This window comes from Barbus barbus, assembly GCF_936440315.1.
Source record: "Barbus barbus genome assembly, chromosome: 1".
Lineage (NCBI taxonomy): Eukaryota > Metazoa > Chordata > Actinopteri > Cypriniformes > Cyprinidae > Barbus > Barbus barbus.
This window is the reverse complement of record NC_136729.1, coordinates 35,532,676-35,658,992: the sequence shown is the minus strand read 5'-3', so window position 1 is coordinate 35,658,992 and position 126,317 is coordinate 35,532,676. Positions and strand designations below refer to the sequence as shown.

Sequence of the window (126,317 nt, the reverse complement as noted above, 5' to 3'; positions counted from 1 at the left end):
TTAGCGCTCAAAGTCAGTCAACAGAATTATCCTTAAAAAAGATAACTCGATTTTTTGTTGTAATTTTTATTTTAAATAAAATTGAGTGTAGATAAAATAAACAATGAAGCAAGCTCTAATATAATCTTTACATTATTAGTTTGACATTTGACAGTTGTCAAGAGTTTTAAGAATGAGTAGTCTTGTGCAACATGGAGGGATGAATCTTGAGATGGAGAAGACAATGGGTGTACTGTTGGAAAATCCATATAGATGTCAAGGATTGAAAGAATAGTGGAATAGGGAACGGTTTTCTGTTGAGTTTGTTAAGCTAATGTTAATACTGTTAAACCAACTGAACTGTGCATTTTTTCCAACTATTTGGGGGGGGGGGGGTACTTTTCCAGCTTTTATAGATTCTAAGATTAAAAGTGTCTTAGAGGAGCAGAATACCCTGTTTAAAAATGTGTGAATAATTTTTGTATACTTATAATATTTATTTTATATATTTATAATTTATATTCATGTCCTGAAACTTTTTTTTTTTGTTATGTTTAATAACTTTAAGATTTTTAAAGACTTTACTAACAAATTTATTAGTAAATATCACAATTATTTAGTTATTTTTAGTTCACTCTGGATGGCTACTAAACTTTTCAGTTCATAAATCAAGTGTAAACCTGATTGTGAAACCCAAAGTGACTTAATTCATTTACAGATGCTTTCAAACTGTGTTAGCATTGATAAAGATAGCGGCGGACAATTCTGCTCATCTTGGATCTAGATTCTATGTAAAACCCACAGCAATCTCTGGACAGCTGAAGATACACACAGCTGTGAAAGCTGATGAGCCTCTAGAAGGTTTCATATATTGAAGTAATCAGGGTATTCTAGAAGCAAGTGTCTTTGTGGCATCAAAGGCATCAGCTAGCACGTAATAACTGGCTTGCATTAATAGCATTAGCACAGCTTTGGCTGTTTAAAGCTTTGATGACATTAACCAATTATAAGGAATCTCTTGCATCGGAAGGCTGAGAGATGTAAGAGTCATCCAATGGATGCGCTGGAGTTACAGTTCTTATTCAAGTCACACAATAATCTTATGTTTGAGCACTGTAAAGCATGCTCACATCCCACTCCTTCAGAATTATGTTTAATACACATACATACAAACAAATGAAGCTCTAGTCATGCTTTTGACATTTGCAGATTTACGCATCAAGCTGACTCTTTGCTGTGAGTAGTGGGGTTTAACGCTGAATGCCAGCTTTGTTCCATGTTTGGAACTCTCTTTGTAACCTATCCAGACCTTTTTCCCTCGGCAGCGCATTCCCAACGTCCACCTCCTCACAGAATGTTCCCGCCTGCAGCTGCTTCCCTCCACGTGAATTGTGGGATTGTGTGAGAACGTCCCGCGAGTCAGGGCACAGCGCGTCTGGCATTCAGGGGCCGCGGTGGCATTTCAGAAGCACTACGGTCAGAAGAATACCTAGAGTGTTGTTTATCCTCCTCGCATTTTGCGTTGTGTCTTTCCATTCATTTCCGAAAGCTTTCCCACATTTCCACAAAGGGTCCCAAAGAGATTATTCTCTTTTCTTACACTTCAGGGTCATAACTTATTACAACAAAAATCCTAAAACAAATTCTGTTCTAGCTCATCCAATGGAAGCATTAGACGAATCATTCAAATAATTAGCAGAATAATAATAAACCAAAGCACAAGGTGACCGATCAGTAAAAAGGATGCTAACTGAAAGCAAACAGACTAAAGAAAGCAGAGAACAAATTCACTGCTTTATCAAATCTTTCTGAAAATGCATTCTTTTAACATTTCACTTGAATTTCTTCACCTGTGCCATATTGATTTTGACTCTGCAGCTCGATACATTTTCTAGCCTTGATTGGATTAGGATTACATTTTTAGTTTTAATTGGATTTCTACTTTCTTTCAGTCTAGTATTTGTAAGATTTATATGAAAAATCAATAGGCAAATCAATAATTTGAAAGGCTGAGAAGTGAAAATTGTTGAATTGGTCTAAGTAATGTGAACAGCTGCTACAGACTGACTGTGTACATAAATCTGTTTGTGCTATCTACTCTATGTATCTAATAATACTAATGTATTAAAAATATTATTTCATTTTTATGATCAATTCAGGATGAAAAAAGATATGCTGAATATTTCATAATGCTTCTAAAAATGTCATGTATAACTTACAGTAGTCACATTTCAAGTAGAGCAACAAGGGTCATTTAAGGTTTATTCATAGTCGAGGCTGAGCCATTGTCTGTTACTAATTAATGATAGCCAATGTCCAGAGATGCTCTATAATCCCAGTCTAGCACTGTCCAAGAAACATTAGGATTATAAAATCTTCAATAATGCATATGTGTAAAAGAGATATCATCCCAAATATCTCTCCTCTAGATACCCTTCATTAGGTTCTATTCCCATAATTCTTTCTTTTGTTTAACCAGATGTCCACTCCTAGAACAATAACAGGTGGCCATTTGTTTAATTAGGCCAGTTTACTAAGCAGGCCAGACAATTGGACAAGCGTCAAATTTTACTTCAATATATATATATATACAATAAGCATTCAATTACAATAATCGAGAGATATATATTTTAAAGCAATGAACAGTGATTGTTATTGGTGAGGGTGTAAAATGATTTTTCAGGATGAAACAGGCCTTTAATAAACAGTAATTAATACAAGAAGCGAAAAAGATTGCCAGTAATGGAGTAATTAAAAAAAAAAAATAATTACAAAACCTATTACCATGATCTATTGGAGAGTCTAATTTGTTCACAAATGACCACCTGTTGCTCCACAGAAGAAATGATGCCTGCTTCAGGACAATGGAAAGAAATCACAGTTCATTTACTGACGTTATAACACATAAAACCAAATTAAGTGTCATTTCTGAAATAATACATACATTTAAAGTATCTTGTCACCCATTTTTGCTGAGTTTTAGTTTGATTTCATTAAAATATTTCCCTGAGATCAAATACTACATGAAACATTTTTTTGGAAATACTATTTCTGGTCAATTTCATCAAACGTGTGAAGTATTCAAATCAATTGTACTATTTTCTTTATGTTTTGATCCCCCCCCCCCCCCCCAAAAAAAAAACCCATCCATTAGAAAGAATTAACAAAAAAGTTGTTAACAACAGATTTCAATGTAAAGTAGCAATAAAGAAGAACTAAAATAATAATAACACTAAAACAAAAGGAGAAAAAGAGAATAAGATAAGCTTTAGTAGTTGAGCATGGCATTAGCAACAGCAAGAAGAAGGGTTTGATTCTTCATCTTATGAAATTGTCTATCAAATGCATAAACGTAATAAAAGGAGAAAGCAAACAGATTCCTACTAAATAAACCATAATAGAAAGCTATTTAGTTTCAGTGAAGATGGCCATAAACGTGATATGTTCTAGATTAATTTTGGCTGAGAAGAACGACGCAGGCGAACACTTGCTCAGAGGTCATGACTCAGTCTCTCAGTGAGAGAGCGACATTAAAGAGTCCCAGCCAAGACTTTTTTTTCCCTCTGGGATGAGGTGGTCCTGCCATCACACAGGCAATCTTTTAGGGTAATTCAAGGGAGGTACTATCTGCTGTCACTCAAGTGAAGAATGCTGAACGCCAGGGAGCCAGTCAGTGCTGACAGGGGCCGTCATTCACACCACCACACAGTGCAGGACACACGCCGAGCCAATCAACAGAGGCCCCTACTGGGAATGGACAGCATCAGGGCGGGAGGCATTCAACCGTGGCAGGGAGAGAGAGAGGGTGGGAGCAAGTGGGCGTGGGACCTTCTGGGGCAATGCCAGAGTTCGACAAGAGTTAATGGAAGCCACTAAACAACCACTAGGATTAAAGGTTAGGATATGGATTAGTTAAAGGCCTTGACGTTGAATCATGGAGCACAATGAATGAACACGTAATTCTCCCATTTAATGAAGAGCCCTGGAAAAAATCATTCAATTCTTACTAAATACAATACAAATGGTTGCATTCAGCTAATTATGTACCTGAATAAACCAGAAACTGAATAAATTGCACAGAAAAACCCCCCAAATAAACGTCCACCCCAGGCAGAAGTTCAAACAAGGTGGGCAGAGGAAGGGGGTAGAGCTGGTTCTTACTGGCCCAGACGCCACCTTTCAGCAGGGCACAACACACACACACACACACACTGCACCGATTCATTGAATTGCTCTTTATCCGACTACACCATCCAAAGCACTCTCTCTAAAAGATGTCTCCTTGCAACCGTCCCCTGTGCCGCAGTATTAGACTTGCCAGCCTAGAGGAAGTGCATAAGGACCTCTTTGTTAGGTTACACTGGAGGGACATTGTGTAAAATACAGTGCCTGCCCAAGATAAAAGGCTTGCCTTTCCTCTCATCTGAGCTAAGTTTATCCTCCCTGAAGTCTCTCCTTTCTACCCAGCAGACAAAGGGATGACTTTAGTTTTAGGACCGGCTACCTATCAATACATTCATCATTCTAGGAGAGGGAAATCATGGGGAATGTGCCAGTAATTGCTGAACAGGGGAGTACCGTAAGCATGTATACTGAGCTAAACAAAGTACCTAAGACAAACTTACCTAATGGAAAAGTGGTATGCTCTTTGTTTAGGGCACACAACCCTTTTCAAAATGTCCCATTAGATGTTACAGGTAAATTCTTTACAGGATTAGACTATGCCAATTCAGTCTTGGGTATCAGGTGTAGAGCAGTTGGAAGCAGAAGTCAGCCCGTTAATGACTCAGGTAACAGAGGTTTTGGTATAACACTGAGCCGTGAATGATATGGACAACGGCCAAACAGGAAACTCACTGTAAGTTAAATGCTGAAGATCCCTACAATATGTTTGAATTTAAGTGAGAGAAATATACATTTGTTTTCTACAACAATTAGTTTTAGTCCTCCAATCTGTTTGGCCGAGTGGTGTTCCAGATGTGTTGATATTTAGTCCACAGCACTGGGATCTCTCAAAAATTAGAAGAAACTATACTGCCTATTTCCAACGTATGCAAAATACAGTTTGAGTTTCTTCATCTTCAGAAAAAAATAATCAAACTTGCTATTTGTACTTGCAATATTACAAAATAAAAAATATTTGACAAAATTACAAAAATAAGGATGCAATATAAGTGGCGATCATCACGGTCCAAGCAAAAAGGTCTATGATAGCCCAACTATTCTTAAAATAAATATACATTCTCTTCATTTTAAATGGACAGAAATATATTTATTCATATCTGGCACTTTGAAATATTTCTTGGTAAACTAATTATTGAAAACCTTTTCAGTGTGCATAGTTCTAAATGAACTGGTTTTATGAAACTGACAGAAAAAGATTACACTTACAAAACTTATTCTGAGGCTAATGGACAAAAGTTGCATTACAGCCTCCATGTTTTAGTTGAAATGGCTGATGAGAATTTGCTTTTAGTCCCCCTTGCATCAAAAATGTATGAAACAAAGCATGACTGACCTGTTGTACCGTTTTAAGAAGTTATAATAGAAATAAGTGATAATGGGCCACAAACAAAAACTGACTTAATGGATCAAAAATCTTTTAAAAAGTTTTGGCCATCATGGCCCTGACATGTAAAGTTTGGTGCAGATCAATCTCCAAAGAAGATGCATACCAGTTTCCAAATTCACTGGTCGGTTACAGCGTTATTATGGCTTTTCTGTGATAGGGCCACAATATGTGCAAATTTGACAGGACTCGGCATGCATTATTAGAATTGTTTGTTGTCTATGCGTATCAAGTTTTGTTATGGTTGGACTCACAGATGTGTAGGTAAATCAGTTAGGGTTAGGATAGCAGATAGCAACGGGTGTTAAGTTCCTAGCTTCTATGTGCAAAATTTGGTCAAGATTGGACCAACGTATAAGTGAATTTAAAAAAGGATATATTTTTTCAGAACACTGAAAATCGTGAAATAATTCAAATTTGTGTCTATAACACCACCTAGTGTCAGACAGATGTGTGTCTGTGTATATGCACATGTTTTGGACCATCCTGCCACGTTTGTGATCTGGTGAAAATGACAGACTGGTATTGTGTGCAGGACTTTTCCCATCATGTAGTTCAGTTAAACTCCACCCCTGTAAGCTCACGTTCATCTGCCTCCACTTTTGACTACAATGTCCACGGTAACACTTTAGTATAGGGACCGATTCTCACTATTAACTAGTTGCTTATTAGCATGTCTATTATTAACATATTGGCTGTTTATTAGTACTTATAAAGCACATATTGATTCTTTCTGGCACAAAACACTGTTACTATGTTCTACTTCATTTGGAAATATTAAAGTTGGTAGATTGATAAGAGCTGACAACACACGACAAAAACTCTTGATCAAAACTAATAATTTGATCTTAAAACTTGAATCCTTTTTTTTTTATTACAAACTTAATTAAAAATTAAGCGAAAAAGGAAGCATGTTTCTCTGTGACAGCAAGCTGAGATGAACTTGGATCTTACAGTGAAAGCCATTACAACTAAAACCATAATGCAAATATAGCTGAAATGATTCCTCAGACAATGCTGAAATACTGTATATTCTGATGAGCATGTGCAGCGTAGAACAAGTATTGTGTAAATGCAGTGACTATTTTATTTGAAAGGTATAACTCGGAAATGATAGTGAAGTGACATACGGCAAAGTATGGTGACCAATACTCGGAATTCGTGCTCTGCATTTAACCCATCCAATGTGCACACACACAGCAGTGAACACACACACACCGTGAACACACACCCGGAGCAGTGGGCAGCCATTTATGCTGCGGCGCCCGGGGAGCAGTTGGGGGTTCGGTGCCTTGCTCAAGGGCACCTCAGTCGTGGTATTGAGGGTGGAGAGAGCACTGGACATTCACTCCCCCCACCTACAATCCCTGCCGGGCCGAGACTCGAACCCGCAACCTTTGGATTACAAGTCCAACTCTCTAACCATTAGGCCACGGTTGTCATTAATCTTTTATTCATATTTCTATACCTCTGTATTTAAAAGTACATTAACTACTAACCTATCAAGCATCATATACTAGCTTATAAATCACAAAAAAAGTTAGTATTACTAACACAATGAAACATCACAATAAATGTTCAGTGGAGTCAAAAGCAAACGTTATGGTAATGGTGTGATGTCAAAACTCTTAAGAACACGGGTCTAATCCAACAAACCTTGTGCACCACTGGTTAGAGATATTGGCCATTATTACATCTGTGTTGCCAGGGCCTCCAAATGGAACCCCAAACTGGCACTTAACTGTCACTGTGACCGTGTGTGGAACAGTGCCTATCACCAGAGAGACCCTGGCACACACCAGGGCATGAGACACAGAGGCAGGCAGAAAGGGCACTGGGCATCTGGCCAGGCACATAGAGGGCTGCTGAGAGGCAAAGCACCACTGCCACCGCCAATACAATCTTGCCAAAATAAACAATCTTGCCCTAAGGAAACCTTCAAATGCCCAAATAAAGGTTATTTTGCAGATATATCACAGCACCTCAAACTATTTCAAGCATCTTCAAAGCAAAGAGAATAAACAGGTGCTTCTTGTAAATAAGGACCAATTTATTGTTTAACATTTTTCCTTTGTTGGGGACGATTCAAAGTAACTAAAGAGAGTGTTCATTGTTTTCTTGGAGGTTTAAAGTTTGTCTTTGCTATAAACAGATTTGGACCAAGTGGGGAACTAGGTGACAACTCAAATCATGTCAATCATTAGATAAAGTAGACAAAGGTGTTCAAATGGCAGTTGCTCTAATCGCATTCACAGGCCTAATTCACAGAGCTAATGGTTTAACAAGAAAAGCTTTTGACGCAAAGGCCAAACAAGAAACTGTGGCGTTTCAACAGAATAAATCCGGCATTACAAAGCTTCTGTCCAGACTGCCAGCATGGGTGTGGATCTGCTAAGCGGAAACGCTCAAGCGTACATGCACATTAATTGTTTAATGAAAGGTCAGTGGTTCACTACAAAGGAGATACGGAAAAGCATTTAATTGACTCTTATAAGTGATGAGAGGTTGTGCAGGGAAGAATGAGACACGCTTTATTTGTGTAAGTGTATGAAAATAATTCACACAGGAGATTGATAGCCAAAATTCCTCATCAAATGGGAGGATTTCACATTGAGGAGAAAGTCTTTATTTAAAGGAAACAAAGTTTGTTATTTGTTTGTTATATGTTTGCACAATTTTTGTTATTTTAGCTGTTGACTAAAACATATTCTATATTCAAGTTACAGTTGGATAATGGATAAGAGCTTTAAAGCGCACACTGAGTTCAATTTGAGAGTATTCATTTCACATCAGAATTGGAGGAAAGGTTAAGGAATTGCAGCTTTTACTATGTACCTCCCCCTATTTCAAGGGACCAAATGTAATTGGACAATTAACTCAAAAGCTGTTTCATGGACAGGTATGGGCTATGCCTGTTATTTCTACATCAATTGAGCAGGTAAAAGGTCTGGAGTTGATTCTAAGTGTTCCATTTGCATTTGGAAGATGTCGAAGTGAACCCACATCATGCAGTCAAAGGAGCTCTCCATGCAGGTGAAACAGACAATTGTTAGGCTTCCAAACCAAGACAAATCCATCAGAGAGATAGCAGGAACATTCGGAGTGGCCAAATCAACAGTTTGGTTCATTCTGAGAGAAAAAAAGAAAGCACTAGTGAGCTCAGCAACATTAAAAAGGCCTGGACGCCCACACAAGACATCAGTGGTGGATGATTGGAGGATCCACTCCATGGTAAAAATAAAAATTATTTCACAACATCCGGCCAAGAGAAGAACACTCTCCAGGAGGTATGCGTGTCTCTGTTAAAGTCTACAATCAAGAGAAGACTTCATGAGAACAAATTAGACTTTGCGAAAAAACATCTAAAAAAGCCCGACCACTTGTAACTATGGAGAAGACCACTCCAAAGTATGGAGAAGGCTTGGAACAGCTTATGGTCCAACATCATCCGTGAAACATGGTGGAGCAGCATGATGGCAAGAGAATGCATGGCTTCCAGTGGCACTGGGTTACTGGTGTTTACTGATGATGAGACGGATGCAGGCGAATGAATTCTGAAGTATATAGGGATATACTGCCTGCCCAGATGCAGCCAAATGCAGCAAAGTTGAGTTCAGAGTTTTTGAAGGTCAAAAAGAGTAATATTCTGCAATGGCCAAGTAAATAACCTGATCTCAACCTGACTGAGCATGCATTTCACTTGCTGAAGACAAAACCAATGGCAGAAAGACCCACAAACAAACAACTGAAGCTCAGTCTTTGCCAGGTTGAACTGTAGGTGATGTTCTATCATCCACGCCGAGATGTCCGCCAGGCAGCCTGAGATGCGTGCAGCTACCGTTGGATCATTTATTTCCCCACTTACATTTGAGACCCTGAAAATAAGGGGGCTGTGTATAAAAATGGTTGTAATTCCTAAGCATTTTATGTTAGAATTTTGTTCAAACCCTTGACATACAGCTTAAAGTCTGCACTTGAATTTCATCTTGATTGTTTCATTTTAATTCTATTCTGGTGGCATACAGATCCAAAATTATGAAAATTGTGTTAATGTCCAAATATATACGGACCTAACTGTATGATTAAATACTGAAAACTGAGGATATCACATAAACATAAACCATTTCATTAGTTATTGTGTGACGATTCATTATAAAAACTTCTAAAAAATATGCAGAAATAAAAATATTACATAATTATAAATAATGCTAACTATTATGATAAAGCAATGTGCAATTTTATAATAAAAACTCAACAGGCTATAAAACAAAAATGGAAATGACAGTTGCTCATGATATTTGAAATAAATTGAGCTTTATGTATTTTCACAACAATTTGGACATTGTTATGAATTAAATGAACTTGTAAGAATGTGAAAAGCACTTTAAGAGACTTTCTAAATGTCCACAAAGACAAAAAATGTCCATAGTTGAAGAAACAACCAACAATCTAGAATCTAATGTTTATGTGAGAAAAAGCACACACTTAAATAACTGCACATCAAGCAGAAGAACACCATTTATTTTTTTTAAAATGCCTTCATAAATAATTTATATCTGATATACTTAAAACTCCCATGATTACAAAATAAACTTTGTGACTGGAACCACAAATGAAGGAAATAGACAGAAACACCACAACTGATACATTTCAATCATAAACCTGAATAGGGTCGTCATCCTCAACAGGACAGCCATTAGTTTCCAATATAATAATATTCATGAGGAGTAGATTCAAATAAAATAATGTTCAGTGAACTACCTGCACATACAATTGTCATATCTGCGATAATAGTGAATAATTTCCAGTAGGTTTTATTGCTTTACAATGGACACACACACACACACACGGCCTAGATCAACAGCTACCGTGAGTATACTGCTCCCTTAATAATTGATATCATGTTAATATAAGGATATGAAAATTGTTCTGTAATGCTAAACATATTGAATAAATATCATATGAGTAATGGAATCAATCCAATAGTCCCTGCACTGCATCTGCCCCCAGTGTTTCATACTACACCATCGTTGGTTTAGTAAAAACAAAACAATAATAAAATGTCTTGCATTTAAAATAAGAAAAAGAGCAAAGCTGCTACAATACTCAAATTAAAAATAATCATAAAAGATAGTTTTTAATAACCAATTATTACACCCTCTACCAATACAATAAAAAAAAATTAAAAGTTTAACATCCAGAAAAAGACACAAGTTAAATGCATGATATTCACAATAAATATTCAAGTATGTTTCTCTCGTATGACGTGAATGTTGTCAGCTTCTAAGTGCTGTAACAAAAAACAAGCAACCATTCTTTAAACATTATGCAGGTGGAGTGTAACGCAAGAAAAAATGAAAGCAGAAAATTAGTTTTGAAATTAAATTCATTTTTTGTACCTCTGACATTTTGAATGGAATGTCGACTAGAGCTAGAATTAGGCTAGAAAGGGCTACCTGGTCACCGCCAGTGCAACCGTCAGAAGAAAAATGTGCCTATTCATGTGTCAAAATCATACAGATCATAATTCCCAAGCTTTACTCGATTACACTCACTCAGGCCTAGTGGACAAAAACCACAATTGCACAATTAACTACTGTATTCGTGCAAATTATTGTGTAATAATTTATCATCTATAATGGCTTGTGAAGATAAATGTGTAATATGAACCCAAATGTTCCTGTGGATCATTACAGTTACTTGAAAACACAGTAAAGTAAATTTGATCTAAAACCAAAAAGTCAGTGGTGTATTTGTGCACCTAACAGATAGCAAGTTATTTTATTAGAACTGCATGTTTTGAGGCACTTCAGAAAATTGGTGATTAGCTATTAGATTTTGGGGTTGATCTGAATCACATAGAAAGGTTAAAAAGGTAATTTAATGATAAACCAAGAGCTTATGTGTCAGCGTTGTGCAAACCTCATTCAAATCTGGGCAAAAATAATTTACATAAATCATGATTCATCTATCCCCTTTTAGTGAATTGTATCTTTACATCAGTGAACTTAATTTATAACATTTTATCTTTTTGCAAGCATCTTTTAAGGTAATATTATGGCAATATCGTTTTCAAATATGAAACTTACATTAAGTATTATTATTAACATTGGTTTAATAGCTCATCAAAAAAACATATCAGTGATCATATCAGATCAAAATGACAAAAAAAAAGTTAAAAACTTGCAGATTTTAAAAAGGCACACAAACATTAATAAGAAAAAAAAAGTGATCAAAAATTGCAGTAATAGTAGTAAAATGCTCAGCAGAGGCATTAACAGTTCTTGGTGAGGTATGCGTAATTATGTGCATGATAGCGAAAGTTATTGTAAACTATGTTTGTGTTTGTGTGTGTGTGTACTTCAGCAGTGTCTTTTACCCATGCCAGAGGTCATGACTCACCTCGAGAGCCATCAACCCTCAGTGCCATAAAACCAGACAATCTCCACCCACTTGCGTCCCTACTCGCATGAAAGCCGCTCACGTGATCCAGACCTAGGGGAGTGGACTGGGCCGAGGTCTCAACAAATAAGAGTTACCCTGGAGACAACCAAGCCTCACAATAAACTATCCCCTGTAATCCTATTTCAGTAGTAAATACGAACGTGCCCCAGCATGTGCAGTCAAAACAGAAAAAAGACTATGTTTTTGATCACTGATATGTTCAACTACAACTGTATTCATTCTATATGAATAGATATGTGTCAGATAATTATCAGTTGTTTTGAAGAACCTGAAAAAGTTTGATCCTGTAGAGATACCAAGCTATTTTGGAGAGGATTTTGCTGAAGACCAGGGGTGGGGAGGGGGGTTGTCGGAGGGTGACCTTCCCCACTGGAGTGATGTGTGTGTGTCTCTGTCTGCCTGTCTACACATGAGAGCGGGAGGTCAAGTTGAGCCTTAGAGGCTGTCTGCTCCTGAACGGCAGGAACCACAGGATCTTCCAGCGAGTGCCAAACACCTCAGCCATCGCTTGCTGCCATGACCGGCGCGGTCCACTGGGGGCACAGAATAAATTAAAGTATGCATCTTAAGCTGATGCAAAATAATATCACATTTGAACTACGCAGAGAACCTAACATCTTTAGGAGAGACCGAGTCTAGTTGTCACACATTTTACTTCAGTGAACATGTTTTAAAATAAATAAAAAAAAGGTTAATTTTTTAAAATCAAAATATTCTGTAAAGAGACACACACCCTAAACTTCTTGGCTTTAAAAAAAAGCTATTGTGCAAAGCTACTGCACTAGATGAAAGTGTTTATTTAACAAATGTTGACCTATTGTGTCCAATAGCAGGGCATGTTTATTACGAATCCTGCTATTAAACAGCCTAATACAGATTTTCCAGTTAAATTTTCAACTATTTTTAAATCCAAAACAATTGAGAAAAAAAACAAAAACAAAGTACAAATATCAAACCACTTTTTTAGCCATAAATGTTAATTTTGAATGTTTGACATCTGTACAACCATTCAAAAGTCAGAAGCCTCACCAAGGTGACATTTATTTGATCAAAAATGAACTAATAATAATATTGTGAAATATTATTACAATTTAAAATGACAGTTTTTGTTCATGTTTCATTTTAATATATGTTCAAATGTAATGCATTCCTGTGATGGCAAAGCAAAATTTTGATTAATTGTCAAGAAACATTGATCAATGTTAAAAACAGTTGTGCTGCTTACAACTTCTCTGGAAACGGCAACATTTTTAAATTCTTTGATGAACAGAAAGTTCAAAAGAACAGCATTTATTTGAAATGTCTTTAATGTTTGAAATAATTAAATGCAATTAAATAAAGAATATATTAAAACAAATAAATAAATAATAATAACAATAATAGTAAAAATAGTAACCTCTTACAGACACCAAACTTTTGAACAGCGCATAGATTGATAAACACACATTTGTGTGATTTGTCTAAAAACCTCATATTCAAGCTGTGACTACTAGTCCCAGTCTCCAGGTCTACGTGTAATGATTAGGTAGAGGACATTATATTATTAAACGGCTGATATGATGCTGTAAGTTTCAATACTTACATGTCTTCCAGTAAGTGTGACATCTTCTCTATAGTAGTTGTGTCCTGTTGTTGAAAACAATGAAAGATATTGCTTTGTATCACCACTGAACTATGAACATGTCATTTCTTATAAATTTAGGAGACAATACAGCGACAACTCGTGAAATGATTTATGACAGCAAGCCAGTGGATTCAAGGGGGTGAATTGGATCGGTTTTTGATCTTTCCCACGCTGGGAGTGAAAACTGCAATAGCATACACTGAGACAAAAGAGAGACAGTGAAGCCGACAGCAACAACACTCCCTTGGTGCCCTCCTCACCTTGCCAAGTTGGCACAGGGGCAAAAGGGCATCTGCCTTCGGACAATGGGACCGCGTGCATAGGGATGCTAAAATCCCCCCTGCTTGCCAGGTGAAGAGACGCGGCAAAAAGAAAAAAAAACAACTGAATATGTAAATAAGGTAGGATTAACAGAGGCGAGACTGAAGGGCCTGTTTGTGTGAAAAATGGTGGACGCGTGACTGACAGTGGCTTTCTAGAACAATATGTGCTTTGTGTGAGATACACAAGACAAATACATTAAAAAAAAAATATTCCCGAAGCCATAAGACATTATGTAAGAAGTCTGACTTGAACTGTTGAAGTCAATGACTGAAGTCAGATTCACATTGTGAACCGCTAGAGGACACACTCTTGGCCTGGAGCAGCCAGTGTCATGCCAATTCAACCTGGCAACAGTTCAGGCTGAACTGATCTGGGCTCAGAGAGCATGCGTGAGGAAACGATCTTTGCAGGGATCAATGGTTAAGTCTGCTTCCTCATTTGCTATGACTGGCACGAGGCTACGCGCTAACCACCCTGTCAGACACTAAATCTTCTAAGACATCACAACACGGGATAGCAGGGTGAAGGTGTAGCTTGTGTGTTAAAGCACTGGGACTTTTCTGGCCTTTGGATAAGGAGATGGCTTAAAGGCAGGACAGGACACAAGATAAAACAGCTTAACATGGACTTTTACCAACACAAGATTAGCGTCGTCAAAGGAAGTCTCCTGCAGGAATGGGTTAGTGTCAAAGGTCATCTAAAAGAATGGCTGGACATAGCTTGTGTAATATTTAATGAGAAAACTATGTTTTCAGTTGGTGGAATTACACAAATGAGCCTCTGTAGGAAGACAGAGTTGTCCAGAGGGTTTGGAATGAGGTTAGTATTGGGTAAAGTGAGCCAAAGCAAGTTGTATTTCATTCAACGGTTGGACATTTGTACTGAGAAGATGGAAGACCCTCGTATTCAAATGACAGAGGATAGGATGTGAAGTGAGACGTGTTCTTTGACACACTTCCACAGCATATGGTGGATGCGTGGGGGTCAAGTGAACATGACTGGGAACCAGAGAATAAGATTAAGGGGAGGTGTATTCTTTTTAAAGGGCTGCACTTTTTACTGAATTTAACTAGGTCACTACTAATCCTCTTTGCCCTGGCTATCACATGAAGTCATCAGTTAAAGGATCAGAGTTAAACATGATTATCCCACTCCCCCCAATCATAGCCATGTTTCAGGCCTAATCAACAGAGGAAGGGTGGAGGACATAACAGAAGTAGACGAACAGAATAAAGGACTGTATTTGTCATTTTAGCCAAACAGGCCAGTGTGGTTGCGATGGCCACCAGTTTGGTTTTTCCATTGCTTTGACCTTAACATTAAAGGAACAGTTCACCCAAAAATGCTGTAATCAATCATTCACCCCAACATTGCTCTATTCCCTTAAGATTTCTTAGTAACACTTTATAGTGAGTAATTAAAGTACTTAATTATTTGCAAACTATTCATTTGCAGTTAATTCATATTCTAAAAATTGTAGTCTTTGCATTGTTAATACATTAATAGTCTAGTTAAAATAAAACAGTAAATTAAAGTGACAATGAATTAGTAACTATCCTAATTATTTTCACTAATGATTTACAGATTACTGATGCATTTAAATGTGATCTCATGAGCATTTGTATGCATTTTATGTAACATATTTGCAGACACAAAAACACAATATTTACATATTAACGTAACTGTCACTGTACATTTTCATTTTTCATTTATTAAAAAGTGGTAATGTTAAAGGGATAGGGTGGATCATAAAAACATTAAGTCATTACTTGTAAAGAAACTTAAAGTAATGTTTATGTGTAAAGTGACTTGATAAACATGCTAAATTAATGCATTTCTAACATTTTAGAAATGCAATTAATGTCTAATAAAGGTAGGTTATTGCCTTTCATTTAGTATTTTCATTTAGTGTTTCTATAACACTGTTAACACTGTTAACACTTGATAATAAAACATTTAAATCTTTACATATGAGCTAACTGAGCAATAATAATAATAATAATAATAATAATAATAATGTGTTAACTATTTTGACAATGTACGAAGAACTCACTTTTTGTCCATAACATAAACGTATCAATGTATAGACAACAGTTTATAAACTGGGAATTAACTATAAACTAATAGTTTGCAAAGGATTGCGTTTTGTTACTGTATACTTATGAAGTGTTACCAAGTCGGTTACCCCAAAACGCCACTGATCAAAGCACATACATAAAACCCATCAAAACTATGAAACACAGAAACTCAACCATACTTGTGTGACAGGTCAGAGCAAACCTCATTGGTTCTTGCATGTCAAGCAATCATGTTTGAACTTTCGTTTACCATTTTCGATCCGCTTTATTTATGAACTCTGATCAATGTTTATATGTAAATAAAGCTTAAATATGAAATAAAACAAAATAAATTAAACTATAAAATAAATATTAAACAATCATGTCTTTTCAGAACACCTGGATTTAAAACTGCCATATTCATATGGATTATGTTTACTATGTTTTCATGAACTTTTTGAAATGTCAAAGCTTTGGTTGTTTGAACTTTTAATGGAGGGACAGAAATCTCTCAGGTTTCATTAAAATATCTTCACATCATATTTCGAAGATGAATAAAAATCTTATAGATTTTCATTTTGGGGTGAACTAACCCTTCAAAGGCATTGCATGCATACAGTTCCACAAAAAGGCCAATTTACTAATTACTTGGCAACCTAAATAAACTGTACAATAGATAGATTATTCTCTGAATGTCGCATTGTGTGTGATGGAACAACCACCTCCCTTAAAAATGTTGGACAAAGTCATGACAGCAGCAACAATGTGAAATTTTATGCAAGTATAACATATTTACAAACATTTTTCAGAAGATCAACATAACTAGATTTGCATTTCTTGAAGGAAAAACAAGTACTTTCATGGCTACCTGAAATTTTTATGTAGGTTTAGGTTTTAGACTGATTCTGTGTAAATAAAATGTAGCATCAGAGCTGTATCATATACTGTTGTCATGACCCACAACATGCATCTTGTTTCTTGTCCCCTGTGCATGAAACACCTGCACTGCAGTGTAAATGGCTATATTATATCCCAGAGGGCCACCTTCCTGCAAAGGTTCACTCCAACCTGCTGCAAAAACTAACCTGTTAGTAATTCTAAAGACCTTGATTACCTGGTATAGATGCGTTTAAGGATTGGAGATATACTCTGCAGGAAAGTAGGTCTCCAAAGCCAGAACTGGATAGCAGTGTTAGAAATGGTTAAAAAGGTGTAAGAAAGAAAAGCCCATTGCAATTCAATATGCGAGTAATTATCAAAATGATGCAATCTTTGCTTGTAAGATTTTGAATAGCGAACGTTTTATCAATGCATCAAACCTTAATTTTCTTAAACTGTTTTTACAAAAACAAACAAAAAAAACACCTGTAATTACCTACAAAAAGCATTAAATGAGTCTGAGTAGAAAATCCACACAAGACGACGAATCTCACCATAGCAAGTATAAGTAATCTCTATGACCAAATCAGTTAAACCTGCTAAGATGACAAGCTCATTTATTTACTCCGTTAAAGAAAAAAGCAAAACTTACTGCAAGGATTCCTTTGACTTGTGTGTAGAAAAGGCTGCCCATTCCACCAAACATGATCAGCCCCATGAAACAGGACCCACGTAGAAGAGCTAACTCATGACGTACCGCAGAGTCCACCTAAAAAGACACGTTACACATGTGCTATAAATTAGACTATTTCCAAGTCAAATCATTATGCTATGCATGCACAAAGAGGATTTTTGCACTGCAGGCAGTTATGGGAAGCGATGTGACATATTTAGCTTGTTTCCTTTCCTGCTGAAGGCTTTTCTGTGTCTATTACACTGAACACATATAAACACACACAAATACACAAAATCCACAATATTTAGCTTCTTGTGGGAAAGCTTTTCCAGGCGATAACGTCACTATCTCTCCCATACAGCTGTTTCTGTGCCCATCTCTCGCTTTTCAGCTGCGTCTGTTTACTTGCACACAATGCTCCACAGAATAAACAAAAACAGGAAATTGAGCATTATGGGCTTTTATTTGCAGGCGGTCTGCTGTTGCCATGATGGCTCAGCTGTTCAGCTGCATTCAAGTTGGAATGATGCTCCTTTGAATTTAAATGCTCTGACAGAAAATACACCACTATATTCCTGATTCTCAAGACATGCAACAAAACAAGTCCCACAACTTCACTTGCCATTAGTTTTTAAAATAGCCACTAAAATTTTCACTCTGAAATTTATCAGGAATGATCACTTGTTCTTAATAAAAATGTATAATTTCATTTGATTTTATCAAAAAGGTTAAATCGCATTATCACTCACTACCCCAATGCCACTAATCCTCAGCCTACAACTCTAAAATATAAGATTAAAAACTTTAATTTAGGAAAAACAGAAATATAAATATTAATCCTTAAACATTAACATAAAAAATACACTATTATGTTTTGACAGTTTGGCAGCTGTCTCTACTTTTAGTCAATCCAGCGTTTACCCTGAAGGACTTATTTCCATATTTGATCTGCTTTTAGTTCATAAAGGTCACACAGATTCCTGTTGTTATATTTATATTTATCTGCCTTGTGTAACAACTATGTACATTCCAAGCATTTCCAATCAATCTGTAAAATATTACATTGCAAATTACAGCTATAAAACACGCAATAAAACAGAAAAGGGCCAAAGTTTGGGAATTTGCTGTTTGCAGGTGTGTTTTGGATGACCAGTATAACTGATCAATGCATGCAAATACAACTTGTATTAAATTTCACTCAAAGTAACAGCTTATTCAGTACTTGACAGTAATGCGGATGCCACCTGCAGGTCCCTAATCTCAGTTAAGTGGTGCAAATCCAATGTTAATCATCTGCTTCCATTGAGAAGATTCTACTAAACCACAGAATAATAAAATTGGCTAAATGAAAAAAGCATACTACCATATAATATATCTGCATAACTATATACATCTACCAAAATGTTATGCGTATTGAACTATATCCCACAGTGCAATGCACCTGACTTGACTATCCATATCAAATGTGATGAATGAACTTGAAATCATATCAAACTTCAATATCTTTTGGTACTAATTGTACTAAAAACAATTCAAATAATAAGTAATATGTAAAATGTAACTTAAAAGTACCATGCTATTACTATCACTATGCCATAATACATAAAACTTTTAAAAAAGCTTGTTCATGGGTTACCACATCATGGTACCCAAATGTACTGTGTGTAAAACAATGTGTGTTGAGGTCCACCTACATGACTGTAATGGAACAAGTGTACTTTAAAACCACTGATCTATTATAGTATAATATGTGTGAGATATATATATATATACATACATACATACATACATACATACATATATATAGAGAGAGAGAGAGAGATAGAGATAGAGAGAGAGAGAGAGAGAGAGAGAGAGATCAGTGTTTAAAACTATTAAAAATTAAATAAAACCTGCGATTTAAAACTATAAATGTTAAAGTGACTTTAAGCACTTGGGCAGTATAAATGGACGTGTGTAAATGAAAGACCGTCTTACCCGGTCCACCGAGGACAGGGGCTGGAAGTAGTAGTACTGGCAGAAGTCCAACACCAGAGTGTAGAGACTCAGAACCTGAGTGTAAAAACACAGCTGCAAAAAGAGCCAGTGGTTATCCTCCCCAACACAGTTATTAATCCTGCATAAACAGAGAGGAAAGAAACAGAGACATTTTTCAGGTATTTTTAATAAAGTATAATAAGAATCGCAAATGAAAAACATAATACCTAAACTAACATGAATGTGAAAAAGATCTATTATTAAACCTAGTAAACGCCATGCTACAACCCTGCTCTAAAGCAGCATCCTAAACAACGAAAAACTCAAATGACTATTTTGAAGCACTTTAAATAGGTAGGAACTCCACAAGGCACACAAGTAGTGCTCCGCACAGGAACTTTTACTTGATTTCACAACTGATTTTAATAACGGTTTGATATTAACACGTAGACAAAACATGCAAATATACAACTACGTCACTTTTCTAAACATCCATGTTTCACTATGCACATGGAAATTTGGATGATTCTTGAGATGACAGCAAGCATCAATGCAAAGTCAATCCAATATTTTTGTTTTTTAATGATTTATGTAGCAGATAGATAGATAGATAGATAGATAGATAGATAGATAGATAGATAGATAGATAGATAGATAGATAGATAGTTCATGGAGCAACACATTTTGTTGGAAAATAAAAATAAATGTTTTATTTAATCATATAAATGAGGAGTGGTGGTTGTATTTTCTAATTAGGGTGTTATCGATTATCAGATTAATTATTGTCCCTTTAGCCCCAACAGTAGGGGTGCTTTTCATCCCGAATACCATACTTTTACATATTATTCAGTTATTAAAAATGTTTGATTTAATTATCTTGACAAAAGCAATCATAGAGCTATTAATTGTATTTTTGTCTCTGTATATTCATGCTATTTTTTTGCACTTTAAAGTATAGTTCACCCAAAAAATTCCAGTATTTTTTCCATACTATGGAAGTCAATGGCGACCAGCAACTGTTTGGTTACCCATAATCTTCAAAACATCTTTTGTATTCAGCAGGAATTCATATATGTTTAAAACAACTTGAGGGTAAGTAAAAGATGACATAATTGCCATTTTTGTTTGAACTATACCTTTAAGACAGATCAAGCTACAGGAAGAAGCACCAGAATAAAGAACATGAGAGAAGAGAAAAAGGGCAGAGAGGGCCAAAAGAGAGAGCAGGATGAACTGTTAGTAAAACGAATACAGAAAATGATATGGCCACGTTTTTTTTCCTCCTCTTCCCTGCCATTACAGGCGATGACAGGGAGTCACGATTTGCTGAGTCCAGACAGACAGCAGCCTTCTTCAGCTGTACTGTAGGGCTGGACTTAACACAGGCTTCTCTGGTCACTTGATATCGCCTCTCCCTCTGTTTTACCTCTCTACAGAGACTTCATTAAACTTCCTCTATACAAAACCCACCAGGAATATAAAGCTTTCTGGGGTACAGGGTCTTTTAAGGTTATACTGTGAACTTGGGTCAACCAGCCAGATTTCAGTTTGGATCCTAAACCACTGTAAAAATCTCAACATGTCTCACAGAGATAAGCATCTGAGCACCAAAAATAAAATAGGGTGTATTCACACCGGTCTTGTTTGGTTCGATTGAATGGAACTGAAGTTCGTTTCTCCTTTTGGTGCGGATCTTTTGGGCAGGTGTAAATACAGCAATCGCACTCGGTGTGGACCAAACAACCGTACCGAGACCCAGCTGAAGAGGTGGTCTCGGTCTGCTTCCAAACAAACTCTGGTATGGTTTGTTTAAGGTGTGAATATGACCCGACCCAAATGCAGAAATCACGCTCAGAAATAGACAGTTTGCACATGTAGTGCTGTTTTTTGCGTTTCAATCACTTGTTTTTAAACCACAAATGCTTAAAAATGCATGCAAATTATGAGTTTTCGTGATCATGGCGCACAGCAACGTGACATGAGCATGCTAAATAGGCTAAAGCTTGCACAAAAGTTACCATGTATATGTTGGGGGGAAATAGTAAGGAGATATTTGAATTATTTATTAATAATAAACTAGTGTTTTCTGAGTCAGTGTCGCAAAGATGAAATTGATGATCCTGACTCGCCTTCTCATTGTCTCATATGATGCTCATAAGTTTATTCATATCGCGTTAGTATCTGACAACACCAAATCAGTAAAAGAATAAAAATTGCACTTCGAAAGATCTCCATGATTAGCCTGTTTTTGCACTTCTTGTTTTCCCTGCTTCAGAATTTTTGTCAAATGAATGGATAAACTTAGCACACGTGTGGTTGTGTTTACAATTTCTGGTTCACTTGCAAAAAGTGCAGTGTGAAAGCAAACCGCACCAAACAAAAAAAACAACACCACTGTATTTGATCCGGACCAAAGCAAGTGAACTAGACCTTCCTGGTGTGAATACACACTAACTCTTTTTTATGTTTTTTTGGTCACTTAATTAAGTTATTTGTGTTTTCACATGCACAAAATACATGAACAATATATAGATACAGAACGTTTTTTAAAGACTGCTGTGCTCAAACAAAAGCTTGTAGTAGGGTATTGACTTCATTATTTCTTGTTGAAGTTTTACCAGGGACAGTGGTGGTCCATGCGACGGACACAGTGGCCACAGCGGCTGCAGTGGTGTGACCTCTTTGGCCTCATCGTGTTGCATTTATTGCACAGTTCCCAGTCGTCCCTCTCTAAAATGACAAGAAAATGCAAAAAAATAAAAAATTAACTTCAGTGCTGCTACAAAAATTGTAACTGTAACAAAAACAAAACAAAAAAGGTCTTTGCTGCCATCTAGTGGTATTCAGAGAAAAAAATATTTTGATGTTCAGAAACTATTCTAGTCTCATAAATTCAGGACAAATTACTTTATCCATGTGAACAATGACACGCCTTAAAGTTGAAAACTGCTTAAATAATTCAATATTACTAGTTTTAAGCAGGTTTCCTAAACATTGTTTTTCTACTACTGGTTGATTAAGTAGCGAGTCCCAAGCTGATGGGATGCACTTTTCAGGAAAACCAACCTATGAAAAGGTTACTTACAGCTGTCTCTACAAACATCTTGTGCCAATGTGTGCTACATAGTGTTCACAAATTACTATCAACAGACAATGTTGCTTTCAGCAATAATATTATGGACATGTTAAATATTACTGTGCATCAAAACATGCAAGCCTATATTATGTAGCATGCATTTATATTGCATTAATCAGAAATGTTCTGTCATTAACTGGAACATTAATAAATGTAATAAATATTTTGTTTCCTTTGCGTACAAAAAGTATTCTCGTCGCTTCATAAAATTCAGATTGAACCACTGATGGCAGATGGACTATTTTGACGATGTCTTTCATACTTTTCTGGCAGTCAATGGGACAGTCACAAGCCTCCCGGTTTTCATCCAAAATATCTTAAATTGTGTTTCCGAAGACGAATGAAGCTTTTACTGGTGTGGAATGACATGGGGGTAAGTGATTAATGACAATTTTCATTTTGGGGTGGAGCAACCCTTTAATATCTTCGCTTAGTATGTTAGACAATTTTTATAATGTTATAGTAATATACAAGCAATCCAATGGAAAGTGTATTTTGGTACACTTGTGAATATAACAGACTTAAATTCCTATCAAAACAGATTTAAAATCCCTTTCTAAAGCAGGGAAATACAACATTTATCTGTCAAAATGAAAAATTGAAAATGAGAAAATGACAACACTAATATTTATTAAATAATATTTATTATATAGTCACTGAACACTGAGGTATACTGCCCTCATCTGGTTAGTTAATGGAACTTCAAGTTTAATCACATTAAAACAGCACAAGTAAAAGCGTTTAAGTAAACTTAACTCATCCTTAGAATCTACCTGCATGTATAAACATTTTACAGATATATTCACAGTGGAAAGGTCAAGCATATATGTAATCACTTTTATGATAACAAATAATGGCACATTGTTTTATATTTGTTTCTCATTTTATGTCTGTGGGGCACTTAGTGTTTAGCAATTTAGCCAGATGATGAAGGCAAATCAGGATTTTGTGTGTTATAATTATTAGATTATTGCATCCAGATTAAATTCCAAAGCACACAGTTTTAGCAAGCCCACATAATAATAAATCCTTTAACAAGTGCGAAAAAAATTATTTACTACATTAAATAAGTGGGATGAGAATAGTTTAGACACAGACTGTGGATTAATAACATACAAGAATTGCTACACTACACTAAAAAAAAAAAAAAAAAAAAACAGAACATATATGTGAGTGTTAGGTTTCATACCCGCGAGTGGAATTTTGGGGTCCTGAGCAAGTTTTCCGGGGTCGGCGGTGGAAGCCCTGAATAATGCTGAGACGCACAGAAGTGATGCTAGATAGTAAACTTGAGAAAGAGAAGGAGAGAAATTTCACATTTATCACATATAACTAGAAATTAAATGTCAAACAGCCATGGGGAGAAGAATTACATTGCTATTTAACACAAGTTCCTGAAAATTCAATTTAAAGCTTGTGCAATTAATTCAAGCATAGCCCCTTAATGTACATGTACATTGTTACAAAGGATTAATATTTCAAATAAGTGCTTTCTATTCAAAGAATCCTTAAAATGCATCATGGTTTCCACTAAAATTTTAAGCAGAACAACCGTCCCCCCCAAAAAATCACCAATAATCACCTTGGAAACAGGGCTTATTGTGATAAGGGATATTGTGTACGTATAATAATAATAATAATAATAATAATACTTTATATATGAATTGCACTTGTCCTTTTTCTTAAATCTATCTGATTCTGCATATTAAATTGTGCTTAGTCTTGTCTGTTTAGCATTTATTTACTAACTTGTCAACTTTGCCATTTATACAGAACCAAAGCCTAAAGGGGTAGACATACATCATTGTTCATACCACTGATTTCCCTTGAATGTGGGAAACAGGAAACGCAAGATCGTGCAGATTTTTCTGCATTCCAAAGGACAAGTTTGGTAAAGCTGCAAATTCATATCACGTGAAGATGAGTGACCAATAGAAGATTGGTGTCACAGCGTGGCCTCTTAACTGAATTAAAACAATGCATTCTTTTTGTGGTAAAGTGGAATAGATTGTTAATTTTTATTTTAAGTTAAATTATGTTTTTTAAAAGACTGCATACAACCGTTGCAGTGTCCATAAAAATATGCATGCTCAACGTCTAGTGTGACCGCAGACTAAACATTTAACACTATTCTCTTGTTGTCTAAAATTTCCTTCAAAAATGCAAATTAGTTACTCTTATGCTCCCAGTGTATCAGGTTTATAATTAGTTTTGAACTGTTGATGTGTAGTGGGAAAAAAACCTGTTGTACGTAAACCTGTCCTGCCAGTCTAATTACTCTCACGGTGAACAAGACCTCATTATCTCACTGCTCTGCTCTAATCTAAGAAGAATTCAAGTTTTAACCGACTCATTTGAAGCTTCTCCCCCATGATCTGCACAAACCTTATTGTAGAACAATTAGATATCAGTAAAACTGTTCTCTCCTGAACCTGTAAAAAAAAACAGATTGCAACACATAATAGGGCCTTGTATAGAACTTACAGACCACAAGTGCAGCAGGTATGTGTCCCTCTGCATAATGTGGCAACAGCACCAGTTTGGGAATCAGGAAGCTGTTATAAAACCAGACAAACAGCACCATGCTTATGCAGAACCAGCCCATGGGGTCCACCACAAAATGCAGTCGTAGCTTCATCCTTTCAGATGGTGTATGTGCCAGGATAACCGAAGCAGCTCCTGATATCAGACAGAATGCAGTTTGGATTAATGGTAGCCAAAAATACCATTTAATATGGAACATATTGATTTGTTCAAGGCCAAAAAAGGGTATGAAAAATTAACCAGCGTATACAATAATGTCTTCACAAGTACATCAATTAAATGAAGCAAGACAACAGTGTGTTTCAGAAGACTACACTGAGTTCATGCAGTTCAAGAGATATGGACACTTTCTGATAATTTGTCAGTGGTATAGTTTTAAAAAAATGGTCCAAATGTTTACGTCAGTGTTGAATGAACTTACTGCTGATTTTTAAAAAGCAGTAATGGATACATGCTGCATAATGTTAGATGATGATTAAGTGTCTCGGGATTTTAAAATCTTGCATATGATAGGAAGTGTATGGATGAAGCATTACATGAATCAGTTTTACCTTTTTAATGGTGTCAGTCCACAGAAAGCAGCAGCATCACAGTGGCCCTAGCCATGCCAACCTAAAACAGACAAAATCAGTAGGTCTATGGGTGTCAGATTTGTCTGCAGTTTTGCAAAAAAATAAAATACATAAATATTTATTTCGTTTAAATATTATATGCAACGAGAGTGATCCTGAAATTGTTAGATTTTGCAGTAAAAGTGATGAATGAGGTCACATGAGGAACACCTACTCGACTAACGTTACACTGGCTTTGTTCACGCATACGCCCATGTAATCAAACTGATCTTGCGAAATAATTGAGCAATGCTAAAATGCACAGAAAGAATAAATGAATAAATAAAAATAAGTGATTACACTGTTGTGATTTCTCATCTAAAACGGCACTTCTCTGCAACAGAGATGGACTGACAGTTCTCCTTATGTTGGGAGCAACATGAAATCAATTCATAAACAGTCACATCTCTTTATTTCAACTCATCATATATTTAATGTAACTAGTAAACATGCCCGGGCAGTGACTCACTGACTCTTGATGATAAAAATCTGGTAAACAAAGCCACAACCTGCGAAAAGCAATATGACATCAGATTACCGAAGCATAATAACACTCACTGATTTTGTCACACGGTGGTGTTTCAGCTGGACGCGTGTCGCGCGTTTAGCGTTGATTGAAAGAAAGCTCTTCCTGGACTGTGATTGTACGGAAGCCGCAAAGAGCGGAACGCGTTTACTTTTGTGGACGGCGCCCCTGAACTGTCGAAATGTAAGAATAAGAAAACACCTTTTTTACAACTATAAAAGCCCTTAAAAAACAGTGGTTTCAGAAATATAGCTATTAGAACTGCTGTCATGATTGTGTTAAGAAGCTTATTCGATACGTTTATTTAAATACCGGTAATGTAACATAAAATTAACATGAAACGTATGAAAAATAATAATTTTTAAATTTATTTATTGTTGAAAATAAAAGTTTACCACTAATTACAAACCAATATTTCGTCCCAAACTAGCAGTCTATGGAGTTTTAAACAAATCACAAATGTTCTGAAGGACAATTATTTTCTTTCATTGACAATTCGTTGAAAATAAAACAGGTTCAAGAGTTTTTTATTTATTTATTTGGTACATAGGCTACCAGTAAATAGCCTAATTAGTTACACATTTTACACTAAATTTTATTTAACGACGTTAAACTAAGAATATATTTTATTTACCTCGAAGCCTGTTGATTTTCTAAATGATAGAAAATATTTGACTAAATATACAACCCTGTCACCCAATCTTTTGTAATTATGTATTAACAGTTTTGCTAAATTAATAATGAAATGACTAAAGGATTTTTTTCAATAACCATTTGTCTTCAATACAGCTTCCAACCTTCTGAGAATAGACTCAGTTTGGAACAGTCTCCAGTTAAATGTTGCTAGAGATGTTGAAGATGGAAATAAATGCTTGTCCAAAACTGCCCACAGTGGTTTGATAAAACTCAAGTCAGGTCAAGCTGGCCTGGGCAGATTTTTAAGGTAATCTTGGTGCTAATTACATAAAACACCATCAGTGTTAAATTGTTCAGAGTATATTTTATTTTATAAGATCGCACAATAGTAAATTTGCGAATCGTTTTTCTCCATGAGCACAAGATCTTGAACTGTACGTATATTTTGTGAAGATGCTCTTTGGGTTTGGTGACTTTTATTTGAAAGAGTGACATGTAGTTACACTAAGTGCAAATAATGATGAATTCTATTTACACTAAAATAGCAGCATTTTCTTTAGCAACAGATGTGTGAATAGTAGTTAGGTGGCAGATATTTAGCCTATACTTCAGTTTTGTATGTTTATTCAGAGTCAGCTTCATCTGAAGTCCTCTCAAGGGTTGGCGTCATCTCTTCACAAGTGTTGGGTCATCTGAAGTCTTCATGAGAGGCTGGATATAGTCAGCAGGAGCAATCTATAGATTACACCAACAAAATGTGATGGAATCATACTTGGGAACTGGCACTTTTTCACAAAGAACAGGGAGAGACTTGCCAAACCCAGTGAAGAGACTCATTGTGAGGGTGATGTCTTATTACAGGGAGTCTTCAGGTGGTTCTTGTTCTGAGCAAGATAGAGAAGGAGAAAAACACAGGAGAAATGGTTAAGTGATGCTCCATCACATTTCAGTCCTGTGGCATCACTGCTCCTTCAACACAGTAGGCTACTTCTATAGTTGCTAAGACACTTAAGTATAAAATACAGTAATAATGTACAAGTTTACTGTGATTACTTCTATAAAATAGTAGTGGTATATAATACAGTTTTGGAAATTTAGCCTAGCGTAATTCTGAAATGAAAACTGCTCATCTATTTTAAACTTTTCATTCTCACTTAGGTCCATCAGCATCCTTTGCAATAAATCCAAGTCTATTAAATAACTCCCCACCAGCAAAAATCACGTTTAAAAGCCTTAATTACACAACGATGTATGCAACTGCATGTAGAGAATGATTAACATCCTGTAAATCTACTAAGTGAGGAATAATCTCATAATGATCCGTTTTAATGCACAAGGCAATTTGATTAGCTGTGCTGATAATATACAATTTGTTTCATCACAAAACACACATCTCTTCTGCTGCATGGTGCTGATAGTATTAGCGCGAACTTCCGGGAACTATTGAGTGGCTCCACGATCCGCCATTGCTGTAAAAAAACGGTCCATTGGAGTCAATGGAGTTGTCGCAACTCTCTCTCTCTATGGCTCTGGGCATTTGAGACCAGATTCGGCAGACTGACTAACAGCGGGTCAAACACTACCGGATGTCTGCGAGCAGTTTGACGACAGCCAGTGGGAGAATATCACTCTCGAAATACCTCCACAGCATCTCAATAGTGAATCAAATCAGAGCTTCTGCAAAATAGACAGTCTGCCAGAGGATACACTGAGAAACGTGTGTGAAAAGTAGGAGCATGATGAAGCAGATGAATTTGTGGATGGGCTGAATGGATCATTTTACAAAATATCTCATGAAGTACGCTACAAATGAAATGAACAAATCACCTGGGGTTCTCAATCACATCTGAAAAACCGAAATCATGATTAGATCATCATCATCAAAAAATAAATAAAAAAATGTCGGTCCTCACAGACAACTTTTCACAAAAAATTAAATAAATAAACATAATTACCGAAAAAGGTGTAGGCCGAAGCCTTTGCTTATTATGCCTATAGCCTATATTCCCAAAATGTGTAAATTATTATTCCCAAAATGTACATACATAGGCTAGCTCCAAACATACATAATTACAAAAATACACATTCCAGCTATTACTTCAATATTTTAAATAGCCTATACAAATTATTCATATTGAGTCATGTAATTATCACCTTGTTTTTATACATTTTCTTAAATTTGCTTTGTAAAATTGTTTATAATTTATATCAATAACATGTGTAGAGTATCAAATAGACAAAAATTTATTTTATTTTCAGATGATACAAATATTTTCTGTTCCGGGGATACTTTACAACAGCTTGTGGAAGTGATAACAATAGAAATGAATAAATTAAAACGGTGGTTTGATGTAAATAAATTATCATTCAATATAAGTAAACCAATGATTATGTTATTTGGAAAATATAAAATAAACCCTCAAGTGGAACTGAAAATTGATCATGTAAATATAGAAAGAGTATATGAAAATAAGTTTCTTGGTGTTATTTTAGACCACAAGTTATGCTGGAAACCACAAATAAAGTATGTTAAAGCAAAACTGGCAAAAATTATAGCAATTCTGAATAAAGCAAGACATATTTTGGATAATAAATCAATGCATATTATGTATAACACATTTATATAACCGTATTTAAGTTATGGTGTGGAAATCTGGGGAAATACCTACAAAACCAATTTACAATCTATATTACAAAAGAGAGCAATCAGAATTATTAATAATGTGGGATATCTGGAACAGACAAATGTATTATTTCTACAGTCTAATATATTGAAGTTCATTGATTTGGTTAAATTTAAAACTGCACAAGTTATGTTCAAAGCAAGAAATAAGTTACTTCCGGGAAACTTGCCAAAAATATTTCTGGAAAGGCAGGGTGGGTATAACTTGAGGGAAGGGTTAAACTTTAAAAAGATTAATATAAGAATAACCTTAAAAAGTATGTGTATCTCTGTTTGTGGGGTGCGGTTGTGGAATGGTTTGGAGCAGGTGTTAAAGCATCGTATAAATATTAAGCAGTTTAAAACAGTTATAAAAACACTTTATTAAAAGGATATGTGGATGTATAAGGGGATTGTGAGGGTTGTGGCGGTTATAAGGTTGATTGTGATTATAGAATGACTGGTTGTTTTGGATAAAAACCATGTGGTTTGTGTTTAGTTATTGTTAATTTGGGAGGAATTTATGGGATTTATGTAATATATTAAAATATATATGGAGCGTTATGGATTTGTATAAGGGGAGGGAAAAATAATAAGCTTTTGCTTCATCCCACTCCTTTTCGGACACTTTGTAAAGTATAAAGTCTTTGGGACGTGGTTTCTCCTTGGTTTGCCAACAATTTGTTGTGTTTATATATTTTGTTTTATATTGTGTTTTGAAAGAAAGAAAGAAAATACATAATTTTAATTCCTTATCACAATTATTCCATAGATTAACCCCTTGCAGATATAGGCCAAAACCTATTTTTTGCATTAGTTGTTGCCATTATTATTATTATTATTTAAACAAATACATTCTTCTTAGTTTATACTGACTTACTCTTATTTCAAACAGCCTCTTGAGGCAATTTGGAAGTAAATTATTATAAACTTTGTACATTATCTGTGCTGTATAAAAATAAACTAAATCAACTAATTTTGTTTGTTTGTTGGTTTGTAATATTCAACCCGTTTAATAATTCTTATATCTTTCTTTTGTAACATATTTAATTTATATTAGTTTTATATGCATGATCCATACCTCCACACAATAAGTAATGTATGGAACTAAGATCTTCCTGTAACTGTAGACTACAAAACTTATATATTCAGAGTCAGAGCCTTAATATATTTGTGTGTGTGTGTGTATATATGTTTCCTTCAGAAACTATTCTAATATGCTGATTTATTATGAGTGTTGAAACTGTTGTGCTGCTTCATATTGTTGTTGTTTTTTTGGAACCTGTGATATTTTTTTCTTTGGTGAATACAAAGTTAAAAATAAGTTTTTTCTTTCTATTAATCATAGATTCAAAAACAAAAAAAAAAAAAAATTGCTTTCTATTTTAAATATTAAATATTAAGACCTTCTAAATACAATTTATAGGGGGAAAAAAGTGCTCAGATATAGTTTTGCTTTTTAGTTAGCTCATGCTGTAATTTATTTATTTTATTAATGTGTCTTTATATATGTAGGACACATCCCTCACGCCCACCAGTAAAAAGTAGTTTTTTTGGCTGGCTGTTCATGACACTTTTGCATGCCTTCATTCAGGAAAAGAACCAACTCGTTCCCAATTTCAATTTCTCCGTTTCTTTCAACCTTTCAAAATTCTCACAAATCTTGCTAATCTCTGATCAACTCAAATCCAAGCCAGTGGTCAGTATAGAAGATGGGTCACTGGTGCCAGATGAGTTTGCTTTAAAATTCTTATACCCAGATTTGAGAAGAACAAACCAACAAACCTCCAAACCAAGAGAAAAAAGGCCATGCATGTGCATTTATTTTGTTAATTCACTTTTATTCATGCAGTACAGATTTTCGGTGTGCCATGATTCAGTAGACTTATGTATTGTTTATCTGCTGGAGAGTGAAACAGCGATGGTGCCCTTACCCTTATGATATCAAGACATTAGAGAATAGCTGTCTCAACATGACTCATGGTGTGTGAAGACATCAGACAGCAACTGAAGAAAACAAAAAAGTCAAACAGTATACATCACGTTTTAGACATTAATGCAATAAACACATCTAAACTCTGGAGGATACATGTGGCCCTACCTGCTAGGGCTAGAATGTTTGTCTTCATAACCAATTGCATAGCATGCACCTTACAAAAATACATTTCCAGTCTCTTGCAGTATGTATCTTAGTACCCCATTCAAATGTAGGGAGTAATGTAACACTCTAACATATTCTCAGGGCAAAAATGGTACAGAAGCTGTCATTAAGACCATACCCTACACCAAGGGTGGCTAACTTTGGCTCTGGAATGCCCAAGTCTGGCAGAGTTTCACTCCAACTCTAATCAAACACACCTGGACAAGCTAATCAAGGTCTAAGGGTTACTAGAAATCATACAGGAGGCAGGTGAGTTTTTAATCAAGGTTGGACTGTGGCTCTCCAGGACTTAAGCTGGCCTCCCCTGCCCTTTACTTTTATTCCTTATTTACCCCTAAAGGGTGCATACTAGTATATTAAAGATACATATTAATACCTAAAATGTATATACTAGTACCTAAATGGTACAGATTAGAAGATTTTCAAAGGTTCCCACCACAGTGGCAGCCTTTGTTCCATTTTGTTGGTGTGAAGTGCTGATATATTTCAATTTTGTGAGGTTTTGAGAGAGATTTCTGTGATTCCATTATCTGTTTATGTATAAAATATATTGTGTTAAGGACAGACCTGCACATGCTGATTTACACTGCAGTCACATTTGATTTACATTTATTGTCATGCACTGAAATCGCTTTTTTCTGAACTTAGTGACAGAATAGCATGTTAATTAATTTAAAAGAAATAGTGATTTCACTATAATACTACTGTCACACACATGTAAGTGTGAGCAGACTGTGTTTGTGTGCGACGGCACTGAATGCCTGCTGGAGCTTGGTGTCTTTGTCAAACAGCAGGAGGGCCGTCTGCACTCTCAGCTTCCACATTCATCTTGCAAGCTTTTAGCTTCACGAATAAACATTTGCTTTCACAATGCTGTTATTAATCACTTTATATCTGTCCGAACATAAGATTTTATGTCTATTCCTGAATCAATGACAGGTTGGCATCTTAACTGAAGCATATTTTTCTGTTTGGAAAGCATTTATATTGTGCAGTAATGGGCTGGGTATTCCAAGACTTCGATATAATGAGCTTCAAAGGTTAATCGTTTCAATAATCACCCTTTGTCATTGGTTCTCAAAGGGCCAGTGAGGAATTTGTCTGACAATCTGGAATGAATGAAGCAGCAACACAAGAAGCCTCAGGATAGTGCACCAGAATAGAAAAACCTGTCATCCTAATGTTACTTTTACAAAACTCCAAATGACTTTCTTTGCTGTGGAACAAAAAGAGCATGTTTTGAAAAATATTCATTCTGTTCTTTTTGATAATGTGAAAGTTGGATGGGGACTAACAGTTTGTCTCTGTGGGAAGAGCATACTGAAATGACAGTTGTAAGTTGAAAATCATGCTTGAAAAAGCTGTCTTTAAAAGTTCAACTAACCTAGTGTGAATTTGTGTCATTGGTTCACTGTGGTAGTATTATTTGAGGAAATCACTATAACAGATTCTGGGACTGAACACTAACATTCACCAACAATAACATCTCCAAAGTATAACGTATTTATATAAACTTCTCACCAATTGGTAACATATAAACATTTGTTTTGTGGGTATTTCCAACTAAACTGAGATTAAAATAAATAAGTTTTTGAAAAAAAGTTACATTAACAGTATTGAATGTTTTATTAGTGGCCATATTTTTATTAAAACATTTTGGCTGACCCATCTTTCAAACTTTTTGGCAGCTCTCGCTCCAAAAATACAGAAATTAAAATAAGTCACAATAACAAACTGGCTACAAACTAAAAGTTCCGTCCAGAAATATTATTTCTTGTCAGCATACTACGATTTCAAAAATCCCTTAAATAGGTCATAACATATTTCAATTATTTGCACAAGATGTTATGCATTAGTGACAGTTAAAACTGAAGCATAATTACGTCATAAAATCAAGTCAACTGGTTTTTATCACATTGGTATTAATACATTTGGAAAGAAAGATGGAAATATCAACAAATAAAAAAAGTCACGGCTGTTTTATTTGATGGCTGCATAAATGAGTTGTGTGTGTGTGTGTGTGTGTGTGTGCGCGCATGTGCATGTGTCATTGTGCTTTCTGTTTCTCCCACTGTTCTGGTGTCAATGTTTTCTGCTCAAATGCATGGATCTCTTTCAGTTCCTCGGCAAGACAATTATTCACCATCCTAAATAAACAAACACAGATATTTATAAAAACATTACATGAGGTCAGTAAGTTTATTGTTGCCAGCATGCCTGTTCCTCACAGCTTGCCTCCACAGCTCTATCCTCTCTGAGGACAATGCACTTCCACATGACTTGGCCCTATAACAAAGACCAAGTCTGCACATCTGCGTCTGAGGCACTCTGAGCCAGCTGGGACTCTCTCAGCAGCAGATGACCTTTTTCACGGCACTCTACACTGAGTTTCATATTTGACTGAGATGAGACAGCATCACATTTTTTTTCTTAAATGGCAATATGTGATACGGATATGAAAAGCTACCAGCTTATCACATGACAGTAAAAGCACTGAGCCATTAACATAATAAGGGCAACATTTATGTAAATATTATCAACACATGTCAATATAAACAAACTGATCTTACATATACAACTACCAGTATATGTTGTTATATGGAGTTTAACAGATCACAATTCTGTCTGTCAACTTCAAAGATAACGGTCAGTGATTTAGACATTTTTGTTCATTAATAAATTAAAAAGGTAGGCATTAATTGTGCACACGATTCATGAAACATGTCATTTTCTAAGAGTATAAAACAGAGCAGTGCAATTGATTTTAACTTGTGAAGTTCATGCACCTTGACTGCTGCTGTCATTAAAGCGTTTGTTGTTCAAACTCAAATTATTATTCTTATAACTTAAAATTTAAAATAAATAATAGTAATTACAAAAGAGAGATGGTTTCAAACTTTTGTATCCCATTACGGAACATAAAAGGAAAGAGAAGCAACTCACCTGTGTCTCTGCAACAATGGTTTCCCTTCAAACTGAGGAGATACTACAAGAACTTTAAAACTGGCCGCACATCTATTAGGAGACGTGTCTTCAACATCCTGAAAGAAAAACAAGGCAGTGAGTGGATGTATTTTGTTTCATTCTTACACACACGTGAAATGTATGATCTCTAACTCATTTTGATTCTAGTTTCATCTGGCTGTGTCTGTTACACACCACGTGTATCGCACCAATCTCCGCAATCAGTTTCTCACGAACCAAATCTGGGGTGACCGACATATTTCCCAAAATACAGTATCCGCTTTTGTGGCGATGACGGTAATATAAACGCTAAGATTAGTGATTTTAACATACAGGAGACTCTAAGAACTACCGGTATGCCTTAGAAAGGAGGAGCTTAGTACTAAAAACACCCAATTGGATTTGGAATATTACAGAGGCCACGCCTCTAGAGGACAGTAATGGCCAATCGCTTTATCGTATGGTTTACCAAACGCAGGAAAACTGACCAATAAAACCAAAGAATTTGGGGTCCTTGTTGTTATTGGTGTTCTCTTTATTTGCTCGATCGAAAAAGCCACATAATGTAATTGCAGATGACCAAATTAAGTTAAATCAATATAGATGGTCAAAATTGTATTGCTTAATAACGGAGATTAACTATTTTAACTCATTATTTTTATACGCTTACTAAGTGACTCCTGCATCGTATATTTGCTCAGGCCATACCCGGGCATACTTACCGGGCTAGTTTGAAACGAGTAAGGCACATTACCAAAACAAATGAATGTTTTGATTCAGTCAGGTTCAGAAGAACTTAGAAGAGACGCTATTCATTTTAGTGTTTAATAGGATATCATATTTATTGATTTTAAACCACAGAGTTAGATTATAGGATATAGCAATATCGCTTGAGATGAAGGTCTTGATGTTGTTGAATGTTGCAGTGATCTGAACAGATGACATTTATGAGAAGGACAGAAAAGTACTGGCCCTCCGTCTGCAAAGGTGTTTGAGCTACTGCAGCAAATAGGATGGTGGTAGAGGTGGAGAGTTTCTATGGCGTGTATATGCTGTACTGTACTAACCCGAAATTCAAGGGTCGGATATATATTGGCTTCACTGTGAACCCAGAGCGCCGTATAGGTCAACACAACGCTGGACGACACCGAGGAGGAGCCAAGAGAACAAGTGGCAGGGGACCATGGTGAGATAGTATCAGCTGAACATTTCATGGTGGTGGTGGACATATTAGGCTTGTTCGCAAAGATCGGCTGTCGCAATGCATTCTGGTTACAACAGCCGCCTCACGATCACATGTGCCATCAAACTATCGCGAGAGCAGCTATTTAGCAACTTGTTAGCAGCCGTCTTTTTAAAGAAACGTAACAGCTTTAAAAAATCACGAGTGGGGTGTAACTGGTGTATTTTATGTCGGAGAATAAAACGTGAAAATATCTTGAGCCTGTGTAAACCACGGACCTTATTTAAGGGATTTAACCAAAATCCCATTCAAAAAACCCATTGACTCTGGGATGATGGAACCGGAAGTGCTAAAATGTTAACTCGCTTCCGGGTTTTCGCCTACAAAGTGACATCATAGTTCCACCACTCTATTATGATCACATCTCTAAACAGAAACTCTGGTGGTCTTTTGTGGTAAATGTAACTTTTTTTTTTTTTTTTTTTTTTTTTTAAGGGAGATGGTTCTTATCATTCATGGCTTTCCATCTGATATCACAGCTCTTCGGGTAAATACACTTTTCTGTTTGTATTATAACTTGTCTATCATTTCCCCTTTGCACGGGGAAATTAATTAATTAGCGAGAGTACAGAAAAAAAATCTTTACCCAAATATACTTTAAAAAAGAATAATAATGACATTTCTGTCGGGTCGGATTTCTTTATGGCAGTGCAAATAGCTGGATTTTTTAACGCTGTGCTATTTACACTAAGTGCAAATAGCTATAGATTCTATTTACACTGTTAAAATAGCAAGGTTTTCTGCTATTTATACTACTTATTGCAAATAGTGGCAATTATCTGCACCTCAGTATTGTAATACATTATAAAACTTTACGGAATAATAACTTATTGAGTGTAAATTATAGTTTTAATTCAAATTATTAAATGGATGCCACCTTCGTCCAAATGAAGTTCTTAGCAATGCATATTACTTATCAAAAATTAAGTTTTAATATATTTACAGTAGGAAATTTACAGATATCATCATGGAACATGATCTTTACCTAATATCCTAATGAAAATCGATCATTTTGACCCACACAATGTATTTTTGGCAATTGCTACAAATATAACCGTGCTACTTATGACTGGTCCAGGGTCACATATTAGAATGATAAAAATGAAGATAATGAAAATAACAAATTCAACAGTAAAACATCCAGACTTATAAAAATAATTTAAATTGTGTGGTGGTCTTTGTTTTACTTGTGCTCTGTTTGTCTTTCATCCGTTAGTTTGAGTGGGCTTGGCAACATCCACACATTTCTCGCCGACTGTCCCATGTTGCCCGGCGCAGCCGTAAAGAGTCCAGTTTGCAATTCCATTGGCGTGTGGTGTCAAACATGCTGCGAGTGGCACCGTGGAGTCGACTTCCCCTCACTGTGCGCTGGTTAAAGCAAGAGTACCGAATGGACTTTGCTCCTGAACTGCAGCCTCCTCTACACATTCCTCTAACATTTGGCTGTGTTCGTGCTAAGACGAAACCCCAGCAGGGGTGCAAGGAACAAGATGAGAGACAGGTGGAGCGGTGCGTGTTATGTGGGGTGTTTGTTAAGGTTAGTTCCACTCTGCTTTCAAAGGTAGTTTTGCGAAACCAGCTCAAGACATTGCAGTAACTGAGCCTCAATTGTTTTGGGTTTTGCTTTTTTTGTGATTTTAGGCTATGGATAGACTATCTTGTTTCCACCCTTCCTGTCAAATGGTTAGTCATCTGATTTGCCTGGCTAAACACTTTCTGAAAGCAGACCCTTCCCACCTACTTCCTGTGGAGGGAAAGTGTCCTGGCTGTCATCACTCGGTGGTGTGGGGGAGTTTGATACGCCATAAAAATGGCTGTTATGGTGATTTGGAAGAAATTTCCTCATCCTCATCTCAGGTTGGCTTTGATATGATTTTCCCCATGTTGTATCATAATTTATTATGTGTTGCCAATAAATGTCACAGTTTTCATTCATTTAAATCTTAACATCTAGTTACACCAGATAGTTATTAGAAGATTTTTATATTTCAAGATGCCATATATAGACAGTGGTGCAGCTAAAGCTTTTCTAAAAACTGAAAGGTGCGGCAAGTTAAAGAACTGATGTCTCAGTTATGTTATGAAATAAAATAACTATTTTTATTCATTTAAACAGAGTCATTGGACAGATGAACTACAGTTGTGAAGACAGTATCATACAGCTGTTTCTGTTTTAAGAAGTATTCATTGGATTGGAGTTTCTGACCTGACAGATTGACCGCTCATTAAAGCCAAGGCATTTTTATATCCTAAAAAATTTAGAATTACCAAGGATATACAGAATAAGATGAGTCTTCAGACATATTTTTAAGAAATATAAAAAATACTTAAATTCCACAGTAATACATGTTTGAACATGGTGTAAGTTCGGTCAAGACAAGAATAATGACTGGATGGTGTGTGTTTTTAAAACAACTGTAGTTTTAAATCAATTTAAATGTGATGATTTTTTATCTAAAATGATGTGTGGATATTTGTTTTAGTGTTTTTTGTGAAGCATTATTTTTGTCCTATTCCTTGTTGGTGCAATTTGCTGTAATGTAGACTAACTACATGTTTAAACAGGATGGAAACAGATGGCCATTAGAAAGAATCTAGAAACAGTGAGGATGACTATTGCTGCAATGAATACTGGCTGAATTCCTTGAAAAATTTAAACATTGCAGCTCAGTAGCATTTTCAACATTGCTCTATTTATTCGAGTGCTTCACCAGTCAATAGAGTGAGTTTGAGGTGGGACTTTATGTGCAAACTATGTGGGATGTTTGAGAACAGTCTTTATATAGCAGTTTTCAGTCAATGTCATTTTTGCAAAACTGTTTAGTGCCACGTCTTGGACAGAAATTATACACTGCAGCACAGAAGCTACAGTGGTTGTGCCCACTATTTAGATTATGTAAAAGAAAATGAATGCAAATCACATGATTAAATGTGAAGGAATAGTAGAAACATGTTGTTAAACTAAATGTGTATTAGAAAATATTGAGTTTAAATTCACAGTAATTCATAGATACACCAAAAAAATTATAAAACTGATCATTCATTTTTGACACAAATGTTGAACGAACAGCTGTTACATAGATGTATGTGTGTGCATATATATATATATATATATATATATACACATACATATATATTGCTCCTGGCTCTGAACAGCTCCTCACTAAATCTGTCCTCACTGAGGATCTGGAGGTCCGTTGACCGTGATTACTGGCTGAAAGAGAGTACAAATAGACTGAGTTGTCATATCCTCCAAAACAGCATTTTATAGCATGAGCTACACCTTGCATTACAGTTTACATGGGTTCTTACCACACTAGACACTGGAGAGCAGCACTGAATGACCTTGCAGCAGTATGCAGCTAAAGTGGCAGAAAGGGTAATCTGGACTGCCATCACAAGCTTTTGTAATACCAGGTAATTTCCATAGCCAATCTGTGGGTAAACATCAAAAAGACAGCAATATTTGTCATGTCGGTTGTTCTCACCTTGACATGTTTTTATCTTTTGATATCTTGATTGAATCAGTAAGTGTGGATTAAGAGAAACACTGTTCAGATCTTAAAATTTTGTCACATTATTCACTTTGTCAAATCACCTTTATTTATACAGTATTGTACTTTATACAATACAGCTTGACAGCAATAAACAGGACAATAATGATTCAAAGAACTCAATTATTCAGTTGAAATCAGTTCAATGTTATTTTGGCATATCAGAATTGTTACAGTAAACATGTTTCTTACTTACACTTAAATTTGTGCATGTTGTCTTTTGGGAGGACTCTACTCTATACACCCAACAGTGAAATATGTCAGGGAAAATACTTAAGTACATGAATATGGAGATCACAGAGGCCATGCAGGCCCCCACTTGCATTCCTAAACAAGCCTTTAGCTGGAACAAAAACACACAAGGTTACAGGCTATGTTTGGTGACCAAAAGGTAATTTCTCCTTATTAAATTTGAGTAGTTTTAAATGCACAAAAATGAAATGAATGCCTTATGACTACATGTGTCTTGAAAACTTACAGTTGGGAGGTGAAGGTTCTGTGCAGCTATTGCCAGACTTCCTGCAATAATGGTCTATAAAAGGGGAAGATCAAGACATATTACACGCAGTACCTTGAGAAATTATTTAGATTTCAGCCCGCTATGTTTCTCACTTATTGGACATATTAAGATTTCAGAATGGATCTGTTGACTGACTGATCTGCTGTATTTGACATGATTTAGAAAAGCACGTCTCTATGTGATTGTGGTGCAGTTTGTAGACCATGTATAGCTTTTTGCTTGTGGCGATTCTATAGCGTTCAAAATTTATAACATTTGTGTTCATTTTCGAAGATTATCATGAAGAAGAAAACGTATAAGAATCATAAACTTTGTTGGTCACAGAGCTTATTTTCTGCATGCATCCAAAAGACTATGGAAAAATTCGAATGTGTTTTATGAGGGAGATAGGGTGATGCTAAATTCTGGGTTATCCTACAGTAATACATCATCACTGCAGCACTTTATCTACAGGGCCAGGGGCAGTTGATGTCTACATCGGGGATGGGCAACTTCGGTCCTGGAGGGCCACTGTCCTGCAGAGTTTAGCGCCGACCCTAATCAAACACAAACTCATGTGTTTGCTTGATGAAGGTCTTCTGACCGAAACGTCGCTTTTTAAACATTTAAAATAAAGGGATTAACAGTGTGCAGATCTTTTTTCTACTTTTTCTTTTTCACGATATACTAATTTATTTAGATGTACCTGTATATTTAACGATTTAGCAGACACTTTAATCCAAAGCGACTAACAAATGAGGACAATAGAAGCATTCAATTGCTGTGACTAGTGCCGGTAGGTTTTATAAACAGAAATAGAATAGAGAGTGCTTTTTTTATATAAATAAAAAGAAAAGTAGAATAGAATAGAATAGATAGTGCTAATGTTAGAGGGTCATGTTTTTCTTTATATAATAAATATAAGAAAAACAAGCAGATAAAATAAAATAGAGAGAGTTAGAGTTATCAATTTTTTTATAATAAATAAAAAGAAAGCAAGTATAGAAGAGAAAGGGAATAGAATTTTAATAGTAGTTATATATTATATTATACTTTTATGCTGCGGTACTGCAATTGGAAATGAGAATTGTGTAATTTCACTGGAATCTAAAATGTTGCTGTCAAAAACCTATCCATTAGAATACACGGTTAAAGGGGTCAAATACAATGAAAAAAATTACTTATTTGTTTGTGGGGGGCCATGCAGTGAAAAAATTGTCAGGCAAGTAAAAATGTGAACCACTCTGTTTTTGCAGTAGAACTATAGCATAACTGGTGAAGAGTAATTTGCCGGAGAAGTGGATTTAAGGGTTAATGAAAGTTATCATGAGCATTGTAATGTTTGAGGCAAATGTCAGTAGACCGGTAAGTTTTTGAAACGAACGGTTCTTTCATGGATTTGTACGATTTTATGTTCGCACTGTGGAAATACAAACGGAACACAGAAGACAAGAAGTGCAGTGCTGAAAAGGGGCGGAGCTACATAAGGGCTATAGATGACCAACAGGTGTTTCAAAGACGGCTGCCAAGTCAAATGAATTGCCTTAAAGGGACTGAGGTGCACTATTCATTTAGTTATTCAACTTTTTTGATGCACATCAAATAGTTTATTTAGTAAAAGTGTTCCAATCATAGTTTATGTGCATGTTTTCTAGTCGGATAAAAAAAAAGTATCTGACTCAGTTGATCACATTGTTATGTGCATTTTTTAAATGTATGCGCATCTTGGAGTTTTCATCTTGTGTTTTTATACGATATTCCAGAATTTGCATAAAAATAGGTGGATGGAAACACAGCTAATGTCAAAAAAACAAAACAAAAGAAACAAATAAAATCTTACTGTTAAATGTGAAGTGTAGGCCTACTTACGATCATCGAGGTGGTGCCACTTGTGACCATGCCCACATTTGTATACATGTCCAAGCCATTCACATAGAACACCTCAACCATAAATGTGAAAAAGACAGCGAACGCAATTTGCGTTACCTGTAATAAACCACAAAACCCCTTACAATAATTAACCATGGTTTTACTGCATTAACAACCCCTGTTGGGAAAAAAAGAAGAAGAAATCAAGAAACCATCACAGAATTTGCAATGGTTTTACTGGTTGTAATGGGAATAGTATTGGTTTTAATGGAAACTATAATGGTCCCTGTGGATCTGTAGGCCTACTGGTAATTTGTTGCCTTCTATTTGTAGCTTATTAAAACCACTAAATCCTAATGAAACGTCCGAAAACACACTACTATATTAAACCATTATATTATATTTATGTTTTTATTAATTTTTTTTCAGAAGGGTAGTTTTTCAGAAGTTATTTCAGCCTATGGCATTTGTAACCACAAATGTACAGCTATTTTTACTAAACCATGATATTTGTAACTAAACCATTGTTATAAAAAAATATATACACTGCCTTCAAAAGTTTTGGATCAGTAAGTTTTTTATGCTCACTTAGGCAGCATTTATTTGATCAAAAATACAGAAAAAAGTAATTTTCTAAAATATTATTACAATTTAAAATACTTGTTTTCTATTTTAATATACTTTAAGATATAATTTCTTCCTCTGATGCTAAGCTGATATTTGATCAGCCATTTCTCCAGTCTTCAGTGTCACGTGATCATTCAGAAATCATTCTAATATGCTGATTTATTATCAATGTTGGGAACATTTCTGCAGCTTAATATATTTTGGAACCTGTGGTACCTTTTTCAGGATTCTTTGATGAATAAAACGTTAAAAAGAACAGAATTTATTCAAAATGCAAATAATATCTAACAATATAAGATTCTATTCTTGCATTTTTTTTTCTTATTCAGCATCACAGGAATAAAATACATTTTAAAATATATTCACATACAAAATAGCTATTTTAAATTGTAATATTTCACAATATCACATTATTTTCTGTATTTTTGATCAAATAAATGCAGCCTTGATTAGCATAAGAAACCTCATAATTTTTTTTTTTTTTTTTTTTTTACTTTACTGATCCAGCAGTGTATATAATCAATTTTCAAAAAACAAAACAACAAAAGAAAAACATTAGTTATTCTAGTGAATAGTGGGCATTTTTCACATCCAGGTTGTAAGCAAAACAAACAAAAAATCTGTCCGCAGTTCAGCTGCAAAGTGATACAGGTTCACGCACCCCAAGTATCTTGGGTTCAGCCTCCAGGAATTTGAGTTTTTGATTGGGGTTTTTCTGAAAGCGAATGTGCAGAACCTCTCCGGGATTCCGATCTTCTCCAGATTCGACCTGCGGTTCGCCTGTCGAAGACAGTTTCGTGACTAAAGAGAATAATAATAATCGTACAATAAAGCTGCCATTCAGTTCGATTCAGCTGAGCAGTAGCTGTACATAAATGTAGCATATTCCTAACAAGACGAAGCGGGTCAAAGTATTATAAAAATAAACTCACCTTCCATTTTTCTGATCCCCTAATAAGGTTAATTGTTACGAAATACTTTGAATGTTTAACAATCCTTTTAGGCTTGTTTTCTCCACTTTTCCCTTTCGGAGTGATTTGGTCCCGCCCCTTTATGAAATCCAGTTCAACATCTGGAAAGAGTTAGTCAGCGGACAGCAGCCCTGATACTGAAGAAAACACATGAATAGAGCACTGCTGGCCCTTTCAGTAGTATCGATATATCTCGGCCCTTTTGATGTCATAAGGCATATTTGAAAATCCAGCATTAAATAAAAACAATATCCACAGACTTCTTTAGTCTGTTTTATCGTCTCTCAGTTATGTAGTTTAATGAGACAACACTGGTTTGCAGTCTGATGTCATTTAACAAACTTTGTCCGCAATCAAATGAGTTACATTAAGAAAAACAACAGTACTGACTTTTAATTTTGCCCATATTCATCATCTCATTATCTTTGGCAAAAATATTATAATTAATTTTAAATATCCAAGATTATGACTGTGCACCATTGAAATCTCAGAGACAAATGACTTGAACACTGTCACTTATAAAGTTGTTTTACAGAAATAAGCTTGCAAATAATCTATATTTTTAACTTGAAATATTTTGGGATGTTTAAAACGATACAAACAATAGCTTACTTGTGTGTGTGTGTGTGTGTGTGTGTGTGTGTGTGTGTGTGTGTACTATGCTACAATGTGGAGACCAAATGTCTCCAGGATAGTAAAACCTGAAATTTTTTACATTGTGCAGACCGGCCTTTTTTTAATAAAAAAAAAAATATTAAATATAGTAAATTATGTTTATCTGAAAGTGTAACAGTGCAAACAAGTTTTCTGTAAGGTTTAGGGTTATGGTTGGGTTAGGGGATAGAAAATATTGTTTGGTCAGTATAAAAGTAATAGAAGTCCATGGAAAGTCCCCACAATTCACAGAAACAAACGTGTGTGTGTGTGTGTGTGTGTACAGGTTTATATATCCTGGTGGGGACTTAAACCTGAATACACACACAGACTCATGGGGACTCATCGTGTCATGGTGGGGACCTAAATTGAGGTTCCCATGGGTACAAAAGCTTATAAATCATGCAGAATGTTTATTATTATTTTTTTTTGAGAAAGTAAAACTGCATAAAGTTTCCTGTAAGGGGTAGGTTTTGGTGTAGGGTGATAGAAAATATGGTTTGTACAGTATAAAAACCATTACGCCTATGTAGAGTCCCTCCAAGGATAGCTGACCAGACTGTCTGTGTGTGTGTGTGTGTGTGTGTGTGTGTGTGTGTGTTAACATCCGCAATATTTTTTACCTGTTTAAAAATGATCAAAAAACACTGTTTTGAGAGGTAGTTTTTATTTTATTCCAAAGAGCCTCACAAGGCATTCACACACACAGCCATTCACACAAACACCTTCAATAAATGTTTGAAACACAAATGTCCATTTATCTTTATATAAATTATAAAAATAGAAACTTAGAATACAACATATCTGTACATTAACATACTTCTTTATTCAGAATAAACAACAAAGAGCATGTCACACTAAATGATCTGTTATTTTCACTAATATTAACATAAAACAAGGTTTAACTACAGCAGATTTGCTATGGTATATTGAGAGGGTTGAAGGATTATTTTAAACTATCACTAATGAGGACTTTAAGGGGTTTAATGTACCTGTTGTCATAATTTTGTTGAGTGCTGACAAAGATTTAGAAGACGAGATATATTGTACATAATCCAGAGTGTTACCGTCACTTTGACAATGTTACAAATATTTTTTAAAAATACAAAATAAATAAATGGAGAATGTGAGTAGATCCAAGTTATGCTAATGCAATATGGCAGGAAATGGCATTTAAATGTGGTCCAACATTTAGGCTGGCGGAGGGACTGTTTGACACTTAGAAAGAACCCAACTCTTCTCCCACCCAGACCTCACCCAACAAGTGGTGAAAAGAGAGAATAAAAAAAAAAGTTTTTAAAGATCTTACTCTCATTTTCTTTTATATTCACACATATTTACATACTCCTGAAACAGACATCATTGTGGCTACATAAATAGAACACTCTTTGTACTGGGAGTGCTTTAGGTTACCTGTAGCCCCTGATCATTGTATTACAATTCTGTAGCTCTGTAGTCATGGCTACTTTGTATCATGCACTTTACTGGGGATAAATATACCTTCAAATGAGGCACATTCTCTGTCCTTAAGGGGAAACTCAAAACAATCAATAATTATGTATCAATAATCAATCCTTCACTCTTCATTTCCATTTCGAAGATTTCCTTGTAGTTTCAATAGGCATTCATGCTAAACTTTATAAAGTGACATCCACCATCTTGGGGTCCTTTGTCTGTGCAGATAATTATGAACAGAACATGCTACATCTGGTCCCTATATGCATGGCAGTGGTTTCGTGACACCACAAAACACGGCCAGCCCCATTCCAGAGAACAACAACTCCCTTGCTCTGAATGTGACTGATTGACTTTGCAGTGGTCAAGTAAAGTCAAATTTTCACTATCTACTATCAGTTCACAGGTCTGACATACAGGAGAAGACCGTTAAATAGTTTTGTTACTCATTTTCTCTCTTCACTTAAAGTGGGGCACTATAGTTCCGGACCGAATCATGGCCCTGTGAGGCCGCTGGCACACTCTTTGGTGGTCCATGTCAATCCTTCTCCTACATCAAGGGGCCCAGGGATCCAGCTCATACTGTATGCTCTGAAGGCCCCTTTATGTCCCTTTCTCTGGCAGGGACCCCACAATCCAGCCCTGTCATAGGCCACAGTACCTTCATTAGCAGTACTCAAACTGCTTTATCTGTAAGGCAAAAATCACATTTCCAATATCTCTATCATTCATTCATTATTTGCTGCTGTGAAGCATCAATCACAGAGGGGTTTCATGCTTGAACGCCCTTTTTGATGACAAATCAAATTATTTTATTTCAGTGATCAGCCCAGAATTAGCAGATTCTTCCTGGCTTTGTGCTGCTCTGGGCTGCGGAGGGAGTCATTTTCCTCTGAAAGTCCTTTTGTACTTTGAATCCTCAAAGAGGAAACAAACCAAGCAACTAAGAACTACACACACACAGATGCACAGACTGTGTATTTCCATGTGGGTGCGCATGGCTTTGAGGATGGTGCACAAAAGTGCCCATTTGTCTAAACAAATACATGCAGAAACAGTAGGATAGACACAGATCTACACAGCATGTTATATACACAGGAATGAATGGACTGGACAGTGATGTAAAGGAGTACTAGAGGAGCCAACAACAAATGCAGTTTATTTGTTTGTGTGTTTCTTTGTGCGACTGCGTATGCTAGTCGTTTATTTGGAATGTGTATCAGTTTCTTTGATTGTCTGCTTTCCTCTTCTCCTCCAGCCCTCCATCTGTGTTTGTGAGCCTTTCACAGAGTTTAGTTTCAAAAATCACGTGTGTTCTGGTCTTTAGATAGAGCTTTCTTCACACTGTGCCAGAGGTGCTCCTCTTAGACAAGCCATCTTAGAAAGCTCCTCCTCCATCTCACGTAGACCCTCCCCCAATCCCTCCTCCTCCCCATCTGGTCCCGCCCTTTCTCTACCATCCAGCTCCTCTGCTAGGTTCACAGCTGATTCCTGCAGTTTCAGTCCGCTGGAGTTAGAATAAATATACCTGCTGTTGTGCCCAGCTGGGTGCATATTGTGTCCGTGACCATTCAGTGTCCCGTTCCTTTTCTCGGTTAATGGAACCGCCTCTGACAACAGACTAGCGCTGCTTGGAGACTGCGGTGTGTCTGTAGAAGGAAGCAAGTCCTGCCCCTTTTCCAACGTTGATGATGAGTGCCCGCCCCCTCGCATGACATCTTGCCGTTTGTAAATTATAAACAACAGGATGCCACCCAATACAAAACCTACAACGAAAAAAATTATGTGCGAAGCCAGGAAGTGTCGGCCACCTGCAGTGGCCACGTTCCCCTCCATGCTGGGGTTGTCAAGGGTCAGCTGGTACTCGGCTCTGCGGCAGGGTGGCTGATCTCTGCCTACTTCATCACATAGACACACGTAGGTGCCTAGGCTTTGCTCTGTGACCTGCACCTCCAGGTCATTGTTGTGGCGGCGGGTGTTACTATGTGGAGGTTGGTCCCAGTGGCAGGGACGAGGAGACAGTTGCACACAAGAAAGCAGGACACGCAGACCATCTACAACACGCATTTCAATTACAGATGGGGAGCAAAGACCTAAAGTTACAGAGAAAGAGTAGATTAAAATTCATAGGTCACAATTCATTTTCCTCTCTCTCTCTCTCTCTCTCAACATTATATGGTCACCAAGGCTGCATTAATTGAATTAAAAATGCAATAAAACATTAAAATTGTGAAATTTTATTATAATTTAAAATATATGTTTTCTATTTTAATATATTTAAAAATTATGGCAAAGCTGAATTTTTTGCTTTATATATGTACATCTTTGCTTGTATTCATAGCCCTAACCGAAGAAAATTATTGAAAAGTATTAACTGGAAAATATCTACTTTGTATTAATTTAATAGCAAATCATTGTCTACCCAATAGTACAATATAAGAGACTTATTTAATTATAAAAACATTTTCAATTCAATTAAAAATATTGATGTGTACATTTTACAATGAATATCTTTTTACAAAGAACATCCACATAAATATTAACACATAAATCCACATAACCACAAAATATTCTTACGAATAAAAAGATAAACATAAATACACAAACAAACTAATATTTTTTTGGTTTTGCATCTACTTTGTAAATTTTCGACAAGTCATTTCTGCTTTTAAACCTTTCATTCTGCTCACCTAATTCAATTGAAAGTGTATTTACTATAAAATTATTTCTAGTTCATTTATAAACACAGAGATTACATGAGTGACTGTGGTGATCGACAGCATGCCACAGGTATGGAATATAGATATTAGGTACCACTGTCAGACTTACCTTCACCTTTGTTGCATTGCCTGACCAATTCATCTGCTTCTACCACTTCACCAGGCCTGAAACGTAAATGTAACTGTGTGATGACAATGAACAAAGAAAGACTCAATTTGATATGTTAATGATCTCATAATTCTGATATGCTTTTGTGTGAATGAGTGTTTGTGTGTGACTTACTTCAAAACACAATCTCTCTCATTATGCCTCCATACGCAGCCAAGACTTCGGGCACGTGCACACACCTCACAGGTAGAGTACAGAGAACAACCCACTATGGGTAACTTCACCAGAGAGAGAGGAGTGCCAACCAGAGCCTCATCCTATACAGCAGAGAGACAGAGAGAATCAGTTAATCCATTCACTGGTCCCTAAATATTAGTAACATGATTTAGGAGGGAGGCAAAATTTATTAATTAAGATTGAACATACAGTATTGTTTTATATCACTAATAATAATAATAAAAAAAAAGACCACATTAAACAACATAAAAACTTATGCCATTACTTTGTATAGCAATATGTTATTCACTGGCTCCTGTGCAGAAAACAGAGGGAGTTCTTCGATAAGTGTTGCATTCGGACCAACTACAGCGACTTTGTGCAGCTCTCCATGATCTATCAACACATGCACACATGTATATATTATAAAACACATATGATGATTAAATAACTATTGATGATTAGTAAATAATAGTTTTTTAAATTTCTGTTTAAAGCTGCAGTCTGTAAATTTTGCCTCTTTGTCGCCATCTCTGTTTGAAAACCTGGAAATGCAGCTTTTTACGGAATTATCTTCCTTGCGTGGGGTTGTGAGTCGGCACGGCTCCAGCGCCGATGAATCTAATGTTTTGAGGAGTATGTGTAGCTGTCAGTCACCGCACCACTGTGGATATTTAGGCTACTGTACTTAGGAATCACAGATTCTATGTCTTGGTAGAATGACCCAAATAAGAATTTTCACCATATATTGCCATCTGAACAAGTAGCCTAAGTAACAAGTCTGCCACGTTTGTTCTGACCAACTGAGGAAAAATTATTACCATAAATCGTACTACCAATGGTGATTTAATCTAAAGATCGGTTAGCTCATATCACATTAAACCGTGCAAATTATTATTATAGTTATACTTTAATCTCAAATTATCAGTGTTAACAACATAAGCAATTCATGACTATGCGTATAGTGTGTATTAGCATGTAGATTTCAGTTTCTGTACAGTCTAATCTAACCAAAAAGCAAACTATGCTCCCTTTGAACTGGTTTTCTTTCAAATACAAATCTTGTGTAATCCCAGGCTATCTGTAATCAGAAGCATATTTAAAACTGGAATATAATTTAATTTAATTCACATTTGTTCTATAAATACATAATCCTTTCTGGATCACAATCCGCCATCAAAATGATACATTTAATTATTCAAGCTGCTGTGAGAAAAGACTATAAATGATCCTCCACCTGCAGGATCCTCGCATGCGATAGCCTACTAGCCGGGACAACTTCTTTATGTTTACAGATGTGATGTAATGACGCAGTGCCATGCTCGAATTTCGAATAAAAAAAACATTATTATAAGCTTACCGTTGTGAATCAGGCTAAAGTAAGGTGATAGTTTTGAACACTGGCTGGTTATGTACTTGCTCAAATATTGATTTCGGATAATTTTTAACCAAAAAAAGTTACGGATTGCAGCTTTAAAATCTCTTACCTGTTCCAAGGTGCAAAACAGTGGTCATGTGTTGCTTCAGACCACTGGAGGCCATTGTTAAGGTAACGGCAAGTTTAGTGTATGTGATGCCATTTCTGATCATCAGGGGTGCTGCCACCACACTGTTCTCCATAAGCGGGTGATCACGCACGAATGTCAGCACTTTATCAGGCAGCTTCAGGGAGGACTCAAAGCCCTGCTCAATCAGAGCACTATTCAAACACTGAGAGTTATAAAAGAAGAAAGGAAATAGGTCATTACAGATAATTAGTGAAACATGATGCTAACAACTCTAAGTTCATGGGTTGGTTTCCCAGCAAACACATATACTAATACTACTGTATACATTTTGATTGGGTAAATGTTTTTTTTTTCCAACTTAAACACTTGGTTGAGCCTGTTGGGTCATTTTGTGAGTTATGTTTTCAGTGTTGGGTAGTTTTTGTCTAGTGCCCTGAATTAAGTAAGGGGGAAGTGGTCATCTGATGTACTCATGTACATCATGTACCTTAAGTGACATGTGATCCAAAAATTACATCGTTGGTGACGTGAGTACCAATGACTACAATAGTATTGCTCTGTTAGTGCCTGTATGTACTGTGAATAAAATAGCACATGAACTACATCTATGTATAATACTAATTATATGGTACAGTATGGTGTTGAGTGTGTAGTTGTATACCTGTCCTGGTCGGGGTGTTGGTATGGGCTCTGGGTTAATCCAGTTCTCACAGGTCTTTTTCAGCTCTTTAAAGGGTCCATTCATCACCTTAGTGATCTCCTCCAAACTGTACACACACACGGCTGACAGCTCCCCTCTTTCCCTACACATTACAACAGGACAAACACACAAAACAACAATCATGGAGAAACAAAAAGCAGAATAAGAAATAAAATTCAAAAGAGATTAATCCAGCACAGAGGGTCAAATCAGGTCAGAAATTAAACAGAACAAAGTACCACTGTGAGGTGAATATGCCATAGAAGTGTGTGCTGCTGGAGTCTCCAGGCTGGTGCTGTACAGTGAACACATCAGTCAGAACGTTAAATCGCTGTCCACTTGCTCGATCTTCACACACCAGCTGGGCCTTCAGAAACGTCGTCCACCGCCTCTGCAGAGTCTTCATACCACCTACATCAGACTAGAAAACAGAGAGAGACCAAAATAGATCAGATATGATAGAAAATGAATGATGAAAAACAGATTGCAAAGAATAGAAGAAATTTATGACTGAAGAAATCTGAACTCAACTGGAATAGTACAATTACAAAACATATCAGCTGACAGCAGAACTACTGTACAACATCCCTCTGAGACTTCAACCAAGCCAAACCATAAAAAAACTAGAGAGACAAGACAAGAATACAGACCAGCTCTAGTTCCTACCTTGCAGACTCTGGCCACTCGGGGAACTTTGACCTTGGCGTAAAGGTCATATTCTTTAGCTACTTCAGTGAAGAAAAAGTAAATTTTGTCATCTTCACCAGTAGGATTGTTCTTCTCATCTTCTTGGATGAAGGCAGAACTGACAAACTCTGGATCTGAGTTGAGAAACAGAGAGGAGTCACAAAGAGTGTGGTTGTAAACAATCTAGGAGTAAATTCACATTAAATGATGGCTTTAATGTGTAAATGTCTGTATCTGGATGAATGGATGGATGGATGAGTGTCTTACCACTAAGCCAATTGATTGATTGTTCAGTGCGGATGCGTTCCTGCTCGATGCCTGTTGCCCTGGAAATGTCAAACATTGTGCCTAGAAAGTTACTTGTGGCAGCTGTGTAAATGATCCCTCCTGAAAGAGAGAGAAATAAAAAAGACATTTTTATTTTTAAACATTTTACTAAGTCATTTCTTTGTTTTCCATGTGTTTTGTGTTAAAACATTTTAAGAACCAAATGTCACCACGAGAATGGCACCCTGAAATCACCTACACTGTAGAGGCCAGCCAATTACGGTTATGTATATAACCTGGATCCCTGAGAAGGGGATGAGATGCTGCATTATGGTGTTGAAGCTATCGGGAAGCCTTTGCCAATCTTGATTGGCAACATAAATCATATTATGTCACTGGCAAGCAGTATTAACTGTAGTGAATCAGGCTATAGCCATGTTTATGGTACAGATGCATACCAAGTAACCAAGAGCTCTAGTGCTAAGAGGCACAAAAATATTCTGCAGCTAAATGCCCTTCAATACGTACCTTGTATGTACCTTAGCATTATAATTAGCTTTTACCATGTACAAGATTAATATACAGTGGGTACGGAAAGTATTCAAACCCCCTTAAATTTTTCACTCTTTGTTATATTGCAGCCATTTGCTAAAATCATTTAAATTCATATTTTTCCTCAATGTACACACAGCACCCCATATTGACAGAAAAGGTACAGAATTGATGACATTTTTGCTGATTTATTAAAAAAGAAAAACTGAAATATCACATGGTCCTAAGTATTCAGACCCTTTGCTCAGTATTTAGTAGAAGCACCCTTTTGATCTAATACAGCCATGAGTCTTTTTGGGAAAGATGCAACAAGTTTTTCACACCTGGATTTGGGGATCCTCTGCCATTCCTCCTTGCAGATCCTCTCCAGTTCTGTCAGGTTGGATGGTAAACGTTGGTGGACAGCCATTTTTAGGTCTCTCCAGAGATGCTCAATTGGGTTTAAGTCAGGGCTCTGGCTGGGCCATTCAAGAACAGTCAAGGAGTTGTTGTGAAGCCACTCCTTCGTTATTTTAGCTGTGTGCTTAGGGTCATTGTCTTGTTGGAAGGTAAACCTTCGCCCCAGTCTGAGGTCCTGAGCACTCTGGAGAAGGTTTTCGTCCAGGATATCCCTGTACTTGGCCACATTCATCTTTCCCTCGATTGCAACCAGTCGTCCTGTCCCTGCAGCTGAAAAACACCCCCACAGCATGATGCTGCCACCACCATGCTTCACTGTTGGGACTGTATTGGACAGGTGATGAGCAGTGCCTGGTTTTCTCCACACACACCGCTTAGAATTAAGGCCAAAAAGTTCTATCTTGGTCTCATCAAACCAGAGAATCTTCAGGTGTTTTTTAGCAAACTCCATGCGGGCTTTCATGTGTCTTGCACTGAGGAGAGGCTTCCGTCGGGCCACTCTGCCATAAAGCCCCGACTGGTGGAGGGCTGCAGTGATGGTTGACTTTCTACAACTTTCTCCCATCTCCCGACTGCATCTCTGGAGCTCAGCCACAGTGATCTTTGGGTTCTTCTTTACCTCTCTCACCAAGACTCTTCTCCCCCGATAGCTCAGTTTGGCTGGACGGCCAGCTCTAAGAAGGGTTCTGGTCGTCCCAAACGTAATCCATTTAAGGATTATGGAGGCCACTGTGCTCTTAGGAACCTTAAGTGCAGCAGAAATTTTTTTGTAACCTTGGCCAGATCTGTGCCTTGCCACAATTCTGTCTCTGAGCTCTTCAGGCAGTTCCTTTGACCTCATGATTCTCATTTGCTCTGACATGCACTGTGAGCTGTAAGGTCTTATATAGACAGGTGTGTAGCTTTCCTAATCAAGTCCAGTCAGTATAATCAAACACAGCTGAACTCAAATGAAGGTGTAGAACCATCTCAAGGATGATCCGAAGAAATGTACAGCACCTGAGTTAAATATGAGTGTCACAGCAAAGGGTCTGAATACTTAGGACCATGTGATATTTCGGTTTTTCTTTTTTAATAAATCTGCAAAAATGTCAACAATTCTGTGTTTTTCTGTCAATATGGGGTGCTGTGTGTATATTAATGAGAAAAAAAATGAACTTAAATGATTTTATCAAATGGCTGCAATATAACAAAGAGTGAAAAATTTAAGGGGGTCTGAATACTTTCCGTACCCACTGTATGTCTACCATATGGCCTTATTTAGATAGCTAAGTAAGCATGTGTTTCATACCTGCCATGACTGCTGTGTAATGCTGGCTGGGCTCAAAGGGGCATTTCCCTTTCCCCGTCTCCATCTTCATGCTACCATCTTCATGTTTCTCCAGAGAGAATGAAGAGATGATCTAAATGGGGAAGAGAAGGCAGATAAATGTAATTTCTGTCCGTCCATAAATATAAAGAAATTAGCAAAAATTAGACGAAGAAGAAACTATAACAGAGAGAGAGTACAACACACTTATAGTCATATACCACAGACAGGAGGAAAACAGTCAATCAGTCTAAAGCTAACAGGTTTACTGAAATACCATGCATATGTATAACTGTCTTATTTAGTGCATTTCTTTTTAATTGTCCTACTTAATAGTATGACAAGACTTGAGTCGGTGTAGTTGTGGAAACAAACAGACTTACAATAAATGCACACTGGGGGTCAAAGGCAAAGGTCCCACAAGCATATATGCGTCCATCACCCAAAAACTCCAGCAGACGGACGTAGTTCTTGCAATCGTCCTGTGAGGGGCAGAAGAGTAAAGAAAAACATATTTTAAGACAAATAACACAAATTAGTTTGCTATCACAGGATTTGTAAAAAAAAAATAAAAACAAATACACAGCAGTTATTTTAAATTGTAATAATACTTCACAGTATTACAGTTTTACTGTATTGTTCATTAAATATCTTTAGCCTAGGCGAAAAAGGCTTCTTTCAAAAACATTTAAAAAAATCTTACAAATTTATATAGATTTGGGTTATATGATACAATATTACAGAAAATTATACATTTAAAATTTAAAAGCAAATTAATTGAACTAGCAATTACAGTCAAGGTCACTTACAACTTTCATTATAATCATTTGATTAATAGTGTAAATGTACAGTATAAGACTCTTCAACAATTAAAAATAACATTCTAGGCCTTTTCAGGATGTCAAATATCTTAAGAGCACTGATGCTTTTCACAACTTATGTCAGGGGTGTCAAAATCCTGATCCTGTATGGCCAAGGTCCAATTAAACACTTGAAAGTAATCAAGGTCTTCAGGATTACTAGAATCTACCAGGTAGGTATGATGGGATACACTGGAGATAAACTCTGCAGGACGATGGCCCTCCAGAACAAGGACTGGACACCCCTGACTTATGAGAATGTGTCACTTTGAAACCATTGCTGAGAAGAACAAGAGAGTTTCTGTATCAATAACAGTGATTGGTAACCTGAACCCCCAATGGGCTGTCTCTGAGACCCCAGGGCATTTTCTACAGTGAGACCTGCCCTTTTTATCCTTCAAAGGGCACAGTTAATTGGTAATGACTGACATTTCACAGTATAAGGCAAATAAGAGGTTTTCATTCACAAATGCATCCTATCACATATGTCAGGTTCTAATTTTGATTAAAACCAGCTGGTGTTACTTGAAAAGTTTCAATTTCAGGACTAGACAGACCATTAAGTACATCAATAAAGATTAATGAGAGCCCAGCCTGTATCGATTCAGAGTTTTCCATGTGTTTTAATTGAACGTGATGTGAACGTGTTAGAGGGGAAAAGTGTTCATTCAAAATAACCAGTCGCAAGTCTCCATGGGTCAATTAGCTCACTCCTTCAAATCTTTTTTTTTTTGTTGTTTCCTCTTCTCCATTCTATCACGACATACCTTTTGTTTGCCTAATCACACCCTTTCTGACCCTCCCCCATTGGGGCCTCAGCCCACTTGTCAATCACCCACAGGCCCCACCCCCCCATCAATGTAGCAATGAATGCTAACCACAAATAAGTGAGCTCATTATCTCTCTCACACACACACACACACACACACACACACTCAAGTGAGAGAAGGACAGAGAGAATGACACGCACACAGGGAACGATACTAAAGAGCAAATATGCACTCAGTATATATATTTTTTATTATTAAAAAGGTTTAAACGTTAAGAAATAAATTGTAATTTAGAAAAACAGCATTACTCACTTTATCTGGGTAACCCCCCTGTTATTGAACACTTTTACTCACAGAATAAATTAATCATTGCTTTCTGTAAATGTGCATTTCTACAGTGCTATCTGTAACTGAATATATTTAATTTTGCAATGATGCTGCATCCACGCTGCTAGTGTCAGTGAAATTGTGACTACTGTCATATTGGTCCAGTGCTAATGGCACCCTTAAAAACATTCCTAAAAAATAAATAAAGCAGGAAAATGGTGGATTTGGAAGTAGGATCTTTTCCAACCATTTCACAAGGTTCATATCATTTGTTTACTTTCTATTGAGCTTTTTACCCCCCCCCCCAACACACACACACACACACACACACACACACTATATGAGTTTACCTCTGTTTTTCCCTTAGCAACACAAGATTTCCTCTTTTCTTCTGGAACACTCCACTCAATCTACATAAATATTGAGAGAGAGAAAGATAGAGAGAGATCAGTACTTCAGATTGTTTGCTGGTTAAAAAGAAACCATGTCAGCCATGATTACGCAAAATATAACACATTAAAATGTATATTCAGTGTCTGTGAATGTTATTTACTTCTTTAGGTATCAAATATATTAATACATTCAGCCAAAATCTGAAAATAGCAATTGTGGTCATTTCACAACATTAAACAACAGATTTTAAGAGATAGTTTTCACAAAAAAAATTATGATTTCTCACAAAAAAACAAAAAAGATAATTTGAGTAAACCTGTTGTACAGGTGTGAAAAAGTGTTCGCCCACTTCCTGAATTTTTATTTTATTGCATGTTTGTCACACTTTAATGTTTCAGATCATCAAACAAATTTAAATATTAATCAAAGATAACACAAGTAAACACAACATACAGTTTTTAAATGAAGGTTTTTTTATGTTAAAACATAACTGTGGTTTTAAAGGTTATAAAGCCATTTCTAAAGCGTTGGGACTCCAGCGAACCACAGTGAGAGCCATTATCCACAAATGGAGAAAACATGGAACATTGGTGAACCTTCCCAGGAGTGGACGGCCGACCAAAATTACCCCAAGAGCACAGCGACGACTCATCCAAGAGGTCACAAAAGACCCCACAACAACATCTAAAGAACTGCAGGCCTCACTTGCCTCAGTTAAGGTCCGTGTTCATGACTCCACCATAAGAAAGAGACTGGGCAAAAATGGCCTGCATGGCAGAGTTCCAAGACGAAAACCGCTGCTGAGCAAAAAAAACAAAGGCTCGTCTCAGTTTTGCCAGAAAACATCTTGATAATCCCCAAGACTTTTGGGAAAATACTCTGTGGACTGACGAGACGAAAGTTTAACTTTTTGGAAGGTGTGCGTCCCATTACATCTGGCGTAAAAGTAACACAGCATTTCAGAAAAAGAACATCATACCAGCAGTAAAATATGGTGGTGGTAGTGTGATGGTCTGGGGCTGTTTTGCTGCTTCAGGACCTGGAAGACTTGGTGTGATAAATGGAACCATGAATTCAGCTGTCTACCAAAAAATCCTGAAGGACAATGTCCGGCCATCTGTTCGTGACCTCAAGCTGAAGCGAATTTGGGTTCTGCAGCAGGACAATGATCCAAAACACACCAGCAAATCCACCTCTGAATGGCTGAAGAAAAACAAAATGAAGACTTTGGAGTGGCCTAGTCAAAGTCCTGACCTGAATCCTATTGAGATGCTGTGGCATGACCTTAAAAAGGCAGTTCATGCTCGAAAACCCTCCAATGTGGCTGAATTACAACAATTCTGCCAAGATGAGAGGGCCAAAATTCCTCCACAGAGCTGTAACAGACTCATTGCAAGTTATCGCAAATGCTTGATTGCAGTTGTTGCTGCTAAGGGTGGCCCAACCAGTTATTAGGTTTAGGGGGCAAGCACTTTTTCACACAGGGCCATGTGGGTTTGGATTTTGTTTTCCCTTCATAATAAAAAAACTTCATTCAAAAACTGCATATTTGATTAATATCTCAATTTGTTTGATGATCTGAAACATTAAAGTGTGACAAAAAAAATCAGGAAGGGGGCCAACACTTTTTCATAACACTATTTCTTCCAAGTAATTATTTCAGTAAATGATGATTCAAATTTCAGCCTGTTTCTTAAACAAAACTATAACATGGCTTCAAGTGAGTACAGTATTAAATTATTTAATTATTATAAATATTAAAATAATATAACTCTTATTTGAATTAAAATTCTAATTAATGAAAATGTAAACACACATATATATATATTTAATTTTTTTAATTTTTTTTGTATTTAGAAAAAAGGTACTTTGTTCAAGTGTTCATTGTCAAGTGTATAATCCACGTCTCAAAAAGATGGCACTTTCAAACTAAATCTGTAATCTGTGTGCAGAAATCTTTCACACTCACAAAAAAATACAGATTACATGGATTCCTAATGTCTGGATGTCTGGACAATGGTAAATGTGACAGCACCTATATCCCATTTTTGGAGTTTGACAGATCCTGGTCACTGTGTGGCCATCAATATTCTGCCAAACAATATACTGTCTGTCAGACTGTGTGTTTTCCTGCTCTTTGCACAAACCAAATATTACATAACTAACAAAATAAATAAACAGACATTAAAATATTGATGTAAGATTAAAGAGACAATAGAGTGATATGAGATACTATACTATACTATACTTAGTACAGTGCAGAGACTGGTTGTCAAATATACAGTTTATAAAGACAAATAAAATCATTATACAAAAATATTTGATCACAGAATGCCGTGACTGATCAATCAGAATCAAGTATTCCAGAACGCTGTGTAAAAAAAAAAACGTATACTGAGATTCTACTTTTTGGTATTTCCACATTTGTCACGGCACCCTGTGGTCTTTCTAGTCACATAATCAAATAATTTCAAACCAAACCAATATTTCATGTCCATTAATTATTTATTTGGCAAATTACAGTCCTTTAGGATGATACAATACCTGATCATCTTCTTTAGTGAATTATTCAGTTTTTACTTTACTGACTGGTTGTCTGTGCATTATTCTTTACATTGAAATGAGGTTAAAATTATATGTGTATGTTCTCAATGAGCTAAAAAATATTTTACAGAGAAATTCTAACCCCAAAAATCTAAAACACTTTGCCTTGGGACAGGACTGTATATAAGCACAGGAAATGAGTTATCGTGATATCAGTGCTATGATCTCACCACAGTAGCTCTCCTTAATCTTAATATCTAATATTACATGACACTTCACAGAGTAATTTTGCTTCCAGACAATGAACAGTGCAGATGGAGGTACTTTTCAAGCATGTCCTGGGCTCTGTGTGTGCTTGAGGGTAAACGGACGTGAAGCCACATTACAGTGTGTGATGAATTTTGACTGTGATGATTGGAGACTGTGATGAGATGTGGCTGCTGGGGGAAAGGGGAGGGACGTTGGGGAGGGTTAATTTGGTTAGAGAGCTGCACTAGCAACCAGGGATGAGATCATCTAGTTTAGCTTGATGAAAAGCAGTGTATTGAATCCTGTTGGGCTGTCTGTTATGATGACTGTATGTGAGTGTGTTGATGTGCCGTTTGGATGTCTTTGGCACAAAGCATTTTATGTAATGATTTGCCTGATTTAATCTTTCCACTTTAATTAAATCTTTTTCGTTATGACAGTTAAATAAACACAACTGACCCTTCCCCTGTAGGCTTGATTGACAGGCGATCTGACCAATCATAATCTGCCATTTTGTCTGACAAACAAATCAGACCGGAGAGTAGAGAAGATTAATGTTGGTGGACTTGAACTTGAAAAATTGTGTGTATTGACGTCTTTTCCCATTTGAAACAAGGTACCTTCTGAAGTTCATTCATGTTTATTTTGTGCTATAACTAGACGAGTAATAAATGACCCGTTCACATGCCGCTTGAACTGAGGTGCTACACCGATATGTCACAACACATTACAGAGCCACAAAATGGTATTTATTGTTTGTTTTCATAAAAATAATTACGAAATTTTGAAAGCTGACATTTTGTTTCATAACAAAAGTAACCTGTTCTGTCTTGTCTGTCAGCATGTTGTTAGTGTCTTCTTTGCTCTGCAATGTATTTTTCACTGCGTGAGAACATGATGTGTGGTGTGAAGGTGCAGTTGCTTGAAGAAAGTAGCAACAGCAACTAAAGCCCAAAACACACTGCACGATTTTAGCAATCCTATAAGGTCACTGCATGCCACACTGTGCGAAATGGATCTAATAAACTTGGCTATGACGTGTATGTAGACTGTACGATGATGACACCTATTGACTCATACAATACGACTCACGTTCCTATAGAAGAATAAAACGTCATCAGCATGCGCTAGTGGTAAACAAAAAGAGCATGATAAATCACACTTTAGCAGTTGTATTCATGTGTGCTGAAAAAAACGTTGCGTTGATTTCATGTCGCATTTTTATTTGTTGGTCAGTAAACGTGGATCGTACCAGCAAACACACGGTGCGATAATCATGCTGTAACGTTGGCCATCTTTGGTCGCAAGACCGTGAAAATAGCCACCTTCACAATCACAGAAATTGCCACGATTGTTTCACGATGCCAATCTTTCGCCTGGGACAGCTGAAAAAAGGGTCTTTGCAAAGTGTCAATTGCCTCAGTTAGTGTAAATGGAACACTTGACAATAAGCTTAACCCAAGCTTGAACCCAACTTCTATGAATTTTGAAGCCTATAAGTACAATCAACAGGAGTAAAAAAACAAGCTATAAAACCAACAACACAACAGTTGACTTCGATATCACCACCTCTAAGATTCTGATAACTCTTTTGGTCTTTATTTAAAATCTACAGATTGGCAAGTTTGCAAGAGTAAACCCAATAAAAATACAGCTTTAGTAAAAAAGCTAACGAGTAAGTAGATGAGTTTGCGTTTTATGTCACAGAATAAAATGTGAAAATATCTTGGCCTTTGTGTTAACCACAGACCTTATTTCAGTGATTTAACAAACAAACAAAAAAAGAATTGAAGAATCATTGACATCGGGACAGTGAAACCGGAAATGCAAAAATGCAAAGACATTTCCGGATTTAGGAATCATTCTCTAGATTAATAAATGCTATAATTCATTACTAGTTAATTGTTTGTTCATAATACCATTAAAGCATTAACTATCTTAACTACATAAATAATAAAGACAGACCTTTAGGAAAATTTGTAAAATTCACTCCAAGAAAAAAAAGAGAGCTCACCATCTTCCTCTTCGATAGATTAGCAGTATCCACAGCAATGACTGCATCCCGTGCACCAAGGTAGAGCATCCCAGACACACGGTCCAATAGGAAGGTGCTGAAGTTATTTACGCCACTAAAATCAGGGGAACCAAGCCTAGAAATTTCTGCTGAGAAATAGAAAGCAGCATGGATTAAATCTCATAAATCGAAAGATTTATCCTAGCAATTTTCAATAAGTCATATATATTAAAAATAAAAACAGACAACTTTCTTCATTGCATTCATGCTCACACAGACCTTTGAAGCTAGTCATACTAAAATAATGATATTTACTACATTCAATACCAGGGGTTCTCAACTCTGGTCCTCGAGGTCCACTTTCCTGCACAATTTACCTCCAACCTTGGTCAAACTCACCTACCAGTAACTTTCTCATAATCCTGAAGATCTTTATAAGCTTGTTCAGGTGTGTTTGATTAGGGTTGGAGCAAAACTCTGCAGGAAAGAAGACCTTGAGGGCCAGAGTTGAGAACCCCTGCCCTATACCCTAACCCTCACACGTAAGCCTGACATCAAACATACAAACTACAGCAAAATATGATTCTTGAACCTTTCAAGTAGTGAAGACCACTTCAAATGTTGGTTTTATTATATTTGTGAGGATATTTTCTTATAAGAACAGCATAAACACATTCTGAATGTCTGTGTAGCAGTGGTGAGGATTAGTAATTCTGTTCAGATATGTATATTAGCATGTGGGTTGAGGCTCTGAAATTGTAATGCTGTTTAAGATGTGCTATATCTGATGCCCATGGCGAATTTAATACAGCATCTGCACTACACTGCATTTAATCTGTTCCTCTTTATTTTAAATGTGAAACACTCATTTGCTCCATTACTGCAATCACAACCATGTCTGTGTATTTAAGAGATTAGAGAAATATATATAGAAACAGCGAGAGGAGGACGACGGCAGGTTTGAGAAGAGGACTGATCACACTCATCTTGTAGTGTGATATGAGTGTCAGAGTATCAGTAAGTGACACAAAGAAAGTGAATGCTCATTTCTAGAGCAGATCAGGGCTGCATTTCCCAAAAGCATTGTGAGCCTAAGTTGATCGTAGCTCCATTGGTTTCAATGGGTCTAAGATGTACTTAAGCTTACGATGCTTTTGGGAAATGCAGCCCAGACTGTTAATATCACGTGTCTCGTCTGTTCAGTGTCTGAACTCATGGGACACATTAAACAGAGATTCTCCTACTCTCAATCTTTGAGTCAATCATGCAAAATTCCCTCTTCCTTTATTTGCACACATACTCTTTTAAGTTCAGGCCTGCATAGGAATGTTTGGACAAAATTGTATACCACACTAAAAACAATCCCTACTTATTAAGGCCTATTCAAACCAAGCAGCTTTTTGGCGCAAAAAATTGGTGATAAACATTTTATTTGAATCATGGCAGTTAACGCATCTGTTCACACCGACAAGAGCTTTCAAATGCCGTCTAAAGAAAAAAATGGAAAATGTGTGTTTTTATTGCAACGTTTTGTGTACAGAACACACAATTAAAGGCATTTATGACAAATATCAGTCAGAGCAATATCATAGCAATATCTCTATATGCAAATATCATAACAGTGTTGTAATTGTGTACTGCTATATTTCTGCTTTTCCATTATTGCCACCTACTGCAAAAGAGTGAAATTGCATTTTATTCCAGCCATCTGCCATTTCATTTACATTGGTCTGAAAAGACATATATCACAGCTGATGATTATAGCCATACTGGATTTTTGTGCCGAACATTTATTTTGATGTGAACAGGCCTTTAGGGGGTATTTCTATTTTATGTAGTTGTTAAGGCCACAGTGCATGTTATCTAAATGTAATCATATTGTAAACACCCATAGACAAATTTATCTAACCATGTATTCTTTGTATGCTTAGCTTAGCTTTTCGGCTAATTAGTTTTTACACAATATGGCAACTCCACCCTGGCCCAATGTTTCGCAATCAAAAAATTAAATAAAATAAAATAAATATAAGAGAGAAGTAAATGGATGAGACAGAACAACAACAAACTACTGGAGATGGCCACAACATGCCGGCATTGACAAGCATTTCTGTGAGAGGGTTAGGAGATAACCGCAACTCTAGTTTAAAGAAGCACAAAGACATTTTTATTTGTCATAACTTCTGAAATTAAATAGCACAGACTGGACAACAATGAAAGTTCTAGTATGCATGTGTTGAGCACCTGTGTTCATGTAGGTTATCAAATCACGTGTATTTTGAAAAAAGTTTAGCTGTGTTTACATCAAAACGGAAGTATACTTTGGGCATTAGAGTGTCCTGGGTGGTTTTTATGCTGTCATATGGTTGCTTAGGTGTGCTGAGTGTTTGCTTAAGCATTGTTAGGTGGTTGCATGCATTAGGCTTATAACATTATACTCTTTTCACCATCACACACCCACACACACACACACACACACATATACACATGCATGTTTGTATATGTGGTTTACGGGGATTCTCCATAGGTGGATGCTTTTATACTGTACAAGATGTATTTTCTATCCCCTTACCCTAAACCAACCCATCACAGAAAACGAAGCATTTTTAGATTTTCTAAAAAAAATAAAAGAAACAACAACACAATTTAGTATGTATTGTGTCCTCATAAACCATGTTCATGTTGTAATACCTATGTCATTATACACATTTGTGTCCTCATAAAGCAAATTAACCTGTACAAACAAACACACAGGTTTCCATGTTTATGGGGACATTCCATAGACGTGATGGGTTTTTTTTGGTTGTTTGTTTGTTACTTTACAAACTGTAAAACTGTATCTCCCTACTCTATCCCTACCCTTAAACCTACTCCTCACATAAAACTTTCTGCTATTTTATATTTTTTAAAATCTTCATTCTGTATGATTTATAAGTTGTTTTCCTCATGGAGACCAAAAATGTTTCCACAAGGTCAAAAATGACTGATATTCCTATATTTGTGGGGACATTTGGTCCCCATAATGCAGGGTATACCAGGTAAACACATACACACACACATTTACAATGAGCTTGCTAAGCGTGGATGAACATCATTTAATACAGCAAGATAATCACGTCCTTCTAAAGCTAATATCTAACAGCTGCCAAGCCAAATGTGTCACGTTATAATTCCTCACTAATACTCTGTAACACACAAAGATGTGTGATAGTGCATGGACACACACAGACCGGACCTAAGATAAACTGCACACTTTATCTTCAACAAACAACATCTAACAAACACACACAGCACAAGTAGACATTTTTATATGAAATGAAACTGTAAAACACTTTGGACAGCAAAAGATATTTCATAAACCTGCTTTTCATCATCAAAATCAGTTTTAGAGCTCAAGCTAACATACAAGCAGTTTACACTCCGTCTGCATACAACTCTCTCTCAATCTGTGCATCACTATCCGCCAACAACAAACCCCAACCTCTTCCATCATTTCTAGCTGTCATTCCCAATGAGTGACACAGAGAAGCGAAAAGTTAATGATGGAGGCAGTAGATGGAAATAGACAAAGCCACTTGCTTTAGGCAAGGTCCTGCTAAATGTCCTCATGTCACTTTCCAATTCCTTTTTCCTCCAGGACCTTCCAGAAATGTTTCCCCCCACTCTGCTGTGCATACTGATGTGGTGTTGGTTCCTAGAGCTAGACCATCTGCCCCCGATCCCCCAAACCAAGCGCCAATCTCTTACAACTGTGTCTCTGACCACTTGTCTGTGAGGGAGTATGTGTGTGTGAGCAAGAGAGAGACTGAGTGTGACTGAGACAGACAACATAGACATATTTAGAGATGCACAGCAGGAACTGATGCAAGAACAAATGTTCAAAATTCTCGTTCAGTCTTACACACACACACACACACACACACACACAGGCAGGTTGAAATGGTAAAATACAGAGCAATGGATCTTGTCACTAAGGCTCCAGCGCCTCACTATCATAGGCTGATACAGCAGCCAAAGCCAACCTCCTGTCATTAATCATTCATTCAGTCTCAGCACATTAATCATGAATGACGAACGAGAGAGAGGGTAAAAGGGGGGAGATGAGGGCATGAGTGAATTTGGTGTGCTGGTCTCTCCTCTTACCACTCTGTAAAATATTTTCTTTCTCCTTTACTGCCTTCTCATGCCCAAACTCCAAAAAATCGTTTTGATTTCCATCATTCTCTTTCTCTGCTGTGTTGTATTGGCCCCACAGTATGTTGAGTGGGCAGCATAAATGCTCTCTGATTGGCTCTAGCAGCTGAGCGATTTTGGGAATTGAAGTTTTAGAAGGAGAGGGGTTCACTCCTGCTGAATAATGTACACTAAAACTGAATCTGTCAATCACAGAGAGAAAGCAGCTTACAGTGTTAATGTAAATAGAATTAGCTACTGACAGAAATAACACTATAATGGAATACTGTCAGTCCTGTGTCTTGTTTTCCCCTCCTCTCGTGTCTCTATTTGACCATCCTCGTTCCTGTGATCATTAGTTAATTAGTCCCGATCCCCGTTTGATTAGTCCTCACCTGTTCCTCGTTGATTTCCCCACGTTTATAAGCCCTGTGTTTCCCTGCCTCTGTGTCCGGTCTGAATGTCATCTATGTTCGTCTCTCCCCAAGCTCCGTGTTCCTCAATGTGGATTTCAATAAAGGATATTATTTTGGAATCTCCTTGTCTCCGCGCTCCTTGTGCCCCGAGAGGGCTCTGACAGAAGACCGGACCTATACAGTAAGCGGCGTCCAACGTTTTTTGTTTTCATTTTTTGAAAGTGTTTTTATTTTTTCCAGTTTTTGCTCCGCGGCATGGATGCCGCCTCCCGCTTCGCCGCCCTGATCCGCGAAGATCATCCCTTTTTTGAATATGCGGAGAAGTTCCACAAGATCGCCACGGCGACGTCGTGGGACGATACAACGCTGAACAAGCTGTTCTGGCTCGGGGCAAATAGTCACCGTTCCGTGGACCTCCCAGACACTACCGGCCTGAGCTGGAGAGAGGGGATTTACTGGGAAGCGTCCGGGCCTGAGCCAACCCGCCCTCGTCCGCGGCTCTCCCGAGCCCTCTGCAATTCGCACTTCCAGAGCGCCCCAGCGAATCTGTGCTTCCAGAGCGCCCCCGCAAATCCGCGCTTCAAGAACGCTCTCCTGTGCCTGCTCCTCACAGGTGCTCTCCTGCGTCTCCGCTGGTCCCGTCCAGCTCTCCTGCGTCTCCGCTGGTCCCGTCCAGCTCAGTTCTTCAAGAGCGCCCCCAAGTGTCTGCGCTTCAAAAGTGCCCCCAAGTGTCTGCGCTTCAAGAGCACCCCCAAGTGTCTGCGCTTCAAAAGCACCCCCAAGTGTCTGTGCTTCAAGAGCGCCCCCAAGTGTCTGCGCTTCAAGAGCGCCCTCCAGTGCCGGCTCCCGCACGTGCCCTCCAGTGCCGGCTCCTTGCATGTGCCCTCCTGCGTCTCCGCTGGTTCTATCCAGCTCCGCGCTGCAAGAGCGCCCCCCCCAGAGTCCGCGCTGCAAGAGCGCCCCACAGAGCCCGCTCCCCCAGAGTTCCCCATAGAGCCCTTTCTTCAGTGGCCCCCAGGGGGGAACTTCCCCAAGAAAATTTTGGGGGGGGGGGTTATAGGGTCATGGCCTGTGTGGCCGGGCCGAGGGCCAAGGCCACAGAACCCGAAAAAATAAGGCCATGGCCTCCCGAGTCCCCGGATCCGCCATGGCCTCCCGAGTCCCCGGATCCGCCATGGCCTCCCGAGTCCCCTGACCCGCCATGGCCTCCCGAGTCCCCTGACCCGCCATGGCCTCCCGAGTCCCCTGACCCGCCATGGCCTCCCGAGTCTCCGGATCCGCCATGGCCTCCCGAGTCCCCTGACCCGCCATGGCCTCTGGAGTCCCATGTACTGCCATGGCCTCCTGTGTCTCCCGTTCCACCATGGCTCCCGGAATGGGCCCCTGCTCTGTAGGCAGGTAGCCCTGCCCCTTGATCCCTGGAGGCCTCCAGAGCGCCCACCCCCCCTCCCCATTAGATGGAATAGGGCGTGAGGACACGCCTTCCGGAGGGGGGCTTTATGTCAGTCCTGTGTCTTGTTTTCCCCTCCTCTCGTGTCTCTATTTGACCTTCCTCGTTCCTGTGATCATTAGTTAATTAGTCCCGAGCCCCGTTTGATTAGTCCTCACCTGTTCCTCGTTGATTTCCCCATGTTTATAAGCCCTGTGTTTCCCTGCCTCTGTGTCCGGTCTGAACGTCATCCATGTTCGTCTCTCTCCAAGCTCTGTGTTCCTCGATGTGGATTTCAATAAAGGATATTATTTTGGAATATCCTTGTCTCCGCGCTCCTTGTGTCCCGAGAGGGCTCTGACAAATACTTGATCTTGATTGAGGTTTTTTCAGTTTCTTTGAATGCTTTTGTAACAGGGTTCTGGCTTGGTTTATTTTGAGCTCCAATATGTCTGGGGGAAAAACAGCAAGTTTTCTAGTGCTAATCTATGTACATAATTATTTAACAATTCTAAAATTATTGTTTCAGACATACTTTATTTTAATCATTTTACAAAATGACATTGCTAAACATAAAAAAAATAGCAATTCTCACTTTGTTCTTCTCAAATCTCATAGTTTTATCTAAAAATGCATCTAGTTTGGTTGTCACAAGTTCTAACTATGTAAGTTCAAGTTTCAAAGCACCCAATGCTCAAATTTGAACCTTAAATTTGCACATATAAATACATGATCAGAACTCCATGCAGCTCCTGTATTACTTTCCACTGGAAATGAATGACTTCTGGTCTGTGGTTTGTGTGAGGTAGAGAAAAGGAAGCTTTACACTGTCTGTTAATGAATGTTTCTCTATGTGTCAACAAGGAAAACCCCTGCATTGCTCATACACAGACTCTAATTATTAACCTGGTTTACTTTTCCAGTAGCCCTTCAACCTTGACTCATCCAAAATGGCCCCACTGGGAATTTTCTGAGGCTTATCTTTTGTGTCAGGAGTAACAGAGACAATAAAACGCTGAAGCCATGATTTATTCCTCATGATCGCTTCATGGTTACTGTGGAGACTGCAGATGCAACTGAGTGGCTGAACTGATAAAGCAAATTCAGAGTCAAGGAGAAGCAAAAAGATGGATAGCAAAGAAAAGCAAGACTTCTTGCAAGATGAATGTAATAATGTCATCTCATGCATTTCAAACACCATAAAAACTCTGGTGTGACTAATTACAAAGGTGGCGAAAGCACACCAGACGTGGCTGTAAATGATGTCATTGTGGGTCATGGCTTGCTATATAATTATGATTCATGAATGACATTGTTTGATTATCCTTTAAAATACTGAGATGGTGAAGAAAGTATAGTGCACTATACACATTAATCTAAAATCACAGTTACAGTGTACATTTAAAATTGAAATAGATATTTAACACATGGCTTTGAAATAGAACAGATGCACATCAATCAAACAGACATAAAAAGCACACTCCTCTGTATCTTCTGGAAAAAGGCAAACATGTCTATTTATCCCAGGTAATGGAGAATATAAAAACAGTTTTGCTTTGCATATGAGCTATAAGATTAGTATTATCTCACTATCAGAGTCTATCACTTCATGTCAGATCACATTACAGTTATTTTCCACCTGTCAACAACTACAGAATATAAATCAATTGTGTAGTTCACTGTAACCATTGCTGTAATGCTGTTACAGCAGAGACACACTGAATTGTAACTAATTCAGTTGTTTTTCATATTTTTTTATATACCGTTCTGTTCAAAAGTTTGGGATTGGTAATTTTTTTAATGTTTTTGAAGTAAGCTTCTTATGCTCACACATGCTCTTATGCATTTTGTTTAGAAATACAGTAAATACAGGAATACTGTGAAATATTAAAACGGCAAAGCTTAATTTCAGTAGTCTGTTCAGTCACATGATCCTTCATACATCATTTTAATATATTGATTTGATGCTCAACAAACAAACACTTTTCAACAGTAATGTAACTCTACATCCTCTTCACAAAATTGGATTCTCCCTCTCTAATTAATGTGTATTCAAGATACATTTGATCAGTCGATTTAACCCAATACATTACTAATGATTTGCTATGTTAATTGAGCAAGACAAAATACTCTAGAGAAAGATTTCCAGATGGGACCAAGTCATTGTTTTGCAAGTCACAAGTAAGTCTCAAGTCTCTGCATTCAAGTCTCGAGTCAAGTCCTGAGTCAATGCAGGCAAGTCCAAGTCGAGTTGCAAGTCCTCAACTTTAAGTTTCAAGTCGTAAATATGTGCTTCATTTCATGCTGTCAAGACGATGAGTGCAATAATGCTTATAATGATCTTTGTTCCGTTCACTGTATCCGGTGTAAGAAATGAGGCATGCAATTTATTCAGACACAAATATAGCCTATGTAAGTAAATGTATTTTGTGTTTTAAACAAGTTCATAATGATCACAGTTAGGCTTCTTCCTCTTTTTATTCATCTTATAAGTGGTTTATAGTGATTATGTGTATTTTAAATATCTAAAACATATCCTAAACATTATGTGGATGAATAGGCTACACTAACAAGCGTTCATTTAAGAGAGTCCCCTCTCTGGCTCAGTGTCAACAACTGCGCTAATCATAGTGTGATCATACGCGTAACCAGCCATTGATCAGAACTCTGTTTTCTTTTTTTTTCTTCCATCTACACTGGACACGACCATTAAAAATAATTTGAACTTTGTGTCATAGTCATAAATAAAACGCAGCATTAGTTTACTGTCAGGGATATGTCGTGTTGCGCCGCATCCAGTGTAGACTGCATCGCTGATTATAATGGATTCTATTTTATTTTGTCATGCCGCGCTGCGCCACTTGCGTCCGGTGCAGACACGGTTTAAAGACTTGCCGAGTCACAGGGCTCAAGTCCAAATCAAGTCTCGAGTCATTGTTGTCTAAGTCGAGTCGCAAGTCTTCTTTGATTATGTCGAGTAAAGTCACAAGTCCTCAAATTTGGTACTCGAGTCCGAGTCAAGTCTCGAGTCATGCGACTCGAGTCTACAACTCTGAAGATTTCCAAATGAGGTCTGACTTGACCACACACAAGGGTCTGTTTGACAATCTGTAATGACAGGTGGCCTGGAGGGGAGAGTGTAAAAGCATCAGGGTTAACTTGACTCGACTGCAGACAGGCTAAGGGTTTGGAGTGTGGTGAGAGTCTGAGAGTAACAATAAAATATAGCAGCTCCACTGAGTGAATTTCTCAAGCCCCACATTAAACAAATAGAGGAAGTAAATTGCAAACACTCTCCTCACTCCTGAGAGTCTTGATTAATAGATGAACTCAACAGCTGTACAGAAAAAAAAAGAAAAAAAATCCTTTAATAGCTGCGTCAAGAAGAACACCAACCTTGAGCATTCTGTAGTTCCATCAAGGGCTAGACAATACCGTCAAAAATATATCTGGTATACAATGGTAAATGTTTAGAGATGTGTAGTATTAAGTACAGATCTTACTTATGAAAGTGAGGATGGATCACAAAACTAATTTAATGTCATTTAATGTTAATGGCCCAATAAAAAGTGCATTAAAAATAATAGCAATGTTGTGCAATTTTTGGTCACACTTTATTGTAAGGTCCAATTCTCATTATTAACAAACCATTAACTATGACTTTTGCCTCAATATACTCCTAAATTGCTGTTGTTTATTCGTAGTTAGTAAGGTAGTTGTTAAGTTTAGGTATTGGGTAGGATTAGGGATGTAGAATATGGTCTTGCCATAATTAATGTGTGCTTTATAAGTACTAATAAACAGCCAATATCTTAATAGTAGCATGCTAATAAACAACTAGTTAATAGTGAGAATTAGTCCCTATCCAATTTTAATCGCCAAGGAAATCACTGGATGCTGTTAATATCTGATATAAAGTATCTCCAAGCCCCAGTTCCATTGTTTAAAAACTATTTTGGAAACTTGGTTCAATTAAAGTTCATATTTTGAACAATGATCTGTTATCAATGGAAGCCATAGCATCACAGTGTGTGCTGTTCGTACAGTGATTATCTTATTATCTCTCACCCTTCCTTTTTCTAGTTCTCATCAGTCACTCTATACAGAGTGGTTCATGTCTCTGACAAACCTGCTCTTTTAACCCACCCACATACATAGACACACTCAGTACAACGGAACACAGCTGGCGTATAGACGTTCACCAGCTGCACATACAGTATGGCTGCTGGTGTGTGTGTGTGTGTGCTGCAAAGTTTAACAATAGTAGGTCACATTGTATTGTATTCTGTTGTTATGTTAATTATAATTAGCATGTAGACTAACTCTAATAGCTGTATTTCATCAGGGGGAACTTTTTTTGCCCACAAAAAAATAAATCAGCTAGCTCAAAAACAGACACACGCACACACAGATAAAATACCACAAACTATTTCCACTGTCTGCATAGCTATCCGACCACACATACATACACGAGCACACAGTTGACCTGGCTCATATCAGTTACACAGATTACACCCATACTCACAGATTCATGTACCGGACAGATACATGACACATTGACTTAAGATACATGGACTTAAGAGAGACTATTGTCCTTTTCTCTGTATGTGTGTGTGTGTTTGAAGTTAGCTAACTGCTTGTATTGTTACACCGAAGTGCATTGTGTGTGTGGTGATTGATGGCAGAGGTCAGTCACTGATCAACATCCTGTTCACAACAGAGCATGTGTGTGTGTGTGAAAGCAGCAAAGAAAAGGAGGCACGACCCATGCGTGCATGTCACACTGGGCTTAAAAAGGTTGCATTGTCTTCTAGTGATCCTTCCATTCTTTAAATGCTTCCGTTGGACTAGCTATTTGTAACATTTCATTCATCGCTGTATTTTTATGGAGTTTGTTGGCAGTTAGCATGCACATTATTGCAAAGACAAGGAGGAGATATATTTTAAAAGCACAACAGTGACAGAACAGGAAGATCAAGTAATTATTACTTAATATCCTTCTATTTTGTTTACATTATTAATCCCTGTTTAATGTGCATAAACTATCAACAAATATAAGTGTGCCCAACCTGTTTGTCCAACCAAAGGGAAATGCACTGTTTAGGATCGTTATTTTTGCAATAGCATTTGGTGCCATTAGTGCCAGAGAAATGAACAATTTCACTGTTAAAACAGCACATTCTACAAGTATACAAGTTTTGCCTACATTAATATTGCTGTCTCACAAACACTGTTTGCAATGCTGGGTATTGTTCATTGTAAATTGACACGTTCTGATACATTTTCACAGAGATGTTCTCAACATTTCTCTGGTTTTATAATGCATGCACATAGAAACTTCACACTAACGTTCCAGTTTACCAGAATCCTTCATTTGCAATTGCTGTGAACATCACACTTACACGCACAAACAATTAACAAATGAACATACAAAGAACTTGCTTGTGCCTAAGGACTGCTGCTAAATATTTGCTCTAAAAAATTTATTTGATTATGATTTGTTCCCAAATTATACAATATATTCTGAAACTTGAAATATGTATATACTTTGTTTTGAATTGGTGATTTTGTTATGGTTCATAATTTATCAATCATAAATAAAACAGATCCCAAATGTGACAATTATTTAATAGTATGTATGTCCATATTGACAAAAAATACATGAGGTTTTGTATTCACAGTAGATTCATTTTAAAGATGTGCCACAGATCAATGAAACCAAGGAAAATCAATAGATCAAAACTGTAATTTGTATGTACTGTATTTGGTATGAAACAGTGGATATTAATGTAATAACTGTTATTGGTTATTGAATTAACGTTTCAAAAATTCAATGCATTTTCAGCAACCTACAAATATTTCCACACATACAGTAGCCACTAAACCTACGCTAATCTATGCTAAAGCTAAAATTGACTGTGCTTTCTTTGGCTTAGTGCTGGAGTCTACAAAAGCTCAGTGCTTTGGCTTTCAGCGAAGCTCTTTGAAAGTGTCTTCAACAGAGGCAGTTAGCAGCTCCTCCAGAGAGCTGGGATTACAAGACTTCAGACAGAAGCGAGACTACAGCAGGATTGAGGATAGCAGTCAACAGACAGACTCAGACAACAAGACATACACAGTATTTTGATAAGTGGACGAGTGGGCACTCCTTCCTCAAATCCAATAAGTTAGGACCCCTTTATCTAGACCAAACCAGAAACATGTTCCTCTTAACTCATATTATAGTATGTACTATTTAGATTACCATTAATATTTTCTTAAATTGGCCATAAAAACATTAATTCACATTTTCACTCAATCAGTTCAGTCCTGGTGAAAAAACAGCCTTGATGAGTCACAGAAAAAATAGAACCTTTATATATATCTAATCTTTTGACTAATATTTGTCCTAATATCTTTATTTTAAAGTTGCTATTTATACATTTATCAATTGCAAACTTCGAAATCTCTTGAAACAGGGACAAGTGCACATGTCCCTGTTTGTTAATCATTGCATTATGTTTCTGTTTTGTCTTTTTTCCTTTAAATTGGTCTGTTTAGAGAATATGATAAGAGCGTGGGGCCATCACTAATCGCACTTGCCCTAAATTCATTCCTGCTCAAGAGGATTACAGAGACGAGTGGGACCAAAGCTCAACTTGAAGCAGTTGAACAGTTCATTTTTTTAGAGATTAGAAGCATCTGGACTGAATTAACCAAACATTTGTGCATCTTTTGCACAAAAACCTGCACCTTGTTCATTAACTATTCATATTTTTATTATGAGTGCAAGTATATAAACTACCATCCTCTTGGTTGTACTCACTCAGGACTTCTTGTATTAATGTTGTATTAATATGAATCAATAAACCCTTACAAAAAAGTACTATGGGAAAACAAGGGTAGTGATGGTAATAGATGCTAACATAATTGAATATGACTGACATACACCATATACCACGGTATTTATTTACAAGGTACTCCAAGGTAGTTCAAAGAATAGGTGCCATCTTAAAATATTAATCAAAATTAAAATATGGCCTACTTCCATTCAGCTCTGGGGCTGTGAGCAAATTAAAAAATGAATTAAAAATATGTTATTTAAAGCAGCTAAGCTGATGCTTAAGCTTTTAGACTGTGATATGACTAATGGACTTGTGGTACTATCACAATATTAATCTAGTGGAAATTTGAAGAATTTGTGATGCATGAATCCTCATCAATGTTTTCATAATCTCCTATTCAACACATACAGGGCAAGTGCTGTGCTCCTCTGTGACCTGATTAGGACATTGGTATTAAAGCTGGATCCATAAGACAGTGTGTCATTAGGTCATCGGGTCAATTTTAAAGTGGGTCTTAGTACTTAAGACTCTGCCATAGGCTTTTAATCCCACTAAATGCTGTGAGCACCAAACACAATCTTCAGTCAGCCTTGAACACATGTGTCTACCCGTCTGTCTGTGTATCTATTTACCTGCCAATCTGTTTCCATTTATCTGTTAAATACAGATGGTAGAGTGAAATGACAGATGATTTTCAAAGAGAAAAACGTGATATGATCACACAACAGATGGAGTGATCCATGCATGTCAATCTACACAGCTTCCTCAAAGGGTTGAGTTCAGAGTTCAAAACGGCTGTTGCCATGGATTCAGTTTTCCAAAGGTCTAATGTTTCTCCAGTGATCAATGTAAACAGCTACTGCAGCAGTCACTTAAATGTTTAGCGTCATGCTCATGTCATTTAGAATCACATGTGCATACTTCTACTTCAAACTAAAAGTACTTACTGTACTGATGATGGCGAATACATACTCTTCCTTTCAAAATCAGTCAAAAGTTTGGCGACTCATTCTTTATTGATACTAATTTCCAAATATTCATAAACATAGTAAATGCATAATTCCTATATTTCCATTACTCCTTTATTACATTGGAATAATGGAAGTATATAAATTATGTAGTGACAGAAACAATCAAACTATCTTATATTTTACTTTCTTCAAAGACGTCACCCTTTGTCTGGATAACAAATCTGCACAGTCTGTTCCTTCTCTAAACCAATGTCATAAGGTACATACTGAGATGCATTTTAAGCAGATTTGAAGGAGTTCCCATATCAAACCAAGTCACTCTTTTCTCTGTATGTGCACTATACTCTTTTATAAACACTCACTGCTACAAAAACTCAATAAGATAATATGTTTACTTGTGTATTGCGCTACAAATCATCTTGTACTCTGCGCTGCTTCCCCTAAAATATGTCTTTTACACAATCTCATGTACAGTATTTATGTAAAGTTCTTGTACAGTATTGCATGTATAGTCCACTATTAATAGTATATATAGTCAGAGGGCTAAGTGTGAATAGGTTAATAATCGTTTTTATACTTCTATGGTTTTACGTCTATATTTATGTTTTTTATTTGTATGTAGCACCGTGGTCCTGCGAGACATGGCATTTCGTTACACACATGTAGCAGAATGACAATAAAGCTTGACTTGACAAAGTAAAAACCAAATCACATTTATTTATATAGTGTTTTATACAATGCAGATTGTTTCAAAGCAGTTTCACATTAATAAACAGGAATATACCAGTGTCAGTTATTAAACAACTTCAATTTGTATGTAGCACAGGTAGCTTTTTCTTTGAAAAGCAATACAAATTTTGGCTGTGCTAAATTTTAGCACTATGTCTTTAGATTAAGATGTCATGTTTTCATGTCATGAGAAACAAACTTAAGTGTCAAATGTGTGTAAAATGATTAACCTTATAGTGTGTATGTCTAATACGTGTAAAATAGCAGTACATCAGTATCTAGACATACTGCAATATCACAAATTGCATCTTAATATGACAGACCCCTTTGTTGTGATTAGAGTATTGATTTGAACACCTGATGTACTGAGATGTTCAACATATTATAATTTGAGTCGCACTGAAATCTGGCATACTATGTAGTATGGATAGTATGCAAATGGATAGTATACAGCGGCGTAACTTTGCTTTGAAAAGTGATGGGGACACCGCACAACTCGTTTTGCTATTTGTTTATTTAATAACCGAATTTACTTGGGGACTGAGTTCAGAGTTGGAAATGCACTTAATTTTCACTTTGATGTACACATGCATCACATTCACAAATATGTCTATAAACATCCGAATAAGCAAAACGTAACATTAACAATGTGAATGTTACGTTTTGATTATCACAACACATCCAGGGTAGCTAATATCAATCAAAATACGCAAGATAAATATGGTGAACTTGCCATTTCATGGTCAGCTCAGCTGCAGCGTATTCATTAATTGCACAATTCTGTGTGTGTGTATTACGATTCATTCTACTTTGAATTACTTGCATATTTTCTAATCAACATTACGTCAAGAGTCAAGACAAGCTCACAAAATGTTTCCTCATCCAATCAAATAATTTAACCAATCCTGAACTACGCAAAACCTTGTGTAAAACATGAGTGCGAGTTTATTTGTGTTTAAAATGGTTAAACTACCTTTATTAATTAAATAATTAAATAAATGAAATTGTTTTAACAAATCTTTTTTTTATGACGTTTTTATAAAAGCTCTATTTTTTCCTCCCCCACCCCACATGTAAAGGCTAGTTAACGGTAAATGTTGCTACCTATAGCATAAATGTTAAAACATCAACAACATGTCCAAAAGAAAGTGTGGAAGTGATATAAGAAGCGTTTTAGTGAAGCAGCCACGCACAGTAAGTTACTTTGCTTAACACGAAAACATATTATATTTAACTTACGTGAATATAGACATACTGTCGCTAATCATGTTTTCTGGCGGCCACTGGAGCGCGCTGTGATTTAATACAAAACTGAATTAAAGGACTATGAACTAAAGTCATAACATAGAATTGTCCTGTTGCCTAAAAGTGCTTTAACTATTATTCAGCCTTCAATGATGGACAAATGCCAATAAATTGCTTATGATTGCAAATGTAAACATTTAGATCCTGGGTTGAACTAGTAATTTTTTCCCCAGAATCAGACAAATGTGCCTACTGACAAAGAACAAGAACAGGGAGCAGAAAATGTAGAGGTAAGAGTAAGACTAAAATACAGTATTAACATTGTAGACTACAAATAAATTAAAAAAGAAAGGTACAGGATCTGTAGACTAATTATAGGCAAAGGAAACTACATATCCCATGACGCATATCGCGTATCTCGCGATAGTTTCACAACGAGACTTAATATTCATCTTTGAGGACGATGAAAAGCTTCTGACCGGCGGAAAAATTTGTTAAATGAATGAATTAGATTATGAACAGTAACGATTTGTAGATGGTGCTTTTCCTTTAATAGCTACATACCTTACGCAATCTATTTTTCAGTTACTTTTTAAAAGTGGTGGGGACAATATCGAGCTTGGTAAAAAGTGGTGGGGACATGTCCCACCCGTCCCACCCGTAAATTACGCCTATGTATCTCACCAATCAAATTGGTTTCTGAAGGTGATGCAGGTGATTTCATCGTTTGAAATCACTATGGGCCATTTGTGGCTCATAATCTCTCATGAAAGTCTCAAAAGACAAGCTTTCATCCTGCAGCTCTCATAAGTCATCTTCTCCCCCCCAGTGCCCAGAGCGCTGGATATATTCGATTGAGGATTATCTGTGCAATTTTCCACATAAGCGCTGTATATGAAAAGACAAAGGTGATAGAAAGCACACTGCCAAATGCAAACATTCAGTGAGGTCCAAACAGAAAATAGAAGATGTTTCTATTATCCATATATTATGCATTTGATATGATCCATTTTTATAATTTATTAAACTAGAAATACATTATGGGTCCTTGTATCTTCGGATAATTAGTTTTCTGATTTAATATAAACATGTTAAAAATCTTATGAATCTGTAGAAGCGGAGGACTATTATTATTATTATTTAAGGACTGTTATTATGTTGTAATTTTTAGTTGACCAATCAGCAGAGAGATTAATTGAAAAATGAATTCTTAATTTTTCGTTTTGTTTGAACAAATGAAAAACGAAAAAAGATGCGGTTTTTTTTATTTCAGATTTTAATATTCAAATCAAAAAATTAATTATCCGAAGGTACACGGACCATTACGTACAATGTATATTATAATGTGTATTATCAATATTATTAGCAAAACAATTTGAGTGAAAAGTTGAAAATTTCATGAACTCCACCAGTGTCAAATCTGATTAACATGATTTGAGACGGTCCAAGACCCAAAACCCACCTTACACAAGGAGCATTATGGTAACAAACAGTTTGGTTACTAAAACTACTAAACATTCAGTTTTTTTCCATTAACAATCACTAAAAACTTATTTTCAGACAGAGCAACTAGATGAGTGAAGAGTAATGAAGTGAACAGAAATGCAAAATGTTTCTCTCAACTTTCATCAATTTCATTGAAGGATTGAACACAGGAAACACAAAGTGCCTGTTGGGTTTCTAATCATTTCCTCCATTAGTGTTAAATATGAACCTGCGTGTGTTCTGCCCGCCATCTTGAAATCAATGATGAGAGTATTTCACAAATGTGCACGCACACAGATAGCAGATGGTTTAGTGATGACTCAGTCTTAAGATCGGAATCCAAACTCTCTTCTCTCTTACCCAAAATCCTCTGCTCTGTCTGAGTGTCTTTCTTTCTCTCTCTGCCCCCCTCTGCTTTTACTCTTTGGACGACATACTGAAAGCCACTCTCATTTCCGGATACTTGTGCTCTACTTGGCACAAGCGTGGTATTATATAAAACTTTCTCTCTTCCATCATCCTCCTCTTCCCTGCTCCATCCTTGTCTAATTATTTACCCATTAATCAATGATCAGATGACCTCTGACGTTTCTTTATTGAATTAGGCAGATGTTGTGTAGGTTTGCTAACTTCACTAAATTGACATCTAGGCTCATGGGACCATGGCCCACAAATACCAAATTCTCAAAAATGCAAAAAGGGATAGAGCAAGAGAGGTGTAACATGGTAAGACTGATGTGAGACAAGTGAACTCAAAGGAAAAGAGAGGATATTATCGCTATGGCGTATCCATCCCCAGAGTGCAACGCTGGATTAAACTAATGAAACACTCTTGACAATCACCTCTCCAAAAACTACAGAATAAACCCACAGCGCCTGTTAACAAGAATGGTTCCAAATCTATCTTGCTCTACCTGTTAATCTCTCCTTTCCTTCCTTTCCTATCATCGCTCTTTCTAATATATAATTTATCAATTATTAATGAGCATTGCTTTTAGCCAGTGATTGTATTCTCATTTGTCTTTTGTCTCTTTCTCTCTCTCTCTCTCACACACACACACACACACACAAACACAATGTTAAAGAGAGAGAAAGAGAAAATTGACATTAGTTCATTTATTCAATATGCACTTTTATCTTGTCATCAAATTTCATACCAACAACTCACTGTAATGTACAACATCTTATTTGTTTCTTCTACTGCATCAAGATTAAATGGAGAACAAATAGAGACCTTTGCTTCGGTCTCCTGCTTCTACTGAGAAAAAGTAAATGTCACATATTATTCTTGAGTTTCAGAAGAGATCTCAACAATGTCTTTAACTGTGCTCAGATTTGCCAAGATCAAAGTCTGTGATCAAAAGTGACTTTAATATGATCTCACTATTGACTATTTCTTATTCAGTTCTCTCAAAATCACATCCGACTTACTCTGTATATTAATTTCAAGTCTCTACATTCTTACACTTTAGCATTTGTCTATTTTTATTTCTCATTAGAAATGTTAGGAATGTTCACACCAAGGACGATAAATCTAACGATAACTACTAAAACCTTTTAACAATAATTCAAATTCTGTGAGAACAGTGAAGTCCAGGTGCGGAGTTATCTTTAATAGACTACAGGGGAATACACAATGGAAACAATGAACGAAAAGCACAAGAGGAATATACACAGGAAAATGGTAATCTCAGAGAGTCTGAATCTAAACAGCAACTGGTACATAAATGAACACTAAACATTATTGAGACCAGTCAATGACTGTATGGGTGAGTGGGGTTTATATGCGGTCCTTGATTGTGCAATAATAGAAAACACATGCAGGTGATTCATCTGTGGAATGCAAGCATAGTGATAACAGTGATGGTGAAGACGGGTGCTAATATTGTTATTGTTATAGTTATGTTCCAGGTGTGAATGGGAATAAACACTGAAGAAAAAGCTGATAAATGAAGCAACCAAGATCTATGTTAGTTTTTAAAAAGCAACCTCTGAGTAATTTTGGTTTGACATACAAAGAACTATGACCTGAAATCTGGAAAGTCTGTTGTAAATGCTGTGAAATGACTTCCAAACATTAATATGGCGAAGACCGGAGACTCAACACACACAGGAGAGCTACTGATGATCATTAACGTATCTAAAGGCAATTCTTGGATGACTGGGTTTTCAGTAATATCACAGTGATTTATGAGGCTGTTATAAAAAGAATTTTTCCACAATGATGATGAAATCCAAATTTTCCACCTGTGGCAAGTTAATATATGCAGGCAGATGTCTGGAGACCTTGAAATGGGACATAACAATGTCATGCTTCACTGATAACTCAGAAGAATGAGCCAGTCAGACATAACAGACACACACACACACATACACACACACACACACACACACATAAACTTACTCTATCTCTGTTTTTCTATATTAAGTACAAAAAACTGCCTTACTCATATGCATTACTGTTCAAAAGTTTGGTGTCATTAAGATTTATTTTTAATGTTTTTAAAAGAAGTCTCTTATACTCACCATGGCTGCATTTATTTGATAAAAAAATACAGTAAAGACAGTAATATTGTGGAATATTATTACAATTTAAAATAACTGCTTTCCATTTTAATAGATTTTAAAATTTAATTTATTCCTGTGTTGGCAAAGCTGAATTTTCAGCAGCCATTACTCCAGACTTTAGTGTGCTCTGAAAACATTTCTTGTTATTATCAGTGTTGAAAACAGCTGTGCTGCTGTTATGAAAAATGTAATATTTTTAAGTTTCAGTATTTTTTGATGAAAGGAAAGAAGAACTGTATTCATTTGAAATAGAAATCTTTTGTAACATTAGAATATTGTGAAAAAGTTCATTTTTTTCTTGTAACATTTCAAAATGTGAAACTTTCATATATTTTAGATTCATTACATGTAAAGTAAAACTTACAGCTCATGAAAGTCAAAAATCTATATCTCAAGAATATTTACATTTGAGTTTCAATTAATGACCATCCCTACAGTATAAATTCCGGGTATCTCTTGTTCTTTGAAACCACAATAATGGGGAAGACTGCTGACTTGGCAATGATCCAGAAGACGAACATTGACGCCCTCCACAAAGAGGGTAAGTCACAGAGGGTCATTACTGAAAGCTGTGGCTGTTTACAGAGTGCTGTATCAAAGCATATTAAATGCAAAGTTGACTGGAAGGAAGAATTTGGGTAGGAAAAGGTGCACAAGCAACAGGGATGACCGCAAGCTTGAGAATACTGTCAAGCAAAGCTGATTCAAACACTTGTGAGAGCTTCACAAGGAGTGGACTGAAGCTGGAGTCAGTGCATCAAGAGTCACCACGCACAGACTGCCATGTCATCTGCTGGTGTTGGTCCACTGTGTTTTCTGAAGTCCACAGTCAACGCAGCCATCTACCAGGAAATTTTAGAACACTTCATGCTTCCTTCTGCTGACAAGCTTTATGGAGATGCTGATTTCATTTTCCAGCAGAACGTGGCACCTGCCCACACTGCCAAAGGTACCAAAAGCTGGTTCAATGACCATGGTGTTACTGTGCTTGATTTGCCAGCAAACTCGCCTGACCTGAACCCCATTCAGAATCTATGGAGTATTGTCAAGAGGAAAATGAGAGACACCAGACCCAACAATGCAGATGACCCGAAGGCCGCTATCAAAGCAACCTGGGCTTCCATTACACCTGAGTAGTGCCACAGGCTGATTGCCTCCATGCCACGCCGCATTGATGCAGTAATTCATGCAAAAGGAGGCCCAACCAAGTATTGAGTGCATAGAAATGAATATAGTTTTCAGAAGCCTGACATTTCTGTTTTAAATATCCTTTTTTTTATTGATCTTATGTAATATTCTAATTTTCTGAGACACTGAATTTTGTGTTTTCATTATCTGTAAGCCATAATCATCAACATTTCAAGAAATAAAGGCTTGAAATATTTGACTCTATGTGTAATGAATCTATATAATAGATGGGTTTCACTTTCTGAAATGAGTGACGGAAAAATATTGACCTTTTTCACGATATTCACATTTTTTGAAATGTACCTGTATGTAAAACTTTTGAATAAAAGTTTTCATTTCTTTAAACAAATGACGTAACTCACCCTGAACAGTAGTGCACATATATGAACTTCTAACATAAACCACTGTTCAGACTGCTAAACACACTCCCACCACACAGGCAGACACAAGAACGCCTTATGATTCAAATAAAATCTTTAAGTCACATCTGCGACTCATTCTGGTCCACCTTGGTGTGTGGTATAAAACATCTTTAAAGCACATGCCATGTCCTCCACAAATGCTGGGTTCAGGATGGCCACAAAGCAGCCAGTCAGAGTCACTCAGACAACAGGCCTGATGGACAAAACTACTGCACATGTCTGAATCTATTTGTAGTAACCATTTTAAAACAAGAGTCAAGTGTTGACGGGAAAAGAACGACTCTTCAAGGGCACTTAGATGCAATTTTGCCATGATACACAATGAGAGACGCATTTATATAGGGTGCAGATTCATCAATACACACACCATTTCATTCTTTCTCCTACACACACACACATCACTTCCCAAAAGCTAGCAAAGTTACTCATTGTTCTTCATTTCATAATGACAGGGGGAACAGAGCCCCTCTGTCCATTATAGTGTGAGTGTGTTTGAACCATGGGAGAGAAACAGCCTGTCCATTAAGTACAATTTTCCAGGGATTTCACGGATCTTCTGTTCAATGAGATCGTATGGAGCTACATATCAACCAGAGAAAACTAATAGACATATATGTGCATGTGTGTTCAACAAAGCACATTTTAATTCATCCCACGTCATCTAACACCAACCAGCTACACTAACCTCAAATAAGGGATGCCGTGTCCCCATTCACCCCCACATCCACACACATTCATTTGAACGCAGACCAGAACAGCAGCCTGTTTCACATCTGCTGAACACTGAAGCCTCGGGCCGAGGAGGGTTAATCTACTGCATCTGCTATATTTGTCTTTGCTTACAAATGTGGGGTGAAGTCTAGCTTAGTCAAGGTTATGTTTAAGACTATTTTTGTGTATCTGTGCCTCTTTAAAACTATGTGTAATTTTTGTACTGCTAGCGGCAACAAATAGAACTGCAAAAACAGATTTTCTGAAAGTAAGTAGTGTTTGCCCATGTAAAATATGTTGTCACATTGCTAGGGCATTTCTGGGATGTTCTGGGTAGTGGATAGTTGGACATATGTAAAAAATTACCTGCTCTCAAGTTTATATTTAAAAATATAGATAGAAATATAGATAAAATATATATTACAAAAAAGTATCTTGGATTTTTTTTAATCCATTTTATATATAACTATTTAAACTTTATATAAACTAACAAACTTTGTTTCCATTCATTCTTTGAACTGCTCATCTTATGTAGGCCATGGGGATGCTGGAGCCTATTCCAGTGTCTCGGGCTTTAGGCAGAGATACATCCTGGATGAACGGAGAGTCTATCACAAGGATGAACTGTAAATGTACTTATATAGGATGTTTCTTTCTCTCTGACATTCAAAGTCCAATCTCTTATAGTAATAGTACAACGTTTCTCAACAAATCATGATTTGAGGTATCATTCATGTCTGGAGCACAAACGGAGCAGAATAACTTTAGGCAAAAATAATTGCAATGACATTTGTAATGGTAATTTGTCAAGCCAGAAGCTGATATGTCAGAGTGTCACAAAGTGTCACAGAGCTCTAGTATTTGCAATCCTCAAAAGTCAGAGAATGAATTGTTTACTTTAATTTATCTCAGAACATTTTAACGTTGAAAAGGTTATAAACATCAACTTTAACATTACTTTGTCTTTATATTAAAGGGGACATAACACACACAGTTTCTGCCAATCTTGAGTGCCTATAGAGTAGTACTGCATCCTTCATGTCTCCGAACAGTCTTTAGTTTGATCAGATTTATAAAAGACAAATACAGCTGTAACACTTCTCTCCAAAAAAAGTCCAGCTCCTGAAGGCGTGTTGTGGGCGGAGCTAAAGAGTCACGAGCATGCACAGCTTTTGAGTAGCAGTCATCTGCAAGCTGTGACATCGATATAAATAAATCAGGAACAAAATCTTTATTGACTTAAATTTCACTTAATTTGTTAATAAATCATTCTTCACCAAAATGCCAGGAACTTCCATAGCCTGAATGAAGTATGCTCTTGCTCTTCTTCTGGCCAAACTCGAAAAAACTTTACGAAACTTATACGAACCCTGAAGGAGTGTATTTGGCACAGAAATACTCCGTCATATGTCCAACTCGTGTTTTGAAACTCTGGCCATGTTTAGCATGAGAATCCAACTCTAGCCATGTAAATAAGTCAGAATGCATGAAATAGCATTAGACCTCCCCTTTTAGATTACTAAACACAGAATAAGGAACTAAACTGCTGTTGTGTTCACTGTTCACCTCTAAATTTAAATGTGCACTTCTCGTGTTTCTTCTGTTCCTTTTTGACTTTTTTTATGAGCATTCTGTGTCTGGTCTGCTTGCTATTTGACTAACACCTATTTTCTTCTCTTCTTCTAATGCACAACCTCATCTATTCTCAGTTTTTTTTAACCATTGGCTTCCCCTGACCTCCTCATTCCCTTTTTCTGCCACGTCTCCCTCATCTGGGTTCACACAAATCTGACTGGATCTATTATCCCTGTCCTATCCCATGCCAGCGGGAAGCCTCTCCTGGGAATCTCATCCCTGTCCCTCATTAGAGTTTCACACTAAGACACAAAAAGCTCAGGGACATTAGTGAAGCTGTGCCGGACTTTGCTGTGGGCTGCAAACAAAATGCAGAGGAAAAACTGTGAGGAAAAAACTTTTGTCTTCTAGCTCCACAGGAGGTCGAAATCAAGCCAGTACTGCAGGAGAACAGCTTGGTGGAGAGAAGTCAAGTGTAGATGAGAAATGGAGAGAGCTGGAACTAGTGACTTTTAGACGAAAAAAATTGAACTGGGAAAAATAGCGATAAGTTCGTCTCAGCATCAGATATGTCCACAAACTGCCTTCAGTTCCAATTTGATGGATACTGCACACAAAACTGGACCGCACTTGTGAAAATCACAAGCTCCAATCAGACTGTGACCCCTAGACATCTGGGAGTCAATGTGAACTAGTTGTTTTTAAATGTATACACTATCTTTTTTTTTTTCACCAAAGCTCACCAAGGCTACAATTATTTGATCAAAAGCACAGCAACAGACACACATTACTGACACTCTATCCTCCAATTTGATACCGTTAAGTGCTTTGACACAATCTGTATTGTTAAAAGCGCTATATAAATAAAGGTGACTTGACTTGACATACAAACAACAAATGTGTCCATTTAAGGTATCTAACTATGTCCCCTATGCATACTTAAGTATTTAAAGAAAATTATCCTCAAAGAAACATTTTACAATGCTGCTTTGGTGCATTTAAGAAATTTAAGAATTTCTCGTTATGACGCTGTTATGATGAAAACAGCTGATATTTTTGTGGAAACCCTGTGTTTGTGTACAGTTTTATTGTCCATTGTGGGAACCAAATGTCCACACAAGGATAGTAATACCTGTCATTTTTGACATTGTGGTCCACACAAGAGAGAAAATATTAAAAATACTAAAAGATGTTTATTTGAAAATGTAAACATGCTAAATTTTAGGTTTAACTGATAGAAAAATAGGTCAGTATAAAAACAATAAAAGTCTATTGCAAGTGTCCACAAAGATAGCTGTGCAAATGTGTGTGTGTGTGTCTGTTGTGTTAATATAGTTCTCTTCAGTGAGGTTTTCACAAACTTCACTTTCTATTGCGAGTACAAATCATAAGCTGAAAAAGACCTTACATGCATATCATCATTCGTTAGCTTTAGACTTTGTTTCTGAATAATCACCAGCACAGAGGATGTTAAAATCCCCAAACTTTTTTTTTTTCTTTGAATAAAGTTACTGCTAGACTAACTGCTTTTGACCTTAAAAGGAGATTTTGAAGAGGCAACATCAACACAACAGTATTTTATCTCTGTTCTCAGAAATATTCTCTCTCATTTATCTATATTATATATTGGCTGCTTTCAGTAAAAAGCAGATAAAGGCAGACAATACTTATCAGTACTGATGGAGCAGTTGCCACAGAAGGACAAACTAAATAAACAAATGAAAATAATCATGGAAAAAAATGAATGCAATGGAGAGTCATTCTTTAACGCAGCATGAGACGGTTTATGATGAAATGCAAATAAGCCATCTGCAGGTGTAGAACAAGCTTTTTTTCCGGTTGAGCAGGAGACTGAAAACATGACCTGGGTCACAGTGAGAGGGAATGTCAATAAAATTACAACTAAAATACAAATGAAAGTTTTTCACAGAGTACATAGTGACTGCTGACAGTCAAACGTGGAACATTAACTCTTCCTTGCTATTGCCATTGATGATCCAGCGTAGAGTAGCAGTGTTAACGTCTATGACAGATATAGTGTCCGTAAAAGCAGATTATATTGCAGTTTACATAAAATTTCAGTAAATATTTATTAAAAATCTACAGCAGGACAAAATGATTTGCAACAGCATTGTAGGGGTAGGATAACATTCTAGGTAGAATAATAGTTTTTACACGGTGAACAATACCAAAAGCAGGATTTTAGTCAAAGACTAATAGAAATTAGAAGAAGAAAAAGAAGAAAGATGAGAGGTGGTGGAAAGGAGAAATCACCCTGAGAAATATGCATCATGAAAGTGGTTGAAATGACTTGCAACTTGTGTTTCAAGTAGCTTTGTGTAAAGAATAGGCCAAAATGTAAGTTGTTATTTAACAATAATCTTTCTTTCCAGTGAGCTGATGAAGTCAGCATTTCTAATTGCATGTTCTTTTTAAACATTATAATTTAACTTCTCCAATCATATAAACCACCACTGTCTTACTATTGACTCCAAGCTCATATTCAGATCTGCTTCCACCAAATCAGCAACTGATGGATAGAACAGAGTTCCTGGAATACATTTTTTCTTTTATACAGTTAATACACACTTAATATACATTTTTGTCCAGTTGGAGCTTGACAGTTGAAGTCACTGGAAACTCATAAACTCAAAAAAGAGTGGTAAAAATTTACATAGAAGGAAACTTTTTTATGAGTTTGAGTAACAGGAATGAGAAATTTGACTCTTTTCTAAGGCAACATCCTAATCATCATGGAATCTGTCTTAATAGGAAGTCTGTTTCTGACACATTAAACAAATAGTTTGATGGTGGAACTGAGCAAATTTTCACTTTACTATTTTGATAAGCTAACAACACAATACTATAATGGTCATAAAAAAACAAAGAGCATCCAATTATTGAGTGAAGTTGCCTGTTTTTATTTATAAATTTCAGCACTGAATGAAATATAATTCTAATAAATACTGTCACAATGCATTTTGGGATTGCAGTCTCCATAAAGTATACATATGATACAGCCTTAAATTTGGTCTTAAACCGTTCTTTACCATAAGAGACCGCTTTTGGGTCAGAAGCATGACTAGTAGCCTATGCCTTAAAAATGTAGTCTAGATATACATCATAGTATGTTTTAGAACAGAGCTAGAGCACAAGAGCTACATGGTCATGAATCAGACAATTTAAGATTACAACATCTTCCTTACAAAACAGACCAAGCTAAGAACACACATTAATGCACCTAACCTTTGCAGGTTAATTATTCATATACATTGCAGTGCAAGTAATGCATGCTCCAACATTAAAAAGCGGTAGACAACATTCATGTTTGTCTTCTTAGATCAATAGCTCCTGGATATGTTCATTGACAGTCAACAAAACCCTCTTTCATGGTGTCCTGTCCATTACACTCAGTCATAGATTTTGAGGCTGTGAATATGTCAGACGCTTACATGTCATAAAAGCATCTTCAATTAATACTTCCTGCTTCTCCGGTCTCAAAGAGATTTAGAGCAGGGAAGATAATGGTCACAGTAATGGTCACAGGGTAAGAGAGTGGGTGAAATCGAGATTTAACAAAACTTCCCTCAAAAACAGTCAAATAAGCTAGAGCGGACTCATCTCAGTTTTTCCAAACAGATTAATTCTCTCGGTTAAAATGTGTGAAATGGTATCTTTACGCTAACAGTGCCTTCTAATCCTTCAAAGTATAATACAGGCTCAAGTGCATTCCTGCCCAGCGGCTCTCTTACACTGCAACCATTTATCACAGCCATGCCCATTTCAACTTCATGATCTTTGCACTGCAAATTTCCATTTCCATTTTTACCCATGCAGAAAATCCAGTAACTGAACCTATTTATTATTTTTAAAGCATCTGAACCCAAATGTAACAAAAGTTACGTTGGATCAGTTTGGTTACATTTTCTAGTGATAATGTAAAATGTGTGAGTGATTTCCAGGTTGTTGCTATGCATTACTAAGCCTGGATATCTTTTTGGATAAAGAGATATATATTTTCCATGTTACACGCTGTCTAGTGCACAACTGACCTTGCAAGCCATAGAAAGTTCGGATGGATGCTTTGAGCGAACGTTAAAAACAAGCTGCACATGGACAGTGTGCATGGACATTAGCAGAATGTGCTAATGATGAAAATTACGTCACATGGACAAGGGAAGTATTCTTCTTTTTTTGTTAGCTCAAGGTGAAAGGTGTGTCCCACTTTTGCATACCTTAACGAAAATGTTGTTCCATTTGAACATACACTATCACAGAGTGTAGTATAACATGATTTGTGGAAGAAAATGGTGCCAGATTAGTTACATGCTGAAACTTTATAGCTTTATGAGAAAAAGCACTATTGCCTTATGGACCTAATTATTGTTACTGTACTACAATAAAACTCCGGGAGAACAAACTTTCCCTATACGTTTGACCCATATTTAAGAGGATGGTCAAACTGACCTATGCTTATTAGATTTAGCAATACCACATCGCATACACAAAAACACACATGTACACGCACACACACTGACTAAAAAACTCCAGGCACACACACGCATGAAAATCCCTATGCAAAATTCCATTTACAATGACTAATTCATGCAAATGAACAAAAACAGGAGGATTTTAAAACGAAGAAGCCATAAACATTTCCGGCACTTGACGAGTTCTTCACGTTCTGAGAAAGGGCGGACTCCTTATATATGTGAATGTGTGTGTGAATGCTTTGTGGTACATTCTTTGTCATTCTTACGTGTTTGTCAGGTATTATTAGATGAAGAGGTTTGTGGAGAGAAGCGCAAAGGTAAAAGTGTCAGCACTGAACTGTGTGTCTAAACATATACACTCACCTAAAGGATTATTAGGAACACCTGTTCAATTTCTCATTAATGCAATTATCTAATCAACCAATCACATGGCAGTTGCTTCAATGCATTTAGGGGTGTGGTCCTGGTCAAGACAATCTCCTGAACTCCAAACTGAATGTCAGAATGGGAAAGAAAGGTGATTTAAGCAATTTTGAGCGTGGCATGGTTGTTGGTGCCAGAAGGGCCGGTCTGAGTATTTCACAATCTGCTCAGTTACTGGGATTTTCACGCACAACCATTTCTAGGGTTTACAAAGAATGTTGTGAAAAGGGAAAAACATCCAGTATGCGGCAGTCCTGTGGGCGAAAATGCCTTGTTGATGCTAGAGGTCAGAGGAGAATGGGGCGACTGATTCAAGCTGATAGAAGAGCAACTTTGACTGAAATAACCACTCGTTACAACCGAGGTATGCAGCAAAGCATTTGTGAAGCCACAACACGCACAACCTTGAGGCGGATGGGCTACAACAGCAGAAGACCCCACCGGGTACCACTCATCTCCACTACAAATAGGAAAAAGAGGCTACAATTTGCACGAGCTCACCAAAATTGGACGGTTGAAGACTGGAAAAATGTTGCCTGGTCTGATGAGTCTCGATTTCTGTTGAGACATTCAGATGGTAGAGTCAGAATTTGACGTAAACGGAATGAGAACATGGATCCATCATACCTTGTTACCACTGTGCAGGCTGGTGGTGGTGGTGTAATGGTGTGGGGGATGTTTCCTTGGCACACTTTAGGCCCCTTAGTGCCAATTGGGCATCGTTTAAATGCAACGGCCTACCTGAGCATTGTTTCTGACCATGTCCATCCCTTTATGACCACCATGTACCCATCCTCTGATGGCTACTTCCAGCAGGATAATGCACCATGTCACAAAGCTCGAATCATTTCAAATTGGTTTCTTGAACATGACAATGAGTTCACTGTACTAAAATGGCTCCCACAGTCACCAGATCTCAACCCAATAGAGCATCTTTGGGATGTGGTGGAACGGGAGCTTCGTGCCCTGGATGTGCATCCCACAAATCTCCATCAACTGCAAGATGCTATCCTATCAATATGGGCCAACATTTCTAAAGAATGCTTTCAGCACCTTGTTGAATCAATGCCACGTAGAATTAAGGTCAAACACAGTATTAGTATGGTGTTCCTAATAATCCTTTAGGTGAGTGTATTTCTCATAGGCCTGTTTGATAGGAAACTTTTCTCCTTCCTGTTATTGTGTGAATTACCACTCACCTTTACACATACCAGACCTCAGGCACTGACAGTTCATACACACAAACAAAATGCATTCTAATTACACTCAGAGGATTTACCTGTGAAAGCTTGTGGGTTTAGTTTGAGAGTACTCTCATTAAAAGCACTCAAAGGCCATTTGCTCTTCTCTTTCAAACCGTCCCGCTCATTCATTCCCTCTGTTCTCATCAACACATTCACAAGCACGAAACATATGTGTCAGATCTGGTTCTTCAGAGCAGCAGGCATCTAAGGCCGTGCTGTGGGAGGGAGAATCCAGGGCCGTGGGCTGTGTGCTGGGGCAAACCTGCCCTGTCACGCACCGCCCCCTACCCCAGATAAGAGAGATTTTACTGAAGGTACCGCTGTCACAGTTCAAAGAGCCTTACACAACTACGAAGAGAAGAGAAGAGAAGAGAAGAGAAGAGAAGAGAAGAGAAGAGAAGAGAAGAGAAGAGAAGAGAAGAGAAGAGAAGAGAAGAGAAGAGAAGAGAAGAGAAGAGAAGAGACGAGACGATTGAAAAGATGCTTATTAAAGAGAAAGAGATTGAGAGAGCTGGTTATTAAAAGTCTCCAAAAACAATATTCAGCCCTGGCTCAAAATAGCATTAATCCCAGCCTTTGATGAGGCTCTTGAAATGGGTAATTCAGACTCCACACGTCTTGTTAATGGCCTTTATTATGCAGAGCCGTTATAAGATGATTTTACTGCATGGCCGTAATGAAATAAGAGCTGCTTTGATTCTAATTAATTTGCCTTTCATTGGTCAAAACAACAGAGAACAGCTTTCAAAGAGTCTGACTAGACGAGAATGCATGTTCAATTTCTAAAACGAAGGGGAAACTTGATGAAGGGGATTAAAGTGTTTTCTGTCTTTAATGCCAGTTTTTATGAACTAATTCACAATTTGGGATAAAAGAACTACATAAAATAACTCTGTAGGCAAGAAACAGATATTTTACAATGTATCAGAAGCTGCATAGAGTTTGTGTGTTTGCTGAGGAGGTGCTGGAAATCACAATAAATGAGAGATTTGTTATATTAGCTATAATTTGTTACTTATCATAGAATAAAACTTAATTGTCACTGGTCCTTTCCCATATTTTTACATTTAGGTTACCTTTGCTGTCAGCTGATGCTGATTTCAAGTTAAATTTCAGAGCAACAGTTCAAATACTGTTTGGTTACCAACATTCCTCAAAATATTTTTATACTTTTTTTTCCACAGACAAAATAAAGTCATATAGGTTTGGAATGACACGAGGGGAAGTAAACCTAAGAGAATTTCCTTTTTTGGGGTGAACTATGCCTTTAAAAACACTAATAATTTAATAACACTGTTAAAAGTTCTCTTTAGAAAACATTGCATTTGTTCATACTGTACTATACATTATAATGTTGTAGTACCTAAATTCACTTTTAAAATTGATTTTTTCCTTTTTTTTTTTACACAACATAATTGTATTCAATTTATATCTGCAATCACTACTGACTATTTAAAATTAAAATAACATTAAAATAAAATAATACAAGCTAGAAAGCCCCAGCACAAAGCAACAGCAATTATGCATTGAGAAATTTCTACACTTTTTAAAGGCTGTGGGAAGAGAGTGTAGAAGAGAGGAAAAGATAAATAATTGAAAAAGAGAGATGGTTTATTTCTAAATGGATGAACTCTCAGGTTCACAGGAGGTCGAGGATGTAGGTGATGATGATGGCTTAAATGAAAAGGACAGATTCAGACTGAGCTTTTGAGTTATTCTGAGATCAGAGAGGACGTGGGGAACACTTAAAAATTTAACATAATGGCCCTCATATGAGAGATGAAGGCGCAGTGAATGTTAAGAGGAGCAGATTTACAAAGGCTTTTCTTGTGGAAACAAACAGATCCAGCCAAAGAGTTATTAGGCATGAACTTCAGGCCTGTGGAAAGGCTTAACTTTATCACACTGCCTAAGCAGATACTTTATCAGCTAGTGAAAGTATCATGCTCTACTTGAACCAGAGCAGTGCTTAAAAAACATCCTGGCCTGCAGCCATGATGACACAGACCAAAACATCAAAGCTTGAGATAGCAAACAAGACCATAAAATACATTTAGTAAACAATAATAAAATAGATTAATCACATTACAGCAGCAATGGAAATACTCAATATGTACACTGACGTTTGTAGTGGAAATTTATCTGTATTATGCCATGTGCACATTTTTTTATCATTACGAGATTTTTTATTTTATTTTATTGTCAGGTTGTATGATATGAGGCCAGTGAGATCTAGAGGAAATATTTCACTGTACATTTGCTTTTATGGATGGCTTAAACAATGAGACATTGAGAGATGAACCAAGCCTAAATTTGTCTCACTCAAACATGCATTGTAAACAGAAACTTTACTAGAGGCTTTACAGCTGTGTGTGTTTCTGGAATCCTTCCCACCGATCAATAAAGCTTTCCTTCCACTTAAGACCCTTGCTCACATGACTCACTATTGTAGAGTATCCATCTAAAAGGACAAGGGAATTGCAGAAGAAACAGACAAACTGAGAGAGAAAGCAAACGTGAGAGAATGAATAAGAGACAATAAACAATCATGTTTATATAAATAAATTCAAATTAATATCAGAATATTGAATTTATGTTATGTAAAGACAAGATCTCCATTGCCATTGCCTAAACAGACATTTATGGCTAGATTCTTAAAATCTGAATAAGACAGCTAGCACATGCCCGTGTTAATCTGAATTCTGTGAATTCTGTGTAGAGAGCATCTAACGAATGTGAATTTTCTACAGTTTTTAATTTAGAATGTGCTGATTACATGTATTAGGAATATATATATAAAACAAAAAAGCTATATTCATAGCTGTACAACATAAGCACCACAAAAAAAAGGCTTAACCAGAATATAGACCTGCATCTAAAACTGTCAAGGACATGAATGGGAATCAATGAGATTTCTAAATAATTGAGCAGAATTACTAAAATGAATTAAAATAAATGGCAAATATGAGCAGCTCCAGTAATGAATGCAAATTTTCCAATTGCTGTTCAGCATGTAAGCACATTTTCACAAAAAAGTCTAAACCAGAATATAGACCTGAATCTGAAACTGTATGTAAACATGGTCAAATATGATCTCCAATATTTAGGCAATGCAACAGCATGATTCCAGAAATCTGTAAGGTCATGTACAGTACACAGTTTGTGTTTGTCAGTCTTTTGCAGAGCTCCTCAGCAGTGCGGTGGATATATATTTTTTAGATATATAATTACAGTAGCCATAACCAACAGTGAACATTATGATATTCTCAATGGGCAAAGAGCCAATAAAGCCAGTAGGTCTCAATTTACAGAGTGGAGAGGAGATGTGAGCTGGCCTGCGGGCGATGGCATGACTGTATGGACTTCAATGGCCCTCACCCTCCCCCACAAATTCAAGTAATTTATCTTACAATCCATTACAATACACACAGCCAACACACGTTCATACATGCATGCAGTGATGTTTTTCATCCCATCCTGTTATCAATCATATGTGAGAAGCCATTATCTTACCACACACTTAAATTCATAGAGATACACATTTAGCAAGAAATGCCGACGAAGCTCAACACAAACCACTCTCAACAGATGTGTGGCACTGACAGAGCACACACACACACACACACACACACACACATACACCCTATGGCCGGCTAGGTCGACTACATCCCTGCTTCTAAGTTTGTCTGGTCATTACACCTTCCATTTGCTCAGAGCAAAATGCAAAAACTAAAAATAAAGTGCTTCCTGTCTGTAAACCACACTTACAATGAAAGCCCTTCATATTCCCTCACCTAAAAGGTCTAAACACACAACAATCCACAATCCCCATATGAGCTACAGAACATCGGTTTGTACCAATGTATTTGATTAACCACCAACCCTGACATAGTTACTTTGGCTCATCAATAGTGTGAGTTTGGGATGTTTGACCGACCAGTGGAAGACGGACAGAATGTTTGATGTTAGTTACTAAACTAAATTACTTTTCCTTTTCACTTGGTGACCCTATAGTGACACTCCTTTAAAATCTTCTATACAACATATCTCCATATTAGCATCAATGGCTTTGGCTAAATGTAAAACCTCTCTCACATCCTTGTGTTCTAGTGTGCAGTGGCAAACCAGAGCAAAAGGTTAGAAGGCATTTCCCTCAATGGCATCAGCATACTATAGGTGGTGGTTAGGAAGCCAGGGGGCGGGGCTTCTTCCTTCCGTGCTGTCAGCACAATAACAGGGTTTCCCAAATACAACAACACTGCTGAAGCACACAACTGAGAACTGAGGACTAACAGAAAGGTTTGGGTGAGATGTGGAGTGACATGTGGCGTGTGTGTGTATGACTGTGTGACTATAAGCAACACTACATCTGCAGAAAAATTCAGAAACACTTTCAGAAACACAAATACTACCCATTCAGTGTAGGCGAATCACATTTTTATTCTGTAGAAATATATGTAGTTTAGATATTTTATATAAAACTACCTTTGAATAAGACAGTGGCCCCAGAAAGGATTTGGACACACTTAAAATATCAAGAATGTCATTGTATTAGATACAAAATGTTGATTCAAGTAGTAATGTCACTTCTGTATTTTTTTCTGTATTTGTTTTAAATGACTCATTGACTAGGCCACAATTATCTATATCCAAATACTTCTTATCGTATAGAGATAGCTCACACAAAAATTAAAATTATGTCATTAATTACTCACCCTCATATCGTTTATTAAGATATTAATTAAGAATAATTTAAGAACAAAAATAATTCAGATATTTTTGATGAAGATGATCGAAGGTCTTAAGGTTTTGGAATGACATGAGGGTGAGTAATTAATGACAGCATTTTCATATTTGGGTGAGCTATCCCTTTAATTTTGAAGAATATATTAATATTATAGTTTTATACTTGAAAACTTAATCTTATTTTTGTGAAATGTCTTTTTAATAGTGTTAATAGTGTAATATTTTTCTTTAAAAAAATAATTTTCTTTATTTTTCCTTAAAATCTTATGTAAAGTATAGAAATGGATTTTTAGGGTTAGTAAAGAGTTAGTTCACCAAACAATTTTAATTCTCATCAGTTACTTAACCTCAGGCCACACGAGAACTAATCGTATTGGTTCTTGTGGAAACTCAAATGTGCTTGTGTGTCATATGAGAAAAAAAAAACATTGGTTCATTAAGAAAACATGTTTACCATATGTGCTCTGTATGTGCGTTGATCAATGTTTATATAAATAAAAGCCTAAATATTCTTTTCATCATATAAAGTGGCTGTCCCTTAAGAAGATTTGGATTAAACAACTTGATTCATATGAATTACTGCAATCTGCGTCACTTTTAACTATGGGTCCCTATGCTAGATTTCATGTCATGAAGAAATATCTTTTGACATGTATTAACTGATATATCAAACATTTTTATGTGCACAGGGCCCGTATTCACAAAACATTTTATCTTAATACTAAGAGTTCTCCTAAATAGCAGTAAAAGTTTTTAGCTAAGAGTTTTCTCTTAAAGCCTATTCAAAAAGCTGCTGAGACAAACTTTTACTAAGGAATGGAGAGAAGTCTTAAGCTAAGAGTAAGGGCAGGGTTGACCTCATTGCTATGGATGATGTCAGCATGCTTACTAACTATGCACACAGTGATTGGCTGATAGTCTCCGTCAGAGACTTATTCATAGAAATGTTGTAGAGCACAATATTATATTGCTGTATTCAAATAAAGGTTTAAAAATAAAAAAATGTTAATTGCCACTTTCAAATAAAGATGTTAAAATGCAGATATAAGAGTCACTAATTAAGTATATGTTCAGCTAATTGTCAGCCTCTTATATATATGCTTCTCATAATTAGTGAATATGCATATAAACAGCCTTTAATTAACAACAGAGTAGAATAATCATGGCTGATAGTAATACATGCAAACGTAAAAAAAATAAAAAATAAAAACTGGGCACAAGAACAGCTGTTAACGTCTTGCCCAACTGGTTAATGAAAACAATGATATTATAATCAAAGGAAAATGGAGTTGGGGTAATCTCCAAAACCAAAGGCGATACCTTTTTAAAAAAATATTTCTAAAATGCTATGTTCCGAGGCAGATTACCTGACAGTGACAGCCATTTTAGGAATAGTTTGTGGCTTGGTCTTAGTGACTTAGGAGTCCCCTTCACTACTCCTAACGTTTCACAGATTTAGGAGCTAATTTTGGTGCTAAAACGCGCATGAAATACTCTTCGAGCAAAATTTTAGGAGTCCTAACTGACATGCCCATTATTTTTATGATTTTCTCTTAAATCGGCGTGTTATTTTAGCTTTAAGATTTTTTGTGAATATGGCCCCAGGTGCACTAGCCCAGCAAACACATTTGCACATACATCTGATCTTCTTTTCCTGGTGTCATGTTTACAGTAAAACTAGTCAAACAGGTTCAGTTACTCATCTGCAAGCTTTTCATGCTTTATTATGAAAACAAGAAACACCCCCCACGAGCAGCAGATGACTTTCATTCCCTAAGCCTTACACATCAGAGCTGACAGACCTGTTTTCTTTAAATATTCAACTACACACACGTTTTAGTGTAATACAGCTCGGAAGTTCTATACTGTCCCTGCATTATGTGCTAGGTTGATGATGATGACTAAAGTGTGCTAAAGGCAGACACAGAAATAAAACCATCTGCTTATGAGTGTGTGTGTGTGTGTGTGTGTGTGTGTGTGTGTGTGTGTGTTTTTGTGACAAATGAGGACATAAATTTGTATAATGGCACAGGTATGACATGGGTATTACAAGGTGAAGGTGACTTTTCAGGACATTTGATCAAGGATACAGTAAAAACAGTAATATTATGGAATATCATTAAAATAACTGTTTCCTATGTTAATATCTTTTTAAATGAAATTTATTTCTGTGATGGCAGCAGCCATTAACTCCAGTCTTTAGAGTCACATGATCCTTCAGGAATCCTTCTAAGCTGAATTGTGGCTTAAGAAAAATCTTTTTATTATCAGTTTTAACAGTTTCGCAACTTAACATTTTTTGTTGAAATCGTGATACTTTTTGTCAGGATTTCTTCAACAAATGATGACACTTCAAAAGAACAGCATTTATTATAAACAATGCAAAAGAATCTACTGTCGTTTTTATTCAATTTATTGCATCCTTGCTTAATAAATATATAAAAGATTTTCTCTAAACCTTTGAAATGTAGTGCATTTCATTTTAAACATTCATGATTTCTTTATGTGTACAATTTGTTTTTGAAACAATTACTAACTGCAACACTATTTTGAACAATTTGTATAAGTTTTGGTGTACTTACAGTAATAACTATCAAACTCATCAGCCACTTCTGTTTACTCTATATATGGACATATTAGAGTTCCCTCCCTCATTTTTGGCCTGCCCTCTTTAAGATGAATCGTAATCCTTGCAGTCTGGTTGCTAATCTTCTTTACCCTCCAAAACCATGATGCCCCAGACATTAATCTCCTGACCCCTATACTGTAATTACATGATGAGAGATGTTGGTGGTCTTGGCCCGTCTGCCCTTCACTCACTTACACACACACACACACACACACACACACACACACACACACACACACAAAACACGTGAACTGGTGAGACAGGGATTAAACTTGTGTTGTAGAACCTGACACGAACAGGATTCTGACAGAACCAATGAAAGATGAGCAGATTATAATGCACAATACATCTGTTTGCCAAAGATGATATTATACTTTTACCAGCGAAGGACGTTTATTTACACAGAACTTTCATATAAAGTTCAGTAATAAAAGAATCCACAAACCTTAGAGTCTGAGTTTCATTGTGATGGAAAAATGCAAAGAACTATAAAAACAAAACAAAAAAATAGAAAGTGGCAAAGTCATTGTGGTTTAAAAATGGTTTGTGTGTGTAAGTGTGTGTGTGTGTGTACAGACCAGTTTACACCCAGAGTCTCTTTATGACAAGATTAATGACGGTGAGGTCATCGCTATTTTGTTTGTAGAAGGGTGGCATGATTCAAGTTTATAGTTTCTCATTTATTAAGTTTCACTTTTTGTGTAACATAAGCTGATGACTTCATGTATTTGTTATCTGAAAAACAAACTAACACAATTTTACACAATTTTTATAACACTTATTGAATTATCCTCTGGCAAGACTCAACTTAAGCAGACACTATAATTGATACGAGGAACTAACTAACCTACTTCCAACGGATTGTATTCAAACAAATGCATACTAATAGAACATACATCATTGACGGTTGAGATGAAAAGTTTAATACTTTAGCCTACATATTACAAAATCAAATGCATTACATACTCAGTATGCAATTTCATACAAAGCTCAAAGGAATAAATCACCCAAAAAAAATAATATTCTGTCATAATTTACTTAACCTCAAGTCATTTCAAACCCATAAGACTTTCGTTAATCTTCTAAACACAAATTAAGATTTTTAATATTCTCTCATCCTTTTTGTCCATATATTAAAAGTCCATGCAAGCAAAACTTTAATTTATTTTTTTATATTGAGACAGGACAGTAGAGAAACAACAAGAAATTACTGGGAGGAGAGAGGGGAGCTGGATCGGCAAAGGACCTCAAGACAGGAATTGAACTCAGGTCACCGTGAGCGCAGTTGCACTATATGTCGACACACTAACCACGAGACTATTGGAGCTGACATAACCAAAATGTTAATGCATTATAAAGTACATTGTAACTTATCTATAAACTCAGATCAATGTATACATGGAGCACATCGAATATGGTAAACTCAAGCTTAACCATACTTGCTTGAAGCACAAAAACAAACCTCACTGTTTCTCAGGCATCAAGCACGCACATTTGAGCTACTGTTTACCATATTTGATATGCTCTAAGTATTTGTGTTGTTTATATGTGAATAAAATCATGAATTAAATCTGGTCATCATATAAAGCAATCATATTTCTTCACTTAAATAATATGGATTACTTTTACAATGTCTCTATGAACCGAACAATGTTAAGATAATTTTCATTTTTGCTATCCCTTTAACACTTCAGCCAAGTTCATTATTTTGCAAGGACTATGGAACTCAACACACCTAAAACAACATGGACCCATTTAGGAATGAAGGGCAAACTGCAGAGTGACCTAGAAATGCTGTAATTTAACCTCTACTTTATGTGTGTGTGTGTGTGTGTGTGTGTGTGTGTGTGTGTGTGTGTGTGTGTGTGTGTTTATGTACTCAACAGCAGTCATTTTTACACTTTAGCTCTTGCACTTTAGTTCTTGTTTGCACTTTATCACACACTGATAATATCGAGCCAAAGGCTCACTTCCACTACTAACAATAGTGCACAAACACACTCGCACTGTGGCATTGTTTGGAGGTTGCATTAATCTCTATCACACACTCCAATCCAAGGAACGTACTTTTTTTCCCCACAGTTACACTGCAGTAATCGTATTTAAAAGGACCTGTTCATATTTGTTTATGAGGTAAGAAAAAGCAGTATGTGTGTTCATCTACTCATCCATTAATTATTAATGATTATCTAAATGAAGGAGTGTCTGTGATCCTGTTTAGATCCTGCTTTTCTCTTGCATGTCTTTCTTTTTGCTGTGTTTCTCTTCCTGTAAGTCCCCTTGAGGGGAGATCACTTCACATCAGTGTGTGTCTCACTGTCACTGTGGAGAATGAATAGATGCTCTTTCAGTGTAGAAAACACACACACACACACACACACACACACACACACCTCATTCAGCAGCAGAATAGCAGGGAATACATTTATCAGTAGTGCACTGACTTTCCCAGTTAGTGTCCTTGGACAAAACAATAGGGCACATCTGACAGCACAAACATAGTTGAGATAAACGCATTAACCACGGACCAACATCTGACCTCTCTCTCTTCTTCTATCAGGCCTCATTCTCTCTCAGTATGACTTGAATTTCACCTTCAAATGCCATTGCCATACTTTGCGCGCGCGTGCGCGCGTGTGTGTGTGTGTGTGTCAAAGACAGTATGAGATAAATAAACTCTTCAGGGCTATTATATTATTTTGTCTATAGCACACACCCTTTAAACACTAAGAAATATTTTTGCATGTCACACATACAGTAGACAGGCTTCATATGATCAAAAAGCAGGTTTTCATATGGTCTTTCAACATTAACACTGAAAGTGAAAACACTTTCATACACATTCATGCGTCATCATACATGTACATGTGTAGGGAGCCCAGGGATAGTTGTCATACTTTTCACTCCAGTAAATATTTCTTAGAGTAAGTTTATTTTTGACAGTAAATTTCTGCATAGATACAGACATTTAAGTACCAATAATTATTTAAAATAAAGTAAACATTTCTGTTATTATTCAGGACAAAAGATGCAGTTTATTGAGCAAGTGTCAACCTTTTTTTCACTCTATATGGCATCAGTTGTCACAACAAAACCAGCAATTAAATTACCTATGGTCAATGAAAAGTTCAGTTGTAAAACAATTATGAAGCACAATGAATAGAAATTTTAAAAACATACAAAAATATAAAACCACCATCATAAATGAATTATATATAATTCATAAATATCATCAACTAAAATAATATAATTATTTATACATTACAAACAGTGCTGTCAAACGATTAATCACGATTAATCGCATCCAAAATAAAAGTTTTTGTTTACATAATGTGTGTGTATACTGTGTATATATATATATATATATATATATATATATATATATATATATATATATATATATATATAGAGAGAGAGAGAGAGAGAGAGAGAGAGAGAGAGAGAGAGAGAGAGAGAGAGAGAGAGAGTTAATTTGCAAAAACCGATACACGCCACTTAAAAAAAAAATGAGCTGAGTGCCATACATATTCTCCACATATAGCGCGATCTGAACCCTAAACACATTTAGTCAAAAAAGCCGGTATTGTCCACTTTCAAGGCATCCCAAGTTCACGTTTTACTGCAGAAGCCGACAAGCGCCCTTGTTATTTTTTAACAGAAGCTGATAAGTCCATTTTAGCAAATCAGTGTGCTGTATTCAGGTCAGGTGACAAGGCTACTTTCACCTTGAAAAGACGTGCTAGCTGAGAGAAGTTTCATCAAAGCTGACTATCTTCTTCTGGGAGAAAAAAGAAAATCAAAGCTGAAACGTTTTCATGGATCCTTGAGAAAGCAGTGCGTTACAATGGTGAGGGAAAAGCTCTGTGTATTGTGTGTTATCACATCCATAAATCTATGATCACAACAACAACAACGTTTGTCAGGCATCTACATTGTCATCTGCAGGACATCTACCTCAAACGCTGCAAAAGTAGTGCTGTTAAAATCAACAAGGACTCAAATCCCCCTGGTAACCGACTATTCACTTTGCTTCCATCTGGTAAGCACTTCCGTAGCCTGATGGCAAAAACTGAGAGACTTAGGAGGAGCTTCTTCCCCCAGGCCATCAGGCTCCTAAACTCTAACTCTGTGTCATAACATCACATGACTCCATGTAAATATCACCATATCAATAAGCTTCAGAATTTTTTTCTACCTCATATTGCTGCTATTTACATACCCTGTACAACTTTTTGCACATTCCTCTTATTATTATCATCTAAGTCAACAACATACTGACCTGCACATTTACATTTATATTTATATTTTTCATCTTTATTTTATTTAATTTTATTTTTTTCTACTTTTCTTTTTCTTAATATTTGTATACTTTATAATTGCACTGTCCTTGGAGCGGACCTGACCTACATTTCACTGCTGGTTATACCCTGTATGATTGTGTATTTGACAAATAAAAATCTTGAATCTTGGAGATTACAAAGATTAAACAAGTGTTTTTTTAAAACTCTAAAACATTTTAGTGGAGTTATCTGCTTTTGGGGGAAAAAACGACTGTTGGAGTTATCTGCTTTTGCTTTAAAACAAACTTTTAATATGTAAAAAAAAACAAAAAACCATACTTTCATTGAACTTTAATTTTGTAAATTACCTGTATTTGTTCAAGTTATTATTACTTATTACTTGTTATCAAAACAACCCAACTGCAGTTTGATTGATATTACCTGGAATGCGCAATAGAAAAAAATTGATTTCTGAAAAAAATTAAATAAGAGTTATTGTTTTTTGCAAATTAACTCTTCATATGAAGTCAAGTCACCTTTATTTATATAACGCTTTTAACAATGCAAATTGTGTCAAAGCAACTGCACAATATCAAAATAGGAAAATAGTGTGTGAATAATGACAAGATTAAACACTCAATTTTCAGTTAAAGGCATTTCAGTATGTCATCATCCAACTCAGTTCAGTTTAAATAGTGTCTTTGCAATCAGGTCGACGATATCGCTGGAAATGAAGCGTCCCCAACTAAGCAAGCCAGGGGCGACAGCGGCAAGGAACCAAAACTGAATACAAACATGAATACATACATGTATATATTTAAGAAAAATGTGTTATGTTTATATATTAAATATGTTTATATATATATATATATTCAAAATATATATTGTATGTGTGTGTGTGTGTTTATATATACATAATAAATATACACAGTACACATACAAATATTATGTAAACAAAAACTTTTATTTTGGAAGCGATTAATTGCGAATAATCGTTTGACAGCACTAATTATAAATAATATTATACAAGTATTTTATTGTAAATAATATTGCATTTTGTTTAAGCATTTGATGCCCTTCTCCTGAAAACATTTCCTTTCAGTTAAGGATACATTTTCAACCAGCTTTGCATTTTTGCAATGTTGGTAGTATATGAAAATGAACAATCTGAGTCTCTGAGTTTCCTGCACCCAGATATTTCTGTTCATTTGCCACAAAAAAAAAAATCTGCATCATTTTGTGTCATCCGGTATGACTTTGGACATTTTTGCTGATTTTGTTAAAACAGTTTTTTTATTTTATTTTATTTTGTATCCCCAGTCAGATTGACAGAGGGGTGGCAACAAAATCAAGTTTGGTTGTGAAATTATGGGTGTTGAAATTTTTGGTAAAACACCCCTTTGTTCAATGCACGTATGTGTCCAAAAGCAGACTTTTGACTCAAAATGTTACTATAGTTACTGATACATAGATATATTGCAGCAGTCTGATTCAACAGCCTCGCCTATTTGAAAGCTGTGTGGCATTAAGTATTCTTCTACAAATGAAACAATTCTTTTAAAACTTGAATTCAAATTGTTGCTTGTTTGTTCCTTTTCAAACATGTGGGTCAGACGTAAACAAACGAAACATTAATTTTTCAAGTAAACAAGCTGTGCCATATTTTAGAGGCTATATTTATAACACACAAACAAACAAGCACAGAAACAAATCTCAGCTGACTGTCGTCAGGCCTGGTTGCCTGGTACCTCTGGACATGAGCTCTTACGTCTTATACTGAGAGCCCTCAAGACTAATGAGAGAGAGAGAATGATGTAAAACACAGTCGCCTGTGTCCACTATCACAGCCTTTGAAACTGTACATGTAAAACAAACACAATTGTCTGCATTCAGTCATTTGGAGCAGCTCAAGCCCAAACACTATATATCAAGGTTCCTCAAATCTTTCCCTGGAGGGCCAATCTGCTGCAGAGTTTAGCTCCAACCCTGATCAAACTCACCTACCTGTGATTTTCTAATGATCTTGAAGACTCTGATTAGCATGCTCAGGTGTGTTTGATTAGGGTTAGAGCTAAACTCTGCAGGAGTGGGCCAGATTTGAGGAGGCCTGCTATATATGGTCAAAACTCTATAGGAAAAAACATGCTTTAGTGGCTAAAATAAAATGACCCTATTTAAAAATATTTGACTAAATGTCATAACAGAAGATACAGTCAAAATTTTACCTGATTTATTTCAGACTTTCCTTGCTGTACATCTTCAGTGACATGATCACTCACTGTTTATACAGCAATGCTGAGCTTTACAGAGTCTAAACCACACATGCTTCTAGCCACTCACTATATATCTATAAGCTGATCTCCTATATATTTATAAATTGATGCGATCGACCTTTGTCTCTTGTGTGCATATGGTGTGTTCTGGTTACACTCCATTAGCATGTGGTTTAATGTTTATTGAACGAATGTTACTTTGTGTCAGTTAATGTCCTACAATTGTAATGAGGTCATTGAGGAGAGTCACTTACTTTATTACTATTATACAAATATTTTAGACTTCAATTCAACTCAATTTGCAATTTGTAGGCTACTTCATTGATAGAGGACAACATTTTGAATACAGTAAATTTGTTTGTTTATTCTGATACTATATAATAGGTGAAAAACAATATGTGAAAATAGTTGCATGTCCCAATTCACAGTATTCATAAAACTGAAAAGATGATGACACTTTACTATCTTGTTGACAGCATGGCTGACATAGTACATCCTGATTTGATTCGTACTATATTCATTCATACTTCATTTAACGGTCACAAAATGATCTTCATTCAATTCAAGATTTTATTTGTCACATACACAATTATACAGAGTATAACCAGCAGTGAAATGTAGGTAATCTTCATATGTAGTAACTACATAGCCAAAATTATATCTAAAGCAACTTCCTGTTGTAAACATGCTGAATGTATTTCTTGTCATCAAAATGCAGGAGGAGATTGACTGTGAGAGAGAGAGTGAGTTAAATATTAACTTATCTCCTGTGAACAAATGCTTTCAAATGCTTAATGCATTTAAATTCTTTAGTGCTGATTTTACTGGATTTACAAACTATAAATTACAGAATCCCCAAGCTTCTGTTAACACAAATTTAATGCTCACTCAATGACTAACCAGTGAGCACAGAGCGTCTGACCAAAAACTGAACCAGTGAAGCGCCATGTTAGTTTAGTTGTCAATAAGACAAACACAGGCTGGAGGAAATGTGTAACAGGTGGTTTATGGAGAGTCATTCACGGTTGAGTAATATAATAGACAAGCTGAAGTTCCAACGAATCGGCAAGAGCATTACACTGAAGCCAGGACAGCAATGCATTATTTAGTGACCTAAATGTTGACTAAAATATTTGACTGATAGACATGTGCACATTAATGCAGAATCGAGGACATTCCCACACAAACCAACTGATTTTTTGGGTGTATTCGTTTCCTCTCCCCTCCCATCCAAACTAATAGAGTGACTAAAATCAAAATTACCCTCACCCACAACCTTTCAAAAGATTGTAAAAGTATTCGTCCCCTGCCGCTGACCCACAGCACCTCCATCAATCATGATGGCTTATCACATATTCATGAGCTGAGTCAGTCACTGGCCAATGAGAGCAGGTAATTAAATGTGTTTCCTTTGAGAGATATACACTACTATTCAAAAGTTCAGTAAGGGGTCAGTAAGAGTTTTTTTGTTTTATTTATTTAATCAAGCAAGGATGCATTAAATTGATTAAAAGTGTCACTTTTGATCAATTTGCTAAATAAAAGTGCTAAAAATGTACTGACCCCAAACTTTTGAATGGTATTGTAGTACTAAGTAAAAACAGTCAAACTAAAATACATTAATTAAGGTAGATGAAAAAATAAATATACAAATATTTTTCTTCAAAAGCTCATAAATTAAATGCAGTAAAAATAATACCAACTTTAAATATTGTATTTTGGTATTTTTCACCTTTACAGTAATTCACATTAATGAGAATAATATGGTTTTGCATTACGGTAAAGATCATTTTTATCATTTCATTATGCAGAAATATGTAATGGTCATATAAATAAGCATACTTTTCTTTCAGCAAATTATCATTTTTTATTCTAAATTTTGAATTTGCGGTGAAACGTTCTTTACAAGTTTTGTGGTATTCTCATGAAAGAACTGATAATTGTTTTGGGCAAAGATTGTGTGTTTCACACTGAGACAGACCTCTCTAATGCAATCCTATTAGTGGCTAATACACAAAATCGAACCTCACACTGTAAAAGCCTTATCTGGTGACACTCTCTTTCCTCGCTTACACTTTTCTGCCTTATCCCTCCATTCTGTTCTTTCTCTCTCTGTTCTTTAACTCCAATCACTCTCATCATATCACAAAGCTTTTTGAGCCTGGTTAATATTTTCCCTCAGTAAAGTCAAAGTATGAGATCAAAGGCTGTGTGCGCTTTTAGAGTTTCATCCTCTTTCTATGCATCTCTCGATCATGCCCGACTCAGAAAACCTTTTACGTTGCAAAAACACAACACTTGAATTACCATAATGGAACAAGGCAATAAAGATTTTCTACCATGCTGCTTTTACCAAAACCAGAGAAGCAGCCGCACAAGCACCAGAGGGAGGAGAGAGAAACAGAGAAAGCAGGAAACACACACTCTGCTTCCTGCAACACTCTTTCCTTGCCCTGCTTGGCTTCATTCCAAATCCCTTCAATTTGTGAAAGAATCTCTCCAGAGAGACATGCATCAAATTCATTTCTTTGTCTGAGGTATATTTGTGCTTGCTCGAAAGAGATACTTCAACCTTTTAGTTTTATGAGAGAGTGAAAGAGAGAGGGGAGGGGGTGGCATCTGTTGCACAGCCATCCGAAACATATGCAAAAAATCATTTTGCATCTTTTTCCCATTTCCGTTTTATATTACAGCCACCGCACAGAAGCTCAGGCTGCGTCTGGACTTCCCAGCATCCACTTCTCCCCATATGGCCTTGGCAGGGAGTCTTTAGTGGTTTTCTTTGCACACTGATCAGATCTCAGGCTCAGGGTCGGAAGGGCTGATCCTAGATCAGCATAAACAGGCAACCTGCAATGAGACCAATTAGGAAAAACCTCCATTTGACAACTTAACCTTCCTCGGTATTTCACAAGCCATCCTGTTTTAATTACCACCTCCAGTGGCCAATAACAGGCCAGCAATAAAGAAAGGGATGAAAGCGAGAAGGGACCTAACAAGGCATGGGTTTTACATCCTCCACCTTCACCTCCACAGAACAATCAGTGATTTCCATTAGTCAGGCCTTTTCTGATTGAAACGGGGAGGGTCGTGTTTGTGTGTATGTGTGTGTGCATGCATGTAGGGAGAACTCCAGTCTTCCTTTGTTCTCTCAAGGATCCTGCATCCTGCCATTAAGGGTTTGAATGGGTTTCCTTGCTGGCACAGTCATGCTTGGAGCAGACCCCGAAAACAAAACCGCCAACCAACCACAAGCAAGCAGAATGAGAGAAAGAACCAATGATACAGCAAGTGCGAGAAAGAGAGAGAGATAGTTGAAACTTAAATTAAATTATGTTAAATTAAATTTACCTGGAAAATTTCAAAATAAAATGTCCCTCCTTCAGTGTAAAGGCCTGTTCACATCAAAAACTATAACAATAAAGATATAGTTCTAAAAATCGTTCTCAATATTAAAGAATAGCAGAGTCCACTCTCCAGCTATAACGATAAAGGCACAGAGAAACAATATCGTTGGAATCATTTTCAGAATAATTTTTTTCCAGCTGATGAACGATAAAAACATTGACAACCAATCAGAATCAATCCTGCTATAACGAGCTTGAGAATTTAAAGCGGCAGATGCACGTCCGCTTAGAATAAGCAGATTATATCGACCACTGGTGTAGACGCTAATATAGTTATCTTTATAGTTATCATTCTTGGTGTGAACTATGGTACTATGGTATTTTTAATATCCACCAAGCAAAAAAGTCAGATCGACCGATTATCAATATACACTTCCTTAAGCTTTTTGTCCTACAACATAAACTGTACACACTCACACCCCAAACTGTCTTTTCTAGTTACTTAGAAATATATGTTTTCAGAAATAAACTTAAACTTTTGCTTCACAATTTGTGTTTTCGGTATAGGCATGTGTTATTTACCTTGTAGAACAAAACGTCAAAGTATTGTTAATTTATGTTTACCACAGGTTTTATTTTACTCAAAGAAACCAGCAGTGAATTAGTCTTACGGGTTTTGACATCATACCTGCACCACTATGTATCAGCACTAATGTAAAAATTGGCTGAGCCATGTTTGAAGCCGTTGTGAAATGTGATACTTGTGACTAAGGTCACAAGTATCACATTTCACAACGGCTTCAAACATGGCTCAGCCAATCACAAACAAGGACCAAAACTATCTGTTTTATTAAATAAATTGTCTATTATGTATGTATGTATACTGGTATCATTTCTTTGTGAATCCGTCACATTGTATTTTATTGAATGCAGTCTGCAAGGCCTTACATCTTAAAACAGAAAACTCAATAATATCTAAGAACAGATCAATGCACACATATTCCTTGAACTGTGTCATGTCCCATCTTTCTCTCAGATCAATACTTTCCAATCAGCGCAGAGCTCAGCAGCTTTAGACTCCGTCCCCTGCCGCTGACCCACAGCACCTCCATCAATCATGATGGCTTATCACATATTCATGAGCTGAGTCAGTCACTGGCCAATGAGAGCAGGTAATTAAATGTGTTTCCTTTGAGAGATATACACTACTATTCAAAAGTTCAGTAAGGGGTCAGTAAGAGTTTTTTTGTTTAATTTATTTAATCAAGCAAGGATGCATTAAATTGATTAAAAGTGTCAGTATAGATATTTAGAATGATTTATAACTGTTTTCAACATTGATAGTGTTCTTGAGCACCGAATTACCATATATGAATGATTTCTGAAGTACCAGTAATGGCAGCTGAAAATCACACACAAATAAATTACATTTTAAAACATTAAAATAGATAACTTATTTTACATTGTAACATTTCACATTTTATACATTCTGTTTTTGCAGTATTGTTCGGCTTAAAAAAAAAACCGTACAGATCACTAAGTTCTGAAGGCATGCTTTAAGTGCTAGTTATCATCTGCAAAGACTATAACACCACACACAGAAGTTACACTTTTGTACCAAAAAGATCCAGGCTGAGGAAAACTGATAGGCACTCATTAAAATAAGCACATGAAACATTTAATGAGACACAGAGAGCTGTTTCCTACCACCCTGCAGTGTGAGTTTTATTGAGGGTGCAGCAGTCTTTACTCAGCTCTTCTAGCAAGGGTTGCCACAGTAGGGACTGTCACACCTCCCCCAGAGGGAGCACACACACAGTGTGTGTATATATGTCACACTCCACCACAGAAACAGGTCGTTACATCTCCAGGTGTGGCACACAGAAGCTCAAAGGTCTGCTAATATAAACACCCAGTAGCTGCATTATTGCATCGCCTTTGGCTGCTGAAATCAGTTATTACTCAGGAACAGTTTGAACAACTTTAATCTAAGCCATAAAGAAATAAGCAATAATGTCACCTGTGCTGCATCATAATACAAAGCAGACAAATGACCTCAAAAGATGGTAACTGTGATTTTGCCAAGCAGAACATGCTCTTTTAATTGGTTGATAGTGATGTTATTCCAGGACCAACAAGGACTTATATTCAGTACCATGTCCTACTTGGCGAAATCCTGGTAAGCTTGAAGGAGTCTGTGAGCACTGAACACATACCGATCAATCAGGACACTGCATTAATGTCCATTCATCCTCTACTGGGGACAGTTGTCTGGGTGTGTGTGCCAGAAAACAGAGGGTGACTGAAACATCTGTTTTTGTAATTCTAATATATCAGAAGATAGGATTTACTCCGAGCCTCCTGCAACACAAATGCTTTTGTACCAGAAAGTTAATCTGATTGTTAAGCTTGAGCACTAATGGATTGGAAGTACTATATGATGGCGTGAGTCTTATGGGTGTGAGCCTTTGTGTAGGATGTGTGCGTCACACACTTTAATAAAAGGCGCTGGAGCTATGACGATAATGAGCAAACAGTGTATTTATCAGCAAAAATGAGCATTCAATAGCTTTCACTGTCATAATTACATTTGTTTAAATATGCATTCAGAAGTTAGAATTTAGCTCGTATTAGCATTACTGTAAAAGGAGCAACTTTGGCATCACTGCTCAGAATGTTTTCAAATCTTTCAAACTTGTATATTTATGCTCATTCTGTTTTTGTCAGTCTTTGTCATCTGGCCTCAGACCTTTTCTGCTTCTTCGGCCTTACAAGTACAGATTCTCCCATTGTCTCCACTAGTAAAGCATGATAGTAAGTGTGTTCCGCTGTCTAAAACATATTTAAGGCGTCATGACATGAGAAATCAAATTTGCCTCATAGCTTAAAACATGCTCGTTATTACAAACAAATCAATTATTTAACTAAGCTCTAAAAACAGCTTGTTTGAATATTGTGGGATTTGTGAAATCACACGGGCAAATACATTTGCATATGACTGCCATCGTCACATCATCGCACCAAAGGCCCTGCTCATTGGCAGTTTGCAAGGCAGTGTAATGGAGAGTTTGCAAAGAAACTTTTGTTGAAAGATGAAGCAGCCAACTGACAATAGCTATATCGCACAGCAAAAGCAAATAATTTCATAATGCTTTGTCTGTAAATGACAGTTTTATATACAGTGGCTTGCAAAAGTATTCGGCCCCCTTGAACTTTTCCACATTTTGTCACATTACAGCCACAAACATGAATCAATTTTATTGGAATTCCACGTGAAAGACCAATACAAAGTGGCGTACACGTGAGAAGTGGAACGAAAATCATACATGATTCCAAACATTTTTTACAAATAAATAACTGAAAAGTGGGGTGTGCGTAGTTATTCAGCCCCCTTTGGTCTGAGTGCAGTCAGTTGCCCATAGACATTGCCTGATGAGTGCTAATGACTAAATAGAGTGCACCTGTGTGTAATCTAATGTCAGTACAAATACAGCTGCTCTGTGACGGCCTCAGAGGTTGTCTAAGAGAATATTGGGAGCAACAACACCATGAAGTCCAAAGAACACACCAGACAGGTCAGGGATAAAGTTATTGAGAAATTTAAAGCAGGCTTAGGCTACAAAAAGATTTCCAAAGCCTTGAACATCCCACGGAGCACTGTTCAAGCGATCATTCAGAAATGGAAGGAGTATGGCACAACTGTAAACCTACCAAGACAAGGCCGTCCACCTAAACTCACAGGCCGAACAAGGAGAGCGCTGATCAGAAATGCAGCCAAGAGGCCCATGGTGACTCTGGACGAGCTGCATAGATCTACAGCTCAGGTGGGGGAATCTGTCCATAGGACAACTATTAGTCGTGCACTGCACAAAGTTGGCCTTTATAGAAGAGTGGCAAGAAGAAAGCCATTGTTAACAGAAAACCATAAGAAGTCCCGTTTGCAGTTTGCCACAAGCCATGTGGGGGACACAGCAAACATGTGGAAGAAGGTGCTCTGGTCAGATGAGACCAAAATGGAACTTTTTGGCCAAAATGCAAAACGCTATGTGTGGTGGAAAACTAACACTGCACATCACTCTGAACACACCATCCCCACTGTCAAATATGGTGGTGGCAGCATCATGCTCTGGGGGTGCTTCTCTTCAGCAGGGACAGGGAAGCTGGTCAGAGTTGATGGGAAGATGGATGGAGCCAAATACAGGACAATCTTGGAAGAAAACCTCTTGGAGTCTGCAAAAGACTTGAGACTGGGGCGGAGGTTCACCTTCCAGCAGGACAACGACCCTAAACATAAAGCTAGGGCAACAATGGAATGGTTTAAAACAAAACATATCCATGTGTTAGAATGGCCCAGTCAAAGTCCAGATCTAAATCCAATCGAGAATCTGTGGCAAGATCTGAAAACTGCTGTTCACAAACGCTGTCCATCTTATCTGACTGAGCTGGAGCTGTTTTGCAAAGAAGAATGGGCAAGGATTTCAGTCTCTAGATGTGCAAAGCTGGTAGAGACATACTCTAAAAGACTGGCAGCTGTAATTGCAGCAAAAGGTGGTTCTACAAAGTATTGACTCAGGGGGCTGAATAATTACGCACACCCCACTTTTCAGTTATTTATTTGTAAAAAATGTTTGGAATCATGTATGATTTTCGTTCCACTTCTCACGTGTACGCCACTTTGTATTGGTCTTTCACGTGGAATTCCAATAAAATTGATTCATGTTTGTGGCTGTAATGTGACAAAATGTGGAAAAGTTCAAGGGGGCCGAATACTTTTGCAAACCACTGTAGATAATGTCTTCAAAACACTTACGTGCATAGCAAATGTTAATTGATACTATTTCCTATGCAATGATATTAGCCAGTCATATCCGTGGCCATTTACTGATTAGCCTTTAGTCTCAGCCTCAGACGTCACGCCCATGGAATGTTGGCTAAACGTCTGATGCATATGGCACAAAAAAGTGGAAACACTTCAGGAGTTTAGAAGACGTCATCGGATTGGTTAGATTATACAGGATTTCCGGGAGACATGCGTGACGCGTTCTTTAACGTTCCACCTGGAAATAAAGTGGCCATGACACCAAACCCCCTCACGGAAGAAGAAAGGCGTCGTAATATTTAAAGTTCACGGCATAGAATCTTTTAAATATGTCTGAGAGTTTTACACAGCTTGTTAAACAGCTTTATACAGCTGTTATTGTGGCGACATTTCCACGCCCCGAAACGTGATGCTGAACGAAACGATCTGTGATTGGTTGTTTGACATGTCAGTCAAACGGCCTCATGGGCGGGCCTTGGCCAATGAAAGCTGCCATGTATTCCAGACCTTCAGCCGTCAGTCTAAAGGTCTGGTTACACGAGACTAATAAGCCTTTAAAAAAGCACCCCTTAAAAACTTGTTGATGAAAAACCTTTATTAACATTATAAGTGAACCTCAAGGAACACAATAAAATAATAAAAATATCCATGTCATGACCCCTTCAATGAGTTAAACATTTTAAATTATCGCCAAACTACTGAATTTACCTTTAACTGAAAAGGCCAGACTATGAATGCTATAACACTACTAAACATGAATTTAAAGTAAGAGAAACATCAAAATGGAAAAATGTGAAAACTCAAATTTCAAGCAAGTCATGTTAGTTTTTATATAATGAAACACTAAAAGCTAGAATGCTTTATAGCTGGAAAATCTGGATAAGTTTCTAAGAAGAGATGTGCAAAAAACAAAACGCACACATCAAATATGCCTTCCCACCATTTTACCATCATTACAAACTCCACCAGGTCAAGCAAACAGTCGGCAAACATAGACTGACATGCCATATTGGCTCTCTCAGTGACGGATTTATCCTCGCTGTCTGAGAGTCAGTTGGGACGAGGTTGTGGATCTGTGTTGTCTTGGCTGAAATTGTCAGTCTGGGTTGTTAGGTAATCCATCTGACCATTAATCATTTCATAAAGTTATTTTGTAACATGGATTTAATAAACTGAGAAGAAACAGAGTAAAGTGTAAGAAAAAGACAAGAAAGCTTAAGTAAAGGTCATATTCCTAAACAGACTAGACAACGTATTCACAAAAGCAGCGTGACCTCTGACATTTGACCCAAGCTGTCTGCCACGCTGGTCTCGCCCTCCAAAGCTTGGAAGGACCTTCATTAGACCTTGGGTACTGTTAGCCTGCTTTGCTGTTTTAATTATATTACATTTACATGAATATACCCTTGAAAAAAGAAGACTAAAGACATGAAATTAAATCAGATGAATTCCCAAGAGAGCCCCTTCTCAGGCAGCTATAAAACATTAACATTGGCAAAACACATCATGAACAGGATCATATCAACTGTGCACCTTGTGTCACAGAAAATATTTGGTTTATCTATGCAAGACTGAGCAAAAGGTCAAGAATTTGGCAAAATGCTGGACACAAAAACTGCACTATACATCCTCCCATTACAAATTCTTAACACAAAGATAAATTGTTATACCATGAAAATTAATACAGCTCTCATCAGTCTGCTTACGTTAGCGATGCCATTTAACACAGAAAGCCCATTGCCTCTTTGTTAGGAATGCAGAACAAAACATGTGAGGTTTTCTGCTGATGCACAGGAGGCCATATAACACTGTAGGAGTGAGCTGTGAGAAGAATGCAAAAGTCATGACCATGTGTAGGTGGAAGTGAAATATCCGAAACCAAGGCACAAGATTCACCTTATTAAACCTGTCTACTTTCACATTCCTTTATTTATTACTGCTGTTCCTCCATGTTTCCTACTGCATTCCATTTCATATTTCAAACTACTTTGTTCTTATGTTTGTTTTGCGACATGAAGCCAACATGAATATGCTCATTCCACATAACCAAACAACCAGCCCTGAACTTTAAAATGGAAATCCTGAATTCTACAAATTGTCCGTCATTGTCTAAAGCTTGTTTCCAAAACAGGAGATTTTGATTCAGTCACGCTTCACAATGCCACATTAATGTGTGAAATGGTGACCATTGTGTTTCAGCTCCTAATCATTTTCATGTGAGCAGTCTTAGAAACAACACTATTCAAGAGTACCCATATGAGCCAAGAATCTTTCTTCTAACACTCAGGCAGTGAAGCCAGATGCCCATGGACTGCACTAAAGCAGTGTTTCCCAACCTTTATTCTGCTGCGGCAGTTTTAATAAGTAAAAAATCCCACGGCAAACCACTAAGCACTTAAAAAAAAAAGAAAGAAAGAAAAGAATGGAATCTAAGTAAATTAATTGCATAAAATTTTCAACAATTTACAGGTTGTAAAGTTTATTTTAGCTATATGGGTGCTCAGTTTTCTTGTTGTTTAATGCATTTGGCCAAAATATCATGATATAAAAGATGAACCACTATGCATAGGATATTTAAAATGTACAGAAGTAACTCATATTGGCTACAATTAGATGGTAAATGCTGAGAATCTTCTCCGCTCTTCAAACAGACAAAAACATTAACCTTTATAGACAGTGTTTCTTGAGTAAAAAAAAACCGCTGTACTTATTCAAACATCAGTTCTTTATTTAGCCTGACATTACGAAGAAGTAGACATCTGTCTTGCACTTCATTCTGAATGGAGGCAGGGTGGAGTTATGAGGTTTGACTGACAATTTGAGGATCCAATGGCGTTACGAGGTTTAGTCACACGCTCTTTTGAATGCATTTCATTGGTTAAATATTTGTAAAACCCACAAACAGGCATAACAATGACCAATAGCACTGATTTAAAATAATAATAATAACGAAATATAATAGAAATAGGAAGTTTTTGATCATTTTCCACGGCACACTAGTGGCACAGTGGTTGGGAAACACTGCACTAGAGTATAACCCATTTTGAAAATCACAGGAATAAAGTATTATTATCATGGCCTCCCATATCACCCTCTCTACAGCAGCCAAACAAATAAAAGACTGCAGTCTGCCAACATAAAAATGTTCTCATTGCTGGCCACACAGTATAATACATTTCATACAGCAGAGCTTTTATTGCATTGGTCAAAAGACGTTCCTGATATTTAGTATAACATCACCTGGATTTCCTGTTATCACAGCATTCCTGACCAGAGTGTTGTGATGTGAGGATATTAAGTACAACAGCACAACTGTAAGTGTCTGAAACCCTTTGTACATAGAACACTTAAATGACATCGATCTGGCAGAAATAACTTTAGACAGAATATGCTTAATGCAAAAAAGCACTTCTACAGTGGTACTGAGAGTTTAAAATGTGCCAGTGAGTGGACAACCGTATCTAAACAGTGCACAGGTGAGGAGGGATGATCAAGGTGCTGTAGTGTTTTTAAATACATTTTCTTCTGTCCTTCCTTCAGAGTGGCATTTCACATAATTTCAGCACCAGCTGAAGCGCAAATGGAAAGCGCAAATCATTGTCTAGTATGCATTATGCAGTCTGCCCCAAACTGTCAACTGCTGTTTCACGGTAGTCAACATATAAATGTGCAAGTCTGGAGCGAGCTATACTGCTGAGAAAGTGAGAGAGTCTCTGCTAAATAAGGTAAACACGAGAGTAGACATCATTCACATTTACAAATCCACAAAAACAAAGTTGGAGGAAACATGACTGCACCCAGGAATGTTGACACACACACACACACAAATCTATATACACATGCATTTCTCCTTTGAAATTAGGCATACACAACATTTTATTAAACATTTTCTTGACAAATATAGGTAGCCTACTAATTGCTGTAATATATAATGTATTCATTGAGTAAATTGCGTATCTCGTTTATAATGTAGGCTACTGTACACCTGCTATATCTATATAGCATATAGATATAGCAGTAAATATAGATATATATGCATATCTATATTTATTGCTATACATGTGTGGTAGGCTACTTCTGCACACTGTATAGTGTTATTATTTTCTTGCTGCACACGGTATCAAGTATCTATCTATCTATCTATCTATCTATCTATCTATCTATCTATCTATCTATCTATCTATCGAGAATCCTAAAAGTAGCCTATATAGGACTCGGCGAAGGAAAAGTACATAGAAACATTAAAAAGAATGTTTATGATTACACAAAACACCAAACAAAAACAATAGGTACAGAATCGACAACTTCCACGAACCAAACTATTCCTGTCACGTGTTTTAATCCTATGGTGATTAGAAAGAGTCACCTGCCTCCAGTCTATAGACTTCTCGCCGTGTCGAAAACTGCAGAAGTTCACTCACCAAAAGTGTCAAAAACACTTTATTACTTATTTGACTTTTTAAAACAGATTTTATTTGAGTAATGCTACTCCGTGTTTCAAACATTTCAGCGAGAGATGTCCTTCTAATAGGATAGCTATCATTTTTTCTTTCATCATTTGAGCCGGACTCACCTCCATAGCTGCTGGCAGTCGCTCTCCAGGAACACAGCAACACACTTACAACAAACAGACCGACAGCTGACTTCATGATCCGACAACCCCGGCCGCTCTTCGTCAAGTTCGGACAGTCCTTTATTTCCAGTCTCAACTCCAGGTCATTATAGCGAAAATGTTGTAGATTTGGCCTCGCAGATTTGAAGGGGATTAAATAGTTAAGATATGAAATATCGATGCTTATTTATACTAAATTAATTTAAAGTCAGCATATTCTTGTGTCTGACAATAGAACAGAAATTCAGAACGTCCACGATGTTCTGTTTCTTTGAGGCTCGAAATATTCTCCAGCGCAGTTCAGCGCATCCCGCAATATGGGTAGAAACGAAATCTGCTTGCTTCCGAGCAAATGTTAAACTTTCCCGAAGTTGAATCCAATGTGTAATACATTCGCTGTCAGAAGCTTAAAGCAGAAAACGCGCTTATAGCCTGTCGTTTAAATCCTTCAGCCCAAGCTGAACACAAATTCAATTGTCCCGTTTGACCATCCGATATTCCTGTCCGAGTAAATGATATCTGAATATGTCCAATGTGAGATTTCAAAAACATACACAACAGAAAGCCAAATGTACAAGCCCAAGAAAGAAAACCAAAAGCGTGAATTGGCTTTCCAGCCGCCTGAATAATCTCTAATAGGCAACAGAGGCTTCAGTCAAATCCTAGAGTGCCCCGCCCCGTTGTCTACGTCACAACAACAGGTAAAGAGTGTTGAGCTATCTTCAGGAATTTCACGTTTCTGCTTTCGATTCCTTTTAACGATTCTAATTACAGTATTGATTATTTCAGTGCTTTGGGGCAAAAATACTCCGGAAAATACAGTTTGCATATGTATACTGCCCTCAGCAGTCTGTTGTCAAATGATGATTTCAGATTTCAACAACTATAACAAATCAGAAATACATGCAATTAATACATGCATGTAATTAAACAATTGTTACTAACTTATGTTGAATAGCAATGTTAAACAAACAAAAAGGGATTAATTAATTTTCATTATAATACTGATTCACTGAAAAGAAAATATTTTGTTTGGGAATCGGATTAGGCTAAAATAGAATCATATATTACCAAACTCAGTCAGTGGGCCTACTAATGATAGGCTAATGATGATTATCATCAATTTTCCGGATTTTATTTTTATTCAAATATTTAGAAATTAAAATATAAAATATGTCCCAGTTAGTGATATGGCTGGAGGAGCTGTCATATATTTATATTATTTATGATTAATAAATCGTTGCGACGGCAACGAGTTTGAAGCATGAGAAGGGCATAGAGGGAGTGCTTTGATAAATCCACTCTTATTCACGACAAAAGCACGGGGGAGGGCGGATTTGCGCAGGCCACGACCCGCTGTCCATCTGCCTCTCTGTAATCCGCGCAAGAACAACGACATCTGAGGGCTTCAGCACTCTCTGGATTTCACGGGGCAGCAGGACATCGGCCAGCGAATCTGAGAGGCGGCGAGAGGTCAAAGGTGAAAGTTGCGGACTAAACAGATAAAGTTTTGTTGAGCAACATCCAGGTTCTTCACCTAATTCTTAATTGTTCAAATCAGACTCGATGACGGCTGTTTGAACGATTATTTAGGTTATTATGTGCAAGTGTTTGCAGCTTAATCATTGACACTCCTCCGGACGCCCCCCTCTGGACAGGTGAGAATCCTATTTTACAGGATGGGTTTACTTTTATCTTTTTCTTTCTCGAATTAAAGGGAACGTTTTGGGAATATTGCTTTAATTGGCCAATCATTTAAAATGTCTTATGTGTTTGCTTTCCATCCTGTTTGTCTTCTTTAATGTTTTGAACTGACAAAAGCTGGATTGTGTCTTCCAGGTAGTGACATTTTTTTATTTTATTTTTATTTTTTTGGTGGCAAAACAGTAAAACAAATATAAGGAACTATTAGCAATTTGGATTGTGATCATTTTAATAAAAAAAATTATAAAAAACTGCTCAAAAGATTAAACGGTTGAAATAAATGTACTTGTTGACACCCTCATGTAAGCTAACTATCAGTACCTCAGTAAACAATAGCTATATTTTATTGCCACTAGTGTAAATAACCAAGCTATAATTAATTACTCTGCCTATATTACGTTCTTAAACTCTCAACTAGCTGGACACGAGTTCCACTCAACCTTACTGAACTCCAAAAAACTCTTTTATGGACCAAACAAAAGGACAGAAGCAGGCATAGGTGAATTCCTGGAGGCCCGAGTGTGCTGTGTGCTTTTAATAACTGTTCCCATATCAGCTTCCCATGCCTTTATCATCACAGACTACAACATGCAGCAACTGATCTCTGATCAGCTTCTAAAGTCTTTTATAGAAAGGTAATTTATAGAAAGACCAATCAGCTATGGCATGTTGAAAAGACTTTAAAGGGATTGTCATGGAACTTATCTGGTGGAGGACATTATTATTCTTCCCCTGAGCTGAGCGAGTAACACACAGTGTGGGGCCTGAACCCTTGAAGTGAGGTCTCACTGTCCCCTGAGCATAAAGAAAGAAGCATTGCGGTTTACACAGAGACCCCTACAGAGACCTCTGATTGGGATATTTCCAAAGGATCACATCCACAGTGTAATATCTTAATGGGGTGAAGTGGAAGAATTATATGCGTGTGAAAGGAGATGAATTAAAAAAACATATATGCGTATATCTATCACTATCAATGCATGTGTGCAGAGGCAAGATTGAAACTAGAGTTTGTTACATAAAATCAGACTGCATGAATTGCTTGGTCATTAATTAAATGGAAATCGGTTAGCAAGCTCTTTAATTATGTGTATGTGTGTGTATCTGCTAGTGCCCATCAGTCCCAGACTGAAAGATGACCTTGCAGGACAACATAAACAGATGCAGCTCTGGACAAACAGTACATTACAATTGGATTAAATCTTTGTCTGGACAGTCGCAGCCATACAAACCCTCATTAATTAGATGTGCGCATGTGTCTCTGAGTTAAAAATGCTGGACTACCAGATTATGTATTAGTGCACTGAGGTCAGTGACAACACAGTGCAGCAAATGTTAATGAGGATACCAATTCAGAGTTCAGAAATATAATGAGAGTAAAAATAGGAATATGTGCATATTGGTCTTCCAAAATAGAGCTCCAAGAATTTGGGTTCCGTACAAGTTAAGCTCCGTTGACAGAACTTGTGGCATAATGCTGACTACAACAATTAATTTTTACACCAAATGTTTTAACATTTTCCTCTTTTTTTTCTTTAAAAAGAAAGAAATAGAAGAAAAAAATAGCTCACAGTGAGGCATTTACAATGGAAGACACTAGGTGTATACTGTATATGCATGCTACTATGGTTTTAGTGTGAAAAAATTACTTATTGGCTTTTTATTGTGTGAAGTTATATCTGATTTTACATTAAATTTCAAGCTTAACATTTCTGCTTTTAAATCCTTTTTATTTATTTGATTATTTGTAAAAAAAAAAAAAAACATTATGCTATTAATGCTGTTAAATAGGTATAACTTTCAATTTAACCCTGAATATTTTATAATTCTATAAAGCAGATAGTTCTTTGTGACCAAAAGCTGTACAAGATGGCTTTGGCAGGCACAAGGTTCAAATCATGAAACATGGAAAGAAATGTGCAAAACTACTGCATATAATAATATCGGAATATCAGCAGCCGTGGAAAGAAAAGCACAAAACAGGAAATCATCAAAACACAAATGAGTGTGTCCACAACCAGATTCACCCAAATACAAGACTTTTTAATGCACATAAATGAGCACACGTTTTCTACCCCTCCCCCCAACTGTTACCTCTCACCTCCAATAACTCCTCACCTTCCTCTACCTCATTACTCCAGCACTATTCATTGACTGGCTGAAGGAGCGTGTTGAGTCATCAGCAGCAGAACTGCAGGTCATTAAGCGATCCTGCCATTCACCTCCTGGTCTTCTCCACCCATGTAATAACAGTATTACTCAGTCCTTCACCTCAGGCAGCTGGACCAGCAGGACACAGGTGATGTGATACCATCTCTAGTGATATCTGTTCACTATCTCTGGTCCACATCTCCAAATGGCCAATCTGGTTTGTGGCCCCTGAGTAGACAGACATGTCAGATGGTTTCTAGCTCTGTGCTGGTGCTTGGTGAGGGGGATGGTGTGGGTGTTACATGTATGTTTTCCATCCCCCATCTTTGACAAGAAAAGGAATCACTAAGAATGTCAAGAGGAGATTCCATGTCATCTTATTATGCAAACAAAGAATAAGGGAGTGCATATTTGATAATAATATTCAGATTTATTTTTAAACATTTAAGACATAATTGTAACTTTGTAACTAAATGAAAAAATTACACCATCCTGGAATATTCTCTGTTTACATCATAATGGCTTCCGCAAATGGCAGATGTAGAAGTCTTGATTTGGTGCAAAATCTGAGAAAAAACAAACAAAACAAAAAAATTAGGAATTGTATTTCAGATTGAAAAAAAATATATATTTTAGATCTATTCTAGACAGCAAAAAAAAGAAAAAACCTTGCAGAAGGAACTGTTATATGTGTTTCCAAGCAACACACAGTGGCAGTATTTCATTTATGAATGAATCAGTTTTTTAAAAGAATCAGCTGAATGATTCATTCATAAAGACAGTGGTTGCATCTGAATATGCATACTTTCCTATATAGTAGGCAAAAAAAAGTATGTGAAAGGAGTAGTACGTTCACAGAATTCATAAAACAGTCAGAGCTGCTTATGGCTGAACTTAACTGGTAACACATTAGTTCCATCATTAATAAATAGCTACACAAGAACACATGAGTAACACAATATAAGCACTCTATCAAGTAACTCTGATTAATGAATTAATAAGTCATAGTGCTTAGTCGAATGTGGTAGTTCACTATTAGCTAATCAGTAACTACTATTTTTTCATACCTCCCCAAGAACTACTTAGAACAGGTTCATAATTAATATGAATTATGCATAATTTATAATTAGTTCTAACGTGAAAGTCATGATAACACACTAGTAATGACTCAAGTATTACCAAATTCTTCAGAAGGAATTATTAACATTTGGATCAGTATTCTAAAGTGAATAACATGATTAATTATCTAGTGACTGGAATCACTGTAAGCTTTTGAGGGTTTTGTAAAGTATTATTCAGGTGTTACTACATCCTTCTAAGGCTACGTCCACACGAAGACGGGTTTCTCCGTATCCGATCTTTTTTTTTTGCCTCAAATTCCGTAAACACGGAGTCGTCTCAGGAAATATCTGCGCCCACACGGAATCACTGAAACCGACTGAAAACGATGTAGTACACATGCCAGACCAATATGTGGCGTTGTAATTCTGCCACAGAGATACACAAAAAAACAGAGAAGAAGACTTGGACCATGTGCGTAAACCTTGCGCGCTGAATATAAACTAACACACAAAGCAGAAGATTTTGCTTTAATAAAACTAATGAGCTCAGTAGGTTCTGCAGCACGAACACAGGCACGTAGTCTGACATTGTTGTTGTTGTTGTCGCTGTTATGTGACGTAGCGGTGTCTGATTAGGGGCGAGACGTGGGCTGATGACGTCATCGTTTCAAAAAATATACGGATTCGCCGTCCACATGAAAAATGATCAAACCCGTCTTCGTGTGGACGGGGCCTAAAGCATTGGTCTCAAACTCAATTCTTGTTGGGCCACAGCTCTGCACAGTTTAGCTCCAGCCCTAATCAAATCCAGGAATTGAGTTTGAGACCACTGTAAGGAATTACAATTGTTTTGGATCAGTATTCTAAATTGAAGATCATGATATCTCCCTAGTAATTACTGAAATCATTGTGTAACAGAGTGACAGAAGCATGAGGCGTTTGGATCCATGTGCAAGCTTTTTATTGACAGACGTGGTCAACAAACACAGGCAGGGTCGAAACACTAGCAAACAGGTATGGCACGGGCAAAACACAAGAATATTCCTAGCGTTGGCGTAGGTCATTGATCGGTGAACAGAATCCAGGGAGCTTGACAAGAAGTGTAATCCAGAAACACGAGCAATCATCAGGAAACAAGAAAAGGCAATACGAAAAAACTAGACTAAACTAGAACAAGGCTCCATAAGGCAGCTATCACTAGGAGAGTGATACACGCAGAACAATACAGGAGAATAAACACAAAACAAACACGGAAAGGCTTGGTAAATATCTAACACTAGGAGAGTGCTAAACACTAGACAATACTCGGCGATCTGAACAGGATCTGAGTAGGTGTTATATAGTGTGTGTAATAGCTCTCAGGTGAGCTTGTCTGATTCAGCAGTATATGTGAAGAGTTCATCTCAGAAGTGCCATCTGAAAATTTCTTCTAAAATGATCATTTTTATCAGGATGCTATGTTTATGTTCAGTTATTTCACTGTAATTGCAATGAAAAGAACCTATTCATTGGCTTTAAAGTGAAATTACTAAACCTACACATAGGAGAGTGATAAAATTGCTAATTTTTAAAGAAAATTTCAAACGGCATTTAGAGGCTTTTGCATCTGAACTCTTCATGTGTAATCAGTGCTTTCAGCTGTGTATGTGCAATCAGTGCAATGGATGATGGGAACTGTAGTCCGGAGTGACATGTAACAGTCTGTGTGGTGTAAGAGTCAATATGAAGGAAGGGAGACCTCTGATGGCGAGTGGACGGAAGACCATGAACCGGATTCGTGACACATTGTAAACTTTTTGAGGTTTTTGTAAGGTTCTGGTTAGTAATTAATTTAGCTACATTTGGTAACACTGAAATCATTACTAGTGGGTTACCGTGATCTTCACTTTAGAATACTGATCCAAATAATTAATAATTTCTTCAGAAGGGTGTAGTAACACTGAAGTCATTACTATCCAAAACCTCACATATATCTCAAAAGCTTACAATGACGTCAGACAATATTTGGGAGTTGTCATGGTTTCACTTTAGAATATTGATCCAAGTAATCAGTAGTTTCTTTAGAAGGATTTGATAGTAGGCTGCTTGAGTCATTACTAGTGGGTCACCATGATCTTCACTTTAGAATTAATTATACATTATGCATAATTTACATTAATTATGAACCTGTATAAAGTAGTTCTTAGTAGTTATCCTGGATGTACGAAAAAATAGTAGTTATTGATTAGCTAACAGTGAACTATTACTTGCTAAATCATTAATCAGTTTCTTGTTAGTAGTTACTAGAATGCTAATAGTGCATTAGTCATTTGTTCCTGTGTAGTTATTCATTAATGATGGAACAGCATTCTAAAGTGTTACCACTTAATCTGTTTCATAATTAAAGGTCTTTACACAGTTATTGAACTGAACTGAATCAACACTGACAGAATTATTCTTTGTAGAGCTGCTTTACAGCAGAATTTTTCTCATATTTGATATTTGAAATTAAAAATTAACTGATTTAGTTATTTTCCTATTTATTAATGTAGAGTTGTTTTGAAACAATCTGCATTGTATAAAAAGCTATGTAAATTGACCTGATTTGAATGTAGTACATCTGGATTATCTTCATCCTCCTCACATTCATTCTATATAGAACATTGGACTCAAACTCAATTCCTGGAGGGCCACAGCTCTGCACAGTTTAGCTCCAACCCTAATCAAACACACCTGATCCAGCTAATCAAGCTCTTCAGGATCACTAGAGACTTCCAAGCAGGTGTGATTTGGATCTGATTGGAGCTAAACTCTGCAGAGCTGTGGCTCTCCAGGAACTGAGTTTGAGACCACTGATATAGAGCTTACTTTTTAAAGGTTGCAAAGTAATTAGTTATTTAAAAGGAGTACCTATCAGAAAGTATGTGATTTTGAACACAGACCTTTAATTGTTTTGAGAACAACTGAGACCTGAGAACAGTTGTGTTATTGAGAAAACAATAATATTCCTTTTACTGCATACATTTGATAACATGAATTGATAACTGTGACCTTGTTTAAGCAAATCAGCTAAAGTCAGATATGATTCATCAAGTCAAAATAATATTAAAAAAGACAACCTTGGACTCTACTCACGTACACAAACAAAGAAATGTCAAGCCATTCTGGGCCAAAAAAACCTCACATCTTATGTTGGTTTATATAATTAATGTACAACAGTATGTTATTGTACTGAAGTAACTCTGATTTAAAAAGCACTTTCTGAAAGAGCCATTTGCTCAATTATGAAGATGAGCTTTCCATTAAAACTAATTAGCCTATCACTCTGGTAGTCACATTCACCAATTTCAATTTGTACAGGAAAAAAAGGAAGGCTGAATAAGAAATCTGAGACAATGAGAGTAACGTGGTAATGGAGTGAAATAGAGGAAAAGTGATGAGAGAGCAAGGGCAAATTTTGAGGCAAAGAAAACTGAGGCTAGCGAAATTAGATTTTACTACTTTTCTTGTTCGAGTTTATGAAATGAACAAATGTGT

General features: G+C 36.8%; 5 protein-coding genes across 7 annotated transcripts; 1 reads left to right on the top strand and 4 right to left on the bottom strand.

Moving 5' to 3' along the window:
* Positions 1 to 10,043: 10,043 nt before the first annotated feature.
* LOC306871050 (palmitoyltransferase ZDHHC21-like) lies at positions 10,044 to 26,496 on the bottom strand. Its single transcript, XM_079418725.1, has 9 exons — positions 26,400 to 26,496; positions 25,782 to 25,842; positions 25,171 to 25,365; positions 23,876 to 23,974; positions 22,169 to 22,280; positions 19,551 to 19,689; positions 17,550 to 17,666; positions 13,596 to 13,639; positions 10,044 to 12,546 (listed from the first exon to the last, which is right to left on the bottom strand). The coding sequence occupies exons 3-9, from the start codon at positions 25,322 to 25,324 to the stop codon at positions 12,417 to 12,419; spliced, it is 795 nt and encodes a 264-aa protein (XP_079274851.1). The 5' UTR covers positions 25,325 to 25,365; positions 25,782 to 25,842; positions 26,400 to 26,496; the 3' UTR covers positions 10,044 to 12,416.
* A 4,997-nt stretch (positions 26,497 to 31,493) lies between these two features.
* Positions 31,494 to 35,168, bottom strand: LOC306869149 (bolA-like protein 2). The gene is made up of 3 exons (XM_079415777.1): positions 34,986 to 35,168; positions 34,770 to 34,867; positions 31,494 to 33,973 (listed from the first exon to the last, which is right to left on the bottom strand). Exons 1-3 carry the CDS (start codon positions 35,046 to 35,048, stop codon positions 33,874 to 33,876), a joined length of 261 nt encoding a protein of 86 aa, XP_079271903.1. The 5' UTR covers positions 35,049 to 35,168; the 3' UTR covers positions 31,494 to 33,873.
* A 180-nt stretch (positions 35,169 to 35,348) lies between these two features.
* Positions 35,349 to 38,979, top strand: LOC306869483 (structure-specific endonuclease subunit slx1-like). Its single transcript, XM_079416254.1, has 5 exons — positions 35,349 to 35,976; positions 36,469 to 36,520; positions 37,250 to 37,570; positions 37,675 to 37,890; positions 38,150 to 38,979. Exons 1-5 carry the CDS (start codon positions 35,804 to 35,806, stop codon positions 38,177 to 38,179), a joined length of 792 nt encoding a protein of 263 aa, XP_079272380.1. The 5' UTR covers positions 35,349 to 35,803; the 3' UTR covers positions 38,180 to 38,979.
* On the bottom strand, positions 38,706 to 43,627 carry LOC306869494 (uncharacterized protein). 2 transcript variants are annotated; one of them, XM_079416262.1, is made up of 7 exons: positions 43,515 to 43,627; positions 43,244 to 43,362; positions 41,956 to 42,072; positions 40,066 to 40,119; positions 39,784 to 39,930; positions 39,346 to 39,468; positions 38,706 to 39,247 (listed from the first exon to the last, which is right to left on the bottom strand). In XM_079416262.1, exons 1-7 carry the CDS (start codon positions 43,519 to 43,521, stop codon positions 39,209 to 39,211), a joined length of 606 nt encoding a protein of 201 aa, XP_079272388.1. In that variant the 5' UTR covers positions 43,522 to 43,627; the 3' UTR covers positions 38,706 to 39,208. The 2 variants fall into 2 exon arrangements, with proteins under 2 accessions (XP_079272388.1, XP_079272387.1); XM_079416261.1 differs by having other exon boundaries at positions 38,794 to 39,247; positions 43,244 to 43,383.
* Positions 43,628 to 44,860: 1,233 nt separating this feature from the next.
* On the bottom strand, positions 44,861 to 118,564 carry LOC306871029 (semaphorin-4F-like). 2 transcript variants are annotated; one of them, XM_079418688.1, is made up of 14 exons: positions 117,847 to 118,564; positions 61,287 to 61,435; positions 56,437 to 56,496; positions 54,513 to 54,611; positions 54,112 to 54,223; positions 51,870 to 51,989; positions 51,582 to 51,736; positions 51,155 to 51,336; positions 50,877 to 51,018; positions 50,195 to 50,417; positions 48,994 to 49,103; positions 48,666 to 48,808; positions 48,492 to 48,547; positions 44,861 to 47,755 (listed from the first exon to the last, which is right to left on the bottom strand). In XM_079418688.1, exons 1-14 carry the CDS (start codon positions 117,920 to 117,922, stop codon positions 46,986 to 46,988), a joined length of 2,397 nt encoding a protein of 798 aa, XP_079274814.1. In that variant the 5' UTR covers positions 117,923 to 118,564; the 3' UTR covers positions 44,861 to 46,985. The 2 variants fall into 2 exon arrangements, with proteins under 2 accessions (XP_079274814.1, XP_079274815.1); XM_079418689.1 differs by having other exon boundaries at positions 61,287 to 61,432; positions 117,847 to 118,556.
* Between the last annotated feature and the right edge of the window lie 7,753 nt (positions 118,565 to 126,317).

What these genes read in the sequence shown, in the direction of transcription:
- LOC306871029 (XM_079418688.1), bottom strand. Translation starts at nt 117,922, where the DNA reads ATGAAGTCAGCTGTCGGTCTGTTTGTTGTAAGTGTGTTGCTGTGTTCC. An exon ending in ACCCCCAGTGTGCATTTATT is followed by an intron (nt 54,224 to 54,512) that starts GTAAGTCTGTTT and finishes TTCCCCATTTAG; the next exon opens with ATCATCTCTTCATTCTCTCT. An exon ending in GGCATATTCACCTCACAGTG is followed by an intron (nt 51,019 to 51,154) that starts GTACTTTGTTCT and finishes TGTAATGTGTAG; the next exon opens with GGAAAGAGGGGAGCTGTCAG.
- LOC306869494 (XM_079416261.1), bottom strand. An exon ending in CTGAACCCAAGATACTTGGG is followed by an intron (nt 42,073 to 43,243) that starts GTGCGTGAACCT and finishes GGTTTATTACAG; the next exon opens with GTAACGCAAATTGCGTTCGC. An exon ending in GCTCTCCAGTGTCTAGTGTG is followed by an intron (nt 39,248 to 39,345) that starts GTAAGAACCCAT and finishes ACTCTCTTTCAG; the next exon opens with CCAGTAATCACGGTCAACGG.
- LOC306871050 (XM_079418725.1), bottom strand. Translation starts at nt 25,324, where the DNA reads ATGAAGCTACGACTGCATTTTGTGGTGGACCCCATGGGCTGGTTCTGC. An exon ending in CCCTGTCCTCGGTGGACCGG is followed by an intron (nt 17,667 to 19,550) that starts GTAAGACGGTCT and finishes GTGTCTTTTTAG; the next exon opens with GTGGACTCTGCGGTACGTCA. An exon ending in AAGTCAAAGGAATCCTTGCA is followed by an intron (nt 13,640 to 17,549) that starts GTAAGTTTTGCT and finishes TTTCAACAACAG; the next exon opens with GACACAACTACTATAGAGAA.
- LOC306869149 (XM_079415777.1), bottom strand. Translation starts at nt 35,048, where the DNA reads ATGTCGGTCACCCCAGATTTGGTTCGTGAGAAACTGATTGCGGAGATT. An exon ending in AGATTGGTGCGATACACGTG is followed by an intron (nt 34,868 to 34,985) that starts GTGTGTAACAGA and finishes TTTTTCTTTCAG; the next exon opens with GATGTTGAAGACACGTCTCC. An exon ending in CCATTGTTGCAGAGACACAG is followed by an intron (nt 33,974 to 34,769) that starts GTGAGTTGCTTC and finishes TTGTTTATTTAG; the next exon opens with GATGGTGAATAATTGTCTTG.
- LOC306869483 (XM_079416254.1), top strand. Translation starts at nt 35,804, where the DNA reads ATGGTGGTAGAGGTGGAGAGTTTCTATGGCGTGTATATGCTGTACTGT. An exon ending in CTGATATCACAGCTCTTCGG is followed by an intron (nt 36,521 to 37,249) that starts GTAAATACACTT and finishes TTCATCCGTTAG; the next exon opens with TTTGAGTGGGCTTGGCAACA. An exon ending in TATGTGGGGTGTTTGTTAAG is followed by an intron (nt 37,571 to 37,674) that starts GTTAGTTCCACT and finishes TTGTGATTTTAG; the next exon opens with GCTATGGATAGACTATCTTG.